Here is a 144,179-nt window from a genome sequence, read left to right as displayed (position 1 = left end):
GTTCCACAGGCTGGGAAATTGGTGTTTGCAAAGGGACACTGCCTGTGTAATTGTGAGATAATGTAGCAAAATGTAACATTCTTGCAGTAATTCTTGGCATTTATATTTAATTGTAATTATAACTGTGTAATGAATTGATTAATTTAGTTTGCTAAGTGCAGGGACTGAACTAAAACTTACTCGCCCCATGCCTCTGAGTGCCCTTGCCACCAGGCAACAGCCTTTTTTCCAGCTTGCATTCCCCTTGTCGGGTAAAAGGTCTGACAAATAGATGCTGGGGGTGTGTGTGCGTGCATGCACATGTGCATGTGTTTACTTTACTCTCATTTAGAGCCATTAAGAACTTGAACCCACAGGGTTCTGAGCATTTTTATATCCTGCTGGCTTTTTAAGGGGAACACCTTGTAGAAGGCATTTGGCCTTGATGGTACATCCTTTGCAAAAAAAACCCAAAGGGGGCGTGGATGATAGGAGGGGAGATGGGAGAGAGTGAGCATAGGAATATGACCAAAAGCACTGAATCCACCATTCTGGTTTCTGTCTGTCCGATGTGCTTACTGCCATTAGGTTGGTGACATCCAGCCAGTTTGGAGGCAGGATTTTAAGTAGTTTAATAGGTGTGCATGGCTTTTATCTACCACTGCCCTCTACTGAATAGAATATGAGTGATGATATTTCAACTATCTGTTGGTATTAATTTCAGTCTTGAGGTAAGTGAGACTCCTTCAACTCGGACAGTAGAGGTCACGTACTTCTGAACATCTTTAATTTTGTGCGGGAAGTGATATACAGCCTTCTGTCATCTCATGCAAAGGCACGGAACTTGCAGAAAACACTCCTACTGGTGTTAAAATTGCAACGCAGCTTAAACCCCTTATGGTCTGTGCTTGTAGAACTAATAGTTCTCAAGTCAATGCATGAGATGTATACTTTGCTTTAGGAAATGGGTAATCATCACCAACTCTTTGTCACATACAACAACAAAAAAAAAAAGCAGCACTAGGCAGTCTATAAGTAGAACAAAGTTTAATTTCCATGTAATCTTCTTGTCTGTAAGAAATTATTTAAATGAATTAAGAAGAGCAGCAGTTGTAGCTTTTAGTTTCTCTGTTTTAGACAATTCATGACAAAAATTGTATTTTGGTGGTTTTTAACTTCTGACATGGAACACAATAATGGCTGAAGCTCCGTGTGGCTTCTCTTAATCACCAAGGAAAAAACTCTTTGGGGCTGTCTTCACTATTTCATCAGCTTGCCCTTTAACTAAATCAAGGGACACAGTTTCATGGTGAAACAACAGAAAGCAGTAAGAGAGCTTAACAGGGCCCTCCAGGTAACATGAAAGAGTGCCTCAGTCATCCTCTGTCTTGTTACTCTAAACACCAACTGCATTGTCTCAAATCGTTTTCCCTTGCGGGAACACTTAGCCTTACCAAACACAGCTCAGCCTTACAGGTACATTCCCACCAATTAAAGAGGAGGGGTTCCTCACAAGTCCTGCCAATGCACCCACCTAGCTTGAGCAAAGATTGCCAAGTAAAACAAACAGTGCCAAAGCCTGTGGTGGTTTTGGGCTCCACTCCAACGGGGACCAAGATGAGACACTCAGTCACAACTTAGCCTTTACATAAAGCCAAATCTTTGTGTATTCTTCTGGATTAAATTTGGAGCTGTCTTCATCATGTAATGGAGCTCTACCAGCGGCTGCTGGCCTCTTCTGCTGGCTGGGCTCTGCCTTGGGAGAGACTGGGCAGTGGTGCATCCTTCTGGTTGAGACTTAGTTTGGGGGTTGCCAGTTAGGTTGGAAAGCCTGGTTTGTGGCAATCAAAATTGAGGTTCTCCTCCCAATATTTTTAAGCTGTGAAGTGTATGAATTTGAGGCCTTGCAAAACGTTGGCTTCCCAGAAGACAGAAAATAGGTAGCTTCCAGTCTTGGATCTAACAAAGAACTGAACCCAGAGGGTGGGGTTTGGATGAAGGTTCAGATCTGGATTCCCTGTTTAGTTTCAGCATTGTGGTTTTGGACCATCAGTAGTGGTAACATACAAATGATTTTTCCCTCTAAAGAGCACAGTAAAATGCTATTATACTTGCTAATCCTCTTTTTTATATCTTGCCAAGTGAAGACTGCTAGGCTGCAGCAATATAGCTGGCATAGTGGAGCTGCCTGTGTTTTTGCCACTCTTTGTTCGTGATGGAATGAGGACAGTTTTCTGTACACAATATTCTGCGTTCCCCTTAAAACATCTGAGTCACACATCTGTTTCCCAGTTAAATTGCAGGCTCAGTGTGACTGCACATAAAGTTGTGTTATGCAACACAGGCTGGCAAACTTGGCCAAAACTGCACAGAAAAAGTCTGAAGATGGGCAAATTCCCTACTGGTGGGTTTACTTCTCTTTGTGCCAGTTACACATCCGTTATATGGTCTCCCTGCCTTGCTTTGCTAAGACGTTTGGTCACCATTATTTCTCGCTGCAGTAGGCTCTGCCAAAGGCTGCTTTAAAATCTGCTTGAATCTCTGTAGTAGAGCCCACAGTAAAAGATGCTTGTACCACAACACCTTGGGTTGCCATAGCTTTGAATTTGCCCTGGCCGGGCTGCTCTTAGTGCTGCTACATTTAGACCCCCAACAAAGAGGAAGGCTGTGGGTGCTTTCCACTGCTGCAGCCTCTCCCTGCTTTGCTGGCAGAGGCCGCGTGTCCTGGTTTACGTTGGCAGAAGCCAGCATAACTCAAGGATGAATTTAGCCTTTGGCACTCCTTGGAGAGCTGACTCAGATGACTGCACATGAGAACTACAAGCTGGTCTCTTATTTAATTCTCCTGAATGTTCAGTATTTTTTATTATCGTTTGAATTTTTGCTTTTTGTAAAACTATTTTTTGTGTTCAGTGGGAGAACTTTACTGTTGGAGTCCCTGGGATGTTCTAGACCTATAATGAGAACAGAGTAATAATAGTTCTCACATATACAACGTCTTGTCCTAGAGGGTCTTGAGTCCTTCACAGTAAATAAATTCAGCCTGATCACTGGACCAGCTGATAGATAATGTTGTTCATCTTGCGTATGAGAAAAGGAAGGCATGGAAATACTAGGTGATGTGCTCAAAAGTGCATGGTAGATCCGTTTCAGAACTAGGATAAAAGGTAAATATCGCAGTTCCTTCCTCTGAAAACTGTGGGCAAAAGGATGACCTCTGGAGCCAGGATTTCTTTTCTTCTGCCAGCAACTGGTGTGGATCACATTAAGGTGTAACTGTATCAGTTTGTCTTGGACATTTTTTTAAATTGATTGATTACCTCAGAATTTGGTTCATATTTTGAATTGAGCAATACCTAGGCAGTAGCTCTGGAAACATTCCTACACTGCTCAGCTACTGCTGTGAGTGCCCAGTGCTGCCGAGGGCCTAATATGTGGATTCCTGCAGTGGGAAGATGTGAAAGGAGTTCAGCCAACCATCTGAACAGATAAAGGGTATCTGCTGGGTGTGTGTTAGTTGGAAGTCCCAAGAAAAGGAAAGGAACCCCTGGTGCCAAATCTACAGCTAGAAGTAAATTTTCAGTTAAGTATCAAATACGCATGAATTTAAGCTGGGGGAGACTTGTGCTGTCCCAAGTAGGTGACAGGGTCACATCATATGCATTTGAGAGGCTTACATATTGTGTGCTAGGGGATATCTTTTCAGCAACCGACCACTATCTGTGCCTAGGTCTTCAGAGAGGCTGAGACTCCTTGCATTGTTTCTGCTCAAGTGCAGCAGCATGGAGCACATTGTTCAGATTTTGAGGCAGAAAAATTGAGGTTGGTCTGTCAAACTTTGTGACCACTTTGACCTTGGAGAGAGAGCTCTAGACAAGGACAGGAGGAAGCAAGGCAGAGATTTGCTTCAGAAATAAAATTCTGCTGCCCTTGTTGCCGTTTGCCCATGAAACTCCTTCCTGCCAACTCTGTCTGACACATAATTTTGTATCGGAAGCAGAATTGGTTGAGGCAAGTTTGTGATTGTAGCTGGCATTTCTGTCATGCCTCATGCTGAATGCACAGCCTCTCCCTGCATCCCGGGTGTCTGAGCACATTAGAAACATCGCATGGAGGAGGGCCTCGGAAGTGAATGCCAGAGGAGGAAAGCCACAGGGCAGACAACTGCACAGACACAGTGAGCAGACTTCGCTCTCGTTCTTCTCGCGTGATCAGAAAAGGTGAAGCTGTGATGCCAGTGTCTGAGAGATGCTATTTGCTAATGGGATCTCTGAACAAAAACTAGCTACTAATGTGAGATTTCTGTAAAGCTATAAAAGATATTTTTTCTAAATTGGTTTTGCATCAACTTTGAAAAAACCCAAACCCAACAAACTAACAGCAGAAACTGAAATCACTGGATTAGTTTGCAGTGGAGGGACTGTATTGATTGTTCTAATAACACTTGACTGAAGAATTACCCTGGTAATCAGTAGTGCTGGGTTTTGTTTCTTAATCCAATCACCTCATGACTGCTCTCTAAGCCTCCATGCTTTCCTCTTCTTAACATGCAATTAAAGTGACACCCCCCCCCCCAGTATTATTACTGCGAACAACATGAAAGTAAGTGAAGCTCATACTTTTCAAATGTCAGTGCTTTCCTCACTCATAACAGTTAAACTGTACTGCTGTGATAATTTGGTTGACTTCATTTGGCTTATGCCAGCAAAGTATGTCCCCATACCAGTAGAATAAGTGAAAGTTATGATTTTGTTTGTCTCTGATATAAAGGTAGGGTTTGCTCTTGATTTAAGTAGTCGAACGGGCACATGGAAGCCACTAAGCTACAGCAATCTGTCCTTCTAGAAGTTCCCAGCTTTCTTCCACTTTTATTTCTCAACAGTAATGTGTAATATAAAAGTTAAAGTTCAGTGTAGAAAGGAATTGTACTTTCAGAAGAAAACATTTCATAATTTAGTTAAAACTAAGTGATTAATTCCAGCTTTTAAGTGAAACTTTCTAATGTCATGCTACCAAAACATCTGGTTTTGACTAAGTTTCACTAAAACTCTTCCAATTTAGGAAGTTTTTGACACTTCTAAGCTGCTTTAAAACCTATTTAAAACTCTGACTGAATTCTGTTGCTTGTGAAGTTCGAACAAATGACAGTAGCTGGTTCCTACGCAGACCATACTGCCAAACTGCATGTATTTCTTGTGAGCCCACTAAGCCGTGACTTGGTCTTCAGTAGACTTTGGATCCCGCGTTAATTCAGTGCAGCAATGCCTTTGCTAACCTCTGACTGAGATTCTTTAAAGACTATTGTACACTATAAAGCTGACCAGATGCTGTGATATCTGTGATGAGGGTAAATATCCAGCAGGAATTGAGGTGGGTTAGTCAAACTACCTTTATATACTTGCCAAGCTTTCAAAAGTAAAAGGCTGCCACTACGCCACAAGAGCCTTACCAGAAGCAGCACCATGCTGCTTTAACTGGTATTTAAGTGACTGCAGTGGGAGGTATCTCTTAATAACCATACTTCTAGTGCAGAGTTGCTTACTGACTTCACAGGCAAACAGATAATTAAACCATTAAACGCTACGGAACTGAAAATTGTGTCCCCAGCAAACTTCAAAGTTATCTGTCTTCTTAATGGACTGTGAAGCCCAAGTCTAGGTCTGAATCACTTTTGATGTGAAGAGGAAAGAAGCATAGGACAATATGGATTTAGACTTTGCAGCTTGAGCCGTTCTTCTGATTAGGCACGATTTTCTGAATTACCTACCTTGTAGATATACATGTAGATATTTACACAAGAATAACAAAATTGTCAAGTCTTGAACTATCAAGGGCTTTCTGTGGCCTTTATCTGTCTCATAAGAATAATTTGGAGTTCAATAGGCAGATCTTATGATTCTGTATAGTTCTAGGAGAGTTCTACCTCTGGATTTGTGAGCACAAGATTTCTAAAAGTGCAGGGGTTTTTTTTCAGTGTTAATGTTAGATGTGTTAGTATCCTGAGATAAGGCTGAAACTGGCCCATTCCTCACTGGAAGGGAAAGGAGGTGCCTGTGTGTGTGAGCACTTAGAATGGGAAGAGTCGGATACTTCAGCGAGGTCTCCAGTACTCCCTGGAACTTCAGGCATATATCTTATTTTTTTATCTTGAAAATTTAAAGAACTCAAATAGCAGCAAGAATAGCAGATATCTTAGATCTCAGATGGCAGTAGTAGTTCCTTTTTTAAGAAAACAAGAAGCCACAGATGTGGTACATAACTGCTATGTCATAGGAACACATATTATTTAATGTACGATTCTGTTCTAGTATATGCATGCATCTTCTTTATAGGCTGAAATTAAGCATTTTGATAGAGAGTTAAAGCAGACTGCAGTGTTTGTAAGATTAGAAGATGAGGTCATCAGGCCACAGGGCGTCTTCAGTTTCATCCTCTGAAAATAGGTGAACATATTAAAAAGCTGTGGGAGAGTTTTTATAAGTGAGTAAATCTGACTTCTATAACAAGGCTTTTATTTCTTGTCACCTGTCTATTTTTATTAGATTTTTTCCGTTTTCAAATAACATTAAAAAAAAAGGAAAAGAAAACCCTCTGAAGAGGACCCTTGCCTGTAGCAGGAACTATAAACTCCCTGTTTCTCCCTTTCTCTCTTTTTCTCTCTCTCTCATTATATGCTGGCATGAACACTCTGACATTGCTAATTGCCTCCACATTACACTGGCTGAATTCCAACAGTAGTGGCATAAAAATTAATGAACAAGACAGAGCTCACACATAAGGAACATATGGTGCAATAGTGGTCAATTGCATTCTAGTTTAAAATAATGTCTTGAGAGAGCCACGATCAAAGCAGTTTCACAAAATGAAAAGGGCCAGATACTACTTGCACTCTATGTCTATGCTACCTCACTGTCCTCAGCAAGAGTGTGTATGTGAGCACAGAGATTCCCCAAACTGTAAATAGAGAATGCCAATAGTTGTTTCTTTTTCAAGTATAATGGGAATTTCCTTCACTGTTCTTATTGTGAAAAATACTGAGTTAATTTACCTCTGTGAAGCAAGGCTAGGGAAAAAATGTTCTTAGAAATGAAAAGAATCCTTCAGAGATTTTATCACTGTCTCTGCTGACAGTGCCTTCACAGAGCGAGCTGTGCAGTTTACAGAAAGGTGACACACAATTATTTCTCATTATCCTAAAATGTGCAATTTAAAGTTAATGTGAAGTGGTTTTATCTTTGTGTATGCTTCATGCAAAATCCAGATTTCAAAGCAATTAAGATACTGTTAATACAAGATACTCTCAGGATTCTTTCAAGTTGAAAGTTTGCTTAAGATTCACGTTAAAATTCAAGTTTTATTCTCTTGCCAAAATACATGCTAGGTAACCTCTTGTTAACATTAATGGGAGTTAAATATTTGCACTCAGAGGAAAATAGACCCCAGTCATGATACAAACTATGGTTATATTGTGTAATATAAATAAACATTGCTTGTTTAATAACTTTTACTGCCTTATTATGGAACAAACTGTCACAATAGTATCGCAAGGGCTTATGATATAAATTCTTTATTTGTATTATGCTAGTGATTTTCTATCATTATTAATATATAAACGAGGTGTTCTTTTTCTCACGAGATTTGAATACTAAGTTTAATTTATATGGGCCAAGTCCTTCAAGTTTAATGAATGACCTAAATAAATCTCTGTATCAGTACAGTACTTCATATACAAGGAAGGGAGCTTTATATCACTTTGGTGTCTGTATCCTCAGCCAGATGACCTACTTCGGTCTGTACCCCAGGTCACAGCAAATCTGGGTGTTGCCCAAACTAAAGTGTGGCTGCAGATGGCCCTGCTAGGTCATTACAGCCGCTGGAGAGAGCTGGAATGCAGAAACGCTCCAGCCACATCCCCAGCGTGCCCCCTGCTACTCTGCAGGAATTTCCTTGGGGCTAACTCACACTGGCTCATAGCCATTCCTACTTTAACTCCTAGCAGGATAAGGAATAGGTAGGACAGCTTACTGGGGCAGTGGGAATAAATGGTAGACATTTAAAAATGATATTTTGAAGGAAAAATCATACAAGAGCTGAGAGCCGAGTTTAGTGCAGTGGCTTCAGCACTACCGTTTCCACTTACAATGCAATTAGATGCTATTCTCCTGCAATTAATGGGCCGAATGACACTCTCCGTTATTACAATAGGCTTCCTGATATAAATCTGAGATAACACTGACACTGGGGCTCGTGGAGACGCCTGTGTTCTACAGAGATGCAACTGGGAGAGAAAAGCACCAGATGAGCTGCTGTTTCTGCTGCTCTTACCAAGAGCTAGGTTTGGCCCAGCGTGTCTTGGTCTACATATGAGCAAGCAGCCTCTGTCTCTCTTTTTATGAAAAGAGAGAAAAGAAGGCAAAGGGTACCAGATGGCATGTGTTACAGAGCTTTTCCTTCTAGCATAGGATTTATTTCTAAGATGTAGAATTGTGAGGATTTCTTCAGTCATCCCCCCAGAGTCACAGGTTTGGTATCTCGCCAATGGCATGTAATACGCTTCCTGGCATGCTGTAGGAGAAGTAAAATTAGTTCAGAACTTCACTTTACAGTTGAAGCTTTTTTTTTTTCCTTAACTGTGTTATTTGAACATGCCTGGAAGAGGATCAGTGTTTAAGATTTATTAACCATTTCATTTCTGAGTTAGCTGTAGCCTCCCACCTTGGTTGTACGTTTGGACAATTGTCAAAATATGCAAACACTTTGAGGCTTGTTGCTTAATACCATATGCAAGTATCGCTTATGCTTTGTTCTGTGTCCTTGGAAGTGATATTCGGAAAAATCTTTCATCTTTGTAGTTTTTCTTACAAAGAAGTATTACTGGTAAGACTTACTTTTAAGGCAGTGGTGTTTCCAGATGTTGTTTCAGGCTTGCTTTTGCAGACAGAAGAGAAAGAAAACAAATTAGAAAATTCAAGTGTGTAATTATTGTAGACCATTTCCCTTAATAGGTTTTTTGAGTGAATTTAAAGCCACATGAAAAAAATCCTCATGAAACAGTTTGTACAATACAGTGATTAGTGCATACAAATAGATAGTTCTCCGTTTTGCTGGTTTGGGTGCAACTTGACAAGCTGAGCATCAAAAGAGTAAGTTTATCTCAAGGAGCTTCAGCGGAAACTTTGTTTAGCTGTTGGGATGTGACAATGAAATTATTTTATGGTGTTTGCCTCTCAAAGACTTTGGTCGGTTGTTGTTTTTTTCTTTTTTTTTTAATAAAAATAGAAGAAAATTCTTAGATGTATTACAGAGGTATGAGTGTTTGTTAGTATTATGAGAAAAAGTTCCTAGATTGTTTTTTGCTCTCTCTCATACGTTTCCCTTGCCATTTTATGGGTGTGCTGCACTGTTATCTGAAGAACAATGCACAACACACCGTATGCATGTAGCTGAGTGCATGTTTATATGAAAAAGGAGATTGTTTCTGTGTTGCTATAATCCATGTTTGTACAATTCTTTCAATGTCCTTAATTGTTTTGAACTCTAAAATGAAATGACTTCTAGATAAAATGAGCTTTCAGCTCTCTCCTGTTGTGACAGATTCCAGAGCATCTCTACCTCAAGGCACGTTTGGTCACCGTTTTGCCTTTGTGACCCTTCCTAACCTGTACCACTCAGCAGGCTAGCACTAATGTCAGTACTGTTTACTTGGGCAAGACTGATAGCATCCAGGTGGAGTTTCCAGTCCTCTTTTTTTTTTTTTTTTTCCTCTTCTTTTCTCCTATTTCTTCATGCAGCCGTGGAATGCATACCCTAACCGAAAAGCCAAGCAGCAGACAATTTTGCAAATCTGCCAGGTCTTTATTTTACAAACTAGATAACATCGTAATTTTCTTTTGCATAAACACAGGACAAAACCTCAAGTTGGTGGGAAATGGCATGGTTTAACTGACCTCTGTGGTGTTAATACCATTCTGAGGTAGACTAAAGATCTAGCTTGCAAATCTGAATTTTTGCCTTTATTTGACCTTTTCCAGATACAGTTTCTTTACACTTTGAGGTGAAGTTGTACTCCTCACTTCTCACTTAAAATACTAACACCAGCACATCTTTATTTAATCGATTTAATCACTTGTATGCTGCTTTAGTGATACCAGCTTACTCAAATGCCCTTTCCCTGCTTGTCTTTCATTATTTACAGATTTCACCTAGATAAATGGAATTGTGCAAATTAGTATAAATCATTCCATTTACAACATCTGACACTTACGATTCAAGTACTGATTTACTGTCCTTGACAGCTGAAAGCTGCACGGTTTCTCTCCTTTCTGAATTGAACATTGGAATATAATTCTTAGCAATTAATAATAGATCATTAGAAATACTCTCAAAGTATCCGCAACTGAACTGTGAAAGCGATGTGACTGATCAGAATCCTACAGAGTGCTGCAGCAGTGCCTGTCAGTGATTCAACAGTGAGTGCTTGTCTTCCTCTGCTCCATCAGCTTTTCCGGCCAGCCTAAAAGCAGGGTAGGACAAGTCCCCAGTCATGTCTCTGGGGACAACCTTTGCAAATACCATTAGCGTGTTGGTCTGTGCCAGGTCCTTCCCATGGTCAAGTACAGGAAGTCCAGTAGAACCCCACTGCTTGGCTGAGGTTACATTTCTTTAATGCTTGGAAAGCAGGAGTCTGCCCCCCGGATGTGGTATGTTTTCATCCTTTGCCTCCAGTTGTAGAGCTTAGGCTCTTACCTCATTTCCAGATAACAGCTAAAGTGATAGCTGTTTTCTAAACCTTTCACTGTAGCTCAATGTTGATACCTGTGTAGGTTCTTTGAGCAAATGAACAGATATGACCCACTGAATTTTAGAGAGATAGGTAAATAAATTATTTACCCATTCAAAAAAAAGATGGATTTTGCCAGCAGGTGAAAATCTCTAAGCATGAGGGTTTAAAAATGTATTTTGCTTCCTTGCATTGGTCTTGAAAGTGGCGATTTCACTTTTCCTGGTTGTAGGAGTGGTGTGAGGTACTTGTCATTCTGTGCTCACCTAGTTAATGCTGCAGCATCTTTATGACTGCCACTAAGGATTAGTGCACTGCTGACCTAATGCTGAGATGATAAAACTAAACGAAGTACCCCTAAAATAATTATTTCTCTTAAGTTAAAACTAGAGAACAGCAAACTGTTAGTGACTTTGTTTCTAATTAGGTTTACAGAGTTGTCTTGAGCTTAGGCAAGACCTTCATTGTCTGTTATTGTCACGGTTTAGCCCCACCTGGCTAAATTTCAGCAGCTAAAACCATGCAGTTGAGCTCCCAAAATGCCTTTGCACCAGCACCACCCTGCAGGGAAAGGGGCGAGGGAAGTGAGAGGAAAGACTTGCGGGTTGGAAACTAAAACTACAGCCTTAATGAAATAGTAATAATAATAATAATAATAATAATAATGCTGAAAATAATTAGAAAGTAATAAAACATATATGATATATGAGATCGCACCCCCACCCCACGCCTTGACGACTCTGTCACCACAAATACTGTAGGGCAGACACGAGGGAATGGGTCCATGGCTAGGAGGGAGCTGGACTCAGGAACTGGATTTGGGAAAACACGGATCTGGGATAAGGAAAAACCAAGCAGATGAGGTCCTCACTGGACGTCGTCCATCACAGAAGAAAGAGAGACCCTCGTGATCTCTCAGTTTTATCCGAGTATGATGTATATGTGATGGAATACTCTGTCAGTTTAGGGTCACCTGCTCTCTTCCCCACTCCTCACAGCTGCGGCTCCTTTTCCGCCAGCTTGCGGATGGCCTTGGTTAAGTGTAAGCATTGGCCTTTTTGCATACCAATGCTCTGTGTTATCACTTAGAAAAGAACACTGTCTCAAAAACATGCAGTTAGCTTTCAGAGGAATTAAGTTACTTACAGCAACTGAGTTGGTCTCAAAACTGACTCTAATTTAGCTCAAACCGTAACATTTATATATTAGTTCAGTGTTTTTTCTGTTTAGAAGCTGAAGTTCCCTGCAATAAGATGAAAACCTGTTTATTGTGCCTGTTTTCTTATGAAAGTGAGTTGTAGCTGTTTTTTGTTATATTTATGGTAGTTGATAGAAATACTCAGGAAGAACTCCTTTTTGAGAAGGTTCATAGATAGCATTTGTGGTTTTGTTATAAAATACCCATCCAAGAAAACAGTCAAGATTTTTAAAAGTCTTAACTAGAATTCATTTACCTCAGAATGCCAGTGTCCTGTTATTATTTACTGGATCTTTGTGCGGGAACACAGTCACCGTTGCTGCTTTTATCACTGATATGATACTGGGATCTAATTTTAAATATGCTCTAAGGGGAAATTAAACTAAAAAATCTGTAGTTTTATGACGTTACCTCAATTTGATAGTGTTTTCTTGAGTATGCTTGGAGGCAAGAGAGTGAGAAGGGAGGGAAGATGATGCTTAACGAAACTAATCTTGCTAGGCCCCATGTATCAACATTTCTGTAGAGGACTGTGCAGAGCTATGCAGAGTATCTGTGTCAGACTCCTGGTTTGAAGCATCCACAGAAGGAGCCTCTCCTTCTGTACTGAAGATAGAGGAAGCCTGGAGAGAAATAATCTTTCAGAATATCCTCTCCTGATGCTTACTAATTATCTGAGAAGTCAGGAAACTGTTGTGGTAAAAATCAGTTTTCGCAAGCTTCTTTCTTTTGAACATATATATGTAGTTTTCAGAACCTTACAAGAGGTTAACTAATGGAATAATAGCACAGTGTGGCTGGCTCTGAAACAGCCCTTAGCGGTGCAGCCTGAGGTACTCTCTTGTGCCTGCAAATAGGGCATTGCACAGGAAATGAGGAGGAGAGAGATATGGAGTCACCCACCTGTAGTCACACAATTATCTGTCAGAAGAGTGGGAATACAGTCCAGGTCTCTCAAGTCCAAAGTCTGCATTTAGCCCATGATGCCAAATTCCTTGGAAAACTGTATATTAAATGTATATAAGGGCAGAGGTATTTGAGATTCAACTTGCATCGTAAGATCTTTGTTATATAAAGAACCATTCCAAACCATTTGTTGAGTGCTACTGAGTGAATGACCCTTTTACACACGTGATTGGTTCAGGCAATGCTTCTGCAGAAGTTGGGTGGTTACTTGCAATGCTCAAGTGGACACTCTCTCCAAAGATAAGAAATGTCTGGCGTCATTGCTGCCTCAGGAATTAAAAAAAATTAAAATTGCACCAATAAAAAGGTCTTGCATCATGCCTAAGGTCATTAGCGGCTGGCTTTGGAAAGGTGCCAAAGGGAATGAATTTCAAAGGCTGAGACTATTAGTTGAGAGCCTGCCAGTCCCAGGAGATCTTACCTCAGTCTTAGCGCAAGAGCTTCCTGGCAGATCTTAATAGCTGTGACAGTACTTTCAGCGTGAGGATATCACTTACAATTGAGTCTAGAACGACACAGGACTTGGAAGAAACTTTTCTAACACACTGAATGGCTCCAGGAAGTCACCCAAACCCAGCAAACGGCCTGCATGCAGGTGTTGCCTGCTCACATAGGTTCTTTCTGCTCCAGGGGAAAACAGATGCTTTTCTGCACCTGCTGTACTTTCGGTCCAGCTAAGAAAAATGCACTGCATTAATCTTGTATAGAGGTGACCAAAGCAAGGTGAATCGGCATGGTCTCTTCCCCACAGTAAACAGGCAGCTCTCTAGATGAGCACTGTTGTGTATAAACCCATAAGCTAAGAATAGGCAGTACATATGCGGAGCAGGCGCTGCTCCTACTCAGTCCTCCAAATACTTTTTGAGCCAAGAACTCCAATCTCTTCTAGCCAATCCAAAATGAGTCACAGTCAGATTGTTTCATAAAGTCCCCTGTCTTCGTCAGGCATTGAGAAATGGATCCATGGTTGAATGCTATCTGCCTGTTAATGGGACACTGCAGATCAAAATAGGTGCCCGTGTCTTCCAGCAGCCTTTACAGAGACTGTAGTGAGGACAGAAGTACACAGACTTCCCTGGGGTACGAGCAGCTGCCCAGGGGTGTGCTTTGGAGCACATCCATTCATTGTAAAAGGGAAGTGTGTGTGTGTTTTAGCACATAAATAAAACCAAAAAAAAGGAGCTTTGGCTGAGAGACATGCGGGAAGTGAACTTCCAAAAAAACCCTGGTAAATAAATAAAGCAAACCTGCAAGTGAAATACACCACTAGCATAATTTCTTTCCTGCAGTGCTTTGTGTCCCTTTTCCAGTGTACTTTTTTAGTCTGTGTCAGTTATTGTCTCTAGACGTTAAAAAGCAGGTGTCCTTACCTTATTACTAATGGAATCGCAGTGATTACAGTGGATAGAGGTCCTTGGTTTCTTTTACAGATGGTAAAATAAGTGAACATAAGCACAAAGGTATTTAATGGTTCACCAAAACCTGCCTTGCTTTGCTTTCAAGTTCATCCTCCTGTTGTTCTCAGCTGTTCTTAATAGATCATTGATAATCAAGGTGTAATTGCCTAAAATCACTGGCATGGCTATGTAAGTGGACAAAGAAACACGTGACACTGGTTCCAATAGTGTGTTGATGTTCCTGTACATAAAGAGATGAAATACATCTTCTATAAATAAAAAGCATCTTTGTTCCACAGAGATAAAATGTTGGCATTTAAAACTTAACCTGTGGCTCATCATTCTTTTACGTGAGGTCGTTGCACAGCAGAATGAATTTCACAAAACATAGTACAGATAATTTTATATCAGAATGTATTACTGTCTTGCACTAACCTCAATAGTAATGACTTGAAACTGTTCTGCAATGTAGAAGGGAAGTTGATAGGTCTCAGTTCAGTTCCCATATGGATTCAGTTTAGTTCTTGCATGGGAAGGTGTACACATCACTGAAACTGCCATCTTTTCCTCTTTTCTTTTTCTTTTTTTCCCCCCCGGGTAAGTGAGATCATATTCAGCAAGATCAGGGAAAGCAAGGATTTGAGTGAGCTATGAACAGAGAACATGCCTTTCTAGAGTTGGTCTCTCCAGAGCTAGATTTGGGTGGTAGGTGGGACAGGATGGGAAAGTGACCTAGTCACTGCATGCAGTCCCCTCCGGTGTCTGTGTGATACCTTTCCTCAATGGCTGAAATAAATCTTGATTCTAAATACTTGTTTCCACTGTCGTGAAGCCTGTGGATTTCATTGTCTGAGGAGCAATATAATTTTTTTTGCAAGAAGTAGAGAAAACCCTTCTTTCATGTGGTTGAGATGTGTTCGTTTGTTTCTTAATTGCAGATTCGATGACATCCTTTGGGCAGTTTCATCTGTAGTGATACACAAAACACTTAAGTATTTTAAAAACATTAACGATCTTATTATGGTTAAATTTAACTTCAAAGAAACTGTCTGGGTCTGAAAAAAAGTATTTTTTACACAGATCAAGCAGTTTGACACAAAATAAAATTATGAAGAGCTGCTCAAGTATTTCTTCCCAAACTGTACTTGGAAAATAACTTGACACTTTATACTGTTAAGTGAAACTCAAGTTCATTGTTTTTAAAAATGCAGTGATTATAAATTAAGAAAAAAATCTTATATACTTAGAGGAAAGTTAAAAGGAGATCACTGCAAATGTCAGTCCTGCTCCACAGCCGTAACTGCTTGGTGAAAGGCACTGACATTGATAATTACGTGTGGTTTTGCCTAAAGCATCGCAGCATGATGCTGGACCTGCTGTCCCCTCTGTGTTCCCTAGATGTGTGCTTGAGTGACACTTCCCAGTAAGAACTGTACGATTTCAGAAAGGAGGAGCAAATGAGATTTAATATGGATGTTTGTCTTTTTTTTTGCAAAATTACTGTTATTTTATCAGCTCATTTATTTGTCAGCCACGTTTCAAAGTTAGCTGAGTGTTCAGAGTTTGGTATTAATGGTAAGAGGCCAGTTGGTGATTTCCAGTCTTGGGTACAGTTTTTAGTCACCTGAGGTTTGCAAACTGCAGGTCTTTGATACACACTTATTGTTTCAAACTGTGCTTATTTACTAGAGAGATAGTAAAGCAGTTATCTGCTGTACTCCTGGTCACAACCATTGTTTACTTTTGCTCATTGTGCCGGTTTTTCTAATTATGACTGCCTAGGTGTGATGCAAGACTTGAATTGATGAGTAAAATAAGCAGTGTGTTGCACTGCTAATGGCTGGGCTGTGCAGAGCAGTTTCTAATTAGACTAAAAAAGCACCAAGTAGCAGCATTGTCACACACTGGCTTTCCAACAGCTTATTTACATCACAAGATCTGTATATAAAAGAAGCTTGCCTCCCTCCCCCTGTAAACACCATTTCACACTCTGAGGCTGATGCTTCACAATGAATGCCATCCAGATAATGTAGTTTGGAGTATGGAGAAAGCGTCTTGATAAACAGAATGCACAATTTCTATGGCTAGAAATTAGTTTTTAGAACTTTCTAAAGACAGTTTTTTAATAGATGTATCGCAAAGGCTCTGCTGTTTCTTTTTACTGGCCAGTACAATATGATGGTTCTGCACAAAGATGTCTTTTTAGAAGTCTGTAAGAGAAGAGTTGGTAAAGACAGGGTTTGTGCCTACAGTCTGCTATTTTTATAAAGAGCAATTGTCACTCGCTTAGTAAAACGGTGGTCAGGAGAAAGGGCTGTTCTTGGGAGGGGAATGAAGCCGCAGAGCTGGCTGAATGACAGGCTGGCTCTGTCACAGGCTCATGATATAACTTTGGGTAAATCACAAATTTACCAGTTTGTGAAATGGAGATAATGCTGAGCTTACAGTGAGAGTTGTGATGTTTTATTGGTGGTTTTTTTTAATAAAATGCATTGAAATTACTTGAAAAGAGTGGCCTCAGAGGTATTGTGGAATTTATTACAGATCTGGTATAAATTGCATTTCTTAGAACCAAAGTGATTTGTACCAATGAGGATTTGAATATATTCAGAGTCCAAAAAGGCATTTCCTTCTTAGTAGTCCTTCTTGACTATAGAGAAAATTAAATATCACACAGAGTATTTAATTTCTATTTAAAATTGCAACAGCTTTTAAGTAGAGATTGTGCTGACAATATCACAGCGTCATTTAGCGTGAGTCGCCTCAAAGAAGAGAGTATCGAATAGTTATGTCAAATTTAGTATTTCTTCTCTATTCCGGTTTTTGTCTAATAAATGTTTGGGTTTAGGTCTCCTTCACTAGAGAGTTACAGAGGCTGGATGGCAGCTGCATCTCCTGCTTGTGGAAGAAACAGTTCAAAAAGAATATTCTCTTAGTAATCTGTTGGGTGAGCTGGGCGTGGTAGAGCCATATCTGGGTGAAGAGTTTAATGCAGAAAAATTTACAACAAGCCAGGAGCTTTGGAAGCAGGCATATGGCTGGACTAATAAAGTGTCTCGCAGTTACTGCTAGAGGGCTTAGTCCTGCTTCCCTTGAAGCAAGTGACATGAGTCGTGTTTGTCGTGCAAAGGGAGGATAAAGTCTTTTAGCTTGTGGAGACCCTCAGCAGGAGGGGACACCTGTCTGAGCCACTGAAAAAGGCATCAAAAGTAATCCTGAATTCCCATTAACCCCATGCTGCTCCAGCACAGTCTGTTGCAGGAGAGTCGCCTTTACGTCCTACAGGGCAATGACCATTCAGTTCTTCTCTACAGGAGCCTCAGGCTCCTTCTTACCACCACTGCATGGTTTATTTTAACGTTAGGACAACATAAAAGAGAAAAGGAGGTTTGTCAAAAGTCACACAAACCGTGTGTGTGTTTGGTATACCTGAAGGCTTGTTACTTCCTTGTGGTAATCCTGCCAGACCTCCGTCTTCAATCACTTCTGTGTCGGTCTGGCGGGCAGCTTCCTGCAGATCTTATACCCCAAACCACTGCTCCATAAGAGACTTCTGTTTTACACCTGCCATCCTTCTTTTAATTGTATGATTTCGCACCTTGTTCTAGGCCTGGCACTCCTCCAAGCAATTCCCAAGCCTCCACTAAAAAGTGGTTGGTCTTGAAGCACTTTGCTTCTATTCCACTTTTCATGCTATGCATACTCCCATATTATTTTAAACCAGGGTACTAACGGAGGGAAAGCCCTGTTAACCAGTCTAGTACTTCAAAGTTATTAACAGAGCAGCTCTGGTCTCACCCTGAAATAGGCTTCTGCTTGTTCGTGTGCATTTCAAGCAGCATGGATGCTGGAATTTGAGGGACTCAACCAAATGCTTAATCATAACAACTTTGTGTTTCTTGAATTGCTTCTGCCTGTTGCAACATTCAAACAGGTCCATGAGTTACTTAGTTCCCAAAGTTGCTAGCTATCTAGATAAGCATCCCGGTCACTTTACCCAAGTCTAGTGTCCAGATGACCCAGATAGATACAGCTTGAGCTGACAAGCAGTTTAGTTCCAGTCTGAACACACTTAAACTAATAATTTCCAGTATAAAAGTCTTGTTATTAATGCTGCCTGAAAATTATCAGGTAGCAGAGAAATTGTGGGGTTTTTTTCTGCATAAGCAGTCTCCTGTCAGAAAGCTCAGTGAGACACGTATTGGTAGAAGGAAGAAAGAGGCTGGAAAGCCTGTGTGTCTGTAAGCGGAGAAGGGTTCTGTGCTGGAAGGCTGCTCTGTATCCTGGGTTCAGAGGAAGGCAAAGTGTGGTGAGGGGATGAGAGGAGAGGAACTGCGGAGACCGCCTGGGCAATGGGGCAAGGCAGCACTGGAAAATAAATGAGAGCTCATGGCAGATGCCAATTCCTCAGCCAGCTATTCTTGGCAATGAATAAAAAGGTTAAAGCAAGGAAGAGTTATGTTTATTTATGTATGTGTGTGTGTATGTATGTATTTTATTTTAAAAAGTTTGCTCTTATTTCGAGGTTTTCAATTATTTCAAAGGTTGGCTGTATTGGAGGTGCCACAAAACCTGAAAACTTCACAGGAACAAATCTATTATTGCTTATAGCGAATGAATGCCCAGAGGCTTCTTGTAGGGACAAAGCTCCATTATGTCAGATGTTATGGAAACATCATGTACATCTTTGATTCATAGTGGATTTGGAATCCCCCGTAATAGTTTAATATTTTTTCCCATCAGTTAATTTCAGTTTTCAAGCTCTGAAAGGGGCTTTTACACAACATTTGTAGTTTCTGGCAAAAATTTCTACAGATCACTAGAGCAACCTCTGCATACCATTACTATACACCACCACTGGCAAATACCTACAGCAGGCAATAAAACAACATATAAGTGATCCTGAAAATGTATCACAGTGGTAGATTCAAGCGTTAATTGAAAAGAGAGTTGGAAAACCAAACTTCTTCATTTTTTTGTGAAGTAATCTTAGAATTGAAATGCCCCTCTGTGACCGAAAATAAGGGGGAGAGTAAAGCACTGAAGGATAATTTAGAAGAATTCAGTGTAACATTTTCAGTGGAGTATTGTCAGTTTTAGTTTTTTTCCCAAAGAACTCCAAGACCTGTCTTAGCTGCTGATCAACTGCTTTTTTGAGAAGACAATGTAACAGGCTGTGTTGACTATACAGTGTAAAGTTGTCCTATTGAGCAGACAAATGGTGGGATAGTTGCTCGCGCCATTTAGCAGCAGACTCTACAAATAATCTTTGGAAGCTACCGGGACTATTCATGTATTTTAAACAACTGCCTCTGTAAAGTTCTGTCTTTGCCCAGGAACGGTAATTTTATTCATTATGTGAATGCAGCAACTTTGAATTTGTTCAGCATAATAAAATAGCACCCACTGTCCACAAATGTTGGAAAATGTTTGAACTATGGCTGGATAAAGTGACGGCTTGTGATATTTAGACTGGTGTTAGCCAGAATTCCAGCGTTTTTCTTAAAGCTGCTCACATCATCACGGTATATCCAAAGCTACCACCAACTAGCCAGGCAGCTTTCACTGCAAGTTTTTCACGTATTCCCCTTCTGCACTCTGTTTCTAAAGTCTTATCTCCTTTGTCCATAGCCAAAAGCTACTAACTTGGAACGAAGTTCAATCAAGACCCAAACATAATGAAGAAGGAGAAATCACAAAAGATGGAGTTAATGGCTGCAGCTACCGCTGCGGATCCTTTTGCCACAGGCTCTGAAAGTCTGGAAAATTAATCAAAGTTCAATCAAGGATGTATGATATTGCGGCTGCAGCAGCAGCGGTGTCTGGTGTCACCTGGGAGCTGTCCATTAAAAACAGCTCGCTGCAAACCATCCCGGTATCGACATCCTAGCCCAGTCGAAGGGCTAGTCAGGTGCTACTCCAGGTCATTGCTATACCGTCGGCTTTCACTCCAGGGTTAACTTCAAAAGTTCAGCACGTATGTTTAGACATAAAAAGAACAGGCACATGTCTGGAGAAAGTTAATAAAAGAAGCGGTTGTAAAGGAACCTGCTAAGTGGAGGATGGGCGACCCTTTCAAGGAAGTTTTCTTGGAATGTCACTGTAAAATCGGAACAGAAATTTCTTCCTCCCACTCAAGGAGAACAGGATGTGGATGGGAAAAGGTAATTGAGAATAAAAATTTTGGCTGAAGCATAAAGTTGTAAGAACAGTCTTCAGCAGAGTGGGATTGCTGGTAAATGTGCCTCCCTAATAAATATTAATTGTCCTAGCAGTAACGGTACTTTAGGCATGATTGTTAAACTCTACTATTTGGTCAGAAATTTGTAGCTTATGAGCTTTGGAAAAAGTCTTCTGCAGATAAACTATAGTATGTTTTTTTGCAATAATTCTTCATCTAAAAATTAATTTTAAGATATAGAATGTTTGCTTTTTTATTGCCTGCAAAAAATATGTCCTGTAATCTGTGTGAAGTTTGATTAAAACTTGACAACACTTGTAGGCAGGGAAAATTCATCTTTCATTTTATCGGTCTGCCACTGAGACATGTCCTAGTCATCTCTTTAATACTCTAGCACTCCCATGAAACAAAGCAAAATTGCCACTGCTGGTATTACTGCACTGTTACTCATCGGTTATTATACATTGTACTTTAAACAGTTGAAAACCACTACCTGGTATTAAAGAACAAGAAGGACAGAAAAAAAAACAAAACCAAACCAAACCACAGCCAAAAGGAAAGAAAATGCTGGAGGCTGTGAAAATAAATAGCAGGTCCATGCAGTAGGTGAAGTGTCTTCTGTATTGGTAGGACTCAATTGTCCTTGGAAAAATACCCAACAGCGTTCCTGTTTCAGGTATGATGCTGCCGATTCTCCTTTTCTTTAGCCGTGTGAATATGAGCGGCTACGAGTTTTATGGCAGGCATTTTATTCTGCCTTCGACACACCTCTGGCCCGATGTCACACCCTTTGGCCCGGGGGCACAAACGTGGTTCCTGACTATTCCTCTTATGACAACACAAAGTCTCTGGAATTCTGTCTCAGCCCTTTCAATCTGATAGCATAAACATGTCTGTCTCCCCATTGTGTTTGTGCCTGGTTCATCAGTATATCTTAACTGAAATTACTGGTATTCTTTTGATAAAACATTAGTGTTAGGAAGGGGGGTGATTTTTTTTGTTGTTGTTGTTAATTACTAAATCTCAGTGACAGATGGAATCTGCCTGTTAAAACTTGTGTTGTAATTTGAGGATTAAATGCTGCACCTCTGAGAAACATCAGTATCAAAACTGATTTGCTCTAAGAGACTTAACATTGTTAGAAGCTACAGTTTGACAAAGTAGATTCCTTAATAACAGAGTGATCAATTAAACATTTTAATCTCACAGGACTTGCAGGATGAGAGGGTGGCTGGTAGAACTGTGCAGAAAGGGAAATGTGTAGCCAATACAACACCCTCTTAATCCCTGACAGCGAAAGACTTTAACTTCCATTATTGTTTGGTTATTAGATAATATTTGACAATTTCATTTCACTTGATAACACCTTTCTCATCTAGCCCAAAGGTTCGCAGGTTCATATTCTCTGCTCGCACTTTTCTGCGAGCCTGCTCCAAACTGGGCTGACCTTGTGGAGAGAGATGGGCAGAGCTGCCAGAAGCACTTGGGACCTCATCCTTGTGCAGCATTTCCATCTCCCTCTTTAGAAAGGTGTCTCTAGACAGGAAGGTATCTGATACATATGGCTTTCATATTTGACAAAATGATGCAGTTGTTTGCCACCCATTTAGATGGAAGCTGCCAGTTTTCTTTCTTGCAGCACGAGGTAGGAGGGAGCAAAAAGAAAGACCTTTAGTGTCTGTCTGAAACTGTTCCAGTTCAGGCAAGTCACTGAAATATGGTTACTTTGGATAGTGATGTGTTATGATTCATATTTTTGCAACACCTTTTCCAATCTTGATATTTACTGCATATATAATACTAGATGTTTATATTTCTGTGTTTTTAAATAAATATATTTCTAGGAGTTAGGCAATTTCAGAATTGGTGGGGTTTGGGCTTACTTGCCAGCTTTAGTTACAAAGACAGATTTGAATTGTGCAGCCCTCTTCTCTTTGAAGTTTGAGTTTTGTGGAGGTTGATCTGCTTTACAAAACCATTTAAAGATGGTAATATCACTATATAAGGTCTTTATAATTTTTTTTTCTTATACTCTTTGGTTGTAATACTGAAATCCAAGTATAGAAACCTACTAAGCAAAAAAAAGTGAAGGGTAATGTATTTAGTTTAACATTATAAGCTGGCAGAAAGACAGAGAGCAAACAGTTGGAACAATCGGTGAGTTTGCGAATGGCTAATAGTTTAGCTGGATGCTCCAGGCTCCACAGTGGGTCAGATTGTGTTTATTAAAAAGCTGGGGAGGGTGGAGAGAGTACAGAAGGAATGCTGCTTGCAGAGAAGATACATGTTTTAGGCTCATTAAGACTCTGAATTGTAAGGCTTTCCAAAAGGATCTAATAAACCTTCCTAAAGAGCAGATAAAACTGTTGAAAAAATGCAAAGTAGAGCATGCTGGAAAGTAGTCAGGAGGTTTTGTAAAAGCTGTCAGATCCTGGAATGAAACTGTAAGCATTCGATAGAAAGGCCCAGTTATCACAAACCTGGATGAACTCACCAACATGGTATATATGAACAATGAATTGACTCTGTTGCTTTCATTAGGAGAAAGAAAATGCCGTATTTACCTGTTTGTCATCAAGTATATGCTAAAAGTTGTGTGCCTCTCTTGCTCAGGGCAAAACAGCATTAAAGGCAGGAACTAAAATGCTAGGAAGCAAAACAGTGGAATAGAGTAATATTTAAAGTATGTTAATGCTATGAAAAAGTCAAGTGGGGCAGTGTATCCCTTCTGGTGATCCTAAGACATTTCCAAAATAGATTTAAGTGAAGAATGAAGAACGAAAATTGGAGAAACAAAATACTCAATTAGAGAAATCTTCAGAAGCAGGGGAAGGCTTTGGTAGGACTATCATCAACAAGACCACCTCAATTAGCAAAGAGATTAATAAGATATGACATGAGCAAATGTAGTGATTAGCACAGAGGAGTCAAACCAAATCCTTTAGTTTATTCTGTTTCACATTTTAAAGCAACACGTTTTAAAACCCGTACATTAAAAAGCTTTTTCTGTTCAGTGCATAGTTAAGCTATGTTGTTTAAATATGATACTACTCGGGATGAGAAATTGGTCTTGACAAAGGATGCATCTTAAAAACCACCAAACTCTATTAGAAGGCAAACTTTTATAGAATCAAATTTTTCAAAGACAAATACATTGTGGCATGAAGCAATAATTAATAAATGTCAAAAAAACCCTTACCATTCAGGCAGGTCTTTTCATAATTGTTAATTGCAGAGTTTCTTGATCCTAATTACTGTTTCCATGGCGAGGCACCGTTTCATGGAGATGCATCAGTGGCTCTATCTGGTATAGGTGCTGTCTGCCTGGGTCTGCCATATGCACTACTTTAAATATTAGCATTTTGTAGTGGCCAGTGCTTGCTTAACTTCACTGCTATTTTGAGCTACAGAGGAGAAGTAATGCAGTGAACAGTCAGGTAAAAACTAGTACTGAAGCAGGGGTGCAAATGCCAAGAGTATTGAATAGACTTCTTATTTCTTTGTGCTTCTTTTGTCTGGTTGCTCTAAAGGGGGTGTAAATGGCAAGACAAGGATCAACATTTGAACTCTTGTTAAACTGTTAGTGGAAACTGGTTTTGGACACTTGATAGCTCAGTTTTGTCTGCTTAGGCCACCTAAGAAAATCAGTTTGCCTGGAAATACTGAACAAGAGATTTGAGGTTCTCTGTTGCTTAAATGAGAACTGGAGTGTCCTACCTGACCATTGACAGATCTTAAAAAACTTTATCAATTACTTTATGGCTTTAGCAGACCTGTTTGTAGCTTGACTGGTGCTCAAAACCTATGCCATGACACAGTAAGTTTAAAACTATTTTCACCTTCGTGTAAAAAAGTTTGTTAAATTTTAACAACCATTTGGCTTGCAAGTTGTTTGAAATCCACAACTGTGTTTATGTCTTACTGACAAGACCTCAGTTCTCCTCGTTTTCAAGGTCTATTTCCTCTTTCCTCTCCTACCTTCATAAAATCTTGTGTCCCTTCAGTCCTGGACAGCAATTTCTACTCCTGTTGCTTTTCTTCCCTGAAAGGTGACCCAGTGCCCATCTGTATGATCACGGGGCTGACCGTTACCTCACATCTCTTCTGAGAGGTGAAATGTTTAATCCACACATCTCTCCAAGGCGATAAGCGAGCAGAGTATTAAATTAGCGCTAAGATCTGTGCCAGCACTGATTTAAGTAAGAGGGACATAGTGTATTATGTGTTTGGAATTTAGGCCAATCAGACAGGACACGGAGGTTAATGCCGTTTTGCAGCTAACTCTGGTAGAAGTGTGAAGCTGGCAGCATGGGACTGGAGAAGTTATGTCTCTTTGCCTAGAGAACACAGCAGCAAAGACCAAACGTACTCTAACATGTAGTTGGTGCTTAATTAGTTTCTTGATATTCTTTATAGAATGATCTTTTATTTTTTTCTTTTTGGAATCAAACACCGGGTCGTGGTTGGAATTTGAAAGTTAGGAGAAGTCTTTTGCCAGAGATTGTATTGCGCTTTTGTGCAGTATCATACTGGCTCAATCGTAGTGATTCCTTAGGATTAATACACCTTTTTTTTAACCATCCTAGATAAAAAATAAAGTAAGAATGGCAGCTTTTTGTTTATAATCAGTTCTATGTTTTGGAGCTCTTCTCAAAACTATGACTATTCTTGTATTTGATTAAGTAGTTTTAGCACTTCACAATCTGCCCTACATCCCCTTACGTTCATGCTGCTCTGAACACACAGGCTGAGACATGGAGAAGAAGAAACAGGCTGGGACAGGTGGGAGGAGAGAGCAGCTTTCCTTGGGCTGTGTTCTTGTACTGTGGTTCTAGGTATTTACATTATGACTTAGATGGAGTTCAGACCTGGAGACTCCTTTCCTTTGCCCTGAGCACTGTCCCTGAGAACACAGTAAGATGTGTTCCTCAAGGAGCTAAAACTTAAATAGATATTAAAAAAAAAAGAAAATAAAAAAAAATCAGAAGCAAGGAAATAGAACAGAACTGAAATAACTTGCCCAAGGTCAAATAGCAACTCAGTGACAGTCTCAAATGGAGCCCAGCCTGATGCCCTGTCCTGATGCCGCCTCCTTTCCAGAAGAAGCTGGGTTTCCATAGGATTTTATTGCTGGAAGAGGAGTTATGGGAGTCACCCTCTCATTTCCATTTTGGCTGCTCTGTATAGGCAAGCTTGAACTATGATTCAGCTGAAATTACTGAAAATGCTGTTTATATGCCAGTATTTCTTTAAAAGTTGACCTGTAGATACAAACTGTGTCTTGCACGTGTCACATTATGCTAGAGATCATTGGAATTTACTAAAAGGTGTACAGATAGTAAAAAGCTGAAAAAATGCTGATTAATAATAGTGAATAGCTTAAAAAGAGCAAGGCATGAATATGTTCCCATAAAATATTCATTGGCAAAGCTCGAATAATGAAAATAACACTTAAAATAAAAAGACTGTTAGTAGATCATTAATTAAGAAAAAAGTAAGTGGTCTTAAATTGTTTGCTATGGATAGTTAGCCCATTTAATAAGAATTACCAGTTCCAGGCAAATGGCAGATAGCTAGTAAATAGGTTTTCCCTTGGAACTGGCTAGAGGGGAGAGCAGCTCTCGTCATATCTAAGTTTTAGTCACTTAGCATTGTGAAGTCGATTCAGTGCTTCTGGCGGTTTATGTAATCTTAAGCCACTCTTCCCACTTTCGTTGCAGAATGCTCAATCAGGTGGAGTTCTTTTCAGTTACATTGCTGCTTATTTCAATGTGAAGGAAATATGATGTTAGTAACAATGTGTGCCTTTGGCTTTGAGTTATCACCAAGACAGAGAGCGGCTAGGTTTTGTCCTCATCACAGAACATATGCTTTTAATACACTGATATTAAGAATCACCTCAAACAGCACGAGGCTAGCCATGACTTCTCGGGAACTTTTTCCTACAGCTTACAAAGTCTCTGATAATCCATGTGCAAGTGTCCGGTGTGCCTGAGAGAGAAGTGCCCTGGCATGTCGCAAGTGGCGGAGGTGGCACTGGACCCCCTCCAGATGGAGCTTTGCTGGGGAAGGACCAAGCTGCTAGTGGTGGGTGACACTTCTCACGCTTCAGTGTTGTTTCGCAAAAGTATGAAACTAAATCCCCCTCTACATTTTTCAGTGCTGTTCAATAGCTTAATGAGAGAAATAAGGTACAGGGTGGAGAAATCAAAGTATTTAGGGAAAGCGTGTGTTTCTTGTCATGCTCTATGGAACCAGATTCTGGTATCACACTGGCTTTATCCTGGCCTGGTTCCAGCTGCTGCCAAGGAGTTGACATTAACTGTACTCTAGTATTTAGTAAAAAGTAAACCGGGTTCTCTCCGTAAGGATTGTGCATATATCTAGTAAATAGTATTAGAAGGCAGCAAATTAACCAACAATAATAATATGTTAGCTGTCTTCTCCCTACAGCAATCTTATTTCCTGCTGCCTTTCCTATGGGATTACAGGTATTCATCTGGTCAAATACTGTCCTGGTATGTTGGTACGAGGATTCCCACTGAGTTCAATGTAACTTGCTCTTGTCTGTCTCTGGGCGTAGCACAGTGTATTTCTAGGTTAGGAGAGTGCCAAGAAATTATCTACAGGAGGCAAAAGTATAGTAAAGTATAGTAGAGAGGAGGGGAGCAGTGTTTTGTTTGGTATTTTGTTTTGTTTTTTTTTTAAATAGGTGAGAAATGACTATGACAAAAATCCTGCTCTGACTCATGAATGCAACTCAAAACCCGAATAACTGAAACCAGATTTTGCCCCAATTACTGGAAAGAAATTCTTCTGTCTTTATGACCTGTATTTCTCTTAATAGGAAGCTCCAACTTCATAAAAAGAAATAAAATTCAGCCCTAACTCAAAAGAAAGTTGATAGGGGGAAATGTTTTAACTTTAAAAAATACACACCCCACTCGGTGAGCCTTTGAGACCTGTGAATGTTTAAAAAGGGAAAAAAAAACCCCACAGCAGCTGCAATTTGAAAAACAACACTCTGTCGCTAAAAATAAGTAATTTTAATCATAAGTACCTCATAGCTTATTTGCAGATAGTTGTACACTCCGAGAAGGAGAGGAAAAAAAAAAAACCTGTAATAGGCCTTAGGTCAGCTGCATTGATTTAATGCATTACTTAGGCTGCCAGAGCAGAGGTAGAATCTCTTCGCACTGCATTAGGAGCGCCTCAAGCCTCCGTGACTCCTTTTGATCAAATCTCTGTGAAAGATGAGTGTCGTGCCCTCTTCCAGCCAGCTGTGAGGGGCTGCCCTGCGCCCGGAGGAGCGCGCCGGAGCACAGCACTGCGGGGCAGCGAGGTGAGCGCTGGCTGCAGAGGTGAGGGGCAGACTCAACTCCGTACTGTAGGTCTGGAGAACACCAAGGGGGAGGATCTTATTTCACTCCCCTGTGCACAGCCTGAGCATACATCAGACCTTGAGGTGCTCAGAGTCAGACAAGAGTAAAGAGGCGTGTGATGGTTCTGCCTTAGTACTTGTACAGGCAGGAGTGTTTCCAGTACTTCTTTGTACAACTCACTGAGGGAATGGGAAACTGTTTTATAGCTCTGGAAACATAAGCACAGTAAGAATGTCTGAGGTAAGGAAAGTTCTTTGCAGTTCTATATGAATGTCTGTTTTTACTGTGCAACTTTTACTTGTGGTTATGCGCTGTTGAGATATAAAAAAAATCTTGTAATGGTGGTGTTTGGGATACTGAACAATGGGGATGAGAGCTGTAGGGAGCTGGGCTCTATGTTTCTTAATTACTAAAAGATACTGTGAAAGCACAAAACTAGTTTGTGTAAAAAATCCTGGTTTTCTTTTTGCTGTGCACTGTAAACAACTGTATGACTTTTCTGTTCTACAGTAAGTAATGCAGAATTGCAGGCTGATTATAATAAGCAGAGCCATCACTTGTGTAATTGTTTTCCAATTGAAGTAGTAGCATGTAAATCATAAATGCTTGACAATGTTTAATTGTACAAGTCCTCAATATACAGTAATAGCAATAAAATCTGTGATTTGTGACTCAGATGTGTTCTGAGTCAAGTGCTTTAAGCAGATACATTATCATTATCATGACGTATAAATGCACTGGAGAGCAGACAACAATGTAATTTCACTACGAAGTTCTTTAGAAATTACCACTAAAGTGGAGTCTAATGTGTGCCCTTTATATACAGTTTATTATTGACTATTTAGCATCCAGAAAATAAGGCCAGTAATTCTTTTCCTCGGATCAGTCTGTTTGTATTTTGGGGGGGGAAGGGGCGGGGGGGGAAGAGAATGAATGTCTGTTGAGGAGGTGGGGGGGTCTGGTTTTTAAATATATTGTGCTAATTAAGAGGTTATATGCATCAGAATGCAAGAAGCTTATTTAATTTATTTTGTTGGTTTTTTTTTTAATCACATAGAAAAATAAACAGAGTTTAATTGTCAGCTCATACATAATGAGGTTTTGTTAGATTTGTTTAAGATACAGCATTTTACTTTCTGGTTTATTAATTGGCCAAATAGTCCCAGTCCTCTGTGTAACAAATCCTTGGTTTAAAAATGAGGAGAGGGCAGGTCGCTAACCCAGGGGAGGGCTACTGGTATACACAGGCTGTGGTTTATCCTTCTGTAAAATCCTGTGGATAAAAAGTGACACTATTTTTAACCCTCTCTTTCTTTTCTGTTTATTTTTCTAAATGTTTTTCAGTTTGATTAACCTGGGAGCCAGGCAACCTTCTGGTGTTTTGGGGATGTGGGAGAGAGAAAATGAAATGAGCTGGGTTTGGTTTAATTTAAAATAAACCATTGTTTGAAATGGTTTGATTTAGCAGCCAATTTTCACATCTCATCTGAAGTTGGAGTTTATTGTGCTCATTTAGTTGAGATTGTTGTTAAAGCGATTTCTGTATAAATTTTTGTAATTCATGTAGCTACTTGGCTTCTTGAACCTCGGGAGCTGATTGTTTGCCTTATCTTTCGGTGTGCTAACTCTGCGTTATGTTGCAAAACCTTGAGGCGTGTTGTGTTTCTTCGTGTTCCTGCAGTCTGCAAGTGAAGTCAGCTTCATTAGTTTCATGATGGCACATCAGTGCATGGCTGGTGTTGCCGCTTCCTTCAAGCTACTCCCAGAGCATGATCTGGGCTGCCTTGGTTTGGATAAGCTTGTAAGGATTTGTCAGCCAGATGTGACAAGATTGTCAAGAGGCAAGTAAAGAAGGAGATCTGATATTAATCAGTGCATAGCTTGGAGCCAAACTTTCTCAAATGCAGTGTAGTAACATGTTCTTCTCATTTACTGCTTCTCTTTGTGGCTATAGAACTGCCACTGTCTGAGTTTGACGGTTAAAAGGGATGCCAGCTAATAGTCTTTAATTGTAAGGATACAATTCTAGGTGGGAAAAGATCATATGCTTCTATTTTTAACATCTTTTTGGAAAAAAAAGGAGTTCTGTTTACTACAGTTTGCTGAAAAATATGCAAGTGTGGGTTAGACAAGAATCTCTGTTTCTGTACTTTGGTTTTAAAAATACTCAAATTGTAGCTGAGCTCTCAGTGCTGGGGGAGTGGGAGACGGGGAGCCTCACTCCACTCCAGGCCAGGGGACAAAGTAGGGCTACCATTATTTTAACTGCTAATAACAGTGCATGTTGGTTTTCTTTGTTCTAGTGATTAGAACAATACACACTGAAGAATACTTTCCAGTTTCTTCTTTTATAAAAAATGGAAAAAGCCCAGACTTTTAAAGTCATGTATTCCATTTGCTCTATTTACCATTATGTCTACAAGGTTAATGTTTTCTTTATAATCTATATAATTGTACATTGCTGTTTGAATTAAACTCTAGAGATTTTCATAGTTTGCAGCTTAATCTGATTTTTATTTTAACAATAGGTGAACATGTAAAAAGTAACTAATCTTATGTTGTGGAAAATACATTTTTGTTATACTCAATGTATGGATTTTTGATTTATTGATTTTCTTTTAAGAAGTAATTGTTCTATTTATTCTTTGAACTACCAACTCATGTACAACATATTCAGAACCCTAAAAATAATGGTATCTGCAGACATATCCAAACCTGCAGGAGAACTAAATCTTCACAGAAACAAGAAAAGTTGTTAAAATGTTGGGCTACTTCGTAGACTTTACTATAACTGAGATGAAATTCTGCCTACTTAGGCTGCAACAAGGTTTGGCCTTTTGATACCAAAAGTCTTGACTTTCAGATTCCATGATATAATTAAAAAATCTGTTCATACAACATCGAGCATGTCATTCTCTTTCCATTCAAACAAGCCAGTGGTTTATTTTTCAGTAATAAAGACTTCATTATGATAATATTAAGTGCACCTCTGATAAGAACAGAAATGTTTAAATTTTATTTGAGATTATGTTTTCTGCTCCATGTGCATGTTTTAAAAGCACTTTTTGTATGCCTTGGCATTTAGGAAACATGCAGATTTTACCTAAAATTTAGGTAGAGATCTTGAATTCATTATTGCAGCAACACATCCACCAAATGCAGGGAAGAAAAACTATTGGTTTGTCCCTCTGGGTCATCTCCTGCCCCTCCTGGCTTCAGTGGTGCAGGAAATCTTAGAGTTCCTATGTGCTGGGCAGCCAGCAGGTTTTGTCTTGGCAGATGCTACAGTTGAGGTTTTACGGAAAGTGTCATTGCTTTTCTTATTTTTACGTTTTATTTCTTATTATTTTGTCACTGATTTCTATGTTAAAAAAATCTGCTTAGGGATTGAAATTTCAGTATTTAGGGAAAAAAGTATTATTGAGGGAATGAGGAAAAATGTCAATTTGCAATAAAGACTAAATAACAGTGACATTTTCATTTCATACTTTAAAACCATGGAAGGTTTGTTTCTTTAGACAACCAGCAAAAAAAAAACCCAAAACAAACAACAAAATGCGAACTTTTAACTTCAAATTTCAAATATAGCTTATTAGCAGTGATAAAAGGGTGTTTTTCCATTAGAAAGTAGCTGATGTCTGAAAGTCAGTTAAAAATTTCCTCACCTGTGTTCAATGAAAAGGAATACTAACTTTTACATTGTGAAATTACCAATGGAGCTACACTGTTGCGTAAAATATTGCATAACTGTAACATCATAGATAGCATCGTGTGTGTGTGTGTGTGTGTGTGTGTGTGTGTGTACGTACTAACACTGTTTGGGTTTAAAATTTATGAAATTGCATTAAATGAAATTGTGTAATGCTAAAGATTTCAGACAGCTGTTATTTTTCTTTTATTCTTTAATCTGTTTCTTCAGTCGAACAGGAAAAAAAGGAGAACATTTAGGCATGCATATTTTATGGCTTGGAGACTTAAGCAGCGGTGTGAGGAGCTGAAAAGTTAGGATTGTCTTTGAAGAATTAACTTACCCACATTGCGCACGTTTTATAAACTAGGTAAAAAGTTAGAAGATGTATTTTAAAGGGACTGCAGTTGATTTATAGTAATATTCAGTTCTCTGATATTTGTGCATTTGTGTTTATAACACTTATTTCTCGCTAACATAGAGCTGAGTTAAATATTTAACATTCAGTTCATGGATAGGTCTGTAGTTTCAGCATTTAACATGGTATGCATATCATGGCAATACAGATAAATAGATGTGCCCATTTTCTTTGCTAGAGTAAATAGCATCTAGTGCTTTATCCTAAGAAATTTCACACCATTTCTATCCAATGACTTATCTTTATCCTGAAGCCTGAGCAGTTTTTCTCATCACTATGCAGCAATCTGTTGGTCGTTTTTGAAATGCACTAATAAGAATGATTTTTCCTGTAGATTTATTAAAACGAGACGTTACTTCAGTATCTTGTGCTAGGAACTGCTTAATACTCAGCCAAACGTTTCTGACCTGCGCAGGCTAAGGCAGGGATGCCATGGGGACTGTACCGTTGTACTCTGTTTCAGAATCAAAAGTAAATACCAATAATAAGGTAGTGATAATGTGACGTTTTTCATTCCTTGATTAGTAGTTCTTGTTTTCTTTTCCAAACCAAACCATAAAAGAGGATCGAAACACATTCCCAAGTTTGACCAAGCTGTCTGTCAGCACACACCTGTCGTTAACAAGGGAGATTAATGACAGCGTAAACCAGCGTATCTACCAGCACGTTGCTGAACAGCAAATAAGTTTTACTGTCCAGTGCTTTTTGTTTCAAGAGCAGCAGTTTGAGAGCGCACATACACACATTCTTTTCTCTTTATAATTATTTTGACAGTGCCATTAACAAGAGTTGCCCTAAGAGGCCCTTTAGGGTAAGTGACATGCATGAGGAGTGATTTTCATCCCACAAGTTATGCTGTGATTAAAGATTGGCCTTGTAGTGTGCTGCCTTTCTCAGAAACGGCTCCTCTGCTTCCTCGCCAGCTGCGTTGCCCAAGACTGCCCAGAGCTCCTCTCCGTTAGCCACAAAAGCTGTGGCTGAGCCTGAATTCGCTGTAGGCTTGGGAGTTGGCATTTAGTTTAATCTCTTATCTCAGCTCCTTGCTCTCAGGACTGTTCTCAGATAGAAAAACTTTTTAACAAAGTGGCAGCATGGACTCATGGCCCATAATTCAGTAGGTGGTTAAAATTGTCTTTAAATCCAGGAGCATGGTTGGTTTGATGGCATGGAGCCATCAGGTGAAACTATTACCTAATTTCAGCTCCATCTTACTGAGTTTTTTTTCTTCTCCCCCCCCCCTCACTTTTTGTCTGGTTTTGAGGATGTTTTAGGCAGTTATTACAAGGACAATTAAACATTTTCAGCTCAAGGTGTACCCACACGAGAGAGATTTGGTCAAATCCTAGGCCAAAATTGGCTTTATTCAGCTCCACAGAGGGATAGGGTAATGGGATAATGCAACTTGCTGCAGGATCTGGGTTGTAAGTTCTCTGTTTACATGTATTCTCGGGCTGTGGCTGTTTAAAAGGAGGTCAGGTTTTGGTATCTGACCCCAAATAAACAATATGGATATATACATAGGGATCTGGATAATTAATGGGGTATATTCTGTGTTCTTATCTAGAAAATGCATTCAGCTTGTGGCCTTTGTGTTCTTTTAGTAGTAAAAAATCATAACATCATTTCCCCACAGAGAAGGGATAAGTGGGAGTTGAATGGTATCAACACCAGCCAAAATTTTCGTGCGGTAGTTGTTAAGTTCATCTCCTAAATCCACTTTTGGCTCTGAAAACAAAAGTATTTTTCTGGGTTTTTCGAAGGTTCTTGCACCTCCTGAGCTTGGTAGGAACATACGTGGTCAATGTGTATGAAAGCCCAGTTATTGAGGAGCCGTCGTGGATTTAGGAGCTTTGAGTGTACCTTTGTGCTTAATGGCACTGTAAAAGGCAAGTTGTGGCCCATCTCCATCTTTTTCATCTCTCTCCTAGTTGGCCTCTTAAGCAGGAGACAAGAATTTTGCTAAATTACTTTACTAATAAGCAGTTTGACAAATGAATCATCTAGGGTGAGCATTTTAAACTTGTCTGTTAATGTCGAAGGTTGGAACTGTTTGGTCAGTGCTGTTTACTCTGTTACATCCATGTGCGTGCGACTTTACTTAATTAAAAGCTCAAAATACAGAACATATCAGACTGTTTTTGGATACAACAAACTGTAAGGCTTGTTTGCTTCTCATGAAAGATGTTTGTTGTTATGTTTATTAAATAGTTATATGAACAGCAGCTGTTACTTTGTATGAAACATTTTTTGTGAAATAAGGCTGTGAAAATAGAGTGCACGGGTTTCAGTCCGATATAGCTAGAAATCTTACAAGGACTTTTTCCTTGTTCTGATAACTTTATGTAACTATTTTAGTCTTAAGTATTTTTAAACTTCAGTATAGAAACAGCAGAACTGGCAACAATCAAATGTGCTTGAGTAGGCATAAGCATACATGAGTGGAAATCCCTTTGTTTCAAGGACTTCTGTTGTTAAAGGCAGGCAGTGTATGTGTACTCTCGGTGGTGTGTGCCTTACCAGTACAGCTTTGATCTCAGCCATAACCGAGAACCTTAAACACGTGACAGAAGAAGACACCACAACACTAGGATGAACGTGTGCAAGTTGTAGCATGGACTGAGACTGCTTTGTGCAAAGCAACTCTCAAACTGACCTTGCTGTTAAACCTGTACACCTGAGAGTGCTTTGTAGTGCACTATTGCTTGGCGAGTGTCTCCCTTTTCCCCATTCTCTGTGTGTCCTCCCAGCTCTACTTACAAGCAGTGAAGGGTTTCCATATTCTGTCCATCCTCTAGCCATCCTCTTTGAAGTGAACGTGTTGGGAAGAAGAAAATGGCCCAGGGCCATCTTTCCTTGAAGATGCTGCAGGGGCCCTCCTAATGTTCTCTGTAGGCATATAGGATTCATAGCCTTACTAAGCTTGGAATAGTTAAAGCTTTCCAGAAACAAGAGAGATATAAGATGCTTAATCTAAACTCTTAACAGGTACAATATCAACATGCAGTTTAGGCTTAGTTGTTGGGCTACATCCCCCAAAAGTACTCACACCATCTGGAGAAGCCCAACAGCTTTTGTGAGTGCGCTTTGAATAAACTGTAATATATTTTAGTTCTAATAAACTGCAGGGAGCTCAAGAGAGAATCAAAAACTGAAGTCTGTGTTTGGGAAGACCAGCCGCAAGGGCTGAGTATTTACTGTAGCGTGGCAAAGATGGAACTCTACAGGTATGCGTGGGATAGCTGAAAAGAACAAATACTATTGCTGTGATACAGATAGGCACAGCTGGGTCGTGATACAGTGATGTAAATGTAAATTGAGAACTTGTTTTAAATCATGACAAAACTGACAGGCCATATTATGTGTCAGTGGAATATATCCCGTGGGGAAGTGGCAAAAGTTGCTTGACAAAAAATGGACAAAGCAAAGTGTTGCTGGTTGAATGATGTGGAAAATTATGGCATTGACAGAGATGCTTAGGATAAAGTTTTTCTAACTTGTCTCTCCTTTTCCAGTGGTTGTTCAAAGGACTGTAATGCAGAAGTAATCAAATGTAACTGGGGGATAAAAAAGGAAGACTTATTTAAACTTTGCAACTGCAAGAAAGCCAGTGGATAACAGTAAAAACAGGAAAGAAAACAAATTAGACAGGAAGGCAACTTTGCACTCGTGTATAATTACTGTTTTCTTTACTAAAAGATGCACACCAATTTGGATTAGGCCTTTGATTTAGCTGTAGACTATACTTTTAATTTAAGAGATGGTAAATGGATACATCATTTTACATCCCTTGCAAATCAAGATACAAGCAAGAAAATATCTCTTAATAACCAGGCGTAAGTCTCATGTTTAATTTTATTTCTACAAACCAAAAAGAGAGCCTAATTTATGCAGATTATTCTTACTATGTGAGAAGTTTGTTGCCAGTACTCTAGGAAGTAAAAAGGCTTTCATGTTTTAGCTGATTGGCAGACAAAAAAAATCCAAATGCTTTAACGAGTTGATCTTCCCCCGTTATAAATCTTGCTCTTCCTCCACAAGCGTTCGTACTGTGGAGCCATCACGAGTCTGTTCTGCTGAAATGGGACACATCCCAGTTCTTTCCCATAAAATATATGTTCGGTGTAGCACGTATCTCGGAGGTTGCACATATTCTGTGGGATTAGTTTTTCTGGGAAATGAAGATGAGATGGCCACAGGAGATACACTTGTTGCTAGAAGCCTTAATAAAGGGCAGGGAAATCGGTATCTGTTCTATCTCACTTAATGAAAGTTTCTCTCACATTTGTTTCATGTAACTTGTATTTATTCTTCAAACTTGCATTTTAAACTGCTAGCAATTTCTAATCTCTGCATGCAAAAGATATTCCTGTAACCTGGCATCAATGACACCATTTTGTCAGTAATCCACACAGCAGAGCAGCGAAGCTCTTGCGCTCTTCATGCAAGGGCAGTAGCTTAAGATAAAGCAGTTTCTGAAGTGAGGGCTTGCTTTGTGCAAAGAAGACGAGTTTTTCTTGGATGCCAGAACAAGTGAGGGTGCTGACCTGTGCATTACTGCTGCTAAATGCTACCCGGGTAATCAGGGACTTGCTCTTCCGTTTTGCTGGTGTCTGCACTTGCAGCTCTCACGCAGGGAGCCAGGATGACTTTCTGGCATGAGCAGAGAGCTCTAACTCGATCCTGACAGAGTCTTCAATATTTACTTACTTTTTAATTTATTTCCCAAGCCAAAGTGCTGTCAAACCAGAATCCACTTAACACCAAATGAGATTTGATACAGTTGTACTGCCCTTCTTTTCTTGCTGCCTTCTTTCAAACCTGCTGTTGGTATGTTGGAAGTGAGCGTAGGTCCCAGAAGGCTTCGAGAGAGCGTAGACAATCTCAAACTTGCTTTATGAAACGAAGCCTGATTATCTACCAGAATCAGAATGAACTTGTCCCATTAGCTTGTGTTTTTCTTTAGCTGTTAAGGCTGCGAAGAAACGTTCAGAAACTTTTGAAGCATAATTGAAGCCACATCAATATCTGGCAAAAAAAGATGTCAGCAGTCATGACTTTCAGGCAACAGATGTTAAGATGTCTTTTTCAGTGATTAGTAGTTAGATGTTTTTCAGCGGCCAGTTTAATGGCTGATCTATCTCTCTTGTAATGAAGAATCATTTGTATTAAAAAGCTGATGTTCAAATTCCCACAGTAATCCTGGTAAAAGCACAAAAAATTTTGATCAGGATTTTCAGCTTTTATTTTTAAAAAACAAAGAAAGTGTTGCTGATAATGGATTTGTGAAGATCCATTTGTGAGGGGCAGAGTTACTGGAAAGAATAACTAGATCCATGATGATAGCATAAGATTATTTTTTTTTAAACCATCAGCCTTATGTTTCTCAAAAATGAAACTAAAGAAGAGCAATGAATGAAAGGATTGCACTTCAAAAAATTTCCACTTTAATTTCCATCTACATTTCCAATCCTTTAATTATGATTTTGAATCTTTACATGTATGCAACATAGAAAGTTATTCCTTTGTTCTGGAGAATGAAACTGTGTGTGCATTCCAATTGTTGGGATAATAAAGCTCATTAAAAGACTTTATATAATTATAGTACCTTAGAATAAGCATATTAAGGATAGTAGGATTAACAGGCAAAAGACCGGCATATTAATCTCATGATGTTTTGCGAAGTTTCTCTTCATTAGATATAAGTTAATTTGGGAGATAATCAAAGTGTGTCTTGTAAAAGCGCCTTTTAAAGTCAGACAATGAATTATGATTTTTAAATTGCAGCTCACTGACTATTTTAAAAGTTAATTTTGCCATGTTTTATATTCTCTGTGACTACACCAATGCAATATTGCTAGAACAGTTTGAAGAGACAGACTTTGACAAGCACAAGCAAAGGGAAATGCTACCAACCTGCAAATCACACCTGTGATTCTCAGAGGTAACTTTTTAAGTCAGTGACAGATCCATGATTTAAGGGTATACCTTGATAAGTAAGGGATATAAAAGCCATCTAAATCCAAGACTGGTGTCCAGAAGCAGTAATGTATTGACTTGAAAAGGGATCAATTCATATTTAGAATAGAAGGGGAACTCCACTCCATTTCTAATAGCTGCTTTCAGTATGTAAACCAAAATGTCCTTCTTTTACCCTTCCTAGTTTTCGCATGTGAAGTCTTCCACACATATACAGGAAGACAAAATAGATGCATGTACCATACAGAAGAAAGATCTATGAAATGCAGAATTCTTTGTGGTATATCTTTCTTGTCTAAGTACACAAATTAAGAAGAAAAAGTAGTTTTAAAGGTCAGTATTTTGTGGAACACGTCCAAAGGAAAAGGAATGAAAAAAATTTTGAAATCTCAATTAATTTATGATCATGACAGCTTTTGCATTGTGCGTATTTCTGTTACTTCTGGCATAAAAACGAAGTACTCTTTTGTAATTTTGTTGGAGGGACTGCAAAAGATGCATTCATGGAATGCAGTGTAGCTTACTGAGCTTAGCAGGGTTGCCTATGGAATGGGTTCAGGCTGTGCAAGTCACAGAATATCAAGTGTGTACAGAGACTCTTGATACCATGTGATAGAAGTGAATCATCAGCCAACTATACCTTTTTTTTCCCAACCCTGCCATAAGAAATTTATGGCTTTTTATTGTTATATGAACGTATTTTAGCATCCAGGTGAAAATACATCCTCCATTATGGTGAAGCAACTCACACTGCATAGGGTATTGATGTGTATTTTATGACTTTATAGGGAGCACAGAGCTTTTCTCAAGAATTCTATATTTTGCAATGGCTCCTTTAAAAGATTAAAGGCAAAGTGATTCAGAGATTTCAAAAGCCCTGTTGCCACTTGTTCCAATCCTTCAAATAAAGATGAATCTCAGCATCAAGTGGCTGCAATTTGGCGATATGCTTGTAAGCTAACTCCTGGATGAGCCAGCTACTGAGATTTTAAAATCTCAGTCCAAATCCAGTCACGTAAAGCTAGGTGTTCAGATGTCCTGCACATGCTTGTTTGTAGTAGACTGCTCTATGTAGTGTCCTCTTCTGCCCTCAGTCAGTCATTCTTCAAGCCTAAAGAAATGCCCATTGCAAATCCCAGAGAAATTACCATTCTCTGGTGTCCTGTGTCCATTATTCTTAGCCTGATTGTCCAAAAACTTGCTGCTTGGTATGTTTTCCAAAAGTACCAATGTGAGGATGCCAGCATTGGAAAGAAGTTGGGGGTTTTTTTTCTTTAAATGTCTTGCTTCTCTGTGGGTATTAATAAGTAGTGGAAGTTCCTGTTTTGCATAAAACCCTAGCAGTAGGAGTAGCAGCCTGTAGTGGACATAACTTGGTCTTATTTCATATTTGCTTCTTTGTACTTTAAAATGTAAAACATTCTGCAGAAAAATGCAGATGTGTTACAATCATATAATCTAACTTTTATTTTTTTTATTTCAGTGCAGACTTTCTGCACATTTTCCTCACTCCCTCCCTTAATAAGTATCCCATTTATGCAAGAACTATGCTCAGTTTCAGATCCAAGCAATACAGAATCCTACAAATGCTTTGCTCTATAGCAATCCCTGCGGAGCTTTAACAAGGACCTCAACGTTGCCTGTCTGCCTCCTGCAGCAGATGGGCACATACAGAGGAAAGCATATATTCCAGGAAGCATGTTGCCCTGTTGATTAGGAATATCTGAATACTAATTTGCTTTGCATTATAGATGACTTTGGTGAGAGTAAAGTGACGCCCAAATTGAACTGTGCAGCCTGTTTGTGTGCTCTATTTTGCCTATTATTTTTCAAGCATTTCTCTTATAAAATATGACTGCTGTGGAGGAGCTGGGGTACTTTTTGGTGAGCTTTGCTACTGAAAAGCATTAGTGAACTCCTATATCTTTGACAGGACACATGTATTCTATGTGGATGCTGCACTGTGTGAGGGATGACGTCTATGCAGAGCTAATGCATTGCTCATTAGAACTTCCTATATTGCAGTATGGAGTTGCAGCAAAACTTCAAGAGTGGGGCTTTCACCTGCATGTCTTTGTTTTCAAACTTTGCTGAAAAAAAGTCCTTTTACATGAACATCATAGCTGAGGTGAATGGACAAGTGTGGTTTATTATTGTTATAGATGTGCTTCAGCCTAAATAAATCCACAGAAGTGCTGCTACGTATGTCATTAAATAATTTGCTTCTTTAATATTCTAGTGTTCTAGCTGGTGACTGATTCTCTTTAAAGCAGAGGCAGTCTTGCATAACTCAGGTTTTGCCTGCATTGCTATATTGCACATTGATAGGTATGTGCTGGTATGTTATCTCTGTCTTCATATGGATTTCATGGCTATATGGTAACTGTATAAACTGCACACTCTAGATGGTGCTTATATATTACCTATCATCTTTTCTATTGATTCCCAGGCTATCCGATGCACTCTGGTGAACTGTAGTTGTCAGTGTTTCAAACCTGGAAAAATAAATCAGCGACAATGTGACCAATGCCGGCATGGATGGGTAGCACACGGTAATATTTGTTCTTACAATCTATATAAAACCTTTTAGGATCCTACTCACTATAGCATGCTTTTTGTGTATCATCCTCCATGCTCCCCCGATATTAGCCACTTTCAGTTTTCTGTACCTCTTGTTTCTTGAATTTATTTACATTTTGTGATTTTATTTTCAGCCCTGAGCAAATTAAGGATTCCCAACCTCTACCCATCGAGCCAGGTAGAAATAGTTCAATCCAATGTTGTCTTTGATATCAGTAGCCTCATGTTGTATGGAACCCAAGCCATTCCCGTGCGCCTTAAAATTCTGCTAGATCGACTTTTCAGTGTTCTGAAGCAGGAAGAGGTGATACAGATTCTTCATGCGCTGGATTGGACACTACAGGATTATATACGTGGATATGTGCTACAGGTATTTAGAGGGGCTTTTTTAATATAAATATGATGGCTAAGTATTTCATAATGTTTTTTAGTTTAATCTTATCAGGGGATCACAATGCATTAACAGCGTGGTACATCTGAAAGGCAGTAATAGCCTTGTACAAGTTTAGTGCCAGAAAACAGAGGGTGGTAGCTCTCTTTGTAGTCAGACTTAACTGAAATCTTCCTATTTTGCTCAAATCTATCAACAAAGGTAAGCCAAGATAAAAAAGGAAATATTACTCGGAATGTGTCAAAGTAAAGGCTTCAGAATTTGCTCTAGTATTATTTAAACAGTGAGTTTACTTCTATACACTAGAATAATACCTTGATAAATAAACATGCCATCATTTTAAACACCAGGGACAATATTCATCTCTGGTAGTGCTACTGACCTTACTGGAGCTACATCAAGGATGCATTCGGCCCTTTGTGCTTACACTGCTGTCAGTCCTTGCAACTGTGGAAGTTACCTTTTATGTAAAGTAACATTATGATCTTACATTATGACATGAATCAATATTTAATGGTCTTGATAATCTTGCTTTTTAGTGTTAGGATTAAAAATATGGAATCAATTACCTTGAACCTCTACCACATGAAAAATTTATAATGTTACATTCTTCATCATCTTAGAAACTCTTACATGCACTGTGAAAAATCTCAGTAGGCCATCAAATACATGTTCTGTGATAAAATATTTATTGTAGTTATTGGGAAAAGTTAGGCATAGCTAGAGTTTGAAAGAACTCCAACACTCTAGTGTAATTACAGCTGTACTCTGTGAACACTGGCAATAGATCAATACAGGTTCATTTGTTCTCTGATCTTAGTTGCTTGGAAGATTATTAAACTTGCAATGAAAGAATACTTGACTTAAATGAGGAGCTAAATCTTGGTCTGATGGCTCCATTTCTGCTGTCTGTACTTATGTGATACTAACTGTTGTTCAAATGCTGTGTCTTAATTTTTGTGGAAAAAAATGTTTATTGGAAAGTATTACTATCAGTTCATAAAGAAACGATATCACCAATGTAGTAAAATGTGGAAGAAAATATCACAGAATTGGCATTTATCTCTCATTAAATAGAATGATATCATCATTTTGCTAGAGAATTATTTATAGACCCTGAAAAAAAATGAGAGGCTTGGGGGGAGGCTGGTTTTGTTTGCCTTACCTAATGTCTGACTCATTTAAATTTTTTTTTTGCTTTAGGATGCTTCAGGAAAGGTGCTGGATCACTGGAGCATAATGACCACTGAAGAAGAACTGGCTACTTTGCAGCAGTTTCTTCGTTTTGGAGAAACTAAGTCCATTGTAGAGTTAATGGCAATTCAAGAGAAAGAAGGGCAATCAATTATAATACCACCACCAACTGCCAATTTGGATATTAGGGCATTCATTGAGAGCTGCAATCAACACAGTCCTAATTTTTCTGCTTCCTTGGACAAAATGAGTCCCACCAACATTCATCCTTTTGAGAATATTGTAAATAACATGGCTTTCATGCTGCCGTTTCAGTTTTTCAGTCCAGTGCCTCCACCTTTGATAGGTTCACCACCAGAAAGACATTTGATTGAGCAAGGTCAAGACCATAGCATTGAATCTAAACAAGATGTTCAGATACCATTTTCTGAAAGCAGCTTCTTAACTTCTAGTTCTGCACCATTTCAAGTTGAAAATGAGAGAAGCATAAATGGTCCAGATGTCACCACTAAAACAGAAGATGATGCCCTTTTAAGTGATTCCAGTTCACATAATACAGCAGCAAAGCTTGAAATGACAGCACTATCTCCAGAAAACAAAATGAAATCCGTTGAAAAAAATGGCGCTGGGCCAAGGAAAGGGCGTGTTTTCTGCACTGCATGTGAAAAGACATTTTACGACAAAGGTACTTTGAAAATACATTACAACGCTGTTCATCTGAAGATAAAGCACAAATGCACGATTGAGGGCTGCAATATGGTATTTAGCTCTTTGCGTAGTCGAAATCGTCATAGTGCAAATCCTAACCCCAGACTCCATATGCCAATGAATAGAAATAACAGGGATAAGGATCTAAGAAATGGCTTGACCATTGCTGGACCTGGAGATAGTAAAAGGACAGAATTTACAATTTTAACTCCAGATAGCAGAACTATTAGCAGCTATGCCAGCTCTTGTACAGATTCAAAGGGTCAGGCTGGATTTCCCAGTATTGGACAGAACGGTGTCCTCTTTCCAAACCTGAAGACAGTACAGCCTGTTCTTCCTTTTTATCGTAGTCCTGTCACACCAGCTGAGCTGGCTAACACTCCAGGTACTCTTCCTTCTCTGCCTCTTGTTTCTTCCTCAATACCAGAGCAGCTTATTTCAAACGAATTGCCATTTGACATGCTACCCAAGAAGAAATCTCGTAAATCAAGTATGCCTATTAAGATAGAGAAAGAAGCTATTGAGACACCTAATGAAAGTAGTGATGTTGCCAGTTCTGAAGATGATACTCGTCTGCAAGTGGTAAGCGATGGAGAGCTTGAGACCTGTGAGCGTAAGACAGAGAAGCGGGTGACCGACAGGGTGGAAAAGCACCCCCATTCAGGTAATTCATGGAAATCTGTCTCTGGGGTAGAGGGCCCAAAGTATTTTGAATCTGTCTTTGCGCCAGATAACCAATACATCAAGGATATCTCTGAGAATGAATTGCATCACTGTGAGAAAGAGGTTAAACCAGAAGAAAACCAACCATTAAAAGTAGTTTCCCATGAGATTATGTATGAAGATCCAAACCAGCACCACAATGATGTTATAAAACCAATGACTGAACCCACCATGTATATTAACGAGCAGTCAAAGCGCAGGATTCCTAAAAATGACTGCCCTGAATTGCAACACCACTTGCTGACCGGGGGCTTTTTCAGCACTTTGTCAAACAGGGGTGCTGCTATTCCTTGTTTTGAAGACTCTAAAGATATGGATCATGTCAGTCAACATGCACTAGGGATTCAGAAGGAAGAAAGCCGCTTTCATTGTGACATCTGTAAGAAGACTTTTAAAAACCCTTACAGTGTAAAAATGCATTTTAAAAATGTACATCTCAAAGAAATGCATATTTGCACAGTTGAGGGCTGTAATGCTGCTTTCCCTTCTCGTAGAAGTCGAGACAGGTAAGAAAATTATAAACAAAATTGTATTTATTTTGCCATCACAATGGAGCTTAATTTGAAATTAAAATGAGTGTTTGAGGAATGAGGCCTGCAAAGATTTTCTGTGTATCCTCGTACAACAGGTACGATAACTTATCAGAACATTCATGAAATGAAAATCCATTGAAAGAAACTTTTTCTTTCCACTAGACTATGAGGTATTAAATAAAGCCATGAAAATTTCCTAACTGATAAAGGCTGAAGTAGTTGAAAGAATACTTTAGAACATAAAGGGAAAGCCACAAGGGTATGAATTCAGCAATTTTCCAGTAGATGCATTTGTGGACTTACATGTTTAATATGTACTTTAATATGTACTTTCATGTGTATTGTAATGTATACAGTGTTCTTTAATGAGAAAGCAATTAGATCAATTCAGGAAATCTTCACTTGCCGCTGCCCTTGCTTTGCTCAAGGATTTTGAACAGACTGGTGGGGTAAAAGCCCATAAGAAAAGCAGGATTCCTCTATGTCAGTACAAAATCAACATTACACAGTGCTACTTGAACTAATGCCATCTGAGGTGTATCCACATTGGTAGTGCTTTTCTATGAGATTACATATCAATTCCTAAACTATATCATGCGCTTGATTGAGTTTACTATTGGCTGCAGTATTGTGTTGCTGTAAATCATTTTATTTCAGCCTATTAGGCACATAGGCTAAGAAACAAGAACTGAAGCTTTATTGTTGGCCAACAGTTATATCTCTGAATCGATAAGTGATAGATAAGAAATGTGTTAAAGCACAACTAAGCGTTGGAAGTTTTCTAACTGTCTTGTAACAGCGTTACAGCAGCTTTTAGCTGCAGAAAACATGCCTGGATAGTAGTTCATAGTGACACAAGGTTTAGATTGTCTGTAATCTGCTAGGAGTACTGGAGCCAGCTGATGCAGTCCAGAGGGAGGATGAGCCAGTCTCTGAGGACTGGCCGCTGCATCTGAGATGCACGGATTCATCTGCTGGCAGAGCTTCATACCCTGATCTGCTGCCTGCATCTTCCCAGATGTGAATTCCTCTCCACTGTAATTGTGATATGGGCCACAGGAAAGAAGGCCAGCAGTAAGATTTGCATTCACGTGCCACAAATTCCTTCCCACGGCGATATATTTAGCTAAATTTTAACATAGGTGCTTTTAGAAGATCGTTTATTTTTAAAAAACAAAACAAAACAAAAAAAAGCCAACCCACAAGAAAATTCACAATGTTGTGCAAAACAGTAGTTATTTGGAATAACTTTGCAGAATTTTCTAGACTTTAAACGTAGAGTGCTCTGACTGCAAGTGCAAAATATTTCTGTGCCCTTATGAATAGTTCATGGTTTGTATAAAACCATGATGGCAAGGGGAAAAATGAGTGTTTTCCCTGTCTTCCCCTAAACTGAATCATCTACGCAAAGCCTGGAAGTTCCCAGTGACCTGATTGATAGCATTCAACGAGGAGCAGCGACTTAGTGTTTTTTGATGGTTTAAAATTTAATCTAGAGATGGCTATTTGAATATTGCAAATTGCATAAAATGCAATATTCCTTCATTCAAGGAAATTCCTGTCAAAGAAAAGCTCTGTACCAACGTGTACAGTTGCATCCTGGCACATGGTTACAGTACTTAAGATCATCAATATTTTTTGCAGACTTAGGTGTCACACCCTTTCCTGCTTTGTCCATTAGGAAAGGATCTTCTTTCTTCCCACTCTCAGCCCATTCTCTGATCTCATATACTGGTTTTTAGTCTGTCCCCCAACTTTTCCAGGCCCAGCACTAGATCTAGAGGAGCAGGCAGCTATCCACAATGCAGCAGAGAATCTGAAACATTGATTTCTATAGAGTTATTTCTGATATATGCCAGTGCAAGCAAGTTCAGATACCCGGTCAGATGTGTAAATCATCCATGTGCACACTGGGAGCCAGCATGGCAGTTGGTCAAATTACAAATATGTAGTTCATGCATGGTAGTAAATATTGATTTTTTTCTTTGTTAATGATCATTATGAAACAGCTGTTAAGCGAGGCGAAACACTTTCTTGCTAAGCTTGTCTTTGTTCTTCTAGACATAGTTCAAACCTAAATCTTCATCATAAGCTTCTGACTAAAGATACACTGGAATTCAACAACCATTTCAATGCAACATACCTCTTGAAAGACATGGCTAAGGAGTTTTGTCAAGATGTCTCTTTAAAACAACATGTTGGACGTACTTCTGTAATCTTCAAAGGAGTCAACAGAACAGGCAGCTTGGTTTTTCCAATGAGCAAAATTGGAGAACCCTGTTCTGAGAGTTATGGATATGATCCATTGAATGATGGAGCTGTCCTGGATCTAAGCACTACTTCCAGCATTAAATCTGAGAGCAGTGCTCATTCTTCTTGGGATTCTGACGGAGGAAGTGAAATATGCACCATGCCCTTGGACGATAGTGATGAAAGCTGTGAAGGATCCAGCCTAATGCCCAATGATGAACTCTACCAAGACTGTTCTTTAATTGAGAAAGCTAATCAAAACTTTGCAAATTTACCTTCCAGTTTGCCAATAACTTGTCATATATGTCAAAAAACTTATAGTAATAAAGGAACTTTCAGGGCTCATTACAAAACTGTGCATCTCCGCCAGCTCCACAAATGTAAAGTCCCCGGTTGCAATACAATGTTTTCATCTGTTCGCAGTCGGAACAGGCACAGTCAAAACCCTAATCTGCACAAAAGTCTGGCTGGGTCACCAACTAGCCTACAGTAAGATCATGCTGATCTTAATTTATTTCTCCTAAGAATTAATCATTTCAATTAAGGAATGTGTTAACATTAGTTTTATTTAAACTCATTTGACTTCTTGCCCACTCAACAACCAAGGTCAAATTCTTTTCTCCTGTGTCTGCTCTCCAGCAGTTTCACTTAGCAAAGCTTGGTGCTGTAGTTTTTGTGCAATTGTTTGGTTTGATGTTAAATAGCTAAAGCTTCTTGTAAGGGAAAGAAAGCATCTTACAAATGGGAGAAATACAGAGACATTAACTAAATTATTTGATACCTGTGAAGTATTACTTGCCAATAGTAGGAGCTTCAAATGAGAACCATCGTCCCTTGTGTTTACATGTTCAATGAGTTGTTGTAAGAAATTAGTAATGATTGAGGTGAGTTTCCTCTGGTTGCGTTGAGAGGTTTTGGGCTGCCATTTCATTCCTCAGACCATAGCCTGAAGCTGACTTGCAGTATTAGTTCATCATGGTGTTTGCAGTTTACTATATACCAAAATCCAAAAGACAAAATACAAATTTGGGAAGACTTTGCCTACAGTCCAAATCTTCTGAAAATCCTGCAGTCCTTGCTCTTTAAGTTGACATTTCACTTGAATAAAGATGGCAGTATTTTGGCTCTCTTAAAATTTAACCCCATTTCCTTTGCAAAATGAGGGGCTACCTAACTTGGCAGGGTTTTCGGAATAAATCTGAGATGTTCTGATGTGTTGTAGTGGTAAAAAGAATGAATAGGTTAAGCTAAAATTTCTAAACCATGGCAAATGCATCCATAAAATAGAGGGGGGGAAGTAAACCCTTTCATTTAAAATGCACTTTTTGAGTTCCACTTTCAGAAAGAGAAAAGTTTTTGTTAAAAATAGAAAAAAAAAACACCCAACAAAATATCCAAAACTGTTTAAGAGTTTGAAGGTGCAATTCTAAGCCTTTGATAGACAGAGATAAAATGGATGCAGTAGATATCTTTCATGATTCAGCAGATATTATTTCTCTTACTGGTGAGGGAAAATCATCTTGGTCTTTGACAACAGAAGAATGCTTATTCACACCTTTTTTTGAGAACATTTTTCCATATCTGTTAAAATGTTTAATATCTTTGTACTTGTCCCTGTAATTAACAGTATTCTGCATTATGTTCTATGCACTTAAGAAGACTGGTCTTGCATTGTATTTAAGTAACACTTTAATATTTAATTTGTAGTCACATCATACAAATGCGGTGTGTACTAGTGGTGCATCATCTTGGACTGAATCATTTCCCAGAAGAAAAAGAAATAAGAAAGTCTCACAGTACCTTTTTTGTTTTACTCCAATTTACTAGTTGATATCTGTTGATCAGTTCTAGGAAGCAAGCATGATATTGACAGCACAATCTGTACATATTATACCAAAGCGCTTACAGTATTGTGATTTCTACAACTAGTCTAGTTTTCCAGTATAACTGGGTCTTAGACTTTATTCATTTTTGTGACTGAATAAAAATAGACTGAATTTCTGGATTTCATGTGTATGTAGAAAGAATAGTACAATGCTATCGCCATATGTCTTGATGTTTAACTTATTCTAAAAAATACTATGGTATTGTAACCATTTCACATTGTATAAAAGAAACAAAAGTGGACTGAATATTTCACTAATTCTTTTGAAAACTGGTTTGTGTGTGAGTATGGGTTATGCAAGGAAAAAACATGACACAGTTGTAAATGTTTGTGCTCACTAGAAATGGTTTCCATGTATTGTGTAAAGTAATCTTCTATTTTTTTAATTTACAGTAGGTTTATGTGATATTTAAGATAATCCATTTGTGCTTGAAGCTATCAGGAAAAAACATTAGCCTGGGGAAAGTTGTGCCATTGCTTTGAGGCTTTGTGTTTTGGGGAGGGTTGGTGTTCTGGGTTTTTTGAGGGGAATTGGGTGATGTGTTTTTCTTTTTAATGGGGACTCATATCAGTAGAGATCCTGGTTTGAAAGCTAAGGGCACAATCATAGGAGACACAATTGCTCCTAGCCTTTTGATAGTATAAATCAATGATTTGTTATCCAGCTATTTCAAGCTCTTTTTATATATATATATAAACCTATTTGTTTAATCATAAATGGTGTTTTTTTGAAACAAAGTGTGATGTAAACCAATGCTGTAATGCCCATTAATTTAGTTTCTCTGTGTCCAAAAAGGAAACACATTTGTATACCCTAATAATTTTTTATGTGTTAATAAAAACAAATAATAATGCTTCTGGTTGACTCAGAAAAATAGGCTTTTGTGATTGGAAAAACTACTATTCTTAATTTTTATTTAAAAAAAAATCTGAAAACACATTCCATCTCTAGAGAGCACTGTTTTGACAATGTTCTTAACTTATTCCATAATAAGGAAGTGTCGTTACTTTAACGAGCCACTAGAAATAATGTAATAAATGTTGCCAGATATCTTATTGATTTTTTTTTTTCCTTTGTGCAGTAGGCAAGGGTAGAGATTAGCTTAAACACCATTAGCTAAATAGAAGGTAAATATCTCGTCACTGAGAACTGTGCTAAAAGATAGATAATTTGGGGCCTTGTTTATACTTTGTGTTTTGGAAAGGTTTCTTTTTGTTAATCCTCCACAATCTGGATGGGACAGGCGATTTATCAGAACAGTTGAAGCCCTTAGGACCCCTAGTACAGCATATGTATCTCATGAAGCGTTTGTGTAGCTCCCTCCTCCTAATGACCACAATGTGCCTGGACCAAGCCTTAACATCTCCTGTTAGTTTTAAAGATGTGTGATGCTTATAGCAGCCTGTATCACATATTCACTGCAGATGTTGAAGGAAGTAACGTCACTTCAGAATAGTAGTACCATTATTTTTTGAGCTTTTCAAAGTCAGTCTGCAAAGCTGAAGCAGCTTCCACTGACTAAGGCTTCATTCCAGAGATGTTTACATCTGTCATGCTGCGACTATGTGCAATTGCAGGCTCAAAACTTCATGTGAGATTTGAACTGGGCCTGGACATTCCTACCCCTGCTACCAAAGTACATTGTTCCATTTTTTTTTATTTGTTGTTGTTTGTTGTGTTTTTTTCTTAGAAAACAAGAGCCTCAAAAACTAGATCCTGTCATCCTTCTGTGACTCCAAAGGAGAAGGCACAGATGCACACTGCGAGATAGCCACTCTGTACGTTTGAGCATCCGATTTCTCAGAATACAGGTATTTTGAATAGTTCTTGGTAGCAAGCCTGTATCGCTCTGGAACAAGCAGTGTCCTAGTGCTTACAAAGGTATTTGCAGAACTTCATTTTGAACGGAGTGTAAGGAATTCATTTTTACAACTCCAGTCTTCTAAGTACTTTGAAAAGAGCTGCAGCAAAACCAGAGGCTATTGTTTCTGATGAATCTTTAGTGAAGTTATACAGTGTAAACCCAGCAGAGTGGAGAAACAAGTTCTGAAAATACCTGTCTGAAGCCCTGCGTTGTATAGGGAAGCCTAAAAACCAGCTAAACTACTTGGGCTTAGTCCAGGGATTTTTTAAAGAGAGTGCCAAGTCCTCCTTGAAAAGGGATCGCAAGCAGCTTCTGATTAATCAGCAAGCATAGGTTTAAGAAATGCAGCTAAACTAAAAACACCCTTGGAGTTTGAGATACAGCCCATAAGGATTCCATTCAGCCTACAAGTGAGTGTTCATTTCCAAGCTGAAATGAGAGTTTGACTCTGAACTGGGAAAGAGACAACAATGCAATAAGAGAAGGAAGGCTGGATCAAAGAGATTTTGTAGAGAAAGCCAGGCTCCAGGTTTTGTTCAGAGTAGCATTTTCTGCCAGTTGCCTCCATTTGAGGGGAGGGCAGGACAATATATAAAAGGTAAGGTTTGAAGTTGGATTAAGTACGCATAGCATGATGAAGTCAGCTTTGAATTACTTGGAAAGCTCTTCAACAGTTTGCTGGCTAGAGGGATTTCCATGTAACCTCAGCTAGCTTGTTTCTGAAGGTAGTCTGGCTTTTAATTTCCCCTTGCCTTCACCCCCCCCCCCCCACCCCAGCTGCCTGTGCCTTTTGGCGCTCCTTGGATGACACGAAGTTGCTAACTTGCAAATGTACTGTTGAAACATCACCCTGTTAAGCTCCATTCCCTGTGAGCAGCCTTCAGCTTCCATGTGTTCTATAAACAGGTAAAGGAAAGGTAATGCCATGAACTGACAGTCCCTCTCTGGTGAGCTCTTCATCCGATTCTGCACCGGTTTAGAGCTTCACAGGAGCACTTGTAGCCCTTTGTACTGCGTCTCTGTAGCTCCTATCCTAAACTGGTAAAACCAACTGTGAATTACTTGCCGTTATTGCCTGCAGATGCATGTGTTTAATAAGCAGCTTTTCACTGCCGAGCGCAGTACTAAACGAGTTTGTCAAACTTGTGCTTGCCAGAGTCTTTAGCAAAGCTCTCATTTGTTTGAATTGTAAGGGATACCATATATCAGCATCCTTCTGCAATTTTTTGAAACTTTTTTTTCTTTTCAATAAATTAAGGCCAATCCAGACACGTTTTAAGTGTGAGCTGATTCTTTGCTTCAGTCTAAAATCTTCAGTCACCTCATCTTCTCTTTCCATAGTTTCTGCTAATTAGGTGTAGGGATTTCCATTATGTACCCTCTCGTTACTGTTATCGTTAGTTCCCACCTCTATCAAAGGTTACAAATTTAAGTGTAGCCAATTATTGAAGACTGTACACTTAGCAGGTAGTTGCAGTCCAAGAAACTGTCAGGGTTGGACTGTGGAAACTGGTTACCGCTTTTCGGGGAAAGGATGTTGGTGTGCTGCTTGAAAAGAGGTCCTGGAAGCACCACGTACTAGAAAAAGGTCAAGCCTTCCCTGTCATACGAGGATATGAGTTGAGAGTATCCAGTACTTTTGAACTTCCTTGTTGACTCTTTGAGGTTTTGAGTCAGACTGAGTTTCTTAAGATATGTAACACATTTCCTACTATTCTCTGCCTGCACATCTCCTAACACAGACTAGCATTCCTCAAGTCCAGAAGCCCAGCCTGCCCTTCTCATTGCAGCCTAACGTCACAAACAGCTACCAGGGACATTACTGTCAAGGATGAACTGAACCATCCTGGATTTTTTCATCTCCTTTTTGTATCCATGCACAAACAGCTAGTCCTAAGGTTTGTTCAGTCACAGTAACAAACTGCAATGGCTTCCAAAGTTTTTTAAAAGAAAAGGATCCGTGAGTTGTAAGTGACACGTTACTGTTAGGTCTGTACTGAGCAACTTGCACAGCAGAAAAACTGAGCAGACAAGATTTCAATCTGAATTCTCATTTTATTTCCAAAATTATTATTTTTAATTATAGTCATTATGCAAGCGACTTTCTAGAATAATATTTATCTTACCTGCATCTGATGATTTATAAGAATGACAGTGTGTATATATGCACTCCATACATAGATAATTTATTCACACATATATCAATACATAGTATAATTGCATATGCATAGAGCTGCACATTCGTGTTAAACCTAATTCCACTCTCATTTATGGTGATACAAGATGGGAGTCATTTCAGTGACTTCAGTAGAACAGGGCATGTAATACTGGAGTCATGTCTCAACAAGGACCGTAAGTTACATGAGTGAGTACATGGGCTCGTGTTGGCTGCTCATCCTGCTTTGTAATTGCTAGCTTACTAAAGCAGGTCAAAATATAATACTTGGAAAGAACAAATAAGTTTTACTAATTTCTACACCCCCACCTCCGCTATAAATGCCTGGTTTGCAGCTATATTTCTACCTGACCAATGTAACAGCTGTACTGTGAAAAGCATTATCTTTGCTGGAAGGATAGCATCAGACAGGTCCTGTGTAGATGTAAAACACTAACTCTGAGTGAGCTCTGCCAGTTTAGGCAAGTTCAAAATCTGGACAGATATACCTCATGACATTCAGTCTGCAGCCAAAAAAATCTCAAAGAGAACAAAATGTGTGAGTGTATGACATATCGAGACATGGAAGAACCGGGAGCAGCAGAGTGACTTCAGAGGAAACGCTAGGAAAACAACATAACTTACTAGAGAGGAGACATGTTATTGCTGCTCTGGAGAGCCAACATCTGCACCTCTGTGTGGGATGATATAAACCTTACGTTGGATTCCTGAACGCAGAGAGGCCACGTGCGAGTGAGAGGTACACGCAGGCTTCTCAGGCTGTGAATAGCTCGAGCAGAGTGTGCTCTAAACTAACAACTTGCTTAATACTATCATATGCACAGTAATGCACGCTTGTTAATAATACATAGAAAAATTATCTCTCTTCAGAAAGTCACTGTGTGCAGCTTCCAGCCTTCCCTGATGCCTTGCAGTCTGTAAGCCTCTGCCTTCCTGTGCACATGCAGGAAAAATTTATTTGAGTGAAATCGTCTACTTGGCTTCCCTTCCCAGCACTCTGCCTCTCCCTGATTTAGTAAAACACCATCTCTTTACCCTCTGTATACAAAGGATAGAGTAGCTGGAGCTTCTGCTGTGCCCATCCTTGCCCTTCAGCTATTTCTTCATCTCCTTCCGTTCCAGGGGAGACGGGGGGGGGGGGGCACTTGGGTTACTTAACTGCTGTGGAGTTTGACAAAAATCTCCAGGTTCCTTTCACTTTTTTTACTCAGCCTGATCTTGCACAAACAAGAATGAAGAAGAGCAGTAGCTGGGAATGGAACTGGGTGGCTGTAGTTTGGAAAGCAACCACAGCAGTGGTTCCAAAGGGTGAAGGAGTTCATGGAGCACATAGTTACTAGTGCAGGTGACAGTTGTGTGTAATCACCATTAACAGAGAGAGAATCTTTTATGAGGGGTTCCTTCTCAAGTGTATTTTGTAGCAGAAAGGTGGGAGATCTTTCTTTGTTAAAGCAATGACAACGGAATGGAGTAGAACCCATTTTGGAAGATACGCAGAGCATGGATGGCCACTGCCATCACCACATGGGTGATGATATTGTGGGAGATGAAGCACAGCATGGAGAAAAATCTGCATGTTGAAGATGGAAGAGAAATTGTCTGTATTCTCTGATTCACTTTTGCCATTCCTACACTTTTCATTGTTGTATTTGAGAACAAGGCTACCCTCCCTTCTTCTTCCTCTATTCTGTCATAGAAGAAAAAACTCTAAGAGGACAGCTGGAAAGCAGTCCCAATTTCTCACCAATATTTTGCAACACTCTTTATGGTAAAGAGAGAGGGGTTTTTTTTCCCTTCACTCACTTAGAACTCACACAGTTCATGTCTAAGAAAAAAAAACAGTGACTCCTCTCGCCCTGAGCTGCCAGCACTGCATTACCCACTGCTCTCTTGCTAGTGCCCTTGAGCAGCTGTGACGTGAGCCTGGTACTTGCTCTGAGGATGCATTCTCAGGCCAAGGAGGGGAAGCGCTATCTACACGTAGCCGAGCTGGGTTGAAGCACAGGAGACCGGCATGAGAACTTCAGCCACAACTCTTGAATTTCTCTTTGATTTTAAGCAACTCAACCCAGATCTGCAAAGGCATTTTATGCATCAGTCAGAATAGTAGTTTCCAACCTCATAAGAAAACTGTGAGAGTAACTAAGCTAATAAAGACATTGCAGAACATGTAAGAATCCAGTTCTGTAAAATCCTTTTTGTGTCCCTGTGGAAGATTTCGTAAAGGTAGTTTTTGGATCACATTATACTCCCCACCCTTTAATTCCTTATTCTTTAAAAAAATTTCAGCATTCATGAGCGATCACTTTCTCTGTCACCACTCTTTTTGTTTACAGCATAACTGCAATGAAAACTAAATTACTCTGTTTTCAGAGCTGAAGAGCAGCAGCCACTGTTTGATGTCAATTCCCATCCCCTTTCTGTTACCCCTCTGCGTGACTGAAAGAGATCAATTTGTTGTTAAAACTGGCATTTATTTTGTTTTACATGTCGGGTTATTATTGTAGGGAGTGGGTGATTATTTTTTTTCCATTTTCTGAGCCTTTCCTGTGAGGACACGTTCAGCGTGGATATATACTGCTGCGCTCTTCTGGGTGGAATTAGAAATGTCCAGACCAGCCTTTTCATTACTAACAACTGGAGGTGATTCCAGTTCTGCCATATGGCAGACGCCTGCGTAAAATCGGCACAGGCATGCTTTAGAAAAATAAAATCTAAATTTTCTTTCCTCTTGTTTCTAGAGGGTCATTGCAGTAATATCCCAGGCAATGCCTAATGTGACACAGATTCCTTACAACACCTTGTATTTTGCCTTATGAGGCCTGTTGGTCCTTGTAACAGACCGAGATCATGATGTGTGCCACACAGACCGATTGTTACTGCTTCAAACTTTGAGATAATAAATGCACATGATAACGTTAGGTAATGGAAATATATCAAGTGTTGCACATCTGGTTTCAGGGATGCATATAACCCAGACAAAAACAATAGTCAAAAAGGGAAAGTAGAATAATTTCCAGGTCAGTAATAATAACTGTTCACACAACACCCAGGGGAAATCAAGCATGCGTATTTGCATTCAGATATGTACTGCAAACTCAAGAAGTCTGCATACCCTTCTATAAAAGCATGCCAAAGTTTCTTTCGAAAGCTGTGTTTTTCATCACATTAATTACACGTTGGATTTGGGTAGAAGACCACCATCGTGACATTACATCAACAACTTTTGCACTAATATAAATAACACAAAGAATCCTGCAAACTAAAGCGAGCACACTCTATCCCAGGAATCCCTGTGGAACATAGTTTAGCAGAGCAGACCAGAAATTTTGCCCTGCTTGGCACCTTACTCCCGAAATTCACAATATTTCATGAAGCAGCGATGCTCTTCTAGAAAGGGAGAAGTTGTGTTTCTGATTTACAGTTTCTCCTTTTGTGTTTATACTTTCTATCTTCATATTAAAATCACATTTCTCTTTTAGGTGTTTCTCCTGTGCTTTAGCATCGATGTAAGCGGAAAACTAATGCAGTGCCTTTGAAAATTCCAAAACTGCACAAATTCTGTGAACAGCAAAGACTGTATCCCTTTCCTAAGTTAACATCAAAGGAGAGTCTCGGGGCATTTCAAATGAAGATAAAAATGTTTAATTCTGTGTACAGAAAATACTTTCAAGTGAAATACACATTGGAAAGAGAAAAGTCCCTCCCCAGTGTTTTGGCCTTGCAGCCTTTCAGTCCCAGGACTGAGACTGAGTCACAAGCAGAATGTGAATGCTTTATTTGTTGTTCTTCTCCTTGTCTAAAATAATTATATGCTGCCATGTAAGTGGAAGAAGATTACTGCATTGAAGAAATAGCTGGGGGTAGTGGGATGTTCAAGGCAGTTGCGTGTTTTACAGGAGCTCTGTCTAAGCCGGAGGGTAGTCCAACTTTCTGGATCCAGGTGCGTGACCCTGTGTCTGTTCTGGTGCAAGAGTCAACTTTCAGCTTTCTTGTGTCTTAAGGACTAGTTCCCTGAGGCGTACAAGGACATGCAGCTAGGGTTATTTTCATTGCAAACTGCATGGCTTAAAATCTGTCAGATTGGGTGTGCTTTGAGGTTTTTTCTGCATAACACAATGACTTTTTCATCCCACTTTTCCAACCTAGGCTCCTGGCACCAAGTGCTACACTGTGCTTAGCAGCTGTGAGACTTCTTTGCACCAATGCAAAACTTCAGAAATATGATAAAGTGAAGGGAAAAAACAAATTTATTTTTATTCTCAGTCCTGAGACTTCTTACAGAATCTAAAGCTAAGTGAGGCACTTGGAAATGTGAGAAAAAGGATCCAAGCACAGAGAAATTAGTGCCATTGGCATATTACAGTAAATGTGGTTTGGGAACACTCAGATATTCAGCCTTGTATTCCTCCAGCCAGCCTGAGATGTAATACATTATAATTCCAAGTGCTGTTAATAGTCCATTTTTATCTTGTTTACAGTATGAAACCCAAGCCCAATGTTGCATCCAAGAACTATGTTATGAGGTCTTTCTTATTTGGACAGTAATATAAGGAAAGATTATTCACATGATCGAATCAAGGCCTTCCTACATATTTCCTCGGGCTTTTTGCCCTGAAAAGATGACTCTTGGTTTTAAAGTGCTAACTTTGAGTAGCAGTACCCAGCAGAGGTGTATTTTTTTAATTTTAAGAAATTAAAATTGTCTGTGCAACTTTATCACGCATGGAATTAACAGTGGATGTTGGAATGATACTGTCTAATCTGTTGAAAGCCTTGAATTCACACCTGCAGGTAATTGAATTAATAGCACTCAGTTCTGTAACAGCTAAATAATGTCAGTATTATGCTGAATACCTGACAGGTGGAATGTAAGTGAGTTTTCTTCTGCAGATACTGAAATATTGCTGAGATCTTAATGTTCATGACTCCAAAAACTCAGTAAAGAATTGTAATCTCATTACTTGCTCCATTCTCCACATTCTTCGGCAATGTTTTTTCTGTTCTTGAGCAATTTTTTGTTGTTTTCTTGTGCTGTGTTAAAAGCTGGACCACATTCCAAGTTTAAAAGTGAGATTTTGTATGATTTGTACACTTCTGCTTCTATCCTCTCTTATTCCCAGATTCTGCTTGCACATAATAAACTTATATCTTCTGTGGTAGGTGCAGAGCTTCAGAGGTATTAATGAAACAGTCTTTGTTATTCCTGAGATAAAGGAGAGAAAGGGAAGGATAGTAGTCTCTGATATTGTTATGACTCTCAGGTAATTTTCAGAGGTTTTGAACATCTCCAAAGCATCTCTGAACATAACTCCACATTAAATCTTTGTGTCATTTCCAGATGATCCTGCCTCCCATTGTATCTTCTTCCAAGGTCGTTCAGTTTTAAGATTATCCAGCAGGGCAGAAAGAGGAGGGAGTTTTATCTACAGTGTGATCCAGACTTGCAGCAGTTATGCACGAGGCAAGCATCTAACTGCAAAGTATCAGGACTGGAGTTGAACCCTGATATCCAGAGGTTAAGCAGGTCTACCTCTCATCTCCCCGTTATCAAAATCACAATACACTTTTTCAGCTAAATGCAAGGTAGCAGGACAGACTGGATTATGGCGAGTTCCCAAAAAAGTCGACATACCACCTTAAATCAGAGACGATGCAAACAAAGCAAGGAACAGCTTTAGCTGGAATGCAGGTATTTGCTGGAAAAGTGGGAGTGAAACATGAGTCAAATTCTACCCAGAGTTTACAAATCGAAAAACTACTGAATTGCAAGTGAGTTTTTTTTCAAAGGACTGCAAGAATATCTCCTAGAGTACAAGGGACTTCTGTCTCATTGTGAATTATAAGCAGAAGACAGGTGCAGGCATTGGTTTGGCCAAACCGATTTGGTTTGAGACACAGTGGAACTGTTTTGCTGTTTGATTAAAACTCCTTGTGCTAAACCACAAGCAGTTCCTCTCTTTTACCATATCCCAAAGGGTTTGCTGTAGTGAGGGACACTGAGCAAGTGAACACCTTATCAGTTTATTCGTTCAATATATACACCTTCTGCTACCTGTGCATGAACAGGAAGGACTGAGGCAAAGCTGAATGAAAAATTACAATGTTTTTGGAATTTGGCCTGTAATCACATCCATATAATACCACCTTAATGCCACTACGATTACATTGGTGTATGTCAGAGTAAATTATGCTCCTGTGCAAAGGTAAATTGCAGCTCTTGTGCTGTGTGCTGTGAAAAGCCTAATACCTTTCCTCATTTTGGAGTTGTTGGGTTTTGTGTTTTAAGGCTGAAAATGTTTTCAGTATTGTTCTCAGTTCTTCTCAGCTTCCTCTACTGTGTCAATGCCCCAACTTGTCGTATTTAGTGGAAATTAAGTGAGTGAGTAATTGCATGTATGTATGTAGAGTTACCATTTAATAATGGTAGATTTTATGACATGAGTAAGAGTTATTAAGAAATTGGCTTGCGATTCTTCAGGCATTCCCCACAAAACCTCCTGCTGTGAGTCACCCCACTGAGATTGGGAAGATCAGACCTTGCATATGCTCCAGCGGTATTTGTCCACTCGTCTTCTCTTTACAGAAGCTGGTGGTGGTGACACAGCTCTGCTGGACTGACCACTGGCATTGTGTCAACTTGAAATATGGAACTGTGATTTTTGGAAAGCGGGAGGTGAAGGGAATGTGCACTTTTCACATCAGATATGCTTATGGTGAAGCTTTCAGGGTCAGCAACCGTTAGCAGTATTTTGTTGCTGTACCACAGTTATTGTAATGTTCACACACAAGAAGGTGTTGCAATTGCAGTAATAGTTGGAGAAATCATTGCAGTTCTGCTGCAAGACTCATGCCACACTGTTCTCCGCCATAACAAAACATACACACCAGAAAACTGCTTGGAACAGACGAGAGTAAAGTTCTTACCTGAGGTGAGGGAAGGGAACTTGCCCCACCCCGATGGTATTGTTTGACCTTCAAAAGAGTCTCTCTCTGAGACTTCTTAAAGTTTCTCGGTAAATTGAGATGCTGCACAGAGCAATTAGAGAGCAGACGGAAAGGTAAAAATGTTTAATCCTTATTTTTAGCACCTTGCGTTTTACAAGTGCGTCCCACTCAGTGAAGTAGATCAGTAAATAAAATTAAAGACAGGGAAATGTAGGCATAATTTTTTTTCTCATAAGCAGACAGTAATCTCACATTAAGCCAGATGAGAAGCAAAGGGATTGCACCTTAGTTAAGTTAAATGTCTGTTGGAGCAGGTCCCCCTGACGGTACTTAGATCTCAACTCAGGGATCACAGCACACTCTGAGAAGAAAGGAAAAGTTTCTTCTCTTCCCTTGAAATGAACTTGTCTGTTTTGTGTCCAGAAGTGGTGTGATGTTTACAGTTAAATAATTCCCTGATGTATTTAACAATGAGGGGCTCTTAGTTCTTAAAATCCTTGGAACATGTTGGTTTTGGTGGATAGGCTACATCTGCTGTGCAAACCTCAACAGAGTTCTTTAAAATATCCTACATAAGGAAACCTTTCTGGAGAATTTCTGGGTATGTAACAGATGGGAATTACTGCTCTGTGAAGTAGATGACAATTTCAAAGGTAGGCAGTCACATTCTTGAAGTCTTGGGTTTGTTTCTAACCACTGTGAAGGGACAAAGACTAATGATGATTTATAAGGATTTTTGACCCCTGCAGTGTGTAAGAGGGCCAGACAAACTTTTAATTATTAGTAGGCAGAGACCTCTGCTGGAAATTGTTCAGTACTTCAGGGAAATGCACTTTTCTATTAACAGTTAGAACAAAGCCTGGAAAACCCTCCTGGAGGGAAAGGTCAGAGGCCTGGGAAGGACTACACTAATGGTAGAATAGTTAGTCTTTATGTGGCCTCTCTTCTTTCTCTGAGAGATGAATGACTCTCTTTAAAGAAAATAAATTATCTAACTTGGATCTCTACACAAGTACAGAGCGCTGCTGTGAAAAAGCACATTTGACCCAGCAGTGTCTTGGCAGAGAGCAGTATGTTCATGGTGTGGCAACAGCCGTGCAGGAGATGCACCTTTGGCTAACTAGGGGACCCCAGGGAAAACAAAAAGCCCAGCTGGACAAGTCCTTCTGGCAAGTACACTATGGTGGTAGCACCACCTTGTGCTAAGTGGCTTCAGACAAAGCCAGTAACTGCATCAACAAATGATGAGCAAAACGCTGAAGCCGCCATAGTACAGAGCTTCAAACAGGACAATTGATGCAGTTTGGAGTAAATTATGCGATAAAATGGTACTTGTGCAAAGTTAATGGAAAGATTCCTACTGACTTCAAGTATTTTATTGTGTTCAAACACAGCTTCTCCACCAGTTCCATAATATGGACATACAGTAGATTGCATTTTAACAGTTTCCCTACCTGTTTACAAATGCAGCTTTCCCTGCTTTCAGCAAAGCAGAGGGTAGAATCATAGAGTAGTTTGGGTTGGAAGGGACCGCAAAGCCCATCCAGTTCCACCCCCTGCCATGGGCAGGGACACCTCCCACCAGCCCAGGCTGCCCAAGGCCCATCCAACCTGGCCTGGAACACCTCCAGGGATGGGGCAGACACAGCTTCCCTGGGCAACCTGGGCCAGCGCCTCACCGCCCTCAGCGTGAAGAAATTCTTCCTTATGTCCAGTCTAAATCTGCCCCTCTCCAGTTTATACCCATTCCCCTTCATCCTATCACCTCAAGTCTTTATGAGTAGCCTTTCTCCAGATTTTGGTGTCCATAGTTGGTGGCCGTGTGCGTACAAGGAATAGTAGTAACATTTTCGGTGTGAGTGACAGTCTGACAGACTTCTTGGAGGGGTCGGGATATTAACATTTAAACTAAAGCTTCTCAGTGGACCTCACTTTTTTCTTTAAAAAACTGCTAGAACTTTCTTGCTTTATCCCCAGACCAAAGCCCAGTGTAGAAACCCTAGCTTTGTAGTATTTTATCATTCTATCTGCTAATGTTTCTTTCAGATAATTTTCATACAAATACATTCCTGCTCATATTGACCCAAACTCGTGGACTAGTTCAGCACAAACACATCTCTCTACATGAAAGATTCACAGATTTTCTGATTAAAGAAGAAATCAGATAATCTTGGCCCAAAGCTTTCATCCAGCACACACCCCCAGAGTCCAGCCTCTATATGTAACTGTTTTGAATTCCTTCTCAGTGACTTTTCATGTTCTGCCTCTTCTTATTTGGCTCTGTCTCTTTTCCTTTGACAAACCACTTCTCACACTAGTCCTAGATATATCTTAGGAATTCCCAGACTGCTTGTCTTTTGATTTTTAGAAGAAACCATGTGTTTTATAACCTTTATCCTACACAAAAAGCCCATTGACCTACCCATTTCAGTGATATTTAAGAGGCAGAGGATCTTCCAATACCTCCTTTCTAAGACATTGTTTGACTCTTCTTTGATCAACGGTAACACTACTATTTTTCTGTGGTAAACGGACAACGTGGCCTTGGAATATTTAAAATATACACAATATATCACCTTAAATACAGAGTTGCATTCATTCGGATTAGCTTCTCTGAAATGCCAGAACAAATCAGTCAAATATATTTTACATTGTTTACTACTGATCATAAAAAAAAATCATATTGTGATAACCCTTGCTATGATATTGGGCCTGCATGTTGTTCGTTTCTCCAGATGCAGGCGGTTTGCATAACCTGTCTACATCAAGTTTTTGTGACAAACGTTTGACATAGACATAGGCTCTACCAGCCTAGGTGCTAGATGCATGGAGAGAAAAAAGAAAGCTTCTATACGCTTCACCACAACATTTCCAAACAGTGTGGCTGAACTTTGTTTTGTAGTGCTTGTCCCTGTGAGCACACCAATCTGCATGGACGTTTGGGGTTATTTAAGCACTCTGGAGGCCATTTTAGTATCAAAGGAGAAAAATGAATCAAATATGACATTTTGAGGGGTTGGCTTCCATGTCAACCTTAAAAATATTCCAAAAGGTCTAGTGATTCAAACCGAAAATAAATTGAATGGGTTTTCATAGAAATTGGCAGTACAAGCAATGTTCATAAAGAAACACGTGGCCAGCTTAGGATAGTCAGTACAAAGCTGCAAATAGACTCCATTATTTCACAAAGGATCAAACACTAGGAAAAAGTTTGCTTACATTATTGTGCTCAACCCTGACAAAATAATTGAGATTGCAGCTGGAAGGAACATGTAGCAAATCAAATCCTTTCTAATGCCCATTGTTTTTATTAGTATTTTTACCTGTTATGCACATCATTAGCATTGAAAGGAAATCAGGAGTCATGGTACCTGTATTTCTGAAAGCAAGCTGATTTTCAAGGAAACCAATAATATCTTCCTTTTACACTACAAATAAAATTATTAGAAGTATAATGGAAAGCAAGAAGGTTTAGAAAGTCTGCTTTGGAGGCCACTTTAAAAGCATTTGTATGTTATAAATGATCACAGAAATGAATATGAAAAAATGCATAGATGAATTTTGAAATTTTAGAGGTTTTGGCAAGCAAGTGAAAAGCCCTTTTCTCATAGTGTCATCTGGTTTTACTTTTACACTAAAACAGCCCTGCGGTATTCTTTTAAATAGTGCAGGAGCCCCCAGCTGGGCCTCCCTGACTTGTAGTGCAAAATCAACCAAAATGTAGGAAAAAAGCTCTCCCTCTAAATAGCAAGAGCCATGTGTCAAGAGTGCATGTCTGTATACCATAATACAGCACCAAGTTCTGTGATTTGCGGAGATTTTACAGATTAGAAGTGAAATCAGTTTTGTCACCATATTGACACCTTCTCCTAGATGAAGAACTCAGACCAATCAGAAAACAAAAGCCCAGCCTTGGGAATAATCAGCCTTAAATATGGAATAAATTAACATTTTAAAAGCAAATCCATCCCCAGCAGAATTCTTAGCCAAGAAAGGGAAGGCTCCGCTGAACCCAAAAGAGATTCAGCAATGAGACACATGGTGACATAGTGTCAAGAGATAACATCTTCAGTCTTCTCAAGTAAGAATCTTGAGTTTGTCTCTGTTAGATTTTTCACATGGAGCTCTCCCTACTACAACATTCATTCTATTCAGTCATTTATTCTTGGGGTTTTTTTGTAGGACCTCTGAGTCACTCAGTTGGTATAAGGATAGACAGCAACAATATAGCCAGGGCATCACAACATAACCCATCACAACTACAATCCCATCGATTGTGGTACAAATAACTGTACATGTTCTGACTTGGTTTCTGCACATTACTGCACCAGCACCTCCAAATGCTACTGCCCATTCAGTGCGACACTGGAGGTGAGTGTGCTGCATGGTAGGGCAGCAGACTTTGACACGTCTGACAATGAACTACATCCCATGAATCTGGAGACAAGCATTTAGGTGCTCAAAGCCCTAGTTTTTAAGCGTTTGAAGCACAAGCTTCAAATAAAAGAGCTTGCAGGGGCACTTCACTAAGAAAAATTAGAGAAATGGAGCATTTGTCCTTAATCCAAACCAGAGTGGTTACTGACAGAGGAGGACACTGAGAGGATCAAAGCTGTCACCAAAAAAATGTAGCATTTAAAAGAGAGATGCAGCAGTATCCTTGTTCCTACTGATAATGTCCCTCTCTGCAAAACGCCGAGCGAGACTGCACATCAACATTTTTATTATCATGTCACATGATGGTGCTGCTTTGATGGTGATAGATTTCCTGGCAAATGTTTGTGTAGAAAGGCAAACATATGGCAGAGTGATCTACTACGGGACAGCTACTTGGACCTCAGATCAGCCCTTCAGGATCAGTAAGAACCAGTAGGTTTGTTATATTGTGCGTATGCATGAGGATGTGTGTGAGAGAGAGAGGAGTTCATATTCAATGAAATGAAGGAATGTGTATATAACACTCCTGTTGTCTGAAGGTTTACATCAGCTTTGTGTGTGCATACTTCACTGAATACAATTTTACATGATATATGTATTCAGTTTAAGTAATGTTTAGTATTGATTTAATCTTTCACTTTTTCATTAGTAGTCTGTAAGTGTGCAAAACTACGTAGTATTTATCAGAAGACTGAAATTCTGTCTCTAGAACTCCAATTCAGAATCTGGCTGCTCGTAAAAGTGAATGGTAAGAATTAATGGGATTGTTACACTCGACAGGCTTGTGTGAGTGTGCTTCCTTTCATTGCCTTGTGCAGCAGAGGTCTGGTACACCAGGTACTCTCTGGCCAAATTATGCCATTTATTGATGTCAGTCAAGTTGCACTGAGAGCCCTGGGCCTATTGACCTTTGTTACAATTTAAATTATTGTAAACTATGTATTTGCTGATTAATTAATTCCTATACCTGTTGTCACTTTTTTAACTTTGGGGAATGAGCAGAAAATGGAACCATCTTCTGCCTGTTCATCACTGAAATAAACTGCACGAAGTCTATATCATTGCCTGTACTAGAGGTAAAACAGCTTACAGTTTTCAGTTATAGAATAACCTGCTGCTACTCGTTTATATTACTGCCCTGAATCTTGATTGTTCACATCAACAATGTTAATTTCATGTTTTGTGGATGTTGCTGCTATCTAGCTTAGTAGTTTATATTGGTTTGAATCCTTCCGTATTGGATGATGAAGTCTACATGCTATGGATTCCCTAAGCTACTGTTGTAAGGCAAAACCTATCCTGGGAGACTGGTAGCGGGCAGAGGAGGACACAGCATGAGAAAGCGAACTGCAGCTGGTTTTATTTCATGCCATTGCTGCCTGAGAGTTGTCCTTCACACAGAAGTATGGAAAAGTGGATCTTTTCCTGTAAGCAGGTTCCAAAATGGCACATAGGACCACAGCTAGACTTCAGTTGAAGCTTTCTTAGACTGAGGCTTACAGGGCAGTACAATTTAACTCAAGGTCTGTGATGCCTAACCAGTGGTGCTGGCTCTTTCTACTCCACTCTCCATGCTCCAGAAATGCACTGTTAATCCCTAGATGACAAAAAGCAGCTATGAGTGTTCAAACTATTTTTCCTCTTTGGGCACCATGGGCCACATGGCAACAAAGACTGATTTTTACTTTCATCTGCCAGCACCCGTCCAATACAACAAGCTCTCAGACCCCATGTAGTTGCAGAAGAGGATGCAATACAAGCAATTAACCTGGGCATTACGTGAATGGACGGAAGATTTGGAATTTGTTTTCAGTCCCAATGTCCCAGCTCATCTCAAGACAGGCAATATGCCCTTTGAAAGTTTCAGCAGGAGGTTCGCCTGGGTAAGACAGGAGCATCATGTCCAGTGGGAGTAACAATCTATAAATACCTACCCATTATAAGCCTATCATTGCCAATTCTGTTTGGCTGCTTCATCTCATAATATTCTCTTTGACTTTCTTAATACTAACCAGCCTAAATATTTGATGTTTGTCTTCCAGCAATACACTAAGCCCCTGCTCAGTGAAGATAGGTATCATTTTTTTTTGTTTATTCTGAAATATTGTAGTTCTTTGAACTACAGAGGGAAGGTTTGAACTAGTGTTTATGTTCAGTAAGATAGCATCCACTTAAACATAAGTGACAGCTAAAGAAGAAAACAAACAAGTGGTTGGAAACAAGACATATTTTCACCAAGACATTATGTTCTAACTAAACAGTAATGTTGTCACTTCTCTAGAAATATGTACAGTTTCTGGCTAATGATAATTTCTCTGCAAATCTGTTAGGATGTGTATTATTGTGCAGTATTTCTATTGGTTTTGTATCTTATTGAGATTTTACATTTTAGCAACTCATTTTCTCCAGGATATGAATCAGAAGCAACTTCACTTTATCCAAAGTAGATATAGTGGCATAAACAGTTGCAGAAACAGACCCTCTGACTTCTAAGAGACCTAACGCATACTGCCTGTTTGCTAGCAAGTACAGTAGTCCTGATTTATTATTATCCTATTTATTATTTATACACATATAAGTTTCCAAACTCAGAGGAAGAAAACTGTGCCTCCTTTGAAGAGGGCAGTGTTGAGGAAAACAAAGTCAGGCTGTGGGGAAAGGGATACATTATACAACAAAGGGATCACTGAAATGCCAGGCAATCATGCTAATTACAAGTTGTAATCTTAATTGTTATTAAGCATGCTAACTTCCGTTCCTCCTCTACATCCTAAACTTCCTTTCCTCTTCTGCATCCTACTTGTGACGTCTCTTGTCATCCCCAATATCACTTTAATTCCAGGCCCTTTACATTTCTATGCTAACGCTTGCCGATTAGAGATGAGGTAGACCTTTCAGCTGTCCTGGGTATCGGAGGGGCATGGAGTTTTAGAGGAAGAATTCAAAAGAAATGACATTGTCATTCTTGAGGAGCAGGATATGAAGGCCATTTCATAAGCAGGGACTACAGGCTGGAGACTTTTGAGAGACAAATAGGTGAGCAGGATATTAGGTTTGGCATGGTTAACGGGGAAACAATCAACATGTGGCTGCCACATGACAAGGTTTGAGTAGGAAGGGGCAGTCTAGCAGGCCGTTGCCAGAAACATGATCTGGAGGTAGTGGGTATGTGGAATGTGTGAAGAAATGTGCTTTTAAGAAGTTATCACAGGAGCCAGCTGGAACCAGTTCTTGTGTTGCACAGGGTGGTGTGCTGATCTTGCAGAATACACCAGAAGGCTTAAGTGATAACATTTCAGACCAAGTGTGGCGGTGGTGGATTTGGCAACATCAGTCCCTCCCTTCCAGCTTCCCTTTACTCCCTGCAAAGGAAAGGCGTGCCTGCCCAGAGAGATGGGTCCTCCTTTATTGGGAATGAGGGAAGGAAAGAAAATAACTTACCACGTGTTCTGCCTGGCCAGTGATGACCTACTTCCCATGCAACTCATCAGGCATAGTATCATCCATACCCACTTCCCTAAGCCCTCATGCCCATTTTCATCCTGGCACCCATCATGGCCATCACACTTGGCATCAGCATGGCCACACAGCCTGAGGACTCTTCTCGATGCTTTCAATCCCAGTAATCCCTCAGTCCTTACCCCAAAGTCCCTTGGAGCACTAGTATCATCCAGGAATCAGGGGGATGAGGCAGCAGGTCTGGGCAGGATGAGGGCAGGAAGGTCAGAAAAAATGTACTGGTTTTGGCTGGGATACAGTTAGTTTTCTTCATAGTAGCTCATATTACAGAATCACAGAATCACAGAATCACAGAATCACCAGGTTGGAAAGGACCCACTGGATCATCGAGTCCAACCATTCCTAACACTCCCTAAACCATGTCCCTAAGCATATGGTGCTACCTTTTGGATTTGTAACCAAAACAGTGTTGATATAACACAGGGATGCTTTCATTGTTGCTGAAAGGTGCTTAGGCAGCATCAAGGCCTCTTCTGTTCCTCACGCTGCCCTGCTAAGCAAGGAGGCTGGGTACACCGAAAGCTGGGAGGGGACACAACCACGACAGCTAATCCCAATGACAAAAGGGAAATTCCATACCATACGACATCATGCTGAGCATATAAAGCTGGGGTGGAAAGGAGGAAGGGGAACAATTGTAGTTACGATGTTTATTTTGCCAAGTAACCACCTCACAGATGAAGGCCTGCTTTCCTGGAGATGGCTAAATATCTGCCTGCCGATGCCAAACAGTGAACAAGTTCCTTATTTGGCTTTGCTTGTGTACACATCTTTTGCTTTCCCCATTAAATTGTCTTTATCTCAGCCCCCAAGTTTTCACTTTTACCTTTATGATTCTTTTCCCCATCCCACTTGGGGGAGCAAGTGGCTCTGTGGGACTTAGCTGGGATTAACGCCTTGCGAAGAAGCAGCAGGACGCTCAATCCAGCGAAGGTGCTGTCTAAAATACAGGTATGGCAGGAAGACAACATTTCCAAGTGAGTCTTGAGCAAAGCAAAGTGATTATAAAGAATTGCCGTATCCTTCAAGGCAGCGCTTAACATGGAATGTAGAAAGAGCGTATGTGGATGGGAGAGGGCAAGAAAGGTGTGTAGTGGTGATAGCTGGAGAAAAGTGCCTTCATAGAGAAGAAAAACGCTCATGGAAAAAGAAAGATAGTAAGATTTGGATGTGGCCTAGATAAAAGAGGTGGAGGCGAATGAGACCCATGTTATAGATTTGAGTCACTGAGAATTCGGTGATGTTGACCATGGGAATAAAGGAGGATGATCTGAAAAAAGCTTGAGGGGTGACATCATGGGAAAAAACCTGAGAGTTTTTCTACCGATTTCAACAGAGTTGGGATGACTTTAGTAGTTCAGTTTGGATTCTGTTAAACTCTTGTTGATGCCAAACTATCCATGAAGAAACTCCTGACCAAATTATTAATTAATTCCTTATTTTTCCTGTGATAACAACTATGCATCACACTGCTTTACAACAGATGAGAATCAGAGCTTGGGTTCTGGAGCTGTGAATTCTAGAGCCATAGGTACGTCCTAACATCAAACCACAAGAGGTTTTATGGCAGAAGAGAGTCACAATCTCAAGAAGCTACATGCTCGCCACGTTATTTCTTTCTATTCCCAAGCTTCAGACACTGTCACTCAGGTGACACAAAAGTGAACTTACAAAGCTCCTTAAATAAATATGTTCTGTTGTCCATTTTGGGATGTAATTATTCATTAAGTGACATTCCAAAGGGCACTTTGATGAATGTACCAGAGGGCATGTGAAAGAAATCCTTTTCTCCAGTATTTATGAGGGGAAACTACAATGGGGTGAGTGTCATGAACCTGGCACTAAATTTATTGTTCCTGCCAACTCTCAACATATTTCTCACCCAATAAATTTCTGAGGCTTTAGATGACACACTAAAATATTTCTCCAGAGAAGAAATGTCTGTTGCAGGTTTTCTTTCTTAGGTATTATGGCTTTATAGCTTTAGAGATGGAGTTTCTCACGTGGCCATCTGAAGAGGCATTTTATAGATTAGTATATCAAACAGAGATGAGAAGTCATTAGTTTCATTGCAATGAAGACATCTCTACCAAACACTTAAAATAATGGGAATATCAAAGTAGACTGCGCAACTTCTGTCTGACAACATAATCTTCATAGCACAGATAATGGTTACTGTGTATTAGTGGAAGTACTAGATTTTGATGAGTGTTTCTCAACAAATGGCTGCTAAAGCATTTCACATGCCACAGGAGAAAATTCAAAGAACAGTGGAGTTGCAAAGTCAGGTAGTCAAGTGTTGGGAAATACTTGGACTCAGGTTGGTGGTGCAACTTTAATTCTGCTGTCTTCTTGGGAGGTTTGTGATACAAGCTTTAATAATCTCTTTCTGGGTTGGTTTGTTTGGGTTTTTTCCTTGAATAGAAAATCTCAGGCTGGTTACAGCTCAGAGGCTTTAGTAGGTCATAGAGTCCGATAACTTTGAATGCGGTGCCAAGATTTCCACATAAGTTGATGAATTAACTGGCAGCATAGTAACAGTTCATTTGTCTCTGCATGGAGAAGTTACCAGCAGAGAATGAGGCATACTGGGCCATGAAATTTTCTTAGATAAAGTGTGAGATTTCTTGATGTGTTCTAAGATATTCTGAAATCTTTGTCTTCTTACACTCATGTTTGCTTTCACCTCCGTCTCCTAGTCCTTTTCTGCTTTTCAGAGATCTTTCCGAGGCTTTAGCTCCTGCTTCCCTTCCAGCTTTTCCCAGTCCTGCCTCTGCACGCAGGTCTGGTCACTCCACTCTATACCATCTAGGTACTCCTAGGAAGAGAGCCATGTTTTCCTCTCACGAGCTTTGCTTCCACAGTCATCTCCAGTCATGAGCTGAATCACATTCACGTTAGCCTAGAGCATGTTTAGTCCAGACAGAACATCTGAGACTTATTTATCAGCTCCTGTTGAGCACATACGAATGCTTTTCAGAGTCTTGCAACTTGGTTGCATTTTTATGGATGTTCTTGGGATAACAAAAGATACCCGGCACTTTGGTAATTTACACTTATTTCTTCTGCTGGCTTTGTCAGTACAGTTTTGACTTTTAACCGTACAATCATCATGGAAAATTTAAATTCAAATCACTAAGTTATAAAAAATAAACAAGCAACTGAAAACAAAGGTTTGAATTGGAAATTGTTAAGCAGCTTTAACTGTAGGCATCTTTTGTCTGCCGTAGCGTTAGTTGAAGTGCCTGTACAGAACAAGAAATGGCAGCAATGCATACTTGCTAACAACATTACCATCCCATCCAAACCTTTGCAGCTAATAGTGGAAGGCTATTTTAACTGAAGTGTTTCAATCTTTCCTGCCTCTAGGATACGTGTTCACACCTTTGCAACATGAAAAGCAATCGCCTTAAAGATGGTCTCATTTAATATGATTAAGAGATTGGTCCAGCGTATAACATAAGAAGATTCGTGAAACTGAGTCTAAATAACTTGCTCCAGCTATGATACACACCCTTCTCTCTTCTAAGCTTAGTACAGAGAAGACCTGAGATCCCCTGGTGAGCTTCTTATCTCCAGTAATTAACAATATCCTAATGGGCATGGTAAGCGACTTTCTGTGCCTATTGGGATGGTCATCACGGCCTCCTTCTGCCTGACATGCAGTAGCTCTGCGAGTGCAGACAGTGCTCTCAGACATGTCTTGCACAAGGGAATGGCTCAATTGTGACTCAGAACAACTTTGTATTAAAATATTTAACAGACGAGCACTAGCTTACTGTGGACATAAGCAAAATACTAATCATCGTAATCACCGCTGACACATTTTTACATACAGGAAAAGGAAATGCAGAAGGAAAGAAAATTATATAGCTATAGATAGATAAGTAAAAAGAAATTATTTTATTTCAGTATCTTACAGTAAAGTGGATTATACGAGTGGCCATGCTGCAGAGCTTTTATAGTCTGGATTCAGAAGGGATTTGAGCGGGGAAAGCAAAAATTGTAAGGTGGCCAGGGACAAAATTTCAGAGGCAAATATACTGATCTGTGTCTCTTCTACAGACGCAATACAGGCAGCATCTCACAAAACGGCAAGTGCAAGACAGCAGCATGAATAGGGTCCATATACAAAACAGTTTGCATACAAATGCCTGATGTATGTGTGTAAAACTACGATCATGAATTTTTTCATGCCAAACTTAACTTATGTTTAAAAATTTATTCATGACTTTGGAGGGTGCTTTTGAAATTTGGCCTTTTATGTCCACATGCTCTTTTCTTAAACATTGATCCACACTTTTGAATCAATGGAATTCTTTCTCTATGGAAATTTTCAACCAGGAATGTAGACATTTTACTCTTCATATGAATAGGGGTGAATTTATCAGGGCGAGCTTAAAGCTTCTCAACAGCTTAAGGTTTCCTGGGAATTGTGGGGAAAGCAAAATCCAGTAGTGTGGTAGTGGCTTCAAAACAGACACCATCTGTGCTGGGTGACCCACGGTTTCACTAGTGACCACGCTCCTGGCCCTGCCACCTCTCTGCATGGTCCTGCAGTGCCTCTGTCTTTACTCCCCTCCCCGGCCCATAGTTGTACATACTGCCCTGCTCTGGAAACACCTGTTCAGCAACGTAATGCGTGAGCTGGAAATTGGTGTTACCGTTTTGGGAGCTTAGGGGGAAGGAGAGCACCATCCCTGTGCAGGTCTCCTTTGCTCAGTGTGGACATGGTGTTGCTGCCTCTGTGATCTGCTGTTCTTCGTCTCTGCCCAAAACAGATGCTGCTGTTGACTTCCGTAGAATTTGGACCTGGCCTATATACGTGTCGTGTACGTGTCAGCAAGCCTCCGCACCCCTCCATTCATGCTTAGGATCTGAAATTGCTCTTGAAATGTTTGAAAGAAACTCTCTTCACTCCTCTTTTCCACTTCTGTGTAGAAGAGGTAGATGAACTCTTCTTTGTGACAGAAGGGAAAGGAACAGAACAGAGGTGACGTAGCAGGTCTCAGGCTTCGTATGCTGTGACGAGTGGCTGATGGGGATATGCACACTAAGAGATTTGTTTGTTGTGTGTGCTGAGGTGGTTTTCTAGGCTGTTAATATTTGAAATGTTTGATTTGTGTTTTCATTTATCAGTAGGGAAATTTGTCCCCATCCTTTCCCAGCATCTTAACCACAGCTTAATGGAGAAACAGACAGGACTGCAAAGTGTGTCCAAGTTTTCAGCTGGCCAAAGCTCAGCAGAGTTCTTACCTCGGCAACTCATTTATCCTTTGCAACCTATACACAAGAGAAAGAGAGAACTGCATCCTTACATGTCCATGCAATGAGTTTTCTTTTCAATGAGCTCTAGTATGTGGATACTTTCACTGGAGACTAGAAACATTATTAACTCACTGCATCCTCTGCAGAAAGTAGTGCTGGGACAAAAAGAAGTTTAAAAGTAAACACGTCAATGAGATGTTTCAGTTCAGTATCTAGTCACTTTGCATTTTGCTGTTCTGACATTAGCAACACATTCTTGCATGGATGTAAATATAAAATGTACAATTTCCTTGAAGAACTTGGCATACATCCTGCTTCCTTCTGATTTAGGGTCATTAAATAAGTTACTAGAAAGAGCTATTAATATCTGCAGATGAAAAGCAAATTAAAAGAAGAAGGCTGCTCCATCTCTCTAGTAAGTATGCCAGAGATAAGGCTGGTTTGGGGAGGTAATAGATGTATGGGAGGCAAGACTCAACACACAGGATTACTCTGGACAGATTCCAAAGTCCACTGCTCCTGCACTCAGAGATTTTATGCTACATTTTTCTGAAGGGAATTTAAACTGAAATGAGTTATCAGTTTAAAAGGATGCAAAGCCCTATCTGATGTGAAAGTGAAAGTAAGCTGTTTGGCCACGTGTCTATTCTGAAGATGGCTGTGTTGGCAACCCTGTCACTGATCTTGATACTTCAAGAACAGATAACAGCATTGAGCACAGTGCAGGCTAATCATCTAAATGTTTATCCACTTCTTGGATTTTTCTTTCCATTCTTAGTCTGCTACTGAAACCTGAGCTAATGATTTTACAACAGTGCTTCCCCCAGCAGGGAAGTGCTTATTCTATTTTATGACCCAGAGTGACAAACTTTATTGACTCATGTACTACCAATAGCAGTATTATGATACAGAACCACATCTGGGCACAACATAAACACCAAGAGTCTTGTTGGTCCTGTTCCAGCACAGGAACAGGTCCTAGAAGAGATGTTTCTTTCTCTGCCATCACCAGCCCTTACGGACTGGTAGTGCTCTCCATGTTTCATCTACTCCCCTCCACAAAACGTGACTCCTCTATAGTCTTCAGCTTCATATTTCCTTCTTCACTGGCAGGAACTCCTTGTGACCAGGTGCTTTCCTTGGGTCTCCAGGAAGTACCCAGCCAGAGCTGGCTGCTTAAATCCAAAGGAGATTGTTGCCATCTTGCATGTAGGAATGGCTGGGGAACCCACTGCTACAGTCTCAGCCACACCTGCAGAAAAACCTTTCCTAAACTTTTCCACTTGTAGCCCACGTTGCAGTTTCCTTCCTAGTTTTGCTCCTCTAGACAATACTTTGGTATAATAAATGTCAATAATAATAGATTTCTGGTAACATGAGGGTAAAACAGGAGATATTTGAGGTTTGGATCTGTGAGTTCCCACAAATGCTAGTGTTCCCCTTCCACACAGGTGCATCTTTGTAAAGCCTGCATCAGCTGGCAAGAGCCAGGACTGAACACCTCTGAGGGGCAGCCATGGTGAATTTAAGCAGATCCCAGGTGTAGCTCTTTGTGGCTGTGGGTTGTTTTTTTGTTAATTTTAGGTTGAGAAGGAAGGTGGAGAGGTTGGTGACGGGGAATACACTGGGCACAGAGATTTGGAAATCCCTGTGATGTGGAGCCAGGCCCGGATGGGTGCAGGCACTTGGCTGTATGGAGTAACGCCAGGGGCTTGGGGGCACCTTGGGTGCAGGGGAAGCCTTCTGATACCTCATCCACAGTGGATCTTGGCCTCCATGACAAAGGGGTGACAGGGCACCCCCAGGCCCAAGGGCTGCGAGCCTCTGCCCAGGGGAACACAGCGACTGTCCCACAGCCATTACCTTGCACGCATTCATAGAAATAGTTTGGGTCGGAAGGGACCTTAAAAGATCCTCCAGTCCCAACCCCCTGCCATGGGCAGGGACACCTCCCACCAGCCCAGGCTGCCCAAGGCCCATCCAACCTGGCCTGGAACACCTCCAGGGATGGGGCAGCCACAGCTTCCCTGGGCAACCTGGGCCAGTGCCTCACCACTCTCATGGTGAAGAAATCCCTCCTTATGTCCAGTCTAGATCTGCCCCTCTCCAGTTTATCCCCATTGCCCCTCGTCCTATCCCCACAAGCCTTTGTGAACAGCCCCTCCCCAGCTTTCCTGCAGCCCCTTCAGGTACTGGAAGGTCGTTACAAGGTCTCCTCAGAGCCTTCTCTTCTCCAGGCTGAACAAGCCCAACTCTCTCAGCCTGTCTTCATACGAGAGGTGCTTGGATCATCTTTGTAGCCGCCTCTGGACCCACACCAACAGCTCCATATCCTTCTTATGTTGAGGATTCCAGAAACTGGACACAATACTCCAGATGAGGTCTCACAAGAGAGGAATAGAGGGGCACAATCAACTCCCTCGAGGTCACTAGTGCTCTTTGCCATGACAGTGGTGAGGCTCTGGCACAGGTTGCCCAGGGAAGCTGTGGCTGCCCCATCCCTGGAGGTGTTCCAGGCCAGGTTGGATGGGCCTTGGGCAGCCTGGGCTGGTGGGAGGTGTCCCTGCCCATGGCAGGGGTGGAACTGGATGGGCTTTAAGGTCCCTTCCGACCCAAACCATTGTACGATTCTATGTTTCTATGAAACGTTCCTCAACACCGCTGAGAGCCAGCCGTTCATCCTTCACCCAGGACAGAGGAAACAGCAGTTCATCCCATTGCAGCGAAACCATTTTGCATCTCGTGCCGCTGCGATGCAGGAGGATCGCTCCCCCCCATGACATGGCACACGGCCGCCGCGCTCCCATCACCGGCTCCGCGCACCCGGCTGGGTCAGCGCGGAGCTCTGGGGCTTCGGCCGAGCAAGGGAGCAGGACGAGCCGCGATTCCCGTCTTATTTGCTAATCGCAGCCGAAGCCCCGTTTGATGTCACATCCCCCGGCCGCGCCGAGGCTTCCCCCGCCGCCGGGCGCATAAAGGACGGTGTCATCGCTTCTGCGGGGAGGGACGGGCCGGCAGCGCCGGAGCCGCTGCGCTCCTATTTTCATAGAAACCGATCTGTGTACCTAGAAAATAACAGGAAGGGAAGGCGCGGGGGGGGGTGGGGGGGTAGGGGGAGGATGAAAAGATCGTGTTTTCGGTCGCTGCCCGAGGAATAATTGGGAGGAGAAGGCTCCATCTTCGCGGGGCTGCGGCGGGGATGGCGCGGGCGGCGTAGGCAGCGCCTCGGGGGGGCGGTGAGGGGCTCCCCGGCCCCCGGCCAGGCGGCTGCGGGGCTGCGGGCAGCTCCCCTTGCACACCCGCACTCACACACACTCACACTCACACACACACACACACACGTCTCTCCTCCCGCCGCCGCCCGGCAGCGCTCCCCGCGGGGGGGGAACACGGCGGCGGCGGCTCCCGATGGCTCGTCCGCGGCCCCGAGAGTACAAGGCTGGAGATCTGGTCTTCGCGAAAATGAAAGGCTACCCGCACTGGCCCGCCCGGGTGAGTAAAGGCGGCGGCGAGGAGATGGGCGATGGGGAGCGGGGAGCGGGAGGGGGGGCGGACACCCCGCGATTCGGGCCCGCGGCGCCCACCCCGAGGTTATTGTGCATCTTTTCTTTCATCTTCCCGCGAGGAGGAGGAGGAGGGAGGAGGGAGGGGGTGGCCGGGGGCTCCGCCGCTCCCCCAGCACCGACCGGGGCCGGGTGCGGCCTCCTCGCCTCCTCCCGGGCCGCGGCCACTTTCTTTCATAGCCCTTGGACTTTCTTTCATAGCCCCCTTTTTGTCGTTTTTTTGTTCGACTTTGCTGCCGTGGACCTGAGGTGGAAAAGCATCGTGGGCTTTGCATAGTATCAGTCACAGAATGTCTCGGTTGGAAAAGACCTTTGAGATCATCGAGTCCAACCGTGCCTGTCCACTGCTAAACCATATTCCTAAGCCTTCGCCCTTCTTTGGGCAGCTGGATAAGCACCCCATTGTGTGTCCAACCTTCCAGTACCTGAAGGGCTGCAGGAAAGCTGGGGAGGGACTGTTTACAAAGGCCTGGAGTGCTAGGGCAAGGGGCAACGGGGGTGAACGGGAGAGGGGCAGGTTTAGGCTGGACATAAGGAGGCATTTCTTCACGCTGAGGGTGGTGAGACACTGGCCCAGGTTGCCCAGGGAAGCTGTGTTCCAGGTCAGGTGTTCCAGGCCAGGTTGGATGGGCCTTGGGCAGCCTGGGCTGGTGGGATGTCCCTGCCCATGGCAGGGGGTGGAACTGGATGATCTTTAAGGTCCCTTCCAATCCAAACTATTCTATGATTCTGTGATTCTATTTAGACATCTGTTTCTGGTGCCAGTACGGTAGCGCGGAGCAGAGGGTCCAGGGGTCTGGTGCCCATGGCATGCTTATCCAGCCAGCCCCTTCCCTCCTTTTTGGCGGCTGTTGTGTAACTCACTGTGTAACACATGTTGTGTGAGCCCAGGGGCAGGCATCAACCAGTGAGAGTTGGTATTTACTTGTCTTCTCCAACCATACCAGGATGATTGGGTAGTGCTTCATGCCATCTTATTCTAGTCGAGGCAAGTTGCTGGTCTTTATAGATTGTAAAGAGCGTGAAGATCATGAAGTGTTGTATGCAACGTGCAGGAAGACATAGATGGGCAGGATAAAGATGGAAATGACATTTATCATTACCCTTGACAAGACAGACCAGGAAAAGGTTAGGTGTAAGTGCTAGAAAGCTGTCCTGAGTATGAGTGAGGAAGTAGGAGAGGTGGTGTGGAACAGCAGATATCATACAAAAAGGGAAGGCCAGCACTACAGGCTTAGGTGGAGGATGGCGAAGAAAGACTAGTGAAAGGGTGCTAAATATCCAGAAGCATGTAAATAAGGTGGTGCATTCAATTATTTTGGCAGAGCAGGCTAAAATTAGCATGCAGAAGGCCAAACTTAATCAACACTAGGTTGTGGTTTTGTTATTCTATCATTATACAGGTTGGTGGATAATACTACCTAAAAAATGGCAATTTATGTCAGCAGAACAGCATGAGCCACTGAAAACTGACTTCTTTGCTACCTCTGTCATGGTTTAATTTACTGTGAAAATTTTAATGTGAACAGTTGAGACCATTACCACGTGGAAGCATGTTAATCCCTTCATTTTTTTGAGCCTTTTCAAAAACTCCTATTTGTTTACCCAGATGCAGAACAGGACCTTTTGTTTTAATGGCTTTTTCTTTCCTTTTAAAAGATCGTTACGTGCTATGCAGCTGGTCATAGCCTTTGACTGGGTGTCTAAATAGGTATCAGAATGGCAATAATATCCAACAGAGAACATTTTCACTAGGAAAAAATAGGTGGGCGGTTAACGTACTTCCTTTGTGCAACTAACGGGATTATAAATATCAGATGAAGACAAAGCAGTCTCAAGTTTTAATATGATTTAGCAAGCAGAGGTGGAAACTGTAGAGAGCCCAGAGTCATTGGGTAGGAAGAGAGCGGTTAGGCTAGGGGAGCATCGGTACTGGGGTTTAGTTCACCTGAGCATCAAGAGGCACAGAAGGTGCTCCTGTTGGTTGGGATACAGTTACATATAACTTTGCATTAAGTCAGACTGATGTCTGTCTGAACCTAACATATTGTTCCTGAAAAATACAGTTCTTGCCATCTTTACGGGGACTTTTCTTCATCTTGGTTGTCGGGTTCTGCCCGATGCTCATTTACTTAAATGAAGGAAAAACCTAGTGAGGATACTAGTCTTTGTTTTGCTTCCCAGAAAACATTATTATGTACAAATAAGAAGAAAATAAGTATTTGAGTTGAGAATGCAATTCAGATAGTCTGATTAACTGAATGCCTTTTATCCAGCAGACCGCTTTGTTTCCAGATCATTGAGAGTTTGCTACCTACTTCTTTATTCATCATGCAGTTAGCCTGTTTGATCTTTGTATTCTCATGTAAAAACTTACATATTTCATGCTAATATACTAGCATAATAATAATATGAGTAACAATACATTTAAATGGCAGCGTTACTGCTCCTACCAAATGGTGTTTTGCATCTTTGAGACCTTTGGAATGAATTTCCTGTCTAGGAACAAGCTTCTTAAACTGTGTTTACTAAACCTGAGAAGTGTTAAAGCAGGACAGAAGAACTCTGCCTGCCCTTTAATGAAGCACACAGTCCTAACTGACCTGGCTCAGAATCAACCGTATATTTTTGTGTGCATGGTTAGTGTCATACAGGAATCTTAACTTGGATCCCAGAAGCAGTCCAGCAACAGTAGTGCGGATCTAGCTTAATCAATCTAGTCAGGCATGATGCCTGTGGGCTCAGCCAGCTCCACGTGGCACAACACTGCGGGCATATCCCACACGAGCAGCCATCTCTAATCCTAGACCATTAACTTTGTGCCTCTTTGGAGACATGTTGATATAGCAGTCAGCAAGAACATGACCAGCAAAGCCTGACTTTCATCACTGTGAGTAAAGAGAGAGAAACCATGAAGAAAGTGGCCAGATACTGGTGATAAGCCCAGGGACCACTGAAAAGATTTGTCTACTAATTGACGATGCATTATAGCAGTCAGACTGCATTTAAAGTTTCTTTATGGATTGGTTTAGAATTAACTTGAAAAGGAGCAAACTCACCACAGTTAGCTAAAACAGTAAAGGCCAATAAATCTTATCTTTACATACTCTGATAAAATAGCATTGGTGAATAAAACCGCTCTCTTCAAAAGATGCTTTTAGATAGTAGGCCTCTGAAAGATGTCACTTAGGACTTATTACTTGGAAGTGCTGCTTTGTGTTTTGGTATCACATTTTCTTGGGCAAAGCCAGAATTCCCTTTAGCTTAACTGGAGGACAGTGAATAGGTTTAGGCCCCAAGAATTGCATTGGAGCTTAATAATAACAACAGTAGATAAAATACTGGCAGCAGTTTGATTTAAGGGGTTTTTAATGTTAGCCTGTGATGTCAGTTGTCTTCAGATGTGCATCAGAAATGCAGAATAAATACCAACTGGCCGGGTCATCAATCGCTGTAATCCCACAAATAAGCAATTGGGTATCCAGGGTGCTTGCAAAAATTGGGGGAAGATACTGTTGTGCTTGAAATACAGGAAATAAGGATTCAATTCATTCTACATTTCATGAGTGGTCTTTGCCTTTGAAGCACGAAATTCTTCTGTATCTTAGTTCCCTGCTTGTAGAAGACAGTTAACACTTTTCCCTTTAAGAAAGTGTTGTGGAGACAAAATCACTGATACTATGAGTTGCTTGGGTCCTGCTGTGATAGGAGCTGTATTAGCACACATGGATAGAAAAATCTCTTTCTTCAGATACCCTAGTTTATCTAGGATAGATGTCCTGGTTTATTGAGAAATCGCCCCTGGAACAGTCACTCAGATGAGATAAAAGGCAAGAACTAGTGGTAGATTCAGAAAGATCAATAATAGTGTTTGTTTTATGAGTGACCCTGAAGAAACAATAAGCACTTAGTTGCTGAAATTAGCTGCTGATTTAAAAATAGGAAGGAAGCTGTTAATGCAGCTGTAGAGAGCAGAGGCAAAAAGTCTGGAATGACCTCAATAAAATAAGAGCATGCCCAAGTAAATGACCGATGCCATTATTGAACAGAAATCATACAGCTGGGGAGACAAGAACTGTATTTGAGTAAACACAGGTAGTTTGTGCAGGGTGGTAAAGTTGATTTAGGCAATGAAAAAGAGATCCAAGTGGGTATGACAATGTATTTTAGTGTAAAACGCATGGATTATTAAAGTTGTTCAGAACATTTTGTATTCGGAGGAGAATACAGCCTTTAAAGTGATGGCATCACACTATTATGAAGGTGTATTTACTCTCTTGTGAAAGTGAATATCCTATTTTCTGGACTCCTGTTTGTCTTGTCGAGTTCCTTTGTTGCTACTCTGAATTAACACCAACTCCAGATTTGCTTGGTAGCTGACAGTCCTCTAATGTGAATATCACTGTTAAAAGGCATCTGCCCGTAGCAATAGCAAAATGGTATTTGGGGCACTTCGATGTATTGCAGTTGCAAGTGAGTGTGAAATTTTCAGTATGTTGCTTACAGTAATAGATAGTAAATGCTGTCATTTTAATGGGAACCAGTGTCTGTGGTGAGCTGAGCATCATAATTGTGGTGGTTACATGATAGGTTTTAGCTGAGTGCGTTTTTTCAGTATTATTGACTACATCCCCCCATCCAGCAAGGCATGAAAGTAAGGAACCTTAAAGTATGAACTAAAGTAATCCAAGGGAGGGGCTTAAAGGTAAGCTTATGCTTAAAGACTTTGTTAGGCTAGAGCCTAAAAGATAAGTCTAATAGCACTATAGTATTATAGTGTAATATAATATTGATGACTATTAAAAGAAATTACTACTACAGAGTGACAGAATTCCAGAATGTTTTCAGTATCAATAAATAAAAATTCTTTTTTTTCTTTTTTTTTTATTTTGGACACCCCCATGCAGGCATTTTAGTAAATAAACCTCTCTCTTCCACTTCTAGTGAAGTATGGATGAACTGGTGGGTTGATTGTGATGAAGCTGTCAGTGCAGGACCAGGGCCTGTGTTCTGACATAGTTTGGTAAAATACAAGGTACTTAACTGGGAAGAACTTTGGTCAGTTATAATTGCGACTATGACAGCTTGGAAATATCAAACTCTCAAACACATCATAGAAGAAAGGTTCTAAACTTTAAGTGTTTGATATTTAAAACAGACCATTTGTTTTCTTATTAGGATAAGGATAAGGAAAGGTAGGTTTTCCCTGGCAAGGTTTATCTTTTTTGGCAGAGAATGACAGACAAAAATCAGATTAAATCCAGAAAACTTCAAAGGGTCCATCAGAAATAGACAACAGATCTTTCTCTGTGTTTTTCTGCCAAAACCGAGTCTGCTGTCTTTTGAGCTTTCCTCCTTGGCCGTTTGGGACCTGTCCAGTCCTTCACCATGTGCTTTTCTTCTTTTCCCCTTTTCGGTTGCTCTGGTTTATGACCTCACTTTTGCCGTGTTACTAAATATGAGTCTCGTGTGACTTCTTCACCAACTCTGAGATTCTTCCATCTCTCTCCCTCTTTAATTATGTACCTCGCTCATACATCACTCCTCAGAGATCTGCAAGCAGTTTTTCACGGCAGGTCTCTGTTTGTTCCTGTCTGAGACAAGACATGATTTGCTGATCACTGCAAAGGTCCGTCTTGACTTAGGAACTAATGGTGAAGTCGTGGCTTCTCCAGGCAGCGTTATATGACTCCTGCCATGCTGCATCTGAAAAGAGCACGTTTAAAGCACCAGGTCCTTTATGGAATTGTTTTTTTCTTTCTAAACCTCCTGCACCAGGTTGACACATGTTGCTGAGACAACATTTAAACTTATATTTGCAGATATCTGGTCATGTTTAGAGTAGGTGTGAGTGCCTTTTCAGTGACTCCATCAGCTCATTGAGTACTGTTTCCTTCATTTCCTAAAACAAAAATAACAAGGAGAGAAGTGTGAATTCTGCTAGTGTTTGGAAAGTGGGGGAACCTCAGCAGCTGATGGTCTTTCTCCATGCTCCTGCAGTCTGCTGTAAGTGTGACTTAAAACCAGATTTCACCTGAGGATTGTAGCATAAAATGGACTAATTTTTACACATAAAGTTGAACCATAGCTTACAGTTAAACTTTTCCAGTTGCTCATGTTTGGCAAACGAATCATTTTGGGGCCAAGATGTCCTGTGTTGTTAGCACAGCAGGGATATTTGGGAAGCCTTCTTTAAAATTCAGTTCTTTAAATGTCTCTGGTTTTTTTTTTTTCTTTTATTAATTTAAATAACTAGCCCCAAATGTGCAAGTCTGATCTTTTTGTGTAAATGACAATAGATGAATACATTTTCTCCTGCAGTGTCGTGATTTTAAGTCCAAATGAAGCTAACCCAGAATGAAGACATTTGTCTCAGAAGTTTTGAGGCAATAAGCAATTACAGTTTTTCATGCCCATACTGTACAGGCTTTTTGCTAGATTTTTTTCCTTGCCATTTTGAAGCCACTGAATAATTTTCATCAACTAATCTCATGGAAATCATTGGATGTATGTTTTGTCTGAAGAAAGGGTGCCCCTTTCAGTGAAATCTGTAGCCTGTCAAGGCAATCTGTATGTTCTTACTGCAGAAAGAGATGAGAAATGTTAGTTTCCATTACGTTCATTGACAGATCTCTTCTTTTTATTATTGTGCAAAGAACCTTTTAGGACCCCCCAACTGGAATGAATTTTTTGTAAGCATACAGCAAAATGAAGGCTGAGTTTTCAGTCTGAACTCTTCATTTCCTGATTTTCCCATCATAATAATGCATTAACAAGTCTTCCTGCACTTAGGATAATAAAAATCTTCTGAGCAAGTGATTGCTGACAGTAAGTATATACAATTGTCATTTGAGGACAGATGAAAGGATTTCCTGATAACGCTGGAAAAGTGTTGACAATCTAGAGAGCTTGGACATTTTAACTGTTTGAAATGGTGTTGTCTGAGCAGTAAAGACCTTTCCACTGTAGGCTGGAGAGGCGTAAGGGAGAACGAGTCTGCCTGAGGCCTCTCAGTAATACTGTAATTCGAGTGATAAATATAGCAACAAACAGTGGAAAGTAGCTTGCGTGGAGCAGGCAGGAAGAGGTTGTGGAGCCAGCTTTTTAAAGGTGTTAGGACTTAGCCAAACATCAGCACTTATGTATGTTTAGGTACCTCGGTACTGTTCAAATCTGTCCCTTTGTGACCTGTATCGCTGGTCTCTGCATGCCAAGGATGTGTATGTGTGCGTATACAGATGCCTAATCTGTGCATGGCTGTACACAGTCTGATAGGAAAGGCAGAAGCTTAAAAGATAGGTGTAGCACATTGTCGTGGTAGCTCAGCTCTTGACTCCAGACGCCAACAGAGGCACTGTCAACAGAGAAGGGCCCAGTAGCGTGGCTGAAGCACAACAGGAACAACTAGAATGAACAGTTACTTGAAATATTCCAATAAATATTTGGCAAACAAGTGAATATCATGAGGTAAAGCTTCTAAAACTTAAAGATGGAAACAGATCCTTGCTTCCTCCTCTAGGGAAGGTCGTGGCATTACTGGTTTTGCCCATCTGAGATTGTTTCATTCGTTTGTGTAACAGCCAGTTCTAAACCTGATATAGAAACAAGAAAGAAACTGCAAATTCATTTCCAGTTTTCCTGTGTTTTACTCAGACTATGTGACATGATAGTCTTGATAGTACTTACTTGTACCTGAAAGGTACCTGGCTTTGGAGTTGGTGGGTTTTCTGTTTGTTTATATTTTTTTGTTTTAGAAGACAAAAGGAAGGTAAGAAATTTGAGTAAGTACTACAGCATCTTAACAAAACAATGAACTTCCCATGCTGTGAAGTAGTTCCTTTGACCCTGTTCTGAAGTTCCTTATTTGTCAAATGGTCTCAGGTCAACCCTAATATTATCTTTGGCATCATTGCCACTCCAAAAAGACACATAATGTTCTTGAATTTCAGAAGGATTTAATCTCTGTCTCCTTGCCTTTTATAAAGCCCTGAAAATGCCTCCAGAGTCAACATAAAGGGAAGAGATGACATTGTACTGTGCTCTGGGTAGCACAAAGCCCAGTTAGAAAGGACAGGTGTCCACAGTCTCTGCCTTAGAAAAGTACATTTAATTCTCTTTCAGCTTTCCATTAGCAGACTGAAAAGATAATTAGCATACATCTGTAGCCCTGAAAATGCAAACTGGAAACAACTGTTTATTTTGCCTTGCAGCAAAGTGTAAAAAACCTAGAGAGAGGCTGTTTGCCAGCTCTAGTTTGGCTGCTTGAATAGAAGACATCATGTCACAAAAGAGGAAAAACAGGGCATGGAATATCAATACACCAAAGAATTTCTTTAACACCATCAGTTAACAAAGCATGCTACGTAGAGCAGAGTTAAGTAGGGCTGGAGAAGAAGCAAGAAATTCCAGCCTCTGGGGACTTTATAGGTATCACTGTGGTGTCACTGATGTCAACTAGGAAACAGTCTGTCAGCCTTTAAAGTCGGTTACTTAGTACTCCTTGGGTTTGGAAAGCACCTGCCTGTGAAGCTACTTGTAACACAGAAAGTAAAAGGCAATGAGTAGAAGAAACTTTTAAGTCTGGAAGAGCTTGAGAGACAATTGCACAGTAATGCAAACCATTTCTGGGAATCAATCCCATATCTGATCGGATCACTGAAGGTACTACATATAAGTATGTATTGAAACTTAATAACATAGGAAATAATCTTACAGAGAAATGTAGCATCAATCTGGAGATGCAATCCAGGCAGCAGAAGCAGGAAAGTACAGATAGAGGATCAAATGCTATAGTTGCAAAGAGAACAATTCTGTTCTCTGTAAATGTGTCTTCCCTGACACATTTATGCATTTTTGTGTAGAACACCGTTGGATGCAACAGGTCTTTGTTGCTAGTTTTTCTTCAGCTACATAAATGTTCCATTTTACAGTGTTCAAGCCTGCATGAAGGCAGTACTGTGAACCTCTTCTTTTAATTCCTGGAAGACAGGCTGTCTTTCTTAGCTGGAATCCCCTCCATCTAAAGAAAACAAGAATCCAGGTTTCTGTTCCTGGGTGTTAACCTAGTCCCTAACCTATTGTTTGGTAACTAGGAGGCAGTTCCCTCTAGCTCCTCCTTGCATATCCTTTGGGAAAACTTCAGATGCGGCACACTTACGGTTCACCTTTTCTATGGCACATATCAATGTTTTCCTGTTGCCACAGTTGGGAGGGGTGGAAGGGGAGGAAAGCCCTGACTGAGTGGTGTTTAGCCTAGCATGTGCAGTAGGTTGGTCATATTGACAAAGCAGCATACCGTGATTCCAGAAAGCTGTGCCTCACAAGGGTGTTTGTGTCCTTCCTTCTCTCAGGGGGTTTTGCTGTTCTCCTTCCTGCTGCTAGTGCAGAGACCACCCAAGCACAATGTCTGAGGGGGGTCCGAAGCCAGCAGGCACGGAGGGGTGTGATTTGCACCCAAAGGCAGCGGTGAGGCCATCCATGCATGGCCTGCCTTCCTTGGGATATAGTTCATTATTTGTCACTGTAGATCAATCCCTCCAGCCCCACTGATTACTTTTTGGTGTGTGCGTTCCCATAAATATCTGCATATTTTTCTTTACCTTCCTTCAACTTAATACCAGCCTTATGGTGATGTCCTACACCGGGCCAAAATTATTGTCCTGGGTGTGGCCGCCCCACGTGAAGGTGTTCTGCCAGCTCCCTGGCAGGCTGCATGTTTGCTTATGGGTATTTCTGCACATTGCCTTGACCTTTGCAGCACACTGGTTGTTCAAACGTAACTTGTGGTCCACTATTGGCTTCCTGTAGTATTGCTGCTTCCAGCTTTCTCTCTCTTACGTTGCCAATCCTTTTTCCCAGATGTGTTAGCTTTTTCCTTTTGCAAACTAAATTTCCTTTTACTTGCAGCTCGTATTTCTCACAGTCCTAGGACTCTGACTGAGTTGTCGTGTTGGTTTTGCCATCACTGGGTGTAGTGAAGTGACTGCATGTTTATACATACATACATATGAGCTTTAGAGACTTATCTGTGTCTTAATATTTGCAAAGGTTCCCAGCTTGCTGTCCCAGATACCTCTTCCAGAACATGGAAGAAGGCATTAAATGAGGCAGATCCTGGCAAGGAATACACCTAAGCAAGGCATCTCCTGCCAGGCACTCTGCACTACTGTAGTGGCATCTTTTGCCATCTTTTTCTTAAACTAATTGATAAATAGTTGGTTTTCAGCTCCATCCGAGCCAGTGTAAATTTGTATTTCTGTAAGGATTTATTCAGACACTATTACATGGAATCTAATTAGGTAGCATTCATTCAGGATTAATCACATGTGGAAGTGCTGGCAGAACTGAGGTCCTTGTGTTCTTAGCGGTATAATGTTACCGCTGTGTTTTATTATCCTCCAACAGGCGTGGGCTTGGACGTTTCATGTGTTTCAGGATTAGCCTTGCACGGATCCACTGCAGAGCTGGAGGCTGGCTGTCTTGGTTGTTATGGAATAGCGGAAGGAAGATGATACCTGTCCCATTAGTTTGCTCTCCAAAGACTATGTCCCAAAGGCAGTGAATGAGTTCAGCTGCGTAAAGATTTCTTGGTTTCAATAAAACTGCTTACATGTGTGCTGTCGTGCCTGCAGAAACCTAAAGTAGGACCACAGCCTAAGGGAGAAGGCAGGCATTCATCTTAAAAAAAGAAAAAAATAAATGATGACATTCCTTACTGCAGTGCCTCTCCAAATACCAGGGCTTTTGAAAGATATTAGTGCTGCAGCAAACTCAACAGATAATTCTTTTCATATGGTGTCTGGATCAGGTGACTCACATATGTTGAATTTCAGGTACCCCTTTTTCCTGGTTTTTATCAGGAGTTCTTTTTCAAAGCCTTCCTCTTGTGCAAACTTTATTTTTCTTTGTCGCAGTCAGTATTTCTGTCACAGCTTTTAGTAGAAGGTAGCATGAAGTTAGTAATGTCTGCAATGATACATCACCAGTAATAAGCTTGTTTTGCCTGTTAATACTTTGTTTTCTCTGCATTTATTTCAGACACTCTGCTTTAGAGCTTTTTATTTTTGTTGAGGGAGCGGGTCAGTTTTCTGAGCAGGTTTTTTTGAATTGGTACTTCTGGTAAAAATGACAAGAATTCCTTGTTAAAAGAGGAAAACAGATTACAGGAGACACGATTGTCAAACAGAGCTCTTCAGCTTTAAAACACTGTGAATGTTTTCTCCTTATCTTTTGGAAGATGTTTTATGCCTTACAAATGAATGGATTCACCTGTGTATATAATTGCCGTGTTATTGTGCTGGATGGGATCTGATCATACAAAGACAATGGCTTTGTTTATATTGCCAAACTGTATGCCCAGCTGTGCTTGCAGGATCAAGCCTCTAGCTGTTAAGTTTCTACAAGCCCATAATAATAAAGATTTTAGTGGCAGCATGTTCAGAAGGAACACCAGTTTCTTTAGCAGATGCGGGAGCAAGGGGAACAAGTTTCTAATGAGAAGCTTATACTTTTCCTGAAACGTTTGCTGCTTCGTGAAGGTGTTGGTTTACTTGTTTGTCAAATGTCAGCGGTACAGTTGACCTACTGTAATAACAGGGGTGTCAGGATTGTCTCCAAGGCAGATTTCTTGAAAAAGACTGCCATCATGATGGCAGTCACGCTACATGTGAGACTGGACTGGAGATCTTGATGGTTAAAAGCAGCGTGAGCTAAAACTCTTTGGCAGTGGAGCATGGTTTGGATGTGTCCTGTGTCACTACCAGTGCGTGAAAAAGTAAAAGCAAGCAACACTTAGAATTAAAATTTTGAATGCCGATGGAAAGACTTTTGGTTGGGTTTTGCTGGTTTGCATGAGGTGTATGTAAACACTGTCTCTGGATCCCAGGATAATTTTGTATGTGTTGTGTTCTCTGATGTCCATCCTAGTTCCAGATATGGGTCTTACTAAGCAAGCTCACTTCTATGTGTGATTGCCTTCTTCCAGTTATTTGCACAGTATGAATCAGAATAATATGGTGTTTCTTTACACTTGCTTTTTAAAACAAAATGGTGACCTGATTTAAAATATGCATATTTTACTGAGCTGCCACGGGAGAGTGCTAACCTCCCATGCATAGTATGGATGCCAGTCCCGATTCAAAGGTAAAGAGTGATTTAAAAATTTATTATTAATGTATGCGGGAAAACAGCTCTTACAGTTCTAGACATGTAATTTGTCCATTGACAACCTGCGTCCTTTTAAAATCATCATTCCTTTATAATTAATGTTCTGATTACCTCTCCGAGTCTGGTAGAGAAATGAGAGAGAGTAATGGCCAGAAGCCCTTGGTGGTGTTTGAAGAAGAAGAGTTAGAGAAAATCAGTGTTTTGGAAGCAAGCAGATTCTGGAGTAAACTTTGTGAGCTCTGTGATGTGACTGCGACTGAGTCACTAGGTTTTGTAGTAACTCGTGTTCATGGAAACGCCATATTCTGAGAGGTTATTTGAAAGCAACATCAGATACTTACACGTACAACATACCCAAAATTAGGTTAACTTATTGGGTAGAATGAAAGGATATTATAAAGTAACTCTTAATCCTACAAATATATGTCCCTGTAGGGAGCTTCAAGCCCATGATTTATCCATGTTGATTAAAAGAGAGTATTCACATGCTTAAAAGTCATATTTAGTGTTTGTGATATAGAATATATTTTTCAGGATAATGAGAATAGAATCATTAAGGTTGGAAAAGCCCTCTAAGATCATCCAGTCCAGCCATGTGCCACCCTATCCAGTCTGCTCACTACCATGTTGATACATTCAGCTTGTCTCTGACATTAATACCACTTACAGCTCTAAAAATGCATCTTTTTGCCTAGCACATTTTTATTATTTTGCATGAGTGTTTTTCTGACATGGTTTAGTAATTAGGATTTAAGTTCACAGGTCTGCATGTACATAACAGAGTGCTCTGAATGGTTTTGTGTGATGAGTTTCATTCCCTTAAGCTGCTGCTTGAGAGTTGTTTTTTTTATTTTTGAGGAAAATGTTCTTCTTGATAAATAAGGTTGTTAATCTTTTAGGAACTATCTAAGTAAATTTAAGCAATGTTATGTTTTGGGTCAAAACTAAATGAAAATTCTCATTCTGAGGTTTTGGAAGCAGAAAAACAGGCAGGTGGCGAGGAGTATGACTTGGCTTGGAAAAACTGTTCCTGACTCTCTTTAGGCAGACAGATTAAAATTCCTAAGAGTTTAACCTAGGCTGAGGGACTTTGCAAAGAAGGTATTTGACACCGTAATGACAGCTCCTGGAACTGAGCAGAGATTGAAAGCAAACCCTATAAAAATACCGAGGTTGGGTCCAAGTGCTGCACAGAGACCACTGCGACTACGCAAATCTCTTCATTCCATCGTTTTAGTGACCCAGTCAACACAGGCAAAAGTTCCATCTTGGCAAAGTGGGCTGCCTGTTTAATTGGTTGTTTTGTGCCGTAGATGGTGGCTGAGGCTGCAGTAGTAATGGGAAGAATTATTTACACAGTTGTTAGGTTTATGGTGACCCTGGGCTTTCCACAGGCGCTGAGCTCTTCTGCAGGTCTGAGTTTGCAGTTGTCAGCAGAGTAAACAGGAAAACCCGCCCTTGAAAAATTATTGCAAATCACTCCATTTCGTTGGCTTTGCAATTAGATTTCATTGCTTCTCATTCCCTCCGACTGTGTGCATGTTGTTGTACGTGTTATTTACATCACTGCGAAATAATTGCCCTGTGTGCTGGTGATCCTTGGTGATTATACTTACCGCAGAGCCCAAAAGCCACACTGAGGTCTCTCCCCTGCTGAAGTCCCAGTCTACTATCTTCATGTGAGCCATAATTTGGTGCTTTGGGCCTACCTGAGCTCCCGCAGTCCGCAGCACAGGCTGTACTGTCTGCTTGGGGACCTCCATAGCACTTGGTGCCTGCAGAAGACACCAGTTTGTGTGGTTTCTGCCGTGTGGACACAGCTGCGCTGGTGCAGACTGCCTGTGCCTGCAACAAGCAGGGACGCAATAGCTAAATAACTTATGCTATTGTGAAACAGAAGCTTATGTTTTGACGCGGTTGCTTAAATCCTGCAAATAGATACTCTGATGTGAACACCAACATTCAGGTATTTAAGAGCACGAGCCTTTATGGTCTGTGGGTCCACAGAGAGCAACATAATAAAGCCAAACACATTCTTAGCTGTGTCTCCATTCCCTCTGGAAAACTGGTCAGGACACTCACGTAGTCTCATCTCTGCTGCTGCACCCAAACCTCAGAGGGTTTCAGAACAGTAAAAACGTTCTGTGCTTTTAAGGGACAAAGATGCTCTGTTCTTTCCCCATGTAACAGTTCTCTCAATGCAGGCACTTGCTCTGTGGCAAGGAGTGTTTCAGTCCCCTGGTATTATACTCTTAGCTGCAACTGATGGTAACAAAACAGGTCACAGAGGAGACAAGCAGGAAGGTTTTCTGTACCCAAAGGCCCAGATGATAGCTGCAACCTCCAGAGTGTCAAGCTTGAATCCTCCCTAGCAGGAGCCCGCGGGCTGCAGCAAGTGAAGCAGATTGTTCCCTTCTTTGTTTCTAGTATATTTGTGTTCACCCTGATGCAAACTGGAGGCTTGTATTCTCGGACCTGCAGCCTCCATCGATCACATTTCCTTACTCAAAACAATTTTAGCTGCAAGCTGTAGTGTCAACACGGTTTTGTGTACTTTGTGAGAAGCTGGACAAAATATTACACAGGGACATTCAGTATTCTTCAGCCTGGGAATGTTTTGCCAATCCATTTTTTTTTTAACTGACTTTTGGGGAAGTAAATTACATTGGAAAAGACGTGGTAAATTAAGCCAGCCAAGTCTAGGAGACGAGAATCTTCCAGAAATTTGCTTACCTTTTGGCTTTAAGTGTGCCAGTACTAGTATAAGGACGAGCAACACTTCTTTTGATAAAAGCTTCAACAGTGGACTATGGAGCTTTGGATATGTGGAGCAGGTGAGCCTCAAGTACAAGTTTGATTGTGTGTATTTGACCAAATATATTATGTTAATGGTCCAGGGCAGGCTGCATCTGACTGAAAAGGTTTTGATGGGGCTGACTGGCCAAAAAATCCTATCTCATGAATATAACATTTTTCCTTAAAAACAAACAAAATCAATGAAATAGTAAAATTCTCGTGTAAATATTGGAAGGCTGAAAAGTATTCCTCAGTCTAATGAGTTTTATACCTTTCATCCACTCCTTCTAGCAGATGTGATGCTAGGTGGCAGGGTTTGTCTAAGCACTTTGGGGAGGAAGATGGTATGACTTTAAATGTCCCTTTGAGAGTGGCAGGAGAGAAATAGTGTTTGTGAATGTGCAGTCCCTAAAGTTGCTTGTTTGTTGATATCTTGACTGGTTAATTAGTTTTTATTTGTTGTATGCCTTCCAAACACATTTTTGTATGTGTATTTCTTGCACACTTTTATATATCAAGACAAAAATATTTGTAGCAAGATGATAAAGTAGGATAACCAGATTTTGTCATTGGAAGCTGCTTTCATTTGGTGTTAGTGGGTTCGCTGTGGTTTGCTTAGGTGGATGTACATTGCACACAGTATTTTGAGATCTGAGGAATAATTCAGACAAAGGAGAATCAAGCTTCACTGTGCTTAAAGGGAAGAAAAGTAAACACAAAATGCCTTAGAGCTGGCAGTATTTGTTGAAAATGAACTACTTCTCCCCACCCATCCACAAATAAGTAATTTTGTGAGCCATGAAACTTAGGAAGTTTATTTTTCTATTACTTCCTTTTATGTGGAGTCCCTGTTGTCTGATGTTTTGGTTGAGCCTGCATTGCAAGCTGTCTCTCAGCATATGGACTTCTTGTCTATCCATCTTATGCTGGACAGCCTATTTATCACAAAACATGGGGAAATTTAATAACTCTGGCCTTTCTCCTTTTGTCTGGTTTGGCTAAATGGTCTGATGTGTCCCTGAGTTATTGCAGGTAAGAGTCAGACTCAAAAATAGTGTGATCATATCCTTCGTTTTCCTTAGGGAACAAAATGGGGGAGGGGAGAAACAGTGGTAGCACCATTGCTTCCCTCACAGTGGCAGGGAAACACTTCATTTGGAGAAAATGGAGCATTTTTGCAGCAGACTAACTTTGGGGTGTGCTCACTGGGAGAGTTACAGTTTGGTAACCTAAAATCTTCCTGGACCAAGCTGGAAGTATTTATTAGTAATAACTGGCATTTCAGTGGTGTACCTCAAGTGCTTGATAAGGAGAACAGTAGCATAGTCCCCATTTGTAAAAGTGAGCCTGAAGGAGATGCAGTGATGTGGCCAAAGTCATCCCAGAGGCCAGAGGCAGAAATAGGACTGTGTTTTGTATCACGTTCTCCTCCTCTGGCAGTCTTCTGTCCACCAGCCACGAGAGCTTACAGAGGACTTGAATCACATGAATAGATCTGTTAGCTACAAAGCCATGCATATAGATACCAGTCACGCAGAACTAAGCTTTGGCCCCGTTTTCATATTGAAGATTAAAGCAGTTCTGCAGAAAGTATATTTCAACTTTCTGTCTTAAAAATATGCTGCTAATTAGGAATGTAAAGGGGCTGAACTCAGCTGCAAGACTGCTGATCTTTCCTATTGAGACATTGCCTGCCAGCATTGTTTGGACTCTAGCTAACCCTTCATTGTCTTCTATCTCGTTGAGGTTCTGAGCATGCACAGAAAAAAAGGAGGATTGATGTCTTTATATTGTCATTTCTGGCTGTCTGAAGGATCCCCTTCAGCCATTTTCAGCAGTGCTGAAAAGTATGCTCTGCTGTTTTTAATCTTGTTTCACTTTTTGTTTTTGCTGGTGGCACTCTTCTATGCCCAGAGACTTTTTTAATTTTTACTTTTGTAGCTGAGCAAATCCACCTTATTAAGTTGGATTCTGCTTCTAGTCTCACCCTTCACAGGGTTATCTTCTTTAATGGGTGAAAAAGTGCATATGCCAGCATTCCATACTAGGAGTTCTAGTGTGTGATGTACATCAGGGACGGAGTTGTGCTCTGCTTCAAATATCATATAGCCTTGATAAATGAGAGAGAAATTCTGCAGTCTCCCATCAGCTTTAGTTGGATCGCTGTTCAAGTAATACAGAATTTGAGTCACAGTTTTTAGCTTAAAGGAGGTTAGTTTTTCTTTTTTTAATTTGTAGGATCCTCCGGGGGAGGGGGAGAAATTAACATTTTACATTTTACAGAACAGTATTTTAAATAATGGTTTAGAATAAGTACTGCCATACTGCTGACTCCCAATAGCATTAGCTATTAAAAAAGCATATTAAATCCATCTGAATAAAAACGTTGTCGAAAAGCAAAATATCCTATTTTAATAATGGATTTTGAAGAGTATTGCTTTTATCCATCTAGAGTTTTGCTAATAAGCTAACAGAAAAAGATCAAGCTGCTTGCATGTGTTGGGCAATAATAAGCAACTTGAACCACTTTCCGGCAAAAATACTATGGGCCTTTGCTCAACTGCTGTGCAGCGACTCCAGGGATTTCAGTGGGAGATACTGATCTCTGCAATCCTTCTGTGTGCTTTTGCCAATCAAAGGCGTTTACAGTATGTCAAAACAATCAGTGATTGCTGCTCTGCAGTTTTAATTCCCTCATTTTGCAAAATAAAAGGACTTGTTCTTGTGGTTTCAATGCCCACATAAGCATTTCTGCATGCTGAAGTAAAGCTTTCTTGTCTGTACACATGGACCCGATAGGTATTTTTGCAGTGTAAAATTCTGTTTGAACACAATGGAACCTTTTTTTTTTGCAGTGTAAAATTCTGTTGGAACATAATGGAACAGGGTCTGGTCTGAAAGCCACCCTGACAGCCTGGAATTCCTGCTGCTGAACAGCAGCTTATGCACAGCACAGAGATTTCGTGATAGCCATACAACATGACACCTGCTGTCCCTCCAAGTGGAAGAAGATGCATCTGGAATGCCCTTGCGCCTTGATGGGCAGAACGGCCCCTTTCTTGGCTGCTGCAATAACGGAAACCTCCACAGAGAGCTGCTTTCCATAGGCAAGCAGAGAGACAAAGCTCACTGTTTTCTCTGTGTCTCGGAGAGACATGTTTCCCATTTTGCAGGGAATGTGGAGCTCTGCGGAGCTGAACACCCAGGAGGGGGTGCAGCTTCCTCTGGTTCGGTACCAGCCCTCCCAGGGAGCTCCCCCGCCTGTTTGGAATATGCCACGTTATCCCACAGGCAGGCACGGAGCTGATTTGTGCTTCTGGGAGCCGCTGTTGTTCTTGGAGGGCAGCTCTGCCCTGTCCTCCTCGCAGGGCTATGGCTGCGCAGCTCCAGTCCAACCCACCCAGCCAGTGCCTCTCCACAGGGTCCCTCACCTCGTGGCAGCTGGAAGAAAGGTGTTGCAGTATGCGCACTGCCAAGCCCAGCCTGTGAGGACCAGTTGGAAATACTACATGAGAAGTCACCAATTGCTTAGCACCATTGCGAGCAAAATATTTGAGCTGCATATACATTGCAGCCTGTAAATGACGATGTAAGGAGACAGATTTCTTGCTTGCACATTGGTAGTCCCTAGCAACACCATTTGATAAAGCCCTGCTCTGGTTTGAGAGGTCCAGACTGAATTTTCTATTCAGTGTTCTGACCCTAGAAGCTTGGCATTTGTTTACTGAAAAAAAAGCACCGTTACATCTTTAAAGCTCTGCTGCTTGGTTGGCAAACAAATGCTGGGAAGTGCAGCTCTGCTTAGGTTGTGCAAAAAGAAAGCAATTGTTATTCAGTAAGCAGATGACAGCAACGGGAGCAAAGGGGATAAAACTCGAAATTTGAAACCACCTGTTTTAATTTTAGCCATAATTGAAGCGGCTGCCCATGATGTTGCTGATGCAGGTATCAGATTTGCACGCTATGCAGTGCTCTCGCTGATTTCTGAAACAGAAAGCTCCAGCCCACTGTCTGCTCTGGTTCGGGAGGGGATGAATCTCCTATTTGATTGCAGATTATAACAGGCACTTTTAGAATCTGTTTGTTTCCTTCCAGGGGCAAAATGCAATCGCAGTCTGGCTCTCTGATAGACAGATGCTTTAGTCATTAGTGAGGTTTCTGTGACTACAGCACTGTGTCCTAGTATGGGTGCACTTATCTCTTTTGTTCCTGGTTTGAAGCAGTGATGCTTTTCTTGCTGTTGTGCTTATGCGCTCCCTCCCTTTCTCTCCCTCGCTCTCTCTGTCTTTGATCTTGCTGATATGGAGAAAAATATCAGATCCAAATCTTCAGCATATTTAGCCAAAACATCTTGTAGGATGGGAATAAATTGTGACTGAGTGCAGCAGCAGGGGACTGCAGTATGGTTGCCTCTACTGCTTGCTTTCTGTTACTACAAAACAGCAGCAATCGTTAAGGAGTGCTGGGGCTGGTTTGCAGCTAAATAAGCACTTGGAGGCTCAGCATTCACAGAGGGCTAAGGTGGTTTTGCTGAGAATGGGTGGACTGTGCTAAGCTCTCCTCTCACAGACTCTAATGCAGGGATTGGCATGATAAGGTGAAAAGGGAAGATATCTTCCCTAATGGCAGAGGGTCTCATCCTTCACTAAATTCCCTGCAGTTTTTGCCACAGAGTTAAATGGCTGTAAGATAGCACTGTCACTTCATATTCAACCTCATTACAGCGCTAGCGACATAAGCCCGAGAGCTGGGGAGCTCACAGCAAAATCAGTAAAGGCAGGAAAAGTCTTGACCTCAGCTGCACAGTGCAATGTTAGAGTAACAGTCTGTCCTTGAGCTGTTTAGTGCAGATTTATACTGCATGTGTTTGTCTACGTATGCTGACTTTCAAAAGCTATGAAAAGCTTTTTTATGGTTTCTTGTGATGATCAACAGTCGGGGATGAATAAAGAAACATGCCACGAAATGGGGAGCAGGTGAGCTGTGTGACAGATGCATGTGCTGTCCGTTGTTGATTTGGTGCTGCTCCTTAGCTAACAGGCTAGAGTTCTGGGAATGCAACGTGAGGCTTCCCTCCACTTGGGATGTTTCTTAGGAGAAGATCCTCACTACTTCGAAGCATAGCATGTTGTGCGATATAAGATCCCCATTCCCTTCTGATCAGCGTTCTTTACTAAGTGTGTCTTCGTTCCTCCTCTTTACTGATCATTTACAGCTGTTTGCTTTATTTCATGAGAAATTCTTAAAGGGCTGAGGCAGTAACTGGACTGCGCTGTTCCATAATGCAGCCCAGAGCTAGTGCCGCATTTCAGCGGCCAAATGAGATCCGCACTCAAGTCTTAGCAAATATTACTTGTCTTAGCAGATATTACTTGTCTCAGGCACGGGAGTCCACATTTTTCTGGGCTCTAGTATTTCTCTGGACATCTTCCTTGCCGTAATGAAGAAGGCTATGGCATCCGGACAGTTGAGGTGTATTACCCCTGTACTTGGTAAACTGCCAGCATAGCGTTTTTTTGGTCTGATGCATAGATGCTTCCGTCTTTAAGGAAGCATAAGATGTGTTGCAGAGTGGGAAATACTGTCTCCCTGATTTGCTGTCAGTTTGTAAAGTGGGTTGCAGTATTTTTCCCCTGCAGTTTCTTTTTATCACTGTTATAGTCTATTAACTGTATTTAAATCACGAATTAGTGAGCAAATAACCATATTATGGGCACTTACTTAAAAACAAATAGTTTGTGGTTCATGTCATAAAAAAACTGAGTCCTAAAAAAAAAATCTTTGGCAGTCTTTCCTCTATCTATTCCCTCTGGTGAAGAGGACACCGAACAGCCTGTCGTGTCATTTCAGTTCCTTCTTACACACAGCTGATCTAAAATTGAATGCATGCTTCCATCTTCCACCAATGTGTATCATCCTTCTGTGCATTTAAAGACTAGATTTTTCTTTTATTGTTCAATTTATTGGCTTAAGTGAAAGAACTTGGGTAATTGCTGTGTCCATAAGGTGTGTGACACCTCTGACCATCAGGTATTGTCTCCTGCAGGCTGTGCTGGGCAGTGAGTGCACGGTGGCATGTGCCCAGTGTGACGGAGCCCCACCATCCACACCCCTGAGCTGTGCCGCAGAAAAGAGGCATAGAATGATTTGGAAGTGCTCTTATGTCCCCTGATTTTGGCATAGCTTTAGAGCATGCTCCACATAGACCTAAAAGATAGGCATCCATTTATTTTGCAGAAAGGAATGTTGTGATGTTACAGCTCCACATGTGGCTCTGTCCCCAATGGGTGTCCTTGCAGAAAGACCAAAAGAACTTGAGTCCTTACCAAAGCTCGTACTCTTTTGATAGCTATGTAGCCAGCAGATGCTTTACAGTGAAAGAGAACATCCTTTGAAAACAATCTGGTGTTTATTAATCAACAAGAATTCAGTGTTTGGGGTCCTTCAGCAGGAAAAGAGGAGGAAAGCACATGTGGGCCTGGCCTCCTGAGTGAAAACACAGGTTCTGTGCTCTGCTGAGGAGCAGATTTCATATAGCATTGGCACGTCAACACTTTGGTCTCAGTGCCAGTGACATTTGGCAGGATTCAATATGCTTATGTTGAGGTTGAGTTGCCTGAGAACCAGGCAGCAAGCCATTCACCTGCGCTGTGGTGTTGCCTTGTAGACACCTAGATTCATAAGGCTCGCTGTTAGCCAGGCAGTTCTCTGGACACTTAATTGTAGATGCACACGTATGCTCAGAAGTGCCATTTCTGGGAAGGCAGGCACTTAGATCTTATTTAAAGCTGTGCTGTGCTCCTGCGTGCTTGCGAGTAGGCACCTGGACTCTGTTGTAGAGGACTGAAAAATTGGATATGGACAAGACTAAGTCATGGGCCTAACCTTGTGCCTCGTGACAAAACGCTCTTGCTTGGACATGGGAAGATGAGCTCTAGGCACTGCTCAGCCTGAGGAGTTTGTCCCAATCCTGGCTATACCTCAGGAGAACACCCTTACCATCCCTCCCTTCACTGCCCTGCAGCAGTATCTTGAGAAATATGAGGCCAGGGATAAAACACGAAAGAAGAAATGGAATACAGAGGGAAGTGGTAACCAAAAAGAGTTTCTCGGATGCTGCAGGGGAAACAGTCCCAGACCCAGCTCTCTGGTGTGCCTTATGCATTTTACACCACCAGGAAGCACTGGTGGGAGATGGTCCGGATTTCTGGCTGCAGAGTCTCAGAGATGCCATCTGTTCCCCATTTGTTGCCGAAGTTATTTAGGTGGCTGTGTGAGACAGACAGGATTGCCCCTCTGGGCTTCAGTTCCTTTGATGAGGCAGCATCTGAAGTTCACACTTAAATTAAGCAGACTTGATTTTATTGCCTTGTGTATTATAATGCCCATGAAATCATTAAAACTTTTTCCCTGCTTCTTGGTCTTCTGTCATCTCCCTGTAGTGTTTCTGTCATACGCTGGCTTTGTATGACCTGCCTGCCTGAAGAATCGGCGACAGTCTTCCCTTCCCTACCCCAGCACACAGTGGGACCTCCCCGGGTGCGGGACACCTGCACTAACACTGCCATGGTTTGATGGGGATTCTTGGTTGAGGGACACCACATTTGGCAATAATCCTTTTTCCATTTCTGTCTCACAGATTGATGAACTCCCTGAAGGAGCCGTGAAGCCTCCAGCAAATAAGTACCCCATCTTCTTTTTTGGGACTCATGAAACGTAAGTGAATGAACACAATCTTTTCCATTGAAAATGTCTTCTTCCACTGCAGCTAACATCTCCACTGATTTTGTTGGAACAAATCCTGACTGAAGCCATTGGGAGCCTAGAGATGGGTCCTACGAGCCCAACTCATTTGTATTAACATATGGAAGTGAAACCTTGAAGTAGATGCAAACACTGCTGCACGGATGGTATACCATGCTCTCAGCATAAATAATAACCAGTGCCTGTGTTTTCCATAAAGAAAAGCATTGACATAAATTTATTGAAGTGTCATCTGAACTCAGATGCAGGGGCAATTTTTTTTTGCTTGGAAGTACATGGTAGCAGAGATCAGGCTGTTGTATTCAGACACATCTGGGGTCAAGTCCTGTGTGAGAACTCACTTAGTAGTTTGTAAAATGAAAGGAAACAGACCCCAGTCTCACGCAGTCCTCACATAGCTTTAAAATGTATGCATTCCTGTGAGATTTGTGCTGGGGCTCTTGTAGGATGGAGCTCTCAGAAGTTCTAGAAGAACTGAGCTGGCTGAGCTTATAGGGAAAGAAAGGAATCATAACAGGAAGGATAAATTAGGTATGGTAGTGATTGCTACTAAGTACAGTTTAAAAATTAAAATGTAAATTTCACTATTTTAAACTGTCTGAGGTAGTTAAAATCTATCACAGTTTCCATTTTGCATGAAATGTTCCCATTTTAAAACTTCCTTGCCCACTTGCAGGATACATGTTTTCTAGAATTCCTTAAAAAATGGAAAAATTAAATTCTGATGACATTTTAAATTTGGTTTTAGAGGTTTGAATCTTTATTAAAAATTTATTGTTTGTTTTTGAATTTTAACATTATTCCAGAACATCATAATCCCCACAGTTCATCCATCACATTTATTTTAGAAATCCTTAATGGTAGTTTCTGCTTAATAAAGACCAAAATAGCCTCTTTTTACTTAAACTAATTAATCCTATTGCTGTAATGAAATAACCTGATATTTTAATATATTGTGATCTACTACTGCTGTCGCAAAATAAACTTGAAAAGAATAAGGTTCAATTAAACCTACAGTGCTTTAAAATCAGAAACCAAAGTGTTATTTTTTTTCTAAATGGAAACATTTGTTTGAGAAACATTTTGAGAAAAAAGCTCTGACCACTTTTATTCTGAAATGAATGAATCCCAAACTGCTAATCTCTTTTGGTTTGGACATTGTTAGCCCATGATCTGGCTGTAACCTCTGTAACAGGAAAACAGTTTGTAGTTACTTCCTTAGTAATTTAAAAAGCATAACTGTTAAAAATGAACTGCAGATTGTAGCTCCTTAGTTGTATAGCATAACAGTGGAAACTTACACTCTCCCAGTGGCAATGAATGCATTTCAAACAAAGATGTAGACAATTTTTCAGTGTTTACTATCCATAAGAGGCTGTTTCCATATATTACCGTTGTGCTAAATTAAGGTAGCACATGGTACATTTCATGCAGCTTTCCTTTGTTATTTGTTAGATCTCTTTGTATGTATTTTTTGGCAACAAGGAGACATCTAGTATTAGCAAAAGCATAGAAAAAATAATCTATTCAGATCCCTTGCTCTGTTGTAGCCTTTAATATTAACAAGGCATCTGTTAGTATGGAAATCACTGTTTGGCTTTCAGGTAGAAATGCATTCTTGGTTTTGTAATTATATAATTGAGATATTTCTCAATGAGACAACTGAGTGTGGATACCATTCTGTCTCCTGTGTAGTTAAAAGGAAACTCTTTCCCCAGATACTTGTCATCTGATGCCTTTAGTCACCAGTTGGCTCTGTACTGTCAGACTTCTCAGCCAGTGGGACGATTTAAGTGAATGGTACTTTGCACATTCATACATGCGTGGAAGAATCAGGGCATAAATCAGGCATTAATCTGAAATAACGTTTACAGCAAGGAAGAAGTATGATCCCGTGATTAAGGTATTAGACTGAGACTGAAGAGAGTTGGGGTTTCCTCTGTATTCTGCTATCAGCTTGAGTTTGACCTTGGGCAAATCTTTCTGCCTCAGAAGTCCATCTGAAAAAAAAAAAGGGCAAATTCGTGGTGATGTTATGAGAATAAATGTGTTGTAAATGGTGGAGCTCTAAGATCCTGTGGTAATGGAGATGATAGAGTTAACATTAATTACAAAGATCATTGGGGAAAGTAGGACAGTGATTATAGTGAAGGACAGTGTGACTTGCTCAGCTCCAGTCGTTGGTGACATAGAATCTTCCATGTGGGAATGAAGTATTTTTTTGCCTTCACTGTTTTTAATTTAACTTATGATCAGCCATCCCAATGCTGTGATGCACACACTGGATGTAGAGACCCAGTGAAAGCAAATTATGCTTGCTTCTCTTTTAAATAAGAAGTTAGAATTTTACTGTTAAGTATGTAGAAAAGGAGGATAAATCACCACAGTTCTTTTTTTGCATTATTATTTTTCCCTGCATTGTGCTGCCCGGGCCTGGTATTAGTTGGGCCGCTGCATAGCTGACTTCTGCACCAGCAGAGCACAAAATCCCTCCTTTGCTGTGCTGTCTAAAACCAATTTGGCCACAAGCACCCTGTGTGTCTCATTGTTTCCTTGTATTACTCATCTGCCTATATTCACCCATTGTTTCTTGTCTTATATGAAATTATAAGGTTTTTGGAAAAGAGAACATTTCTATTGTGTTTGCCTAGAATCTAGCATGTGGGGGGCTTATTCCGAGAAAGAAGCTTCCAGGCTTACTGGCAGTATAGATAAGAATAAGTACCACGGCTTTTTCTGTCTGGTAGTACATGGGATAAGTTTTGGCACATGGGTTCTAGGCACTCCTTACATGCTTTAACTTTTCATGTGGTATTTTTAGGCCTTGCTGGAAGGATTGAAAGTTTGGTCCCTTGTTATCACAGGCAATTATGTCATATAATCCTTTCCATAAACTCTTCAAGTGCCAGTTCCCAGCAGTAGATAATATAATAAATGAGACTTGGTTTAGTTGTTTCTAGAGAGAACCAGCATGATTTTAAGTCAAACATCAGAACAGTAAGCCTGACTGATAAATCAGACACACAGCAATAACACAAAGCCAGTGTGTTAAATAAACAAATAAATAAAACTGAAGAAGAAACAATGGAATGAGCAGAATAGGGGAAACATTTGCGCTGCTAATGTATGGGGTTTTTTTTTGAAAAGGAGGAATTTAAGTCCTGTTTTGAATGTTACCTTTGTTAAAATGCAGTGCGTTCCTGGGGCCCAAAGACCTTTTCCCGTATAAAGAATATAAAGATAAGTTTGGGAAGTCGAACAAGCGAAAAGGATTTAATGAAGGCCTGTGGGAAATAGAAAATAACCCTGGAGTAAAGTTTACTGGATATCAGGTAAATGACTTTCATGTCTATTCCTCCTTATATTTCTTGTTTTCATCTTTGAGGATTCTTGTCAATGTAAACATTGTATGAGTGATGTGGAAGGTCCTGGTTTTGGTGGAGCTAGAAAGTTTCACACCTTTTGTAATTGTGTAATGTAAAAACAACTGTGGTCTTGAACTCTGTGAAAAACTGAACTTTAATCATACTGCAGAGCCTTTTGCTTTCAATGATACTCTGGGGTGGTGAAACGAGAAATTCTGCAGCAGATTTAGCTGAATTAATATGAAAGACTTTATTGACTCCAGTATAAACATGAATAATTTCTGACGTCTTCTTTCAGTTGTTTATTTTTAAATCAGTTCCAATGTATTTTACACAGACCTTAAGGTCACTGCAGTTTTGATTTTTATATTGGTAATGTATAACACACAGGACTGCTGAAGTTGTGAGGGGTGAGAAGGTGGAGGTTTAAACTGCTGTTACGAGAAAGTAGCTGCTGTACAACAGCTCTCCCTATTGGATGTCCACAGCAAGAAGTCAGTGAAGCTGGAGGAGGAGAAGAGTGGGCTGTATAAAACCGAAGAACTTTTCTCGTTAAAAATTGTAGTCCTTTGAAGGCAGGAATCATCTACAAAAGAAGGCAGACACCTTCTTAGGTGTCCTTTCTTATTAGCACAAAACCTTACAAACTTCAGATATGGACCACCTGCAGGAAAGCTGCTGCCCCTCTCAGTTCCTGTTTCATATTTTCAGCCCTACAGATGTTTTGCATACGCTTGGGGATTTAAAAAAATCTAGTTAATAGTCTGTGGGAGATGGGCTGTCAAAGAGCTCTCAGACTTCTGGTCAGCGTTTGCTTTTTCCTAACACAGAGATCTCACCCTTTGGGGGATTCGTAACAGCCATCCTCTGTCCTGAGCAGGTCTCTCCTACTGCAGCCAAAGTCAAAACGGTTCCATAGGTTTGCCCAAGGTAGAACATGCCAGGTCTCTCCACTGAGCGACCCTTAATTCTCTGGCAAACTCATTTGTGTTACCAGATGTGTTACCCTTCAGAACATGCTATCCCACAATCTACACCCGATAACTGCTTTCAAGTGGTAACTGAGAAAATTGCCTTTGCAGCCCCTTTTCTTGGTAATTGCAAGAATAACCTGAGCTCTTCCTGACAGTAGCAGTTAAAGTGTAGGCTGTCTGTTACCAGCGTTTCTGTTTTCATTACACAACAAAAATTAAGTAATAGATTTTAATTATATTTTTAATGTTAAAGTTATTTTTGTTATTCTTTTTGTTATTTTAAAGGCAATTCAGCAACAGAGCTCATCAGAAACTGAAGGAGAAGGAGGAAATACAGCAGATGCCAGCAGCGAGGAAGAAGGTGATCGGGTAGAAGAGGATGGAAAAGGAAAAAGAAAGAATGAAAAAGCAGGCTCAAAACGGAAAAAATCCTACACTTCAAAGGTTATCTTCTGAGTTTTTGCATTGTTACCCATGTGCATTTATAACTTAAATACTGTTTAACTCATGGCGATCCGTTCTTCCTTAACATTTTGATTCCAGAACCATAACAATGATGTTCAAACAGGCAAAGGAAGTGCTTTTGCTTTTGTAGACAGTTTGGTGAGACGGCAGTTGAAATACTCTGCCCCATTCTAGTGCCCACACTTGGAGAAGGAGGTGCAAGTATGGGAGGGAGTTCAGAAGGGTTAGAAAGAAAATCCATGCATTGGATTCAATTGGATTGATCATCTTAGATAGGTTATTTCCCCATGAAGAGCAAAAAGAAGCCTTATGAATGTGCCTCCTAGGAGATAAGAGTTCAGGTTTGGTTCCTGCCTGGGAGAATTGAAGCTTCCTGTCTCCAGCGTGAGTGCCCCGAATGCCATGCTAAAAGAGTAGGGTCAGAGGTGCTCGGCTGCTCCTGTTGTAGCTGAGTGTAAAACACTTCAGCACAGGATACAGTATGGGAGGAAGGAAGAACTAATCCATTAAGCAGGGAGTAGAGCACTCAATTTGTAGATAAAAGACCTGCAGTGTCGTACCTACCTGGCCTGTTAATATCTAAGTAACAGTGCAGATGAGAAAGCCAGGAGTAATGTATCTCAGACTGCCTCATAATGGCTGGTGATGACTTTAGGTTCAGATATGCTTCTCACTTGCTGCTTGGGTGAAAGGGAGCAACATTATTGTCACTTCCTCTGGTTCTGTGTGTGCCTCCAGGTCTATTTGGCTTAAAAAATGTGGAAAGTGTGGCAGAGTCATGTCCATTCACGTTCATGTTATTCTCCTCTGAAAGTGACAACTAAATGAAATTAAAAGAAGCAAGCAAACAATCTGATCCAGGCTCAGTCTGGGGGAGAGCATGAGTTTTTGTGGTTCATCCACTGAACAAAATGTATTAAATAATTTCACTCCCTGTGTGTGTGTTTTGCATTAGAAATTCAGGTCTGGTCTACCATCTTCTTTCCAGAAGACTCTGGGCAAACACAGGATTAGGAAAATGGTGGCTTAATGCCACAATTTATCCTTTTGTACTGTAGAATTGCATAACGTAAAGGGAGCAGAAAAGATGTATTGGTTCCACATGGCTTTAATGTTAATATATTAAAGCTGACAGCACTAAAAAAAGTATGGAGAGCAGCTCTGCTAATGTTATTCTCATTTTACATCTCTGTGTTTAATCAAAACTTTTGTCAAGCTGGCACCATCTGTTTCATTAACTATGAAAACCTACAGGTGACCCAACACTAATACCCATCTCCTATTACTGTGTCTGTCTTACAGTCAGTTGTGCTGCCAACTGGTGTCGAACACAGAATTTCTCCATTTATTTCACTGATGGCAGTAATTCCAGCTACTTCACCTGAAAAACACGTTTCACCTGACGTATCCTCCCCAATATTCACCTTGAACAGGGAAAATCACGATCAGACAGCAGTCCACATACATTTGAACAGTCTCTTTCTATGACTGGCGCTCAGTTTTCACTTTTTAACTTTGCTGTTGATCATTTTAGAAATCCTCCAAGCAGTCACGGAAATCTCCTGGAGATGAAGATGATAAGGACTGCAAAGAGGAAGAAAATAAGAGCAGCTCTGATGCTGGGGACGCAGGCAATGACACAAGAAACACTTCTTCAGATTTGCAGAAAACCAGTGAAGGGGTAATCTTCTGTTAATGTCATTCACTTCCCATGCAGTTTGCTACCAGGGGGTGCTTTGGTGCCAGGGGTGGAAGGCATTGCATTGCAGTGAACAGACTGTGGGCGATCTTTTTATATTGCATTTCAGGGCTCAGAAAGTGTCCAGAACAGAAACGTGAGACTGGGCCCTGCGCTGGTACAAATTTTCCTTTAGAGAAACAGATGAGTGAGGAAAGATACTATAAGCATTATTTTGTTCCAACACTTAGATGGATGTCAGCTGAATGGAACTACTGAAAACCATTAGCTGGAATGATGCAAAATTGATCTGAGAGCTGAATCAGACTGTTCGTGTAATGCATTTTGGCTCACTAAACAGTGACAGCCTGCTTATCCTTTCACACTTGTTTAAAATTTGTGCAGTCCAACAGACTTCTTTGGAGTTCATGAGGGTTCGTGTGCATGTTGCAGACTCTGCATACTGTGGGTTTCAGGGCAGATCCTGCTTGCGATATCTTCCAAGGAGGAGATAGAGTCTACTCCAGAGCAGCTTCATACAATCTCCTTAGATGTTTGTCTCAGTTGTGTGTTCATATCAATATTATTTTATTGTGACCACAACAACAGAAAGGAAGGCTGCTGAGCAGGGGAATTTGCGTGGGAATCGGTTAATCATCAGCCACCTTTAACAACCACTACTATTTGTGTGTCTTTGGAGCAGCACAAACCTCCCTGCTCCGCCACTTGCATCTCCAGCTCAGAACCAGTTCTTGGGCACTTTCCGTGCCAAGGCTGAGCCACGTGGCCAGCAGCCCGGCTGGGCCATCACAGGAGCTGTTGAGTGACACGGATCCCCAGGTGTGGGAGGAAGCCAGCCAGCACAGGCTCTCATCTGACATTGCTGAGATGCCTTAGCACCCAGCTGCATGCTCAGCCTCAGCCCTTACTTACAAAATACAATCTCTGGGGAGGTGCTGTCATCTCCCGCTTAAAGACTCCTCCCAGAGCTTCCTTTCCCCTTGTCTCTCTGTGTTGTTTTGTGGCTCTTTGCCTTAGGATGACTTCAGTAATGTGGCTCGTGAGGTCAGGAAGATAAAATGCCCTGGTGCTCTCCCATTCACTCTGGCTTGAGCCCGGCACTGTCACAGGGAGAAATTGTGCCCGGCTGTGTCATCCCAGCCCCTCACCCACAGAACGTGAGAGTCTGGGGCTGATGAGTGTGGGGATTGCACAGTGCCTGTGTTGCCCACGTTCTGGCTAGTGAACCCTGTGACACTTTCAAATAGATATTTGAGTGAGAAAACTGACCATAAGGTCCATCTAAGCTGGCAAGAGGCTCAGGAGGGCAGTGATAGGGGATATGCCTGTGAACTTCAGGCATGTTCTCCATGTAAGGACCAAATGCTTACTGAGTTAGGTCAGTCGCAGATTAAGTGGCTAAAAAGTCACACAGGCTGTTGGCTTTGTGGCTGGTGACACCCATATAGCTCTTTCTTCTCTATGTGACATGCTTGTAACTGCTGGGAGGCAGAGTCCAGCATGCTAGAACGTCACGGTGCTCTGCAGTGTTTTCAAGACTGCAGATATTTCAGCCCCTGAAATATTGTCAGCAGTCTGTGTCCTTCCTCCCAGCACCAACTCCACAGAAATACTCAGTCAATATTGTCACACCCATGTGAGGAGCTGGCTCTGCCCTGACTTCTGCAGCCCCAGTTCTCGAGCTTCACCTCACACATGAATGACCAGATTTCAACTGCATCTTGGATGCTTTTAACATTATGGGAAAGGTGGAGTTTTAGTAGCATGTACTAAAGAGTGATGGGAGAGTTGGTTTTAAGGGCAGCTTGAGATAAAAGCACTGGTAAGTTTGGAGAAATGCACATCTTGATCCATATATTTCACTTTAGGCGTTTCTGCCATGGAATCAGCATTTCACATATGTAAATCCTCTTCAGTGTTTCTTGGATTTTGCCAGTAGTGCAGTTCTCTTGTAGGACCAGGAGGGGACACTCCATCTCCTGACGTCCTCAAAGCCAGACAAGATAGCCTTCATCAGACACAAGGCACTCCGGGAAAGAGTAATTATTTTTCAGTTGGTATTAGAGAGCCAGTCACACAGCATGTGTCAGGACCGGCCTCCTGGGGTACTGGGCCAGCTGTCCTGCTACCACATTCTGCTGGTCATCCAAACTGGGAGTCTGCCAGAGATTGTTGAGCTTTTCCAGCCAACACACTAGGATTTCTACAGAAAGGAAAGTCAAAAAAAGACCAACACATGACTGCAGAGTTGTGATGCGATCCTCTTGTTCCTTCACAGAAGAATGTCGAGGTCTGCTAAAAGGCATGGTCATAAATGACATTATGGTCTACTTAAAATCATTTAGCTTGTGAGAAGGGCGTTGGGCAAACCACACACAGTCTGAAGAAGATGGGCTTCCTCCTTCCCAGAGTGCAGTGGAGGAGCTGCATGGCCACCACCTCACCGTCCTGCCAGGCAACCAGGCTCAGGAGGGTTCTGTGGCCATGAGATGGCGCCAGGAGCATGCCAAAAGCACCCCAAAGACAGGAGGCTGGGGCTGCCCAAGGCTCACAACAGAGGAGGGCTTGCTTCAAAATAGCTCCTAGAAAGGTACCATGAAGGCAAAGAGCCAAAAGTAAGAATTCAGGGCCCTGATCTCAAGGATAGACAAGCTCATTCCTCTGGTTTTGCCTCCTTGACCAGCTGCTTAAAAGACACCTGGCAGTGGGGGCTGGGGAGGCAGATGGGCAGAAGGCTGTGGCTCAGCTACCCTGCTCATAGTGCTCCCCACAGGCAGCGTCCTGGTGAGCCGTTGGCTCCTGAACTCTGCACCTCGCAGGTCCCTGACTACACAAGAGTTGCCTAAAGGACACAAGCAGCCTTTCGCTTAATGCTACTACTAATAATAATGAGGTAGTGATTATGTTTGATAATGCCTGGACGGCAGGCTGGAGACATCTCTTCAGACCAGAGGGAACCTTGCCTTTTAATTGCACTCTTACCCTCAGCATTATGGGGATCTTCATGAAGGGTTAGCGGCTGAAATCAAATGATTGCAGGAGCATCTTCACCGATAGTTTTTAATGAAATTTCTAACCTCCGGGTGGTAGAGAAGACCTTGAAAATGGGAAGCGATGGCTTCCTAAAGACTCAAAACCCAAAGCAAATAAAAGTACTTCCAAAGCTATGATATTTTTTCAGCCAATTTCATCCTGTTCAAGGGCTCAACTTGTGATTTTGGGGTTTTATTCCTGGGGTTGACAAAGCTTGCTTTTCTTACCCCCGTCCCTTCATTTCTCAACTATTCTTGAGGACTATAGGCACTCTCCACAGAAGAGATATTCGCTTTCTCAGACTCAGCCACAGTTTATAAAGTGCATCCTGCCACTCCCTGTTTCTCAAGCTCTTTCCTTCACTGCTGATTCCTTCCCCAGAAAGATGCAAAGCCTGAACCTCAGGGTTTTATTACCTAATATTAATTAACTAATAATATATTAGCTAAGACAACTAGTTCCAGAGTTTGCTCAAGTCAAGAGTCACAGACACCCCCTCTTAACAGTCCTCCGCTGTTAAATCCTAATTGTTTTGGCTTTCTCAACATTTCTCAAAATACCACAAATCCAGAATATTCCAGTGCAAAGGTTTCATGGCTCTGTGTCATTTACTTTCTATGGTACAAAATTAGGTCATCAATTAGTGAATTCACGGCAGCAGATTTACATTCCACATTTAAAACTCTGGTGACTTGCATGTTTGGTTCTTGGCTGGCATAACTCTGAATCTTTCTAACCAAACACCTAAGTTGCTTTTTAATTCTACACTCTGGATGCACATACAGTGTTGTCTGAAAGCTGGCTGCGGTCCCTGCCCTATTAGCGAGCATTTGAATGTTAAGGTCAGCACTTGGGCTTATGTGGTCTTCATTATTTTCGGCACAGTCCGGACATTGTGTTGGTGAATGAGGCGTTCTCTTTGTGTAGGGAAGCGTGTGGTTGCCTTTCAGGAGGTGAATGATTTTACTGAGTCTTTGAAAAGTAATAGATTTGTTGGAAATGAAATACATTTTTTTGCTCCCTGTGCGGCCTGTCTGTTAAAGTGGGTAAAGGACTGTGATCTTTTTACTCACACCGACAATCAGTTACTAACATGGGAGTCGGTGGATCTATTTGCGGAGGTGACTGCTTGCCAGCATGAATAAGGGGATCAAAATCTGGTCCAAAATTACTGCCATCTGATACTATTGCAATTGGGAGAACATATTTAAAACAGCCTGTGTCCAGGACATATTTTTTGTTGTGATGTTCTTGTGGGGTAGCAACAATTCCTGTTACTGCTGTGGAAGACAAGTGTTACGGCCAGACTGGCCAGAGTACCACAGGTTCCTTGTGTCCTTCCATTGTGGTTTGGAGATGTTTGGTTCCTTCGCTTTTCCTTCTTTACTTCTTGAGAATAACATTGGTTAGGCTGCATAAAAGGTGTGAGGTTTTATCAAGGTTAAAAGCATAGCATTGAGGGCTTTATTCAGTGTAAAAGCATTTATGTGGGCATTTTTCCAGAAAATGAAAACAGAGTAGGTATTTCTGTTGGAATTTTTTTCAGCCCTTGGAGGTAAGTTACAATCTACCTCTCCAGAAAAGATAACATTTGTAACAATGTGCTTAACTACTGCACAGTAAAAATTTCTGTGTAAAATTCAAACAGTAGCACACACTGTGGTGTGAAGAGGTGTGTTTGCTGCTTTCTTCATACAGCCCAGGATAACAGCACTGCTAAACAAGGCAAAGGGATGTAACTCGGGAGAAGCACAGACGTCTGAATGCAAGCTGAGATTAAAGCAGCTGATATAAATGAAATGTACTCTTTGCACCCCTGTGTACACTGAATCCTGTAACCATTTTTACCTCAAACCAACATGGAATAGCAGTGGTCATACAGAGCAAGCAAATAAACATCCTTCTGCCCATCCATCATGAGCCTTTAAAGTACAGGATGGCCGAGTCAGTTGCCAGATGCTGTTGAGGAAGAAATCTTCAGTTCCAGACAAACAAAGCAATATGTGGCTTTAGTTTTATTCTCTGCCCTCTGTGTTCTCTGCCCTTCCATTTTACTGATGACTGATTTTTTTCACGCGAATTAATCAGATTCTGTGTTGTTCTTTTGTGTGCTGTAGCATGGTCAGCACAGCACGTGTACTGTGTCTTACAGCAAAGCTGAGAGATTTGTTCAAACAAAGATGATGCGAGTTGATCTGTTTCTGAAAAGACGTGAAACCATGGAGACCATGGAAACTGCTCAGCTCTGCCGCATCCTTGTTCAGCGGCTGCCGCAGGAGCCTGGCAGCGTGTGCTGCCCGGGTAGGGAGGGAGCCAAGGTCCCTGTGCAGCCCTGTGCTGGCCCCGGGGCTGCCTGCATCCGAGAACTGATTTTTGGGGCACCTAGGAGTGCTCCTGGGAGGCAAAATGTGTGTCATGCTGGAAGATGGTACTGGAAACTCAAAACCTAGAGGATGGTTTGCATACCTGATTCTTTATTGTCCCTGCTGTGCTACAGTGGCCCAACAGACCTGTCTGTGAGACAGCAGGGAGTGGTTCCCAGTGCCTCCCGTGAGAGTGGTGCCCACCCAGTCGTCTGGCCTTAGCCCAGAGGGGAATAATTGTTGATAAGTGCAAAGGTTTCACGCTTCGAAAGGACAGCTTTCCTTACTGGATCTGAGAGCAACACCATAGAGATGGAGTGTCTCACCACCCATCCTGCCTGTCAGGGCAGGGGAGCAGCTGTCATTAACAGCTTTAGCAGAAGGCGTGGTGTGCTTGACTACTCATTTGTAGTGAGGTGTTTTAATGGGTGTCTGCACGTCCCTCTCAAGGGAAAGAAACGGCAGCAACCCTCTGCAAGCCATGGCTCCAAAGCATCTCATTGATTCTTTAACAGGAGAGAGGCCAATGGGAGTGCAGTGCTGCGGATGAGCAGCACCTTGTTAGAGCTTTTGGGGGGAGGCAGGGCTCATTGCATGCACAAGCATTTTATAGTAACTCCTTATCATGTGTCATTAGTCAGGATGTGCCAGGACCTCCCACACAGAAAGTGCAAGTTGCCTTTACTTACTGTTTGCAAACTCCTTATCATAAGAGAGAAGAATCACACAGTGCAGCAACCAGACTGGGATCCGTGGCTGCTAATTTGGCACGTGTGCGCTCTTGTCCGCTTGAATAGAGAAGCGTGGTCTGCCATGGCATCCCACACAGCAGGTATTGATGGGCTAGAGCTGGGAAGAGCTTAGGCAGCAAACTGCTAGCGTAGGGATGTTACCATGTCTTCTTTTCATATCCTCCTCCTAATCCTCAGTGAAATGAAAATTCCGTCATCTCTGGTGGGTTTAACCAGTACCACCCAGCTTGTTCCTTGATGTTTCTGTTTTTCTGGGATGATGACACCAAATGCAGTATTAATTCCTTCATACTGTGTGTTGTGTTTCTGTCCATCAGGGTGCGGGTGAAGAAGCACTCACGCTTTGAATTCTTTACAAAGGAGAAGAGACATCTTGGTTAGGGTCAGGTAGTCGTATAGTGTTGCCCATCTTCTTGTTGGACAACAGTAGTGTGTCCTTGTGCTTGTAGGTGAGTTTTGCCATCTCTGTTTAACATGAAGAAGCCGAGACCTGGAGACGCTTGCCATGATCACATGAGGACGATCTGGTGCTGTTCTCGCTATTGCCAATGGAAGCAAGAGCTGACCTTGACTTAATCATGGAATTTCCTCCTTTTCTGCCATCACCTTACAGTGAACTGAAAATGAGACAGACGGTCTCATTTTAGAAGCCTCATGCTGATACCTTAGCTAGGAAAGCTATTTCTTTCCTCATCCTTGCTAAGCATTCATCTGTTTGAGGGTGTTCTCCTTGCAAGGTCCCAGGAATACAGCAGTGCTTGGGCTTTTGCAGAGGCCCAGCAGTTGCTCAGTGTGGTGAAAAATGCAAAATTTGGTTGTGTACGGAGGATAGGACAAGATTCATAATTAAGTGATTGGAGAAAACAAAACCAACCCACCTACGTGACTCAGGCTTCTTATTTGAATAAAGCCCTAAATGTTTACTTCTAAACTGTATTATTTAATATGTTGTAGTGGAGTGTTTGTTGATGTAATGTAAGCAGTTTTCTCAAGAAAAAAGTGTCTGTTGGAACAGACCAGGTGGTTACTTGCACCCTTGACTTCGAAGTGGGGGAATACAGGATTAATTCTATCGAGTTTGTTGCAGCGTGCTTTTTCTTACAGTTAATGGGATTTTTTTTTTCTCTCTCTCTCTTTCAGACTTAACCAACATAATGACTGCTGAATATTAAGGGAAAACACAAGAAGGTTACATGTTTGGTTGTCTAATATTCTTGGATTTGATATGAGTCACCACATCTGTTCATTAGTATCATCAACAGCATCCCAGTTTGTATGCACATTGTTCACATTCCTATCTGTTGTGTTTGCAGAAATGACATTTCACCCTTTTTTCTAAGGGTTACGTTTTGATTTTCATATTATTTGGTTGCATGAAGTTGCCCTTTACAGTGGCTGAGGTTTATGAAGATATCGCATACTTGAACATGTTTTAGATTCCTTTTCTAGATAGAAAAGGTGTAACTCCAAATAATAGCATTCTAAATCAGCATTTTTTTAAAAAAACAAGTAAATCTTAGCACTTAGTCCCCTTCATATGAGAGTACAATATCTTCACCTACAAACATGATTTTAAATTTCCCTATATCCATACTTTATTGATTTCTTATCAGTTTACAACATAAAGGAAAAACTCTTCAGTTGAGATCACCGCCAAGTTCAATAATGTAATAAAATACCTTTCCTTATTAGAAGTACCTAGCTAGTTATACTCTTACTACTTCTCAAAATCATGATGTAATGTACACTATCTGACTTAGTTCCTATATGTGGAGTTAGTGAAAGTCTTTTTGTGTTTCTTTAGATTAATACAAGGATTTTTTCCAATGCCAACACAATTTGAAGTCATTCATTTGGATGCTTTCCATTTTTAAGCTTACTGTGATATAGAACCCTATGGGAAACCAAAAGAAAACATCAATTTTAAATAATGAAAGGCTTAAAAAAGGATGCTGTCATTCTGGCTTTTTTTTCCTTTTGGAAATAGAACTAGACTAGTAAGTAAGCATTCCAAATCCATTATTCTGTGTACATTATTGTTGCTATTGTGATAATAGAGATTTTTATTTATTTTTATGCCAGCTTTTATTGTGAAAACATATTTAGTCTGGTTTTATCAATCCTTGTTATGCTTGTCCTTGGAACATCTTTTGCGTATTCAAGGTTTGTAGTTGACGAGTTTACTGTAAAAAACTAAAAAAAAACCCACGACAAAAAAACAAAAAACAAAACAAAAAGAAAACAAAAAAATGTATTGTTTTTACAGAATAAATTTATTGGAATGTGTATTGGGAGTAAGGTTTGAGGTTGTAAGCAACTAAGTTAGCGTCATATTTGGCTTCATACGTGTAATAATGTGAGGTATTAATGTAAGTCAAGTATTAAAGCAAAACATTCTGTTAACATGAGTTGACCATAATAGATACAAGTGCAGGTGAGATCTTTATTTTTTCTGTACTTTGCCTTTTCTGGATAACAGGAGGTTATTAAATTCACCTTGAATGTATTCAAAGTTTCTTTAAAAACATTAGAAGTAACGTTGGAGGCTCAAGTATTGGTTTCTGAGACAGCAATGTCCTATTACAGCCCAACAGCTCTGGGATTGTTTTCTCGGGAGGACGCACTGGGATGGAGCTATCCCAGATTCCAGTGCACATGGAAGGAGCCCATGCCAGGGAGGCCGGGTGCTGGAGGAAGTCATTGCTAAGGTCCTTTTTGCCAAGAAGCATTGACTGAGATGCGCTGGGTTCATTTTGGAGGTGCCCCTTTGGCTGGAGGTATAAAACCGTGGGTCCTACACCTCAGTGTTCAACGGGAGAGTGGTAAAGCATGAATTTCTTGCTGCTCTGCAAGTCCCCTTGTGCAGGGTGCAACACGCATGCGCATGAGTTGATGCTTTCTTATTATCGATTAGGTTTAAAAAGACCATGAAAATTCCCTAAACCCAAACACCCAGAAGTCAACATCCCAAAACAAAGTGTTGCCGGTTCAAATATATCAGCTAATGCATCTGTGAGAAAGGCACTAAATGTACTGCTTTTGGTACAAATACACATAGAAGTCATAGAAATAGTTGTAACTGCAAACAGAAGCCTAAATTACACAAACTAAGGTTGCAGTATTTTCTGCTACTTGCTTATGACCAAACAGAATTAGCAAAAGTAGCTGCGCAGAAGAACACGGCCAAAACCCACTCCTCTCTGAAAATGCAGGCAGCGGTGTAAGGCCTGATCGATCGAGGTAAAACCCCTGCCCCCTTCACAAGCCCTTGTAAGCACATGCTTAACTTGAAGGAGATGAGCAGAATTAACAAACCTATATGATTTGCTTATCGTATAAGGAGTCTTACCATAACAGTTGATTGCTTCTTAAAAGATTTCTTGGGATTTTTAACGAGGCTGACCCACAAGACGTACTTTTTGACAAATAAAAGATGTGCATGTGACAGAGTTACGTATGTTAATTTTCGACACTTCAAAATGTTGACCTTCACGTTCTGCAGTAGCTCTGGACAGGGATTGCCAGCACTGCTATTCCTCAGTGTGTGGAGGCTAAACACTGACATCATTATTATTATTTAACTTCATGCAGTATTTCTAAAACTGTCAAAGCAGCTTACTTAAAAATAGCTACGTGAACCAGCAACTCCACTGCAGCACAAAGTCAAAATGTTGAGAAGCGGTACTGAAGGCAGTCGTCTTTATTTTCCCTTTTTTGAGTAGGACAAACAGAACAGACTGTGCAACTTCACGCGATTGTCCAGTTTTACATATCTGACACGCTTCGTTTGGGTTCCATTTGAGCAGTTCAGTTACATCCCAACCCAGTGATGTACATTGCCAAAAGGAGGAGCTGAACAGTTGTGCTATTCCGTTTTTTCTTCTTGTTTTGTTTTCATAAAAAACTCGGGCTTGTTGACACACCTGTAAGCCAACAGCTGGGGAAGAATCCCATACATTATGTTCAATATCAGAAAAAACTGTTTGGCTTCTTCAGGGACTCTGTAGATGTAAGGAGTTCGAGCATGAAGAGAAGCACCAATATGGGAAAATTGAGCCTGTGGTGTGTATATAACGTATAAATTAAAAAAAAAAAGGGTAAAGTTGATGTATATTTTGGAAAGACAGGATAATCTGCATGCAAATATGCATCTCCAGTGACATTTGCCAAGCCAACCCTTTTATTCCAGAATTATCCATCATACTTTTGCACAATGGTATAAAAATACAGTCTAAACCGAGATCATTAATATCTTGGCATAAGAGGCAGAAGAGGAGCTGTCAGTACCATGGTAGGAGGTTTATTTTATGCACATGGTGGCCCTGATCTTGACATCAGGTGTAGGATTTCACCCTTGGCTTACGGGTGATTGTTGGTGCAGCCGAGTCCCTGCTCCTTCCCCAGGCAAATGGCCAGGGAGGCGTCATCACCGCGGAGGTCTGCACTCCCGAGCCTTGGCCCAGTAGCGGCGGTAGGACTCACACCCACCTGCCTAGGAATGTTGTGTTTGGCATCGAGGGGAAGGAGACAGACACTCGCTCACTCTGAATACAGTTAGAAAATAAAATCTGGGAAACTACGTTAGTTTCTTTTTTTAAAAAAAAAAGAAAAAATCTTAAACCCAGTCTTCCAGATTCCAATCCCAGATTTCAGAAAACATCTGCAATATTTGGCTTTTGGGCTGGGGGTGGTTCTGAAGTACAGATGAAGATTATAGTGAAGGTTATACGCAAATACAAGCTCGCTGGGCTGAAGCGTATTTTTAGCATAAACAAACATTTAAAGATAGAAGCGTCAGGATAGTCGCTGTCTTTTGTCTCCATCTGTTACCTGCTATTTCAAGCCACGGCTCGTTCACGTTAACTGTTGTGTGTCTGATTTTTTAATTATTATTCAGTTAGTTTGCAGTGGAGGAAATCTGAGAAGAAAAGCGTCAATGTGATCTTATGCAGAGGAGGAGAAAGGGACACTGGGATTTTATTAGCGTAGAGGACCTTGTGGTCACATCACATCCTCCGTTCTGGCTTTAGCAGGGCTTTTGGACTCACAAAGAACACAGTTCTGTTCACAGTTAGCAAAGTAGAAAGGTAAATTCAGTGCAGGTGTTTTTAATATGCACCCCTCCAGCAAAAGGTTAGGCTGAGACCATGCATCAAACCAGAAAAGGAAAACGGGTCTCAGGTGATTCTAACCAGCTCCACTTCATAGGGAGAGCTGATCTAGCAAACCTGAGTCAGGAAGCAGGGTAATCAGTGAAATCAAATACAAACACTTCAGCAGAGTGCCACTTAGCGTGTTTCTGTAAACAGCTATTGCACAGGAAACAGATGTTCAGGGGAGCACTATCAGCAGCCTTTTTATATCAGCCTCGTAACTCAGTCTGTCTCTTGCAGCCTGTTTGTTCTCACCTACTTTGAGCAGGGGCTACCTTTGGCACTTGGGTGGTCTTGCTCGCATCCCTGTTTCCTCACCTTGGGAGCAGTCTCAGCTCAGGCAGCCACAGTGTTAGTGCTCAGCAGCGATGGCCTCGTGTTACATGAGGCTTCCCAAGAAGACATGAGCCTCCATCAAGCTTCAGGTACGAGGCTTGGGGTTGTCATAGATCTACTTACACACTAATAGCCTCCTGGTGATGTTTTAGTGTGTCTTCTGGGGTGAACAAGGTGCTAAGCTACTTTCTTCTCTATTGAGGGTTGTGGTACCTGCCTGTCCCCGAGAGTAGCTGGCTGTGCATTGTAGTAGGCTGATAGTGAATTTACAGTAAGTTCATAGTAAACAGCCTCAGAAAGAGTTGTAAGGGACTCCTTCCGAGAGCCCTGGAACTTCCATAGCCTCCTAGATGCCTTTGAATATCTAAGCCTTATTTGTGGTCTGGTCTCTTGAAGAAGTTGTAGCACCTTTAGTGAGCTTTGAGCATTATGAAAAAGCACTTTGTTCTATTTGTAACCCATGAAGATATTTAGTAGCTAATGATGCACCATATAATGAAGTTCTTGCTTATTAGATTTGTATTTCAACATAACACAACAGTTTTCCCTTTTGTTACCAGGGAGGATGTTTAGGTCTGTTTAAGTCACTTTTTTAAAATTTGATTTGCCTCTGTGGAAATCATTATATGTTTCTTTTCCGTGACTCTACTTTGCTTTTGCTTTTATTTCCTCAGGTTTCCAATCTTGAGGCAGGGATGGAGGGCTGGGGGGTGTCCTAAAGCCAATCTCTCCCTCACTCACCAGTAGCCCAGTCCTGTTCTTTTTCCAAGTGCCAGGCAGCCTTGCACCAAATCCGTAAGACAAGGGAAGAGCTGCTGGTTCCCGCAGCTCCCTGTGCCTGTTGTGCAACAGGCAGGCCCTGCAGGGAGAGCAGCCCACAGTCTGTTGTGTTACCTCGCCGGGATCAGGTCCTCTCAGCGAGTGAGCTGTTCCTTGGTATTTTCTGTTAGTGAACCCTCTCAATGCAGAGAATGAGATCAGACCTCTAAACCTTGGCTGAGAAATCAACTAAATGAGATTCTGCAGGTGAATTTCTAAGGTAGCCTTATCTGTCCAACAGAGCCTTCGTTAACCTCAGAGCCTTGGCCAGTCTGCTGATGAGGCTGTCCCGCAGCAACTGGAAGCTGCTTAGTGCTGGACATAGTAGTGCTCAGCTCTACAACTGGCATATGCCTGCTGCTCAGGAAGCTGCTCTTGTCTGTATGAAATAATTTGGATTTGCATTCTTCTACAATATTTTTTTGCCTGTAGGCAGTGCTTGGAGTATTTCTTACCCTGCAATCAAGAAAGCCCTCCAGCTAGAGACAGACAGGGCACCGGGCAAAGATTAGGAGCCTTCCTTCTCTCTCTGCCTTCTCTCAAAAAATGATTAAAAGCAGGCAAGGACTGTAACGAACTTTGGAGGGGTTTGGACCAGGTCTTCTGAGCCTGAAGAAAGTTGTGAAATAGAGTGGGGAGAGTGACCAAGAGATATGGTCCCTGGCTTTAGGTTCGCTTGTAGACAAAAGGCACTGCAGGAACTTGCCATCAAAAATGGCAAGATTGAGGGAAAACACTTTGGTGGAGATGGAGTAGAGAAATTTCTACGTCTGAGGGAGCAGGGAAGGGAAGAGGGCTATGGAGTTGGTGAGACATCGGCACTGCTATAGCTCTTCATACCATCTTGTGGGGCTCCCTTACATAGGGAAACACTGATTTTTATCAAGTTCACAGAGGCTATTCCAGCCCTCTTGTATAATCGAAGGTCCTGGTACTTCAGTTGTGTAACATTTAAAGGGCTCTTCCTGAAACTTCAGGAAGTCCAGTGAGGGTCACAATCTGGGCTTGGAGTCTGAATGTCAGTTAACAGAGTAATTCAAGCTGCTGAGAGTTGTATATAATTCAGAAAAGCAGTAAATATTTCCCTTTGTGTGAAAGGCAAGGCACTTTAAGAGGCTCTTAGTTTAGATGCAACACATGGCATTTCAAGATTTGTTTTTGTAAAAAGTACGCTTCATAATGTAAGAAAAGAAAATATTTAAAATCCCTGCATTCCCCACGCTATAGGAGCAGTGCTCGCTCCCTGGGGGCAATGCCTGCAGTTTTCATCATTAGACATTTACCTTTTTTGGACCTTTGTGCATAACAGAAAGCAAAGAAAGAAATACTTCACGGACAACTCTGGTCTTAATGATCAACTGCCAGTGTTTTAACTTGAGAAAAGAGTAGAGAAACCTGGGAATGTGTTTTGTGCCTCAAAATGACCACAACAAAATAATACAGAAGTCAGCCCTCAATTCATTGTCACACATTTTTTCTTAACCTAGGTTGCTCGCAGTTCACCAAGTCAAATCAATTTAAATCCTGTTCAGTTGTGCAATGACTGCAGTGCGTTAAAGTCAAAACTACGAAAAACCCACCCCAAAATTAAAGAAATGGTTTTGAATGAGGAGAAAATACCAGAAGTGTGCAGCAACATACAATTCTCTTAATTGTTTTTTGTCAGCCTGTGGTTTTGCTTGTGCCTAGGAAAGGCTTTGAAGAGTAAAATGGGAAATTCTGAGTGTTAGCTTTGGGTTTCCAGTGGCTTTTTCTCCTTGTCTAACGTGTAAATCGACATTATCCTGAAGCCGAACCACAAGGGACAACAGAGGCATTTTAGGCTTCAGCAACAAAACGTTGCATGTATTAACCATACAGCTAAAAAGTACAAACTGTAATTTACATCCAAAAAAGTGAGTGTTTGTAATGGGAAACATTAAAAAAACAAACAAACAAAAAACCCACAAAAAACCAACAAGAACAAACCCAAACAAACAAAAATCACCTCCGAACTGGAGGGCTGAGCTTTTGGTAAGTTTGCAAGGTTGTGAGTGTCAGCATGCTCTGACTTCTGGTTTTCTTTTCCTTGTGCTAAATAATCTTTGAAGGAGTGGTTTCTTTCCTGACTGACTGGGGAATTCATGAAACCTGAGTAATCTGCCAGTAGAGAGAGGTTCCTGACACTGGCTTGCCTACTTTAGCTAGCTTGTGCTTTTTTTAGATTAGATTTGGGCCAAACCCAGTTGTCTGATATTTATGATACCTTTTGAGCATCTCACCATCATCGGTATGCTTGCCAGATTCTGTTTTGATATAATTCAGTCTCTCAAGATTCTCTATAAACTGTTTAGACAGTCATATTCTCTGTGATAGTTTTTCACCAACAGAAAATAAAATGTCACTCCTCCACCCTTACTGGGCAGTTAAGCTGAATTGTAGTTTGTATCCATGATTATCTTGGGCTTGAGGAACAACGTGTTGGTCTGTGTTTGTCTGGTAGTGGTACTTGAATTACACGTATTGCCACATGCCTGTGTTCTCACTGTTAACAGTATTATATGCATATTTTCTTTATGTTCTGGATGCTCAGAGCACATTTCATTTCCCATGATGCAATACAAATCAGTTGTCATTCTGTCTCAGCTGTTAAATGGTCATTCATGTGTCAGGAAATCATTTACTAGTTCCTGATGAATTTGTTCATTCAATCTTCTTGTAACTGTCAGCACCATCTAATAATTAACTACAGTTGTTTATTTAGGAGAGTCAGAACAGAATGGGTTTAAGTACGATCGCTGCTCTGCCTTTAGCAATCTGAGTGTGTCTTAGCGTTACTGTTGTCTGTGGCCCAGGAGGGTTCCTAGTGTTACATCAACATCATCAACTGATATTGTCCATTTTGCGTAACGAGTAGATAACCTTTCCATTTAGTTTCTTTCAAGCTACCTCAGCCAACACACTTTATGGAAACCACGTATTATACTTTTTTTGGTGGCTTCGCTTTTGTTTTTTTATATAGCTGACTCCTACAGCCTTAAGATGCTCTTCCTTCGTAGTCTCAGCTAAAGTGTGTGTGGTGCTTGATAAGGCTTAAATAAGCCAAATAAAAAGATTCTGCAGAAGGAGAGAAGTCTACTAAAGCAAGAATGCAGTCATTTAAAGATGGACAACAGCTTTGATTCTCCACTCCTTTAGATTAGTTTTCTACAGATATAAAAGGCGATGTGAGTTAAAATGGCATAAAACCTGCATGGGAAGAAGGTGCCCTGTACCCCTTATTTATTCCATAGGTCTCTCCTTATTAATTTATAATTTAAGAATGAACATTTTACAAAGAAATACCTGAGCTAGTCCTCCAGCATGTATGATGGTTAAATCGGGCATCCAGGAACAACCAGGCACCAGCAGGCCATACAGAGCAATCACATAGTACGGCACAGAGTAGAACATGTATGCCAGCATCTGCGTTTTAAACAGAAGTATTTAGTTGGTTTTTCAGTGTAAGGGACATGCATTTAAAAACTAGTCAGCTGCTGACTGAGGAGCTGAGACTATTCCAAGCTACACTCCTGGCAGCAATGGTTCCCAGGTTTTTTTTCAGCTTTAACTTTGAGAAAAGAACTAAAGACTTGGATGCTGTTGGCTGGATCCAGCTACCCTAAAGCCTCCACTAAATTGACAGCTGCTGTCTCTTTGCCCCATCCAAATCCACTTCATCCCAGGAAATATTTTCCCACCCCTTTCCACCTTGAGACCATGCCAATAAGCATGGCTTGACCTAACTCAGTGTCCATTTCTCAAGCGCCATCGCACTTTCTGCTGGGAGATGCGCGGTACACTCCAGGCCACCCCTTTCCCAGAAAGAACAGATCTAGCAGAGATATTTGGGTTCTGCTCACTGGCCCGCTCATGAATCCTCTCACCGCTTCAGGCTGTGTCCCCATGGTGCACGAGGGGTTACAAAAGAATGGCAAATGGTACAAAACTAAAGCACAACATTCCCTCCTCTGCAATGCCTGTGTAAATAGGGCGTGTAAAAAAGTGTAAAGCTTCAAGAAGTGGGTCAGTGGTGACAGAGGCATAATGTGAGCTTTTGGAATCTAGTCCTGCTACGCTCCTTTTGCTCCATTATTCCAGACTAGAAGTCTATTTTGCCCTTCTAAGGAAGGGGAATGATAATAAAAAGCATGCAGATATGTTTCATGGGATACATTAAAAGAAGCTAAAGAAAGCCTCAGTAATTAGGATGTGTAACTCTAGGTACTGATTTGAATCTAAGTTAAGCTTATCCCAAGGAAGAGCTGGTACCCTGTAATGGCTGTGGTAGAAAATATGAAATACTGTTTAACTTGCCATGAACAAATACTTCCCTTATTGTTCTTGTCATCTGCGAAACCCGTGGCTTCGTCTTTTTGCCAGTTAACAAGTTGCTTCGTAACACTCCATGCTCCACAGTCAATGCTTTACCTGAAGCTTAGGATAGGCAGCAGGATCTTTTATATAAGGCTCGTGAAGTTGAATATATAGCCGGCAGAGTTCAGCAGGGCAGTCCAGAGCAATCTAAGAAGAATTTTTAAAACCTCCTGTGAACAAAGATTTGTTCTAAAATGAGTGAACCCAACGCCTGCTACCAGCCCTGAAAATGCACCGGCGGTCTGCAGCACCGCTACCCTGGGGGCTTGCTCAGAATCTGTTGTGAAGGTGAAACGCAGCCTCTTCTCAGCTCCTGCTCAGAGGGTTTGCAAGGAAATGCTACCAGCCTGCTTTAATGATTTTGGCTGGAAGATAATTCAGTCAGTTGACTATGCTGTAGTAAAAGTATAATTGCTATTGATTGCTCTGATAAACAGACTTTGATCCTAGAAAATGAACTTTCCAATGGAAAATTGCTCAAATAGTGGAAACTTCAGGTTAAGCACCCAATTTTAGGATAGCAAGCGATGGATGTAGTCCAAGAAAAGAACTGCATTGTGGCAAGGTAGCAGTGGAGAGCAACGCGGGGAGAGGTGTTACTCAATATAATAATTCTAAAAAGAGAGTAGCTAAAGAGATTACTGGATTTTGCATTTCTGCAGAAAGAACCAGGTTCCCACTAAATATGAAGTTGCAGTGGTTCCTTTTCCTTAACACTACTACAAAAAAATAAACTATTGTAAGTGAGCTGGCAATCTGTGTCAACAGCTGTCACAAAGTGTTTCATGGCAGGGCATTGTTAATGCCCAGATTACAGGACTGAAAAGTAAATTTTGCACAACTTAATTTCATGTGTATTTGTTTTCTGACTTTCAAGGGGGAAATGCAAAGATTTAAAACCATTGGATATTCCTCCCTGTTCTTTTCCAACATGGGCATCCAAGGAGGAAGTCTGGATGGGCCGTAATGGATGAGCTATAATGGATTATGTTTTATTAGCTTTTTCAAAGTCACAGTTACTGCAGCTTACTGAGAAATGTTCAGTTGATCTCTGTATCTTTTAAGTAAGGCCAGTAAGCAGTCCCTGTTTGGTAAAGGAAAAACATAGCGAAATTACCACACTCTCAAAAAAATCAGAAAAAAAATTCCTCTGAGAAATGAAGAGGTGGGATTGCAGAACCAATTTGGATGTTAGAGTATGAGATTAACATTTCCCACAGTGAAATTATAGGTAAAAGAGCTGCTGCAGGTTAATCGGCTGCGCTCTGATGTAGTGTGGATCTATAAGAAATGAAGTGGTCTGTGACAAATTAGAAGAAAGAAATATTTTTAAGGCAAGTTTTCAGGGAAACAGCATAAGATGAGAGAGTAATGTGAGCAGCCGAACTACAAAAGGACAATCTGCCCTAGGTAAATAAAATGTTGCTTGGGTACTTGTCATCTCTTACTTGAATTATTCTAGACAGGATCAGATCTACGTATCGAGCAAGCTGGCAGCTGTTTAAGACACCCAAACATTTGGGACTCTGTTCACTGAATGATCTACAACTTCTCTTCTGCCTAAGACAGCAAATGCTTTAGAGCTGACAAAGGACTGGAGGTACCTACTACTGGATTTTTCTGCTTCAAGCATTTTTAGTACTAATTCATTCCCTCAAATTTTAAATCACTCAACTATGCTTAAAAAGCAAATAGTTCTTTAAAAATCAGCTCTTAGTCAGGAGAAACAACATCTCATTTAGGTAACACGGATAACTGTTCTTTTCAGGTGTAATGTTCTCCTGTATCTCATGCAGTGTAAATTAACTGTGTTTCCTATGAATTTTAACTATGCATCTCTGTTCAGAAAAACATGAATACAGATTTAATTTAGTTGGTTTGTCTCCATGTTCTTGGACATAAATGTAATATCGGACCAATGAAAACTCTCTTAGGTCATGTTGTTCTGCACTTGGGATGCTCTTTACCCTTGTGGTTGTGCACCTACTTTCTTCTGAAAAACACACTTTACACAGGGCAAAAATGGAGAAGCAAAGCACCACAAATTATCACAAATAGTCAATTTATCCTTTAGATATCTAAGGCCTAGTCCAGTCCTGAAAGTCACAGAATTTCCCTTAGCCAAAATGTAGATACTTTCATTACAGACACAACGATCTAAAATTTTAAAGTATGACTGAAAATTAAGAGGCCAGAATATTAAAATATCTTCAACTTACCATACCCCTAAATATGCAAAACCCCGTTGCTAGAATGAGGTATGCAGCTAACATTAAATCTATTGGTCGTCTTAAGAGTCCTTTCTTCTGGACTTCCTGAACCACCTGCAACACAGAACATTTTCAGTAAGTATATCCTGGTTCTATATGCTGTGTATTCAACTCCAGGTCAGTCCCTACAAGGAGGGTGAAGCAGGGGCACGTTGTGATAGAAGCAGTTTGTTCTCGGTTACATTCCCCTATTTATCCACTGATTTCAGATACCGAAATATTTCCACATCTAAAAAGGATGACTCTGGACTTTAAAGAATGCAGTGAGGAAAATTAATCTGAATAAAATGTGGAAATGGATGGATCCAGCTAAAGCTGTTTCAAGATATAGTTTACTTTCAAAGCAGCCTACACCAAATGAAATACTATTCTTAACTCTGAGATCACGTAAGGCTTTAAAGCAGCAGAACTAACTTGTTCAAAATTGTCTTGTTAATTGGAATTAATTTGTTGTCCTGAATGTCCCTATGTAGAAAAGCTTTGGAAACGTAGGTTTGTCTCAAGCATTAAGTTCAATACACTTTGCAAAAGGACTGTTTGGAGGAACAGCAAAAGGAGGGTCCATCTCATTATTGAGAGTGCTGGTTTTCAGCAGCATAAATTAAAAGCTTTTATGTGGCCAGTTGAGTTCTCTGCTCATTCAGTGACCAAATAATATCTCTTCTGGTGTAATCCACACATGGAGACTGAAATGTGTGGAGTATCCTCATTTAGTTCTTTGATTACTGTATGCTATGGATTCCTCTAAAGCACTTCTCGGCACCTTGATCTGTTCTGTGCCTCTCTTCCTCTGCCTCGGCACAGGAATTCCCCCTCCTGCATCGCGTGGGCAGGTGTGAGGGGTTAACACAACAGTAGCGAAGGCCATACAGATACCTAACGTGGAAGATGGCTTGGAGGAACCAAAGTCATTTCTCTGCACACACAGTAGAACTTAAGACCCATGGAAATAATTTGTTAGACTTTCAGCACTGTGTAGTTGCAGTCAAAATTGTAAGCGTATCAGAGTATCTTTCTATAGTTCAAAGGGGAAACTTCCCCATTTATGTGTTACTCATTTCCTCTTCCTTTTTATTAGCCATGTGTTGGCATGCAGACAGCGAAAGAAAAACCTACTTCCTTCCTGTTACACACTTGTGGAATTGTCTCCAAAACACGAAACAATAATTAGGATGTAAAGGCACAGTTAAAAGTACCTCGGGATCAAGATATTCACAATAAAGTCATTGAAACAGGAGAGCCAAACTTGCAAACGCAAAGTTGCAATTCTTGAGTAAGAACTGTAAGATCTGAATTGTACCTTGACAAAAATAAGGCTATTTTCAACACATGGGCTGTGCCTTTCATAAAGCTCTTTCTTTTTTTCCTTTGAAAGGATCTTCAGGGAAAAAAAGATACCTTATTTCTTTTTCAAGCACAAAGAGCAGGTCTTGTTTTGGCAGTATGGTGTCATTTCACATTATTTAAAGACTGGTTGCAATATTAACTGCAAAGAATATCTATATTCTAATATTTATTCTGTGGCTGCTGAGCCACTTTCAGATGCAGACTACTTAAAAATAACGGAAAGCTTGAAGATTGATACATTTTCTTTCCACTTTTGTCAAACTAGGAAGCTTTTATGTGTGTATATATGTTATCACTTCTTCTTTCTAAAGGTATATGAGATGAATGTGCATATTTACGTGATTGCAAAGCCACAACAGAACTTTGTACTTGGAAGTTTGGGAGACAAAGCCAATATTGGTGGAAATAACCTTTTGTGCAGTACAAGTTTGTCAAATTGCCAAGGTACAGAAAACTCACCTTTTTTCCTCTTTGCACACACTTATGCAAACAAAATGAAATCACAAAGCCTAAAGAAGCAGAAGCAATTATTTAAAAGACAGTATTGCTTTGCTGACAGAACAGCTATGTAGTAATTTTGCCTCTCCTTTTTTTTTTTTTTAACAGCAAAGTCACATCAATACATGCTAAAATGAATTGCATGTTACGTGCACTGGCCGAGTAGAGATGACCTGCCACAGGTTTCCCATCTATTGCAGACAGTGTTGAACTCTGCACGCATTTCACCAACTCTGCTGTTTCTTTTGTGCAGCAAGGAAGCACATCGATATGCTTTGCAATATCTCTCCCTTCCAGGAAAAAGCTATTTTCTTCTGAGAGGCTCCTTACAAAACTGGTTTTAAGGAATCAGGATAATCGTGTGTGCTGTCCGTAAAAGTCAGTCCCTTCAGAGTTCATGTGCAAATCTGAAATTGTGTGTATTAATTCTGTTAACAAGTTTTGAATTACATTAAACTTTTTTGAGCTGATGTAGATAAATCTGCTGGGCTTTGTAAATACTGCAGCACAGCTTGGTTTGACTCTAAAGGAGGATGTAACTCCGTTCCTCTCGCAGGCACCCACCTCTACTGGAAAAAATACAGAACTTGATTACCCTCTTCTCTATCCCCACAGTGATTTTCTTTTTTGACTTACTGGTTTATACTAGTGTTATAGCAATGAATACATAGACTGAAAGAATATACCTTGCTTTCGTGTAAGTATTTTTATATATACTTGCACCATCATGTTTAAAAGCATTATTAAATTTCCTTCCTAAATCTTATAATACCAACTCTGAATAACTATGGCAGAAGTTCAATTTTACACCTAATTGCACACAATCTATTGAAAGAGAACTAAATATCCTCAGGATTTACAGTGATTAGCTAACCGGTTAGAAGCATTACACAGTGACTTTCCAGAAACAATACTTAATTTAGGATTCAGGAAGCTGTATAAGAAATGCATGAGTAGTCCTGTTAAGATTTAAAGGCATTTTAAGGTGTACAGTTATTGAACACAGGCATTTATGCTTGTATATGGAGCATAAATTAGCTGTGAAAATAAAATGACTTTTAAAAAAGAAAGAACTTAGGAAAAGTAGGAAGCCCCAGCTAAAGAAATCAAAGCTTTTTCTGTGACCTTTTGAACAAGGAAGTTTAGGTTTACAAGAAAGGATTCAGTAAGAATTGCAACATTAAATTTTAGAATCTCCAGCTTTTTATGTGCTCTCTGCTTGAAATTAAATTTAAAAAATAGGTTTCTCTGGAATATTTACTGAAGTAAAATATCAAACCCTAGCTAAGCAGTTTAGCTCCTGATAAACATAGGAGACAGGGCTGTATTTCAGCAAATAAGCAGTCTGTCGTGTATATTAGCAATTTCTGTGGTGTTCTCAATAGCAGGAAAAGAAACTGAAATCGCCACCCATTGTCCGTGCAAAGGATGTTCTCACTAATGCGTACGGCAAAAGTCATCATTGCTACCTTCAGCTACACTTAACTCCTCTACTCTGATGACTCTAAAGAATGTGTTCCTGGCCAGAATTACTGACACTTTTAGATAAATTGGCTCAGATTGCTTCAGGATGGGATGTGTGGCTTCTTATAAGCTTGTCTGAAGGAGGGTAGAAGAGGGCTGGGCACCTGAAGCCCCCCTCAATTTGCCTTTCATAGGGATTTGCCCTAAAAACGGTGATTCTGTAACAGTTCTTCAAACCTGAGACGATAGGACTGTCTGTCTATATCTCTTTCCTACTGAAGAATCATGGATGAACGTTACCTCTTATACACTTCTGTTATTCTGTGCCCCAGGCTATTGCCCCTGAGTGCCTGTGAGCTATGGAATAGGAACCAACTCCTTCATTGTCAGTGTGTTTTCAGTTACAGAATGAGTCTGACTGAGACTCATGAGCTCTTGTGATGCTGAAATATTGATTATATCACAACTGATACGGTGTGCCGTGGCAATAAACTGGCTCGCTTATAGCAACAAAGAGTTAAAAGATCTGTTCTGTACTTTGTATTATTTTTTTTAACGTAAAACAACACATAAACTATTACTGCATTTTTGATTGCTCAGTTAATCTCATTACATACCAACTATGAAATTCAAAGGCAAAGGTCTAAGGAGCTTTAAGCAAACAGGATTTTTACGGGATTTTTTTTAATAAGCGTGTAAATAATTTTCATATCAATTAATGTAAAATGTTGTACTTGTAAAATCTAATATTGCAGAACGCATATACAAAAAACTAGTACTGTAAGTCATCTGCAGTAGAGTTTCCTGCAGAGCTTCTATAAGGTTTTTATGGTGCTTTATGAAGCTGGTATATGTCAATATTTTCATCAGCTAAGGAACTGAAACAGTCAGAAACTGAACAGACGGTAGTAACAGAATTACACCTAGAAATGAGTTATTTACTCTATACATGAGGTTATTTTGATTTTTCTTTACCTCATCATAACAAAATGGTCCTGCACTATAGATATTCTCTGCACAGCCCAGCAGCAATTGTTGTAACTGTGATGAGTTAAAGTAGATGCCGCAGTCGCAGAGGGAACTATAAAATTTAGGAGAAACAGCAAGCGTACTTCAGTTTTCCAAATGGTAGCCAATGCTTACATACAATAGTATTACCTTTACTGGAGTGTCATGAGTCACTGAAGGCTGGTTATAAATTCGGAACCCGGCCCATATGGGAAGGCAAATATATGGTACACTTAAGAAAAAGGCAGGAAACACTTTTGTTCCGTATTTGCCTGTTAAAAAATAATTATAAAGTGTATGAGAATTTGTAAGCTGTGTGGCAGAAGAGTTTAAATAACCTATGTAATATCAAACCTGAAGCAGCTATGGTAATATAAACATAGACTATTAGAAATTGCTGTTAAAGCAACGTACAAATCTTGTTGAAAAACTATGTGCTCAATAGTGAGAGTCACAGGTGACAGAGCCTATTGGAGAGAAAGCCAGTTTGGAAATTAGAGGGGGTTTGAGGTGATAGGAAACCTCTTCTTTCACTCTGCAGTATGTAATCCTATAGGATGGGAGAGCTTTGCAATCTCTTGATGGATCCTGCTTCAAACAGAGCCCTCACTTTAAAAAAATGGAAAATATATCCATTTTTTAAGATCTGATGTAGCATTCATTTTCCAAAACCCTCATTTCCCCTATAGGTCTGTACTAATATTTGAGGAGGAAACATAAATTGACAGAGCTATCCTCAGCCTGGGTAAATCACAAAAACCTGTCTTTTACACTGGCTGCTCTCTATGACAGAAAAGAAGGCAGAAGGTATGCTCATGAGAACAAGTTTCTCTGCCTTCCCTACAGGAAAGGGGAGGAGATATTGTCACATTAATTGTGCCCTTTTCTCTGTGGTGTGTGTGTATCTACAAAGGAGGAAACTGGCCCCAGGCTGCACCACGAATATCCGTCCTCTGTCATAGAAAGCAGGACCACAGCAAGCTTTTCTAAAGCTGTCTACAGGACTTAGACCTGTCAACATTTTTCTCAGCTGAACACTTGACAACTCTTTATTAATTTAGGCTTTGCTGAAAAGGAAATCTTTAACTGGGGGGGGGCACTTGTAAAGGACCACCTGTCAGTAATAATGATGTAAAATTTTTTATTATAATTCTCAACCTCCAGCAGTGCAGTTTTGCAGTCATTTATGTTACAAATCTAGGAACATTAAATTTATTTTGAAAATTGAATAACTGCCAGATTTTACTTTCAGAGGTGATTTGGATGCCTCTTGTAAGCTGCCTGAAAGTTGGACTATTAAGTAAATTGTAAATGTTATGCAAAATAAGACATATTTATTTTTATGATACTAAGAAACAGCTACAGTCTCATTGCTCAAATCAAACCCAGTTTGGATGAAAGCCTTATGGGTATAACAAAATACAATATGTTATAGTTTTCCCTCAAAAACAATGCAGCTTGAAAGGGGACTTTTTTTTTTCTAGTCTCCATCCTCCCTTCCTCATATTTAAATTTTGAGATTTCTTGCATCTCTTTACTGATACTCCTAAATTTCTTGTTTCATATTATTACAGAAAGGAGCCAATACTGTAGTAAAATACAGATTGCGTAACGCTGAATGTAGAAAATGTTTCACAGGAAAAAGTTAGTGATATAAATTATGTCCTTACCCACAATGTTTCCAGGCATAAAGACAATGATGCTCATGACAATGGAACCCAGCCAATAGAGGCCAATGGTTCTGTAGCTTTGTCTGTTTAAAAAAAGAACACAAGACATACTCAGTGCACCGTCCCTACCCCTCGACATCATATATATCCCATACCCTCAAATATCACACTGATTGCCATGGTTGTATCTTAGCATGTAAAGGTTTTTAAATCTGTACTACAAGTCAACAGTGGGTTTTGCCTCTGAGAGGGGGGTATGGAGAAATACTACCGTTGCGTGAGAAGGTTATCACATGAACAGTACAGGATTTGTGCGTGCTTAGTTATTTGCCATCATGTTTCAGCCATCAGAACACCGGCTGCATGATTTTGCACATTACAGGCTGTACAAGACTATCAATTAATAATTAATTTCATTCTGGTAGTGTTTCTCTTACCAGTGAGTGCATTAGCCTCTGGAATTTAAGTACATATTTTATCCAAGTCTTTATTCAACAGCAAGAAATGTAAGGACCTATAGAAACAAGAATTTTCTCTTAAACTCCATGATATTCTCAAAAACTGGATGAGAGAATATCATCACGCTAAGCTAAAAATTATTCCTATCATAAGTATGCTACTTGAAAAAAAAAAAAAGGTTTTACATGGTTTTAACGTGCATCGTTCTTTCAGCTTTCTTTTTAACTAACACAAAGCATTCAGAGGGGCTACGCTCTCTGCTGCAGAGTGAAGAGAGACTAACTCAGTGGATTTGCTGGTCTTATTCACCTGAGAGAAAGGGTAACTTGGTGAGGTTTCCAATCCTGAAATTTTAAGAGTAATGCATTGGCCTAAGACATGAAACGGTCCTGAAAACAAACTAAATACTGCAGAGAAAATAGGTTATATGAGAATGCCAACAAGGTAAACAGTACAGAAATCAAAATTACTTACTCCCATGCAATAGCTGCCACCATCAACAGATACATCAGGTAATGAACGGAGCCATCCCAATAGCAGATCACGTGGCCGTACGCAGTGTTCAGATATGGCTCCCCCTAGGAAACATTCATTTTTAAAGAAGACAGTGATTAAAGGAAGAATAACAAATAATCAATTCATAAGGAACAGTCAGAAACAATTTCAGAAAAGTAATTGGTGTTCTTTAGGTCCAGGGGTACAGGTTTTGACTGTCAATACACTTTTCTAAGCACAAGCCTTATTTAGATAGGATCGGGTATAATTCCATCAGTTCTTTAGTTGCAAAGGATGTAAGATGGAAAGGAAAACTCCTGTGCATAACTTACAGCGTTGTTCTGCTACGTTATAGAAATATTACTCTTCCATTTTTTAGTGATAACAGCTACAAAATGCAGATACATTTAACACGGAACAAATAAAGATATGTTTAGCAACCTAGAGATCCGTAACAGCACTGAATATATTGATGGTGAGGTGTAACTTTGTACAGTCCAACTTATTTCATGCTGAAGTTCATGGAATCTTTTCAATGACTTTGGTGACTTTCCTACGAAGCTCTTACTGAGCTATTTTTGGTAGATGTTGATATTCAGCAGCCAACGGATTCTGCTGACTAGGTATCTGGCATCAGCATTTTTCAACCTACTTTAATTCCGTTTAGTAAAGTGATTAGGCAAAAATTAAGGAGCAATTTTGTTTCCTTCTTGATAATATTTTTAGGTACTGCAGTACGTGCCCACTTCTGAGTGCCGAGTATCTATGGCTTCCTGCAAAGGCGCAGTCTATTCAATTCCCACAGAAGTTAATACAGAACAGCATTACTTCAATTATAAGAAATAACATTGGAGATTGAAACGTATGCTATGTTTTCCAAATCAATCTGTGATTTCGGGTCAATGAAGACTTTGTCCATAATGAAACAGGTCAATGACCAATTTCAAGATGACCCTTTTGAATGTGATAGTGTCTGTTTTGTCTGTGGCAAAATCTATAACAAGCTATTTATAGTAAAGATTCTGTTTACATTTGTAAGTCAAAACAATTGTTTACCTCTCTCAAGTAATGAGTCATGAATCCATCAATAATTCCATCTTGTTCCAATCCAATGATTAGATTCACTACGCTGGTAAAGGCAAATACAGCATAAACTGGAATAAGATAAAAGGAAAAAAATGAATAAATCCATAAAAGCTTGGAATCATGCTGTTACTTCATAGTCTGATAAATCTAGTCAGGCAGAGATCTATTGAACTGGATGCATCTAATTTGAGGTCACAGATATTTAACACAAAATATGACTTTCCCACATAGCTTGACATTTTTTAATTAGTGGTTAGTCAACAAAGTTCTGGGGAAGCTTTTCTTAGGAATGTGAAATCCTGTAGAGCTGCAGGCACAGCCTCCATGGAGTCAGCGCCTGCAGAAAAGACTGTAGCCTTTCAAAAATCTTGGTCATGTGAAGTAACCAACCTTAACTGCAGTCATCTCTTGGAAAGGAGAAAGGAGGCAGAGAGGGAAGTATGACTTGCCATTCTGGGAGACGAGAAAGGCAAACTGCATCAGCCCCAGTGGTCCACAGGAGACCTATCTGCCAAGTTACTCCAAGACAGGAAATTTATTTGCAGTAGGTTTATGTTATTTACTTCCTTTGACATGAGTTCCTGGCCTCATGCAGAACACTGGGGACAGCCACCTACGAGCTGGAATGAGGAGGAAGGCAGACGGAAAAATACAGTTGGTTTGGATGCTGCTTTGCCTATGGGCCCATCTTCTACGTTTTCAAAAAACAGCCGTCTTTAATTCTAGATTTTTTTTTGCTATAAGGTAATCTAGATCTAAGTAATCAATCTCTCTTATCTTTTATGGCAAAATATCAATTTAGAAATGTGTGCCTGAGTCTGCAGTAAGCCTGAGCCAGGAATTGGGGTGGTTTGAGACTTTTTATGTATCACAAAAGCGAGTTAACACAGAAGCAGATGAGGAAAGAAAGAGGTCCAGAACATCTTGGGCTGCACGATGACAGGGGCCAAAACCTGCGACTTAAGGGAAAAGATCTCCAAAAGAAAAAGCAGCAGATGATGAACAAAGCTTTGGTACAGATAAGCCAGGAGAATGAGCTTAAGTTGAACATGTGTTGAGTTATGCAAAAGCAAGCCCCAGGGCTGAGTTGAGGCAGATAATATGCCAGCTGCAAACCTTAAAGATAAGAGGCAGGTTGTGTGGAAACAGGGAGGAAAGCCAAATAGGAACCTAGAAGACCCCAGCCCCCAAAACATCATAGGAAAAGCTGTGGACAGCAGGCAAAATGCACGTGGGGATGGTTCTTACATCGTAAGGGTATAATAACCCAGGTTTTTTTCTGCTTGGGGGCACCCAACTTGAGCTGTAAGAAACCAGCTCTGTGACAGAACCCAGGGTCCGAACTTTTCTTTAACACTCACCGGAGTGGGTTCTGAAGCCAAGCCTTAAATGTTCAATCGGAAATAACCATCACGCGTTATCATTTTTATATGTTAACACTTTGTAAATTTAGCTTCACTGTTACCAAGACATACCATAAAACAGCGGGTCTTTAGGAGGTTTTCTCTTGACAAGAACACGAGCCAACAAAGCAATAAAAACCAGAACCAGCAATCCAACTGTAACGATTACCCAGGAACTGTAAAAGTATTTAAAAAGACAAAAATTTAAAAGAGAGAGACAGAATTTTGTTTCTTCAATGTTTCTTACCAGCTATCCTCAAACACACGTGCTCTTAAAGTAACTTTTAATACTTTAAAAGACTGTTTTTAAAGTCCATCACATAGTCTGCCACAGTATTCATTTTACAGTTTTGTAGAATTTATGTGCCTGTCTTCTCACATGTGATTATCTAAAAAAAGAAAATACGAAAATAGCAAGATCAACAACATATACAGGGGTCTAGATTTGTCAGACTAAAATCAGATTACGTACTGGTATCTGCAAAAGTAAACAAAAATGATGGAAAACTCACAGGCCAGGGAGAGGTGAAAAGTCAAAGAGATTCAAGGCCGAAAAGGACACTAGGGACATTTAGTCTAACCTCGGCAATAAATTACCTACTCAGGAAATTACATATTCACGAATAAAACACATCAGTCCCCTGAAACAGGAGTAGCAGTGTGAAGCGCGTATCATTTTTGGAACAAAGCGAATTTGCCTCCTTCAGCAAAAAAAAAGACAAGTTAAGAAAATATGTTTGAAACTCATTTATAGATTGAGGTGTGTAAATTGTATTTAGTTCTCTTTAAGCTGTTTCTTAGTTTTCTTTAAGTTCTCTTTCTCAGTCTTCACTTTTGTGCTCATGTATGGTTAAAGAAGGAGGGGAAAGCTAGGTGAAAATCCAGAACCATCAGCTAAAAATATCTGATACCCGATTTTATAGATAATACCACTCTGTGTGAAAGAAAAGAAATTGCGTACAAACAAGTCATACCAGGACAACTTCAGCCTTACTGAAACGTGACTTCAAACTACTGCAAAAAAAATTGCAAGATCAAGTATTTCAGAATATGTACACACATAATTTCCGAGTTGGGGTGAGCAATACCAGCTTGTTGATTTATTTTGTGGTTTGAATCTTCTGGTAGTCTGTTTTCCCAGTGATTAATTTCTTCGTGCAATTACAGCTGTTAATATTGCTGTGGCTTTTCGCTGCAGCCTATCAATCCGAAATAAATATCGGCACTGAATCAAGTCAGTCAGCACGTGTTATTCAGCATTTCTCTAGCAGTGAGGAGCAAAAAATGAAGTGAGGGCCCAGAAGAAGGAAAATGAGGAAGGAACAGATGTAGCAAAGCATGATAAACACACAACTATTTGTGCGGTGAAGTTGCGATGTGCTGAGAGATCACAAAATACCACACGGAGCTTTAGAATCATAAAATAGTTTGGGCTGGAAGGGACCTTAACGATCACCCAGTCCCAATCCCGCTTGAACTGAGTTTGCTATGAAAAAAAAAGACTTTTCTTTCCAGACCCGCGGTTTATCCCGTTTTTTTGCAGAGCGGCTCCACAGAGCTCTCCTTGCGAAGCTCCCGAACCCGCCGCTCGGGACCTCCCGAGACCGATGGGTCCTTCTATCGCTTTTAAATAGACTCGGGCTTGGCGGGGGCCGCGGACCCGCGAGCGGGAGCGCGAACGTGCGGGGGAGCGGCGCTGAGGCTGTGCGGGGGCTGAGAAGGGGCCGGGGAGTGACGGTGCGCGGACTGCGAGTGGGCGGCTGAGCGGCACCGGGCAAGTGCGGGGCTGCGGGTGAGCGGGGCTGAGTGAGTGTGCGGGTGAGCGGGGCCGGGGGTGCTGAGTCTGCGGGTGTGCGGGACAGTGGGTGCAGCGTGTGCGGGAGGGCGGTGTGCGGGGCTGCGGGTGAGTGTGCGGGTGAGCGGGGCTGCGGGTCCACAGAGTCTGCGAACGTAGAAGTGAGCAGGTCTGGCGGTGAGGGAGTGCGTGGGGTGTGTGGGAGGGCAGTGTGCGGGGCTGGGGGCGTGCGGGTGAGCGGCAGCGCGGGCCTGGGGTGAGCGGGGCCGGGAGGGCTGTGGAGTCTGCGAGTGCGCGGGAGTGCGGGTGTGGGGGTGAGCGGGTGCCCGTGTCCCCCCCGCCCCGCCCCGCGCTCACCTGCCGGTGGCCGCCAGGCAGTTGAAGAGGTACGTGACGGGGATGGCGGTGAGGGACAGGACGAAGACGCCGGTGGCGGCCGAGGCGCTCATCCCCGCGGCGGGAGGCGGCGGCGCGTCCTGCCCAGAGCGCCGAGAGACAGGGACCGCCCCGCCCTGAGAGAGGGGAGGGGGGGGACCCGCCGGGGGAGGGGGAATGGAGGGGAAGGGGGGAAGAGGGGAAGAGGGGGAGAAGGAAAGGGAAAGAAGGGAAGAAGGAAAGAGGGAAAGAAAGAGGGAAAGAGGGAAAGAAAGAAAGAAAGAGGGAAAGAGGGAAAGAAAGAAAGAAAGAAAGAAAGAAAGAAAGAAAGAAAGAAAGAAAGAAAGAAAGAAAGAAAGAAAGAAAAGGAGGAAAGAAAGAAAGAAAAGGAGGAAAGGGAAAGACAGAAAGGAGAGGGAAAGAGAAAAGGAAAGAGTGAAAGGAGGAAAAAAGGAAAGGAGGAGAGGGAAAGAGAAGGAGAGGGAAAGAGAAAGGGAAAGAGAAAAGGAAAGAGGGAGAAGGAAAGATGGAAAGAGAGAAAAGGAAAGATGGAAAAGGAGGGAGAGAGGGAAAGGGAAAAGAGGAAAGAGGAAAAGGAGGAAAGAGGGAAAGAAGGAAACTGAAAGAGGGAAAGAAGGAAACTGAAAGGGAAAAGGAAAGAAGGAAAGGCAAAGAGGCTAAGGGAGGCGAGGGAAAGAGGGGAAAGGGAAAGAAGGAAAGAGGGAAAAGGAAAGAGAAAGAGGGAGAAGGAAAGAGGGAAAAGGAAAGAGAAAGAGGGAAAAGGAAAAGAGGAAAGAGGGAAAGAGGGAAAAGGAAAGAAGGAAAGATAAAGAAGGAATGGCAAAGAGGGAAAGGGCAGAGAGGGAAAGGGTGAAGAGGGAAAGGGAAAGAAGGAAAGGGAAAGAAGGGGAAGAAAGGAAAAACAAAGAAGGAAAGGGAAGGAAGAGAAAGGGGCCTCTGCCAGCAGCAGGCAGCAGCCAGGCGGCAAGGGGATGCTGGAACAGGTCTGGAGCGTTGTGGTGGCTCAGAGCGTTGAGGCTTGAGAGGGAACTTTGTTCGCTAATGGCACCGCGAGAGGTGGCAGGGGCACCCGGTCGTGTGCGCGGGGTCTTTTCAGAAGCAATCCATTTGGATGGAAGGTGGCAGATGGAAAGAGGTTCCCTCGATCTGACTAGTGCAGGGGGCTAAGAAACCTGCACGAAAAAATTACGCAACTCTTTCTGCATCAGAATTTAGCTGGGTCATTAAGAACAGGACATCAGCATTTTAACATGTTGTAATTGTGAACTCACCTTTTCCATTTAAATGTCAAAAAAAAATGCATATGTTTAAATTTATCCATCAGCATTTTTTTCTGGCTTCAGTTTTGTTTATACATGAGTACCAACGCTAAACTGCCAGTGTGCAAACAAAGGTGGAATGAGTCTTGTGTGCAAGGCAAACAGAAATGAAAAACACTAGTCCTAGAAGTTAAAGAGCATTTAAATCCAAGCAATTTGCAAGAGAGGGTGACCATCCTGTGCTGCCTGGGGAAAAGCAGCAAATGCATTTCTAGCGTGCCAGGCGAGCTCTTTCTGGTAGAGCTCAGGAAATATTAACAGTCTTGTAAAAGCACAAAGCGCTCCTCTGCAACAATGGGCACAATTCTGATCCCTCGTGTTGAAATGATGCAATGTAGGGCTGCCAAGGTGGCTGAGGAAACAGGGCACCTGTCCATCGGGAAGAGGCTGAAGAGCTTGGCACACGAGTGCTCTCCATAAATACTTGAGGAGTTAACACCAGAGAGAGGAAAGAACTCTTTAATGTGAAGGACAAAGCTGTGGAGAAACTGTCATTAGTTCTTGGAAACAGATCTTTAGCTATGAGCAGTAAAGGAGTCTTCTAAGTCTTTTACTGTAAGATTAGTGAATTTAAAAATAATTTTTTTAAAAAATAGTCCAGTTTTAAGATGTGATTTGATAAGTTTAAACAATAGACTGGTTGATATGATTGCCTCTGACAGAAAGGAACTTGATGGCCCAGAATATATTTGTATATACAAATTCTTCCAGGTTTTTTCCAAGTGAGAAAGGTCTAGAATCTGGCCATGCATACACACGGGTTAAACCATGCTCAATCAAACTATCTGGTAAAAACATGATGCAACTCCTAAAAGTAATTTAGTCCACCCAAGTGTCAAAATTGCCACTGGATGAGTCAGGGCTAAATTTACCGCCTCCGCATGCCTACCTTTCAATGCACAGCCGGTTTACTTCTCAAGCTTTCAAATGTATAGGCTGCTTATTTGTATGCAGCTGCCACAGTGCAGTCTCAAGATTCATGTCCGAAGCTCCGCTTCTTAGTTCCTGCATCCATAAAGTCAAATGCTATAGAGGAAACCTTTCTTATTCTGCCAGCGTATTCCATCACTGATTTGCACTGGGCTTGTTAATCAAGTCCTATGTCAGCTTCTGAGTAGAAACCGTTAGGGCACAGCGTGTGCTAGGCGCATAGCAACTCACCTGTACGAGGTGCGTTGTTTAGGTCTATTGTGTTGAGATTTATCAAAAAATAATTATAATCATCTGGTAGCAGAAAAGACCTCTGAAATGCAATATTTGAAGTGTTTGTTCAAATGGGCATGTTTTTTTCTTTTCGTTTTCATTTCTCACCCTGTGAAATAAGCTCTAGCAAGTCTTCCAGCTCCCCCTTCATTTCATAGAATCATAGAATGACTAGGTTGGAAGGGACCCACTGGGTCATTGAGTCCAACCACTTCCTGACAGAGAAGGCTCCCAATCCACTCATGATAGTGTTGAACGTGTGAATTCTGGTATTCCATGCTTTCCATATCAGAAATCTTTATTTCAAAGCTGCACATCCTTCTAATTCCAACTTTACTTCTCTGTGCCAAACTATCCTGGCTTCTATTTCAGCCTTTATAAAGAAAATAACAACCCCAGCATTCTTGCTGACTTTATATAGTTGACACCAATTCTAGAGAAAAAGGAAAAGCTTGCTCAGTCAGCGCAGCCCAAAACCACTGATCAACTTCCCCAACAGCAAATGCTTCAAAATTTGGCTTTGAGTCAGAAATTAGGTCAAACAGCAAATTGTCTTACTGATCAAACAACACCCTCCTTTTAAAAGCAGGAGTCCTTGAAAACAAACACATGCATTTCTTGAAAGCTTTTTCTTGTGGGGGAGAAAAGGGAAAGAACAACTTCGACTTCAACTGTATGTAACAGTACCCTCTATTTACATGTACCAGAAAAGCAATATAAAAATAAAGGTAGGAATAGAGTGTCTTTTAATTACTAATCTGTTACATGGAAGCAGTGTTGATAATCTGCTGACACCAGAATAAATGTAACCTCTCAGCTTCTTGACATATACTCAATTATATTAATTTCTTTATGTTGCAAAAGCATTTTTTCTTTCTTTTTCCTGATTTTTATAAATGGTAACATCGTCATGAGGCACATGGATGCCATCACTTGTAGAAAATCATGTAACTATTTCTTAGCAATATTATACATCAGGATAAGATTGAAAGCCATGTAGACCCTACATAAACTGCAGTGAAGCCTGCAAAAGCAAAATGGAGTAATGAAAACACAAAGGTTAAGGCTCCTTCAGATTCAGAAAACGTCAGAGGATCATACTTATTGACAAGATGAGATTCCTAAGTGCTTTTCATGTGGAAGACAGTCCCTTCAGTAGCAGAGTCTCAAAACCATTGTTCCTTCACCACACCGTATTATCCCTGTGTCAGAAACTAATGATTTCTGCCTAAATGGTCATTTTTAAATAGGCAGCCCAACTCTTTCCCAAATCTCAAGTATCAGCTTTATGCCACCTGGCAGATTCCTCACTGGGAATCCTGACCACAGCCACACAGCAGACGCAGTTGTGTAGCCCCTTGGCTGGCAACCCACCACCAGTGTGCTTGGGCAAATGTTTGTAGCTTCTCAATTAGACCATTATTGGATCAATAATCAGTATGCATAATATGGAAGATGGTTCTCTTCAGTCTCTCTACAAGGCAGCAGATCAGTCTTAATGTCAGGACTGAGAAGGCATTTGTAAGCGTGCCAGCAAAAGAACACTGGAGGACAAGAAAATGCTGATTTATTAATGGTCAGCTTCAGAGGAGGATACTGACTGGCCATTAGATCTTCGTGTCTACTTATAGTTTGGGAAACAGCTCTTGTCTTTAATAACTGCTATTAAATACTAGCAAATTACAGGGCTTAACATTATACTGAGATGTAGCTGATTTTATTTTAAATCAAGGAAATGGCAATAATTTATACAAATATAGGTAGGTGAACCTTAAGGAAGCACATGAAGATCAATGCAAGGATTAAAAGATACTATTTATAGCTCGTGGAGGCATTGCTCATGTGTTCGCGTATGGCTTTGCCAAGCAGCAAGCTTTCATTGCATTTTGATGCCAGCTAGAGAATACCATCCTTGTACAAAACAACTTGTGTCATTCTGGTTTTATTGAACTAAGCTGATACATTCTTAAGAGTGCAATTCCTGTATTTGCAAGTGAGATTTTAAGGCAAGAAAACTCAGTAGCCAATAGTCCAAATAAAGATGGATTAAAATGTTAATTAAAGGATAGTGAATTAAAAGATTGATTAAAAGCTTCATGTTTGGGACTTCAGTTAATTTGCTGAGGGAGCAGCTTGGACTGAGCATAACTACAGTCCTCCAAGAGTTTTAAAGCCAACCTATTCTGTTTCTGAATTTCTTGTCAGCTGAGGGCATAAGCCCTAATAAAAGATGCTGTATTTTAAATCACAGACTGCCTGGTACACCAGAGGCGATATAATGTAGTTCATACGGAATGCACTGGGGGTCAGGAGGCCATGTGCTAATGATCTGCTGAGGATTTGGATGGATTCTCCAGCAGCAATCGCGACACCAAAGCATAATGCAAAGACGAATTAGTGATTAGTGTCCATTCCACTTACAAAATGGCATATCAGTACCTCAAAAATGGAGCTGCATTTTGTGCTACAGCCTGTCTATTCACCAACACATAATCTTAAGAGGGAAAGAGGCATGTCAGAGTAAAATTAGTAGGCATTATCGTAAAAGGGAGTCTGTCACTGTACTGTCTGACTTAAACTGTAAATGGCAAAGGTGTGGCTTCTCAGTAAAAAATCTTGTTAATCATGTGGAAATTGGACTGGTATCTAAATACCCTGGCAGAAAAGAAGGAAATGCTTGCTCTATCTGGACCACTGCTGTACCTCAACACATGTGTGAACTGAAAAGTAAATAGCTTCAGAAAACAGTCACTGCTCAATCATAAGGACATGCTGGTAATGACTGATAAAAGAATTTCCCCTCCTTTGCTTCTCCAGCTATGCAGTAACAGAACATTTTTAATTATTTAAACAATAAATCAGAGTCCAAGTATAAGATTTTTCAGAGAGCCAGCCCTGTCAGTATTTCAAATTATATGTAAAATAGGTGTGTAGTGAGTAGCATCTTCTAAGAATTAATTGGGTTTGGTTTGTAATTACTTTCACAGAAAAGATGTGAAGGAACTTGCTGTTGCCATTTATTGTATATTTTTTAAATACATAAATGTGCAGAATGAAAAAGGAAAGAGCTACTTCCACAACTGGAGTGATTAAAAATGTCCCTGTGATGTTTTTACCAGTTGTACACATCTCCAAGTTAGGATTCTGAAAAATTTCACAGGATTATTTTGATTAGCAGGAATGTTTATGGCAACAGTATACTCTAAGCAATGATTATGATATATTAACAGAAATTAATGTAGAAATTATGAGTATTATCACTAAAAAATAGGAAAAGTATATCAATATAATTGAAGGCACAAGAGACATAACCTTAATACTCCAGGACAACCAACGAGCACAGCTGAAAATGCACAGTAAAGGACTCACATACAAGAATTACTTCCAAAGATGACAGAAATTTTTATGAATTTAAAAATTCTGAAAAAGTTGCTTACTTATGGTCAGTTTTACAGTTGACTTTATGACAGAGAAAAAATACCAATTGATCTTATTTTGGCTTTTTTATCAACATTGCATAGACACTTCACAAGACAAAATAAAAAAATGTGATCCTTGCCCCTCAAATCTAAGACTCTGAGTTTGTTTTCCCTGCAGGTATGGATCCAGTGCACCAAAACCTGTAAGGTTATGTTGCCTACAGACCCCACATCGCACCAGCACAGGTTAATGCAAACCACAAAGAAAACAATAAGAATCACAATAAAAAGTCCAAGGGCATAACTTTGTTGTTGTTGTTGTTTTTATGAAGAATTGTTATTACAAATTTACACATTTGAATGATTTTCATGCTGCTATTAATTCAGTCACGAGAATGGTTAACACGCAGGTCTGTCATTCACAGCAACGGCATGGATCAGATGTAGGGGATTTTAAGAATCTAATTGAGCACAGAAAGGAAAAGATGTCATCAAAGGGCCCCAACCAGGAATTTTAATCAGAAACAAATCTGTGATTTACTCTGAATTATTCTGTTTCCTCCTGAAGCAGAGAAAGGATGCTAACCACTTACGAGAACAATTGCTAATCACTGTAAAAACATGTGCCAGCTCAAAAACTATGAGCATAGCAACAAACAGCTCCTTAGAACATACACAAAGCTGAGTTCAAGTGGGGAAAAGAAGGAAAGGGAGGAGAATTTAAATAATTTCAGGAACAAATGATTGAAAACAATACGCTTTGTAACTCAAATCCTTTTGATGACTGTCACAGAACTGGCCTCGTTTCACCGGCAGGGAAGGCCAGGGTGACTGGGCAGGCATCCCTGGGACTCTGGGACTTCCATGGCATCACAAGCACCTCAGAAATCCCCGCAGTTTGATCAGGACATTCTCTAGATCTTTTTCAGTACATGTAAGCCCACTTTGTCCTCTCTCTCCCTGCCGGCAGGTAAAGGAACCTCAAAACTTGGAGAGTTCTTCCTTCATGAATTTCCATAGCAAAAAGGCACCAACCAGGTCAGCACGAACTTGCTCAGGCTATTACATAGACCTTGAAAGTGAGTTGCTCCGAAGAGTAGACACTCCCTGTCCTTCTGCTTGCTGGCTAGTGATCAGGACAACCTTCACAGCTGCACAATACTGTCAAACTTCTGTCTGCAGCCCTCAATTTGTAGCCATTCTGTTACATGAGATCCAACAAAAATTCCTTCTAGGGCCAGTTTGCACTGCTTTTGTTATATCAATACCTTTTTTCTATATTAATTTCTGCTCTATTTCCTAGACAAAAACTGAGCATGTTAAGAAAGCAAACAACAGGGCGGCATTTTGGTGACATTTGTGTGTAGCCCCTTTCGGGAAAAGCATTGTGTATTATTTCTGATCTGGACTGGTGAATACAATCCCATGATATCACATTTAAAAATGGCTCTGATCCATCTACTGATAATGCCAAAATAAAACTGGCTGATTTTTTTAAAGAAGGAAGCTGGCACAGATATTAAAAAGTGAAACAGGGTTTAAGGCTCATTGTTTACATGCAGAAAAGCCCAGTTTCAAATGGAAAACTGTTATTTAATATTTTCTTAGCTCTCGCTTCTAAAACTGTTTAAAATGCATTTGGCTTTTTGCTGATCAGATCTGACAAGCACTCAGGTCACATCTCTCCTTTTTTTCCCCTTTTCTTTATCTCCTTTCCCATTTTTCTTTCATTTTTTTTGAAATATTTGTAGACTCTTGATTTCTTTCATATTATTTTTATTTCTGTTTCTTTCCTCTCATTTTCTCTCAACTTTCTCTCTCAGCCCATCTCATAGGTCTTTCCCACTTTTTCTGATTTGCATAGCCTTATTTTCTTATGACGGATCTCTAAACCCACTCCATCTGCCTTAGCTGTTCTCCTTGCAGTTCTTTGGTGTACCTTTCCCTAATTTTCCCTTAACCCTCTTCTGTCGTTGTTAACTTCTCCTAGCGTGTTACTGACAATAGGTTCGCTTTTTCCCGACTCGGTTCTCTAGCAGCAGAGCAGTCATGTCTGTTGGCTCTCAGTTGACAGATCAACCTGAGTGAACACAGAAAGGTAAAAGCAGAAAGACAGCAATGAAGGAAAGTCTCATGGATATCCAGATCATATCATGACTGAAAAAAATACCCCCACAAACATTTGTGTCCATGGTGACACAGTTTCCCCTCGTGATTTTTTCCATCCCTGCCCCTATGCTATTGGAGGGAATCTGGGCTTCTC

General features: G+C 40.9%; 3 protein-coding genes across 5 annotated transcripts; 2 read left to right on the top strand and 1 right to left on the bottom strand.

Moving 5' to 3' along the window:
- The first annotated feature begins 27,773 nt into the window (after nucleotides 1–27,773).
- BNC1 (basonuclin 1) lies at nucleotides 27,774–49,901 on the top strand. 2 transcript variants are annotated; one of them, XM_054078147.1, is made up of 5 exons: nucleotides 27,774–27,862; nucleotides 40,415–40,517; nucleotides 40,680–40,915; nucleotides 42,140–44,067; nucleotides 46,156–49,901. In XM_054078147.1, the coding sequence occupies exons 3-5, from the start codon at nucleotides 40,769–40,771 to the stop codon at nucleotides 46,835–46,837; spliced, it is 2,757 nt and encodes a 918-aa protein (XP_053934122.1). In that variant the 5' UTR covers nucleotides 27,774–27,862; nucleotides 40,415–40,517; nucleotides 40,680–40,768; the 3' UTR covers nucleotides 46,838–49,901. The 2 variants fall into 2 exon arrangements, with proteins under 2 accessions (XP_053934122.1, XP_009555168.1); XM_009556873.2 differs by lacking the exon at nucleotides 27,774–27,862 and adding an exon at nucleotides 27,903–28,123.
- Nucleotides 49,902–75,553: 25,652 nt separating this feature from the next.
- Nucleotides 75,554–115,141, top strand: HDGFL3 (HDGF like 3). Its single transcript, XM_054078272.1, has 6 exons — nucleotides 75,554–75,934; nucleotides 98,606–98,682; nucleotides 101,924–102,062; nucleotides 103,355–103,513; nucleotides 105,069–105,215; nucleotides 112,522–115,141. Exons 1-6 carry the CDS (start codon nucleotides 75,851–75,853, stop codon nucleotides 112,525–112,527), a joined length of 612 nt encoding a protein of 203 aa, XP_053934247.1. The 5' UTR covers nucleotides 75,554–75,850; the 3' UTR covers nucleotides 112,528–115,141.
- On the bottom strand, nucleotides 112,569–136,090 carry TM6SF1 (transmembrane 6 superfamily member 1). 2 transcript variants are annotated; one of them, XM_054078270.1, is made up of 10 exons: nucleotides 135,937–136,090; nucleotides 133,857–133,960; nucleotides 132,352–132,449; nucleotides 131,275–131,378; nucleotides 130,342–130,424; nucleotides 128,822–128,943; nucleotides 124,304–124,408; nucleotides 122,139–122,231; nucleotides 121,014–121,133; nucleotides 112,569–115,438 (listed from the first exon to the last, which is right to left on the bottom strand). In XM_054078270.1, the coding sequence occupies exons 1-10, from the start codon at nucleotides 136,026–136,028 to the stop codon at nucleotides 115,247–115,249; spliced, it is 1,113 nt and encodes a 370-aa protein (XP_053934245.1). In that variant the 5' UTR covers nucleotides 136,029–136,090; the 3' UTR covers nucleotides 112,569–115,246. The 2 variants fall into 2 exon arrangements, with proteins under 2 accessions (XP_053934245.1, XP_053934246.1); XM_054078271.1 differs by having other exon boundaries at nucleotides 112,569–115,318.
- Nucleotides 136,091–144,179: the final 8,089 nt, after the last annotated feature.

This window comes from Cuculus canorus, chromosome 12 (assembly GCF_017976375.1).
Source record: "Cuculus canorus isolate bCucCan1 chromosome 12, bCucCan1.pri, whole genome shotgun sequence".
In the NCBI taxonomy this organism is placed as follows: Eukaryota; Metazoa; Chordata; class Aves; order Cuculiformes; family Cuculidae; genus Cuculus; species Cuculus canorus.
This window is presented reverse-complemented; position numbering and strand designations above follow the sequence as displayed.

Coding starts and splice junctions, on each gene's coding strand:
- BNC1 (XM_009556873.2), top strand. Junction 40,518..40,679: donor GCATGGATGGGTAGCACACG/GTAATATTTGTT, acceptor TTTTATTTTCAG/CCCTGAGCAAATTAAGGATT. Junction 40,916..42,139: donor TACGTGGATATGTGCTACAG/GTATTTAGAGGG, acceptor TTTTTGCTTTAG/GATGCTTCAGGAAAGGTGCT.
- HDGFL3 (XM_054078272.1), top strand. CDS start 75,851: ATGGCTCGTCCGCGGCCCCGAGAGTACAAGGCTGGAGATCTGGTCTTC. Junction 75,935..98,605: donor ACCCGCACTGGCCCGCCCGG/GTGAGTAAAGGC, acceptor TCTGTCTCACAG/ATTGATGAACTCCCTGAAGG. Junction 103,514..105,068: donor AAAAATCCTACACTTCAAAG/GTTATCTTCTGA, acceptor TGATCATTTTAG/AAATCCTCCAAGCAGTCACG.
- TM6SF1 (XM_054078270.1), bottom strand. CDS start 136,028: ATGAGCGCCTCGGCCGCCACCGGCGTCTTCGTCCTGTCCCTCACCGCC. Junction 132,450..133,856: donor TAAAGACCCGCTGTTTTATG/GTATGTCTTGGT, acceptor ATCTTATTCCAG/TTTATGCTGTATTTGCCTTT. Junction 124,409..128,821: donor CTCATGACACTCCAGTAAAG/GTAATACTATTG, acceptor TCTGTGTTGCAG/GTGGTTCAGGAAGTCCAGAA.